At 44.5% G+C, this 144,179-nt stretch overlaps 1 long non-coding RNA gene across 1 annotated transcript; it reads right to left on the bottom strand.

The window, feature by feature from the left end:
• Positions 1-31,271: 31,271 nt before the first annotated feature.
• Positions 31,272-140,208, bottom strand: LOC138295377 (uncharacterized). The gene is made up of 3 exons (XR_011203585.1): positions 139,882-140,208; positions 40,810-40,919; positions 31,272-31,505 (listed from the first exon to the last, which is right to left on the bottom strand). It is a non-coding gene; the product is annotated as an uncharacterized lncRNA (long non-coding RNA).
• Positions 140,209-144,179: the final 3,971 nt, after the last annotated feature.

The following is a 144,179-nucleotide window of genomic DNA, read 5'->3' as shown; positions in this document are numbered from 1 at the left end:
CGTGAGCCTGGCCCCATCCCCCAGGGCGGGGATGGAAGGGAAATCACTTCCCCTTCCACTCCCGACTCCCCCTCATCTAATGACATCATCAGAGGGTGTCGGTCGCGCTGGAAGGAATTTGCTTCCAGCACGTCTTGGAGAAACAGGTGAGTTTCTCCTTCGGCCAGGAGAGGATTCCTAAAAGAGAGGCATCGGGGGACAGGAAAGGGTTTTCCTTTGCCTCGATGTCTCTTTTAGCATTCCTGCTGCCCGATCACACCGCGATCAGGCAGCATAAATGCCCACTAAACACAAGGGATTTTCTTTTTTTGTTCATTTTAGTACGCGGAAGTGGCCCCTCAGGCAAGAGTCACTCCCTTTAGGGAGGCATATTATTTATGGCCATTTCTGCCCATCTTTGGGGCAGATAGGCCTATTATTTGTAGGCCAATCTGCCCCCAAGGGAGGCAGAAGACACTGGAATACCAGGGATTTTTTACTTTGTTTTTTTTCTGTGGGAGGTCGGCCCCTTGGGCAAGAGTCGGCCCCCAAAGGGGGCACAGAACTGTTGGCCATTTCTGCCCCCTTGGAGGCAGATCGGCCTATTTTCTTTAGGCCGTCTTCCTCCAAGGGGGGCAGAAGCCACTTAGGCACCAGGGATTGCATGTGTCTGTGTATTTTTTGTTAGGGGGGCGGCCCCTTGGGCAAGGGTCGCTCCCCATGGGGGCACATGACTAATGGCCATTTCTGACCCCCCCCTCCCCCCCTTGGGGGCAGATCAGCCTATTTTTTTAGGCCCATCTGACCCCAAGGGGGGCAGAAGACACAAAGACACCAGGGATTTTTTTAGTATTGTTTTTTTGTATGGGGGAGCACCCCTTGGGCAAGGGTTGCTTCCCAAAGGGGACACTTGACTGTTGGCCATTTGGGAAGATCGGCCTAGATTTTTAGAGGTCTATGTTCCAGGCAATGAAATAGCTGTGGAAGAGTCATTTGGTTTCAAGGCAGTACATTCCTAGCAAGAGGGCACATTATGGAATTAAAATGTATATGCTGTCTGAAAGTAGTACAGGATGTGTTTATAATTTTCGGGTCTACACTGGTAGTGTTTCCAGTAATGACACCCCTGGTTGTCCGCCCACTTTTGAAGTTAGTGAGAAAATTGTGTGGGAACTTGGTAGACAACTGTTTAACGAAGGTCACCATTTGTACGTAGATAACTTCTACACTGGAGTGCAGTTCGCTCAAGGAATTGTTCAGAGTGGACACTGTTGCTTGTGGCACAATCCGTTCTAACCGGAAAGGTTATCCCAGGGAGCTTGTCTGTAAAACACTTGAGAGGGGACAGTGCAGTGCTTTGCAGAATGATGAGCTGCTAGCTCTGAAATTTACAGACAGGAGGGATGTCCATATGCTAACTACCATCCATGATGAGAGTACTTCCCCTGTGACTGTTTGGGGTCAGGTTGCCGAAGTGTGCAAACCTGTGTGCATTTTAGATTATAATGAGCACATGGGAGGTGTAGCTAGAGTTGATCAGAGGTTGGAACCTTATACTGCTGTTTGTAAGTCTTACATTCGGTATAAGAAGTTAGCGATTCACCTTTTCCATTTGCCAATTTTTAACTTTTGTTGTGTTCATGAATAGTTCTCCAGAGTCAAGGATGACATTTGTGAAATTTCAGGAGTCTGTCATAGCGAGCCTTGTTGTGGTGGAACAGGCAAGAGTTCCTAGAGAAGTCAGTGCTCGAAGAGGTATTTGAAGGGAGACTTGTATGTACTGCCCCGATTGTCCCTCAAAGCCTGGGCTGTGTGTGGGTGGCTGTTTCAGGAGTTACCACACCCCAAAGAATTATTGGGAACTACAGTGAGCGTAAACTGCCTGTTTTATATTTTTATTTGTTCAGCTTTACGGTTAGAATTACCTTCATGTATTTAGTTAGAGCTTTTGTCTTTGTAATTTTGTACTTATTTATAATTAGTTAGTGGTTTCTTAGTTGCTTAAAAACACACAAAAATAAATGGCAGTGTGCATGGAGAGGTGCTTGGCTGGTGGTGTGCGTGGAGTATCGCTTGGCTAGCGGTGTGCATGGAGTATCGCTTGGCTAGCGGTGTGCATGGAGTGGCGCTTGGCTGGCGGTGTAAATGGTGACTTGCTGTTGGCCAGTGCAACAAGCTGCTAGCCAAACGCCAGTCCACACACTCCCGTCAGCTGGTGTGATTGTTGTGTCAGGCATGTGGGCGTATGAAAGTGATGGGCCCTTGAAGGGCGCTGTTTGTTGATGTGAGTGTTGTAATGTGCTGGGCCTGCGGCTGGGGCATGAATGGTCTTGTGCATGTCATGTATAAAAGGTTTGTGAATGGACTGTAAAGCAGTTAGTACCTTTTCGCGGCTTTACAGCTCACAAGCTATGTTTTATTGGTTCCGTTTTTTGGCCTTTCAGTTATTAACAGTGCATCTCATTTTTGTGAAATCTCTTGTTAATAAAATTTGAACCATTACTCACCCTCATGCCAAATCCAACCAGTATGTGTGGTAAAAATGAAAAAACCTGCTCCGCTGTAATCAGGCGTCGAAGCACACCTTTGACATTCTAGGTGTCTCGGGTGGGACCCCGATGATGAAGCATGCGACCAACTTGGTTGGTGGGTGAGGGGTCTTTTAACATAACCTAAGTGTGTTTCTTTTCACAGTTTTAGTGTTTGGAACATTACAGAAGGACGTGGACACATCAAAATGATCTGTGACTAAACTACCTGTTTTTCTGGGGAGGGCACCTGAGCTTTTGGTCCCGGGTGCGGTGGTCATCTGGGGAAATCTACCAAACCCAGACATTCTTGAAAACAAGACACCTAGAGGAATCCAGTGAGGTGTGGCTAGCATGGATCCCTCAAAATGTTCTTACCCATGCTCCCTGCAAACCTCAAAAATTGCTTAAAAAAACATATTTTCCTTACTTTTCTTTGTAGGATCACCGCGCCGGCACAAATTTCCTACCACCCAGCGTTCCCCTCAGTCTCCCAAGTAAAATGATACCTCACTTGTGTGGGTCCCCAAAGCAGAGTCAGACTCAAAATGTATTAAAAAATTGTGCTTATCAACTCGCTGTGCTATCCCCTCAATCTCTACATGTTTTTGGCCTTTTCCTATTGTAGGCATCTGGGCCACCCAAACAAGTGAGGTATCATTTTTATCGCCAGACCGAGGGGAACATTGGGTGGTAAGAAATTTTTACAGACACAGTGATCCAAAAAAAAGTGTGGAAAATGTGTTTTTTTTTTAGCTATATTTGAGGTTTACAAAGGAGCTTGGGGAAGAAGATGTTGAGTGATCCACGCAAGCCACACCTCCCTGGACTCCTCCGAGTGTCTAGTTTTAAAAAATGTCTGGGTTTGGTAGGTTTCCATAGATGACCACCGCAACTGGGACCAAAAACGCAGGTTCCACCCCCCCTGCAAAAACAGGTCGTTTTGTAATAGATTATTTCGATGTGTCCACATTGTGTTTTGGGGCATTTCCTAACACGGGCACTGGGGCTACCCTCACAAGTGAGGTACCATTTTTATCAGGATACCTAGGGGAAAGCTGGGTAGAAGGAGGTTTGTGGCTCCCCTCAAATTCCAGAACTTTCCATCACTGAAATGTGAGGAAAAAGTGTTTTTTTGCCAAATTTGGAGGTTTGCAAAGGATTCTGGGTAATAGAACCTGGTGGAGCCCCGCAACTCACCCCATCCTGGATTCCCCTAGGTGTCTAGTTTTTAAAACTGCACAGGTTTGGTAGGTTTCCCTAGGTGTCAGCTGAGCTAAAGTCCAAAATCCACAGCTAGGCACTTTGCAAAAAACAGGTCAGTTTTCCTCGGGAAAATATGATGTGTCGATGTTGTGTTTTGGGACATTTCCCGTTGGGGGCACTAGGCATACTCACACAAGTGAGGTACCACTTTTATTGGGAGACTTGGGGAAATGCTTAGTGGAAGGAAATTTGTGGCTTCTCTCAGATTCCGGAACTTTCCATCACCGAAATGTGAGGAAAAAGTGTTTTGTTTGCCAAATGTTGAGGTTTGCAAAGGATTCTGGGTAATAGAACCTGATGAGAGCCCCACACGTCACCCCATCCTAGATTCCCCTAGGTGTCTAGTTTTGAAAAATGCACAAGTTTGGTAGGTTTCCCTAGGTGCTGATTGAGCCAGAGGCCAAAATTCACAGGTAGGCACTTTCCAAAAAACACATCAGATTTCAATGTAAAAATGTGATGTGTCCATGTTGCATTTCCTGTCACGTGCATTAGGCCTACCCACGGAAGTGAGGTACTATTTTTATCGGGTGACTTGGGGGAACACAGACTAGAAGAACAAGTGTTATTGCCCCTTGTCTTTCTCTACATTTCGTCCTTCCAAATGTAAGACAGTGTGTAAAACTGACAACTATGTGAGAAATGCCCTGTAATTCACATGCTAGTATAGGGACCCCAGAATTCAGAGATATGCAAATAACCACTGCTTCTCAACACCTTATCTTGTGCCCATTTTTGGAAATACAAAGGTTTCCTTGATACCTATTTTTCAGTCTTTATATTTCATCAAATTAATTGCTGTATACCTGGTATACAATGAAAACCCATTGCAAGGTGCAGCTTCTTTATTGGCTCTGAGTACCTAGGGTTCTTGATGAACTTACACAACATATATATCCCCGCAACCAGAAGAGTCCAGCAGACGTAACGGTATATTGCTTTTGAAAATCTGACATTGCAGGAAAAAGTTACAGAGTAAAACGTGGAGAGAAATGGCTGTTTTTTTCACCTCAATTTCAATATTCAAGTCTGCCTGTTATGAGGGCCTAAGCGCGAACTGCCCCAAATAGCCAAAACAGGCTCGGCACAGGAGGAGAAAACGCTGGCAACGAGGAGGTTAAAGCAATGAAAACGAGTAGTTGCTGTTGTTTCTTCTACTCTACTTTAACAATGGTAAGCAGAGAGAATATGTTTATTTTTTGCACTGCTTATACAGAGAAAAGCTAGAATCTTTCTGCATCTTACTACACCTTACAAGCGACTACAGCTTTTTTAGTTAAAATACTGACTTATATTGAACTGCTTCTAATATCTGTTTGGAACAAATATCTAACAGATTTTTGATCGTTTTTGCACTAGAGGTTTTATTTTTATCCGTCATGAGTGCAAACATGCACGCTCTAACATATTAAAGAGCTACGCACCAAGATTTTGAGTAGTTTGTGTGAAAGGTGATAGTGTGACCATGTACTATATGGCATAAAGTCCACCCTGACATACATGATAAGGATATTGCAAGCCACCTCGAAATTCTATAACCTAATAACGAAACTCAGCCTTTGGCCTTGTTCATCTAAATGTTTATGGAACTCCTGGGTGGCTTGCAATATGCTCATAATGTATGGTGGGGGTACTTTATCCCTTATACAATTTTGCATGAAAAGTTTGCTCAAGTTGTATGGTTTGCTGTGGGACTGAGTGAGTAAAGTATGTTATTTAATATTAATTGTTTTATGATAATATATTTATTGCTAATTAACGATATACATATTTAAATATTGTTCAATTATTCTGTAATTGCCTTTTACTTTTTTGGAGTTCTGGTGTTTTAGAGGGAAGTAGGTGGCTAATGTTAATTGAAACACTATTGTAATTAATTTTATTAGATGATTTCATCACTTATGATTATTTAATGTTGATATAAATATAAGTTGGGTGGGGATTATATGTCATATTGGAAATATCTTACGTGGTTTAGCAAGTTTTTTTTTTTTAAATGTAATCATTAAATTCAGCTAGAGATTTGCCAAGGTTTGCTATGGACCATTACTACTTAACATACTCCAAAATGGCTTTTATTAATATAACATATTGAGGACTATTCACAACAGCATACTGTAATAATACTTAACGTATTTAAAAATGCATTTCATATATCTCTGATCAGAGATCTTTGCCTTTCCCAACTTCTCTGTTTGGGGATCTCGGTTTATTGGTGGAGATCACCCACTTAAGTACAGTTTTTAGTAGTAAATATGGAAGAGACAGGCAGGGGTGTGGAATTTAACAAAATATCTACATGTCTATGGGACAGGTTGCAGCTTAAATCTACGTGTCCTGTAAGAAAATGTACTAGTCCCTTGGGTGCTATGTAGTGTGGGGACAAATTATAGCAGCAAGCGAATTATGTAAGAGCTCTGATAACAGCCTCGCTGATTATGCAAAGCATAATACTATAGAATACCAGAAATGTAAAGCCCTACTGTGGCAATTTCCTTATTTTGCTACCTTTCTGTAAAACTACATACTGGGGCTGGAGGAAGCCATGAGCAATAGTTCCAGGGCTGTAACGCCTTTGAATCTTTGCAAACCTACTAACTTGCATGTTTTTAAGGATTTTCACAAGCGTTTCCCTAACCTTTTCCCATACTGGGAAAGGTTGATAATTCACTCCTGGCAAGGGCAGAAGCAGAAGTTCTTCCAGGGCTGGGAACAAAGTGGTTGGAGGGAAAGTGAACTTGTAAACACGCTATAGATTTTCGCATGAGCAAATCTATACATGCATATTTGCTCATGCTAAAATATAGTCCACAAATAATTTCTAGAAGTATGATTTCCTGGTCTACTTCTGTAAATTCTTGTGAATTCATGAAAGCCACTAATGCAAAGACATATACCATGGGTGAACTTTTGTGACTTTCTTTTGTAGTGTAGCCATTTTTAATGTAGCTTTATGCACGTTTGCTTAACGTGTTAGGCCTCTGTGCACTTTGCCCTAGATGCATTTTATTTAGCCTCGCACTGTTATTCTACTATAACCAGTTTCACGGTCCTGTTTTATTTCGTTCTATCACACTGTTTAGCTTACTTCAGCACTGAGTTCGCAAACAATACATTCTTGCTCACTCTGTGTTTCAGTCAAGGATACAGTCTGGTACATTGCCGATAGACGTGGTAGAAGTTTAGTCTTTGTGGTTCATAGACGGTACACATTCTTACGCAGGAACATCGGGGTGTTAGTTCACATCAATAGTATAAAAACACTTTCTAGTCCCAGTACACGTGAGAGGGAGATTCCGACCAGGAACCCACAACTAGACGCTGACTGCCCTGTTGCAGATGCTGATCCCGATCACAGGCCTTTGCTCGGGTATGAGGGTCGATGTCCTCCCGGGGGAACCTGAAAGGCAGGCTTAGAGCTTAACATGCTGTGCTCAAAATAGAACTTAGAAGAGAGAACGTAAATATAGTTGCACTATGATGGCGTTATTCTTATGTTTTACTCTCCTCATTACTATTTCAATCCTACTGTGTTGTATGGTTCTGGTTATTGCGGCTCACGCCTTGTTATCTAAAATGCAGTCGTTTTATTAAACCAATCTTTAAAACTCAAACTGCCTTTGTCATTTATATATGAGACCACACTGTGTATGAGAGAACTGGTTGGGATCTGAGTGACAACGACTTCCCTGGGATGTACTTAAATGTCATGCGCTCAGCTGCTCAATTGTCTCTTCCCTTTGGGAGAGATGAGGCACTGCTAGTTAGCCGGAGCTCAACCCGGATTTGGGGTGACAAGGGTCCTTCGCCGTGGGTTAGACTTAGTCCCCCACACTGTGAACAATCTTGCCACCCAAAAATCCAGTAGTCTCATTAGGATAATGAGAGCCTATGTGACACTTTAAGAACTGGGCCCCCACTTAGGTCTGGTGTTAACCAAGGAACTGTGGGGCATAGTGAAGAGCTCCTAGCACCACCTGAGTGTCACTTTTAGTGACACTCAGGTGACGCTATGCTCTGCACGGTATTTACAATGTGGTATTCAGCCACTTTATGTGGCTTAACACCACCTTGTAAATACGGTCCCTTCACATGCAGCACTTTGCGTGCAATGGGTGTTGCTGTGAGCATGCAACAGCAATACCCATTGCATTCTGACGCTCCCCCGAGAATGACGAGTTTTCGTAAACCTGAGGCCGCCCCAAAATCTAATGCCACCCCAGGGGAGGCATTAGCATGGCACAACAAGGGGAAATGCTTGTTTTCTCCTAATTTTTTGCTCTTTCTATGTGTGCTGCCTGCACAAAACCAATCTCCCCTCCACATAGTCATGGTTGCTGCACTGGGTCACGGAAGCATATTTAGCACTGGCGCAGGGGAAAACATAGGGATGCATCGTATTCTAGTAAATACGTTGCATCTCTGCATTCTGAAAATGAGGGTGTGTGACGCTCCCAAATTTGGGGCGGCGATGCGCACCATAATTTTCTCTTAAATCTGGCCCTTTGTTTTTATTAAAATTCTATTTCTCTCTCTATCCATCTATCAGCTGGCTTTACTGTGAGTGACAACATTCTGCTCTTTTACAAGGAGCATATTGGCACACAAAGTAGTTTTGTTCAGTGCCAGGAACTACTGTGACAATGTATGCTTTTTGAGACCAAAAAAACGTAATTTGCTTGTTGCCAATGTTTGTTACAATGGGGAGGGCTTGGCAGCTCCTGGAACAATAAAGTGTGTTGGATCAGTTGGCTTTGCCAGTGCTTGTTTATTTTCACGTTTCCTATAATCTTACTGAAAATTATTACACTGATTTTCCATTATGAATATTTTTTGGAAATACTAGAATGCTTCAGTACATTTTACTAAATGATGCTTCAAAGCAATAGCATCTAAAATTTCACAGTAATTTAGCAAAACACGTTTTCCTAACTGCATTGATTTTCTGAACATTTTATTTTGAAAGCAAAGAATTGTCAATCTCGTCACAAGCTTCTGAAAACATTTGCATCTAATCAGAGAGTATTCTGGGAGCATTATATGTAGCCTCATATTGTTAAACTTTTCAAAGGTGTGTACACTTTTCACTGTCATTAGTGCAAGTGTGACCTTACAACATATATGCTCACCCTAATAAAAAAGGCTTTGCATTAATGAACCATAAATACAAGTTCGAACAGTATTACCATATAAATACAAATGTTACCTCAACTGCAAACGGTTCCCTTCCCAATAAATTGGCAGCCAGGGGGTTTGTTCTGCATGGGGTTGGTCCTTCTTGTCCCAAGGACAATAAGCCTGTGTTGTTCTTGTCTCCAAGCAATATGTCTTGGGCATCAGGTTATAGGAATTCCACACTCCTGGACAGGGGAAGGCGGTGGGAAAATAGTACAGCATTACTCCTAAATGTGTGGAGTTCAATGAAACTGAAAGTATGGGTTTGGGCATAAAATACACAGCAACATAAGAGTAAGTAAATTACTTATATAAATCTATTACAGTTGCACTACTTTCAAATAGACCTAAATGTACTTCAGCTTAGCTTTTAAGTAAGTCAAGTACCTCACATGAGCAGTCACTGGTAGTGCCAAACCCTTCAATAGAAAAAAATGGAGGTTGAAAAATCACTTACACAGAGGGAAAGATATGAAATAATAAATAACATTATAATTTAAACTCCCTGTACATTATTTTACCTTTATTATTAAATATCTTTAAACACAAATGTTAATTTTCAAAATCCATAATGCCAGTGTAATAAAATAGTCTTAGAAAAATTGGGCAATCCAGTACCCTAGGACCGGGATAAGTAAATAATAAAACAAAAAGATCATGGTCCCTCCGAGGGAAGTATATGAATTAACTTCCACAACAGTACTTGTACCATAAAGAAAGTTGAAAAATTCCAGTAGGCTCATAATACCTATGTTAGAGTTATTTATCAGAGCCCTTAGGCTTTTAACCACAGTTTGGTTTTATCTTGTATGTAAATAGCTCTGTAGTACTTTTACTAACACATAATTGGCTTGCACTGCGCCATTATACAGGCTCAAATGTTACTGTAAAAAGTTGGGAAGGTAAAATTAACAGATAATTTAATAAAGAAAAACGTAAGTATGAATAAAAACTGTTATTTAGACTGTAATAATGTGGCTTTTTTTGTGATGAACTGTTGTTCCTTGTTACTGTTGTAGTCCGACACGGACAGGAGTAGGGAAACATTGCCTAATATTTTTAATCAAATATATGTATATATATATATATATATATATATTCATTTAAAATTAATTTTCTTAAAATTATTTATTCCTTTATATAGGTAGATCTTCACCCGGTGTCACAGACCTCCAACAACAGGCAGAAAGTTAATGTTTCAGTAGTCATAAAGGCCATTGTAGGAGTCTCCATCAACACATCAGAGGGGGTGGAGACTCATGCCTCTGCATGTAGGAAGAGATCTCAGATGGCAAAGGTGACTTCCTTTAATGGAAATATACACCTATGTGTAGATATCAATCTACAAGTGGGGAGATCCACATGTACAAACCTGCTACTGTGAGTAGGCCCCGATATTTATGAATCTACAGTGCAAGCCTTTGATCAATTTAGTCTTGCTCACATAATGAACTCAGCTGATGAAACTGGCATTTACTGTGTTATTTAATTAATTATTGTGTTTTTTTTTATTGAATGTTAAAGTGATTAGTAATTCATTTTGTATTTTTATATGGTTTAAACAAAAAATAAACAATAAAAAAGAAAACAAAAATAAGAACTTTCAAGCATATGCCCAGTTGCTTAATGTCCTTAATTAATAACATCAAAATATTGTCTTAAGACAATTTAAAGCCTACTTTTTGTAATGGATGTTCTATATATTTACTCCCTTCTAATTTTCACATGGGGTTTTAAACACAGACAGTGCTGACAGGGTGGTATGCTGTGAAGTAATCTACAAGGAGCAATTGTGATGTTGTCATTTTCTTACAGTAGTAAAGTCAACATTTTACCATGTTATGCTCCCTGTCTTAAGCAATTTTGCCTTTCAACACACTGTCAGGCCCTTTGGTAATCAGCATTAGAGAGACTTAAAATAATAATTAATGTAAAGCTATCTGCATTCAAGTCTATAAACCTACCCCACTCACTTGGAGTAAAGACTTTCATTTTTGACCTTACTAATCTGCAAAATTTAAAGACTTAAAAGGGGGCACTTTGCTTTGGTAACCTTACCATAATACCTGGTTTTAAGAGCTCTGTGGACAGGAGACATACCTTTACCTTTTGGCTTTTATATAAGATAGCATTTTGGGTAATCAGGTGCAGCTAGGCTATAGGGGAAATTGGAGCCCAATCTGTTTTTTGTTGAGAACAGATGAGATGAATTGCTCTACTTCCACATGAGACAGCAATTTCTTTTAATCTGATACTGGGTGCCCGTTTCTTTTGGTGCGCTCTTGAAATATATGGTATAGAGACAGTGCCTATTCTTGAGTGGCCTAGTGGTTACGGGTGACTTTTACCTGCGATAGAACACTGTGTAATCTGATGCTGGGAGCCTGTTTCTTTTCGTGCACTCTTGGAACATATGGCGTCTGGGCGATGCCCATACTTGAGTGCCCCACTGTTCATGAGTGATCGTAGCATTATGGAGCAAGTTGGTGCGTATCATGGGGTCTTGGTGGTCCTGACTTTGTGTTAAATATAAGGATTATGGCAACGTACACAAGCACATGAGCTGTGCGAGTGAAATTACACAGAAGTTTCATCATGGGGCTACTATATAATTGGCATAATCGCTGAGAGTCCTACATTAGGCTGTAGAAGTTACAATAAGTGGGTCTAAGCCTAATTACATGTATCATTTTCTTAATAGCTGGGGAGAATGTGATCTACTAGCAATTACCACCCCTCCATATGCGTGATGTATACTGCGGAGAGGTAGGTTGTGGTGTTTTCATTCATTGGCTTATCAGTAAAGATATGCTTGATACACATGTTAAACAGCCTCTCTCCACATTCATTCTATCCAACAGGTATTTTACCAGACTGCATACTTATGTCCTGAAGAGACCCTGGTAAACATCAAATAGGGCTAAAATATCAATATTTTTGACAGGGATTGTCTGATACCCTAAAGAGATAGGAGGCAGTAATTAAGGAGCACATTCCTGATTACTGTTGTATAGAAAAATATATATGACATCCCTAATTTATATATGCATCATTGTTAAATTTTGCGCACCACCGCACATTTTGAACGCTGCTCAATCCCAACAATTTGAATTGGGTATAATGGACTACATGTATGTTGAGAATAAAAATCGAGTTTTGGTTGAAATGTGGTAGGAAAGTGCTTTATAATTAGAGACAAAGTGGTCCCACAGAACCATTTGTTATGTTTCCTGTTTATTACCCAGTCTTGGGCATATGGGTTTCGTCCTGTATACTACACTCTATGCACTGAGCACATGTTTTCTTCTCATATATATTTTTGATAGTAATTTGTCAGAGAGGTGCACACCTAACCAGGAAACTCCCTGATACTTCCCTGTGCATGTGAACAGTAATCCTGAATAAATTAATGCAGAGCACACCACTCACTTAATCACACAGACCAAACCCTTGCCTAGACCTTAGTTGTAGCAAACTGGGCTTCTTTGCAAATGTGCCCACTTTTTGCCCCCATTTGAGCTGTCACATGCTGTTGTATTTGACCTATCAGCATACTGAGGCCTGCTAACCAGGCCCCAGTACCAATGATCTTTCCCTTAAATTGTATGTCGAATTGCATAGGCCAGTTGGCAAGCACCTTACCACCCCTATAAGTCTCCAGTAAATGGTGCCAAGGGCACATAGAGGAAGGGTGGTAAAAGGGGTACCAGGGCTGCAGCACTGATTGTGCTCCCCTGAATACCCCGAGTAAAAGAGAGACTGTAAAGCTGCCATGTCAGCCTGCACGAGCAGCCTGTTGCTCAAGAGAGACTCAGCCCACACCACGTGCCGGCAGAGTCCCTGTTACTGCCCATGGACAGGTCAGTCACCCCTAAGACAGGCCCCCTCTAGTCCAAAGAGCAGGGTGAACTGTTCCATGAGTGAGGGCATATGGGCAGGAGCACATATGCCCCTGTGATGTCATCTAAACCGCAATGCCGGCGCTAGTAACTGGCAGTCCATAGGGTAACATGTGCTGGCAACTGATCACTGCTTGAATGTCTAGCTCCGCAATGGTCCAGCTGAAGCCTGTTGTGCTTGGAATCAAACACTGTGCTGTCGTAGTAGGACTCTTGCTCCAGGCAAGACTGCTGGTTTAAGAATGACAGCATTTTGTTTGTAGCCGACAAGGCCAATCCTACAACAAGTTGCAACTGTCGGACCAACCTTCTCGGCTCACAAGCAGTACCTAATCCAGAAACCCAAATAGTAAAAGGTGATTTGTGGCCACCTATATGCATGGACACAAGAGTGTGACATCTCAGGGGAGTTGGGGTTAAGTGGAGATTACCCTTTAATCTCATGAGCATCAAGTCTCAGTTACACACATGCAATGAAGGTGCTGCAGTCAAGTTTTCAATAGGTTTTATTAACAAGACTGCAATCTCAATCTAATGAAGAACGCACGTGCTGCAATGGTTATGATAAGGAACAATGCAAGAAACAGAATTTTTAAAACGAGTTGTGAATATAAAGACCCCCACCATCTTGCAATAACATGAGATGTGAAATAGGTCCTAATACCCTAGCATGTTGAACATAATCTCTAACCTAAAGAGAGCTAGGTATGTTAAACCTAAACTGCCAGTATCATGTCCATGAGAAGAGCCCCCAACCCTTGATACCTTGAAATGAGGTCTCTAGATCATACTCTGTGGGGTCACAAAAGCAGGGTCTGCATCAAGGTGATGTGTAGCATAGATAGCATTAATGGCATCTGGTAGGAATCCCTGTGATAACCTTGTCTGCGTGCAATGTATTTATACAGATCTTGCAGGACCCCTGACACAGGTATGTTCCCAAACAATAGATAAGAAGGCATGTTTGAAGCAGCAATTATATAAACAATTCTTTCCAAAGTACATTATGTTCCTGTCGCTCGTAAGTGGGAAAGGGACATGATGTGAATATCTACGTATATCACTTGTCTTTGATGCTGATAGTGACGCCCTCACAGAGTGGCACTGATAACGTGAAATCAAAACATCTTCCTAACTATAAACATAGCAGCCATTTTGGAAGAAATAATTAAATAAATGAGCTAAAGCAGAGCAGGCTAAGTAGGTTACAAGTCACTAGGGGGTACAGGTCTGCAAGCCACAGGCTAAGCCATCTTCTGATTCCCAATAAAACTAAATTGTATCCACTACAGTATTTTTCGATGTCCATGTTTAGGATTAAAAAGCAGATGCCCAGGTTATCAAGTCCTGTACTGTTTTCGTGGGCTCTCCTGAGCCTCTGCCACCACAGACAAGAGTCTGACCTCACGCTGGTGGTGTTAGCACCTTGATAGGAAGAAGGACAAAGGGCCTGGGCAGGAAGGAGGTCACACCTCCTCCCTCCCAGGCTGGCTAGTGAGATTAGCATCAGGGCAGTGAGCCTTAAAGGCTTCCCCTGCCTTTGATGTGCCGAATGCTATCTCCAAACTGAGGACAAAGACCTTCCCGCCTTGCCCAGCTGGGCAGGTGGGAAATTAGTTCTGCACGAGGTGTGCACCTCCCTCAAATTAGCCACAGTTTTGAGGTGGGCTAGGAGGTCTGCACAAGCATGGAAGTGTTCTGCTATTTGGCAGACCCTAAGAATAGTGGGTTCTGGGTAGAAAGTGGCATACTCCTGCAAGAAGTCGTCACTGCAGTGACAGACTAGTTGCAGGGACAGTAGCCCATTGGCCACAGTACCTCACATCCTTAAACGCTCCCTAAACCAGGATTTAAGGGGCTCTCCTGGCACCAGAACATAGCTCTTATCTAGAAAAGAAAAAAGAAGCACAAAGAGATAACTGCACCAACAACAGGACCTGGACCCCAGCGCAAAGAAGACGCAGAGGGACCCAAGGGTACCAGTACTGGAACTGGGTTCCTGACGTGTGCTGGAGGTGAATACTCGTTGGTGTCGACCAGAGGTACACCTGTGGACACCAAAAATCCAAGGAAGACTCGCCTGACTGGTGGCACCAGTCCCCTCTAAATTGCAGGAGTAAAGAAGGGCTGAGATTGAATAACTGCAACCCATCGGGTTCTGAGTACCTGAGCCCAAAGAAACTCAGTGTCCAGCATCTAAAGAGTTGGAGTGAGACCAATGCCAAGTTTTACGCCTCTACTCCCCACCAAATGACCCCCAGCTTCCAGAATGCCTGTGGACCACCCTTGCAGCTACCAAGGCTTGTCTGTCGCCTGCCCAGAAAACGAAGGCCACATGATGTTCACCGACTCCAGAGCATACCCCCAGCATAGGGACCAACATCGCCCATGATGCCCCTCCTGTGGGTTTGCAGCCTGAAGGAAGTGACTTCGACTGGAGCTGCAAAGCATCTTTGGCACGACCAGCCCAGTGATTGACAGCTAGCAGCTACCTCTGCACCTGGAGCCACCAGACGAGGTAGTGAAGATCCAAGAATCCTGGTCTTGGCCCCCCAAAGACCTCTGCATCCGAAGGGCACAGTGTGAGTCCACCCCCAAGTCCAGTATTGCAGTGGAGTACAAAACGCACCAGCCACTGCGGACCGTTCAGCACCAAGGACAGCCAAGTCACTTCTGCAATCGGACTCCCTGGGCAAAGTAACAAAAGTCTGACTGTTGAATCTTGGTCTAGGTCCCTGCAGAACCTTAGGTTCCCGTGGGTTCGCTGGAACTCACCCTACAAGTGCCCGAGTGCACACTGCTATTTTCCCCATTGACTTCAATGGAATCCCTTCAAAGCTACATAGTCCTTATTTTCTAAAGACTGATAAATATACAACTTTAGTTGTACAAAAGCTACAAAGTTTGTTTTATTGTTTAAGATTAAAATCTAATCTATTTTTCAAAATTGTCAAAACTGGTGTCGGATTTCTGTTGAGTTGTGTAATTTACTGATCGTCCATCTTAGTAATGTGAAATGCTTCACACGTGTCCCTTTTAGTAGCTTGACAGCTCTTCACCACACTGCTTGGACTGAGCTAGTGGTGTGCTGAGAGTGAATCCGAGGTACAGTACTGGGTATTTTGTTGGTATTCCACAGTAAGACTACCTAGTCATACCATATAAGACATTCTCCTTGCTATTGTAATTTTTACATGTGTGCATATTCAGTTGTTCCTTGCACCTCTAGTGCAACTAATTCACTCTATATAGAAGGCTGCCCCTATTCCCTGTTGATAGTACCTAGGTAGAAAAATAACCCTCTGTAAGGCCATGCAGATTCTACAATGGTGAAGTAAATAACAGTCTTACATAATCAAACTGTAAACTGGATGTTCTGTTTCTTGTGCACCAATCATGTGTTTGCTTATTTGAGTTTCTGGTGCTACACTACTCTTCTAGAGCAAGGATTGCCTATTTGACCTTTCTACTCCCTGAAAGTCAAAGTCTAGCAAGGAAGTGCTTGACTCCACTGAGCTTGCAGCAGTATCCGGATCCAGAGGTTTCAGTGATAATACAGAATACTGTTAGAAGGATCGTACAGATGCCATGAGTTCCCTAAACTCTAGATAAATGGCGAGGAGGCGAGTATTTATTTGGGATATAATGAATCAGATGAATGAGAACTTCTTAATGTACACTGTTGTGACTCTTCGTGCCAACTCTTTATATGATTGCAGGTAAACATTGTGAGTTGAAGTTGGTCCATGAGTGCTGTTGGCTGCTATCAGATGGTGGGGTTATGTGACAAAGGTTTTTTTTTTTACTTTCAGATAAGTGGAAACAAATACTGGAATCAATCTTCCCTTTTGGGGGTCTGTTTCTCAATAGTGTGAGCTGCAGTAAGTGGCTAAAGTAACCAGAATCATGGACTTCTGCATGATTGCTGGTCTGCAAGGCAGAAAAGGGGAATGTGTGCCATGGCTATTTATATTACCTGCTAGAATGGCAAGAAGGATGGTCCTAACACAATTGTCTATTCTAATTCATTGAGTGGTAGGCAGGAGAGAACTGCTGAAACAAATTCTATTTCAACAGTTATGACTGGCCATAATAACACTAGGTGAATGTGTTAGAATAATTCAGATGCTGCTGCCGTAGAAAGGCCTTCCTTCCGTGGCTGGGAGCCGGCAGCATAAACACAAGGAGGCTGATTTAAGAGCCCCCAGTGTCATCCTAACGACACATTAGAGTCATTTTTATTACGCAAATGTTGCACTAGATGGCCAAAAACACTACACCGTATTTACAGAGTGGCACAATACATGAATTGTGCAACTTTATAAAAATTTGCGCTACATTATGCTTGCGCCAGGCATAATGTATGCAAAGGGGGCAATCCCCCGTTTGGGGGGGGGGGGGGGAATGGTGCAAGGAAATCTAATAGAGTTCCTTGCACCATTTTTTTCGGCACTGTTAACACCTACTCAGAGCAGGCGTTAAAAGGGGGCATGCCATTGAATACAATGGGTCCCCATGTACTCTGCAGGAGTAGCGCCAAAATGTTGGCACTACTCCTGCAGAGTACATCAATAGCGTCAGGAATTCTAACACTATTGGCCCCTGGCGGTAGGGGGGGCGCTAAGGAGCACAAGAAAAGTTTTTTAAATCAGCCCCAAGTTGTCTTCTGTGTTAGCATTCTACCCCTCCTTCGTATCTGCCCACAAACCAGATTTTGCCAGTTTTTCAAATAAATCTTTGCCCCCTCGGTGTAATGCCACACGTTAGCATTCCAGAGAGCAATTTGTCTGTCACTTTTGGTTTGGTTATTTACAAAACAAACTATGTCCATGGTCTAGCTCTTCGCCTTCGGATAACCATTTCAACTAGGATACTCAACAGTCTCATAAAAGAGCACCCAGTGTGAATTCAAAGAACCGATTGCCGAATAATCTTAGACAATATGAACAGGTCGCTCAAAACATAGTAAATATTTTACTTAGTTGTTCAGTGTATTTGCGTAGCGTAAAGCGGCGAATCTAAAGGGGTATGTTATTATTACCCACAGTTTCTCAAGATTTTCTGCTAGCCAAACGCTTTAAAAAACGTACGTCCCTGTTTCTATAATTGGTTTTTCTCTTATTACATTCCAAATCTGCCACAGATGTAGAACCCCATGCCTACCATTCTTTGTTTGCCAGCTTTGATCATTCGCTTCTTTTCTTGTTGACTTTTTCTGTTTAATTGTGTTTCTAAAGCGAGGATCGTCGAACCCAAATCCTGTTCGTCGTGCTCACATATGTTTTAACAAGTTCATGGTATACACGTCGGAAACGTTTAATCTGCAAGAAATTACTGCCATTGTGTATAACCACCACTGGGGTGAATGTCTTGTATTTATATTTTTTTAATGGAGGAATGAATCAGCTGGTGCCGCACAACTCAGCGGGTGTAAATATTTTCCTATTTAGAAAAACTGAAGTGTTTTTATCCTCAAAATTATTTTGTATCTCCCAGCAGATTGGCAGTAGAGATGTTTATAGGATTATCGGATACGTGTCTGGAATTCTTCAGAAAGACATCATGTGGCATAGAGCGCTATCCTTAGAAGCCTTGTCTGCAATGAGACAGTTCTGTCGTACAACTAATTGGGCTGGACTGGCCTTTAGGGCAGTTTGGCAGTGTATGAAGGACTGATCTGACAGGTCAGTGTGTGAGAGGTATTAGGCGCGGTTTGTGGGCCTGCTTTATGGCTTGGTGGGCCGCATTGTACTTATTTACCTGATATTATCACAAACATTGCCTGCAGCAAGCAAAAATGCATGCATCCACAATCATTTATAAGAACACTTTGGCAGCGTGTATACGTTTGTACTGCCCTGATTTTCAAATGTGTTCCACTTTTTTAGCTATCTGATTTGCTAATTGGGGCCACTTTTATTTTGGTGCTATCTAGCCATGCAAGTGTTTGCCCTCCTTCACCTTGAATTTATACGGGTAATAATGCATGGTGATGTTCATTTTACAATGAAACGGTACCTGTTTATTTCTGCTCGATTTGCACAACGTAAAAGAAAACAGGGACAAATCAACAAGGAATATTAACATAGAAGCATGATAAAGTAAGGACTATACGAGTTGTTGAGTGGGCTAGTGGTTATTGAGCCAGTTACTTATCAGCAATCTTCATTACTCCGACTCCAGGCCTTCCTCCTCACAGCCATTACAGACTAGTTCTCTTCCAATTTGATGAAGGCTATCAGGCTAAACTACAAAAATACCCACCATTAATTCCTGTCAACATAAGTAATAGTAGGTTGGGCCTAAGCTGCTTCTTGTGATAACCAAGCATAGAAACCAAAATAGTTGCAATTTGATTCCCTAGACCTCTGGAAGGGAGGGATGTAACCTAGGACTGTGACGAGGAATGAAGATTACTGTTAAGTAACCAGGTAATGTCGTAGATTGGACTCTTGCCCTGGGCAAGACTGCTGGTTTGGGGATGACAGTACTTATGTTTGTAGGTGACTATGCCTGTCCTACAACAAGTCGCCACTGTAGCCCAACCCTTACAGCTCACTAGCAGTACCTCACCAACAACCAGAACAGTCAAAGGTGATTTGTGGCAGCCTTTACGCATGGACTGAGAAGTATGACATCTCAGGGAATGTCGTGCTTAAACAGAGATTACCCCTTTCTCACAGATATATTATATCGCAACCAAACACAGGCAATAACAAAGATGCAGTAATGTTTCAATAGTTTTTATTCAACAAAACACTGTAAATCATATTGGCTGCAATGATCAGGATAATGAACAGTACAAGGGATAAAATTGTGAAGACGAGGGTCATGATTGTAAAGACTCCTACCATTTTGTAATAGCATAGGAAGACATGAAGCATGTCATATGTCCGTGTACCCTATCATAATAGGCCTAACCTTCTACCTAGAGGAGAGCTGGGCATGTTAAACCTTATCTGCCAATGCCATTTCCATGGAAGGAGCCCCCAACCCTGGTTACCTTGAATGAGGTCTCGAACTCAGACTTCAGCAGAACACGAAGTCCGGGTCAGCGTCAAGGCGATGTACAGCATCGATAGCGGCAATGGTATCTGGTTGGAATCCCTCAGATTATCTGTCTAAAGTGTGATGCATTTATACAGATCTACTTGGACCCCTGACGTAGGTTGTTCCAAAACAATAGATAACGCCTCATGCTTGGGACAGTAATTTCTAATGTGAGCCCATACAGTTTGTTTGTCTTTGTTGTATGAGTTAACGCCTTAGCGAGGTGACACTGATAACATAACTCTAAACAAAAGAGGCCAACTATAAACACAGCAGCTATTTTAAAGGATTTAATTAAGTAAATGGTCTAAGAGAGAGCAAGCTAAGTAGGTTAAAAGTCACTACGTGACGAGGGCACAAGCCTGCAAGCGAAAGCTAAGCTAACTCCCGTTATCCCATTAAAACAAACTAGGATTCACTACACCCTCCCCATTGCCGTAACAAGTATGCCTCCAGTACTGGCCACCACTGAAGGTGCGGTAATCCAAAGAGTTAAAAAAGCTGCTCTAAACTAAAAGCAAAGCATAAAACCCAATGCTAAAAACATAGTTAAAATTGAACGTTTAAAACATACTATAGAGACTTAAAGTCAACCATGACAAGCACAGCAGGCCAAAGTAGATCATTATGGCGTGGAACTATAATCATGATCTTGAAGACCAGCTCCGAAGTCATCTTGCAAAAAGTCATCAAAAAATGAAGCCAAATCGTCTGATGTGAGATCGATCACTTGGGCGGATGTATTCACGGAGCAAAAGTGCGCAATAGTCTCAAGCGCGGGTCCACCTGCGTCAGCGCTATTATCCATAGATGGTAGAACCAACTCTGAATGATCATAAGTGGCCTCGCGGATCAGCCTCGTTCTCATGGGGAATGACTGTGTATGAACCCTCATCGGGGACATCAGCAGTTCTGGGTCCACAGGAGACCCTGGCAAGATGGCAAGACACACTGTTGGTAAATGTTCGAAGAAGCACCAAACGCAGCGAAAGACCGGCTGCACGCACCAGAGAAGTGGTCGAAATGACAATGACCAATTCCACTCTCGTTCCTCCAGTAAGGGAACATCGAAGATCTGAATCACGCGTTCATGGCACAGTTGCGCTGGTGGCAGTTGCTCCATTGGTCTGTGTAGCTGTAAAGAGATAACCATTGCGAATCAGAAAAAATAGTAGCAGTATTCCGCCAAATAATGCCAAAATTATAGGAAAGCCACCAAACACACTCGAAAAGAGGGAATGGATGGCCAATGGGATGACTCCGAAGATAGCCTGGAAGATGGATACAATAAATATACTGGATACCAGCTCATCAAAGTGCTTGGGGAAGTTGGTATTTAATAGGGATTGTATTTCGGCTAATGATCTCGCAATCTGGAACACATACGTCTCTCTAGCAGATGTCAACGCGACCTGTTTCTGAAACAGTAGCGCCTTTAGCCTACTCAGTTTGTCATAATTTACATTAATGGTATCTATGTGAGGCCTCATTTCTGATACTTTTATCTCTTGTGTGGAGGGAAATAAAACATGTCCACAACACGTAACGACCTTCGAGACCGAAATTGTGTAGGCAATGCCCAGTCGCATGCCGCAACAGCTTTGATCACTCAGCACCACGTAACTACCATTGGTAAGTACATGAAATGCTGGTCAAATCAAAGAGACGGGAGTACCCTTAAGAAAACAGGCTAAGTTTGCGACCGCCGCATTGCAGTGGCCGTGAAGAGACACCTGCTTGCAGATCATAGAATGACTAACAGTAGTTTCACAGTCGCTTCCACTAAGAAAGACTTCGGTTTTGTCATTCAGACATTTGTAATCAAAAGGCAACTCCCACTCTTCCCTAATATAGCTATCACCCAAACGCTCATATCTGCCCACGGCAAGATGTTTCAAGCACTGCGTAAAATGAAAGGTGGATATGGGCAGATTAATAATGCCATGTGTAAGCCAGACAGTCGAAGGACTCTCTGCTATCGTGAAAGGCAATTTTTCCAACTTTTCTATATGAAGCATGGTGAAACTCGCTTATCTTTTAGCCATTGTCTGTTGTTTCTCAGAGAAATTAAAAGCAGCAAACAGTTCACTACTGTTAATGTACCGCCATGGAACATGGCCGCTTTTCAATGTTTGTAACGTCCAACCAAGCTGCATGATCGAAGGCAGCTGAGTTTGTCCATGGTATAAACGGGACATGTCTGACTGAACAATATCGATCGTAGATGACACTGTATTCGTTAGCGAATAAATTCAGTTGGACAGGGTGTTCATGCCATTATCAACAACTGCCAAAGTTCTTTCTAAATTTTCCTTATCTATCTGCCTTAGGCGAGCAGTGGCTTCTATCGGAGAAAGTTTACATATCTCATTATACATTGCATATACAAATCTTTCCAAGCGCTCTTTCCTAGGACCTAACAGGAAGTCCTGCCAGTCTATATTCTCAGAAAGTGTGTTCAAGTGTTCTTTCACTGCAGCTAAAGTGTTAGACTGTACCCATTGTTGACGCAGTTTACCCACACTGTACGTAGTCTCTATCCCCGTGTGTTGACCCGAGATAAAGGGAGGATCCGGCTGGCTAATCTTAAAACCCCCTGAGGAATTTAAAAAACAAGTCTGACATCCATTGGTGTCTATTGGCCAAACCAACCACCTTCCGGGATGAGAAAGTGAAGAATTATAGGTAACAGCCTGAACCTTTGCATCTAGCTCTTCTTCGGTGTTATTAAAAAAGAATTGCCAACCATTTGATTTAGCCGGTGTGGGGATACTGGGTGTGTTTATTTCTTTTATTTTTGCTAACCCAAGGCAGGACGTCTGTTGTACAGTGTAATTTGAAAAAATCATTTGTTCAGGAATCAGGCATGCCCTAAATAAGGCCTCCCTACTCTGTATTTGCCAATCCTGTGTCCCCCATACACTCTTTAACTCAATATTGTCCTTCCAGTGATCGTAACCTTCAATGGTGAGAAGGGAAACAAATGCATCTGAATATATCAGCTTTGTATTAATTAGCAAATGTTTCCTGATTTTTGAACGAGGCAGTTTAAAAAAAATATGACTCAGAATTTCTGGTATTATGCCCAGTAAAGTAAGTGAATTTGTCCAAATAACTTTTAGGACTCCCCACCAGTGGTGTTGAACAATGTTCCCATTGTGTGTAATTAAGAACAGGTCTAGTTGCGCGGTGCAGGTAGTAATGTCCCCAATTGTTGTAGCAGAACATTTCCCCATAATTCATTGTATTTACATGTACATCATCACTTTCAAATATCGAGTAGTCCTTCATTTCAGTTAACATATTATCAACTGTCTGGACATCCCAATCATCAGAAACAACACTGGGTGTAATTACATCTGTCATTGTAATTTTGAATACATATGGAATTTGAATGACCTCAGTACGCCCGTATATCTCAAATGGAACTTTGTCCCATACAATCCCATCAGTAATGGGTACCGCTGAAATGTTCACCGGGGATAAGTCTCTGCGGACCTTGTGTGAGGAATGGTGTGGAGTCAAAACTTCATCAATTGGTGTTATAGTCACGCGTTCAGGGATGTTTTGACCATTTATAAACAAGAAAAATACAGTCACAAATCCAATCCCAAAAAATAAAGAAATGATTGTCAAACAGAATCAAACATAGTTCTATGGATATTTCAAGTAGTTCTTTTTAAACCATTGATAGAGCTTGCGCATCCTTGAATCTTTATCAATCGTAGGAGTCGATGAGTCCGAAGAAAAGTCATCAATGTCGACAAAGTAGCCAGAGCCAGTCTCTACAAAATCAGGAGAAAGTTCAGTACTTGTAAATGTGTTGACTTCCCGTGGGGGCTCGTGGTAAATTGTGCCATCAGTCTGAATTGTATTGGTGTATAATATGGCCAACTCTTGGCTAGAAGTTTTTGCGGAGTTGTTGACTGGAACCAGTAGTAGTTTATTTTACGCCCTCCCCATGGTCGAGGAGGGACTTATAGCATTATAGGCCATCAGAACATAGTCCAGAGTATCATTTGTTACTCTATTCTGTAGAAGAATGTCCTGTTGGGTAGTGAGAGGGTATCGGGAACCACCCAAAGGACCTCTGGGTCTACTGTGCAGGATCTGCCACATGGTGTAATTTGACATTGTCAATCAAAACAAATCTGTTTCCTCGGGAACCTGGCAATGGTGGTAACATTACTGTTCTTGTTCCGTGTATTCCCAAGACTGAGACTGGTGCTCTGTAGGATGGACCGAATTCTTTCTTCACAGCAATCTTTTCATGAACCAGATCCCCTATTTTAGGGATTCAGCCAGTGGAAGTTGTTGGAATATCCCTTATTCCTAAGGTGGCAGCACTGGTAGATGATTTTTCATGTCGAAATTGTTGAGCTCCTGCAAGACAGTGAGACGTTCATTTATGTCAAAAGGTGTTTCTGCTGCCACCATACCAGAACCATCAAGATCTGGGACATACTCAGATATCCCAAAGAGAACCTCATAGGGTGTTCGTCCCCCCAAGAACCGTCTTGGCAGATTATTCAGTGCTCTCTGGACCCCATATAGGTGATGTAGCCAGCTGTGGCCAGAACCTAATACTCTAGGTGTTAAGGACTGCTTTAGATCACGATTCCGCCTCTCCACGACCGATGGTATGGTGAGGAGTAATGGAGTTCAACACCCATCGTCCCCATGGTGTCCCTGAAGGCCTTAGAGGCAAATGCAGGGCCCTGGGCCGAATGGAATGCTGCAACTGCATATGTACAGATAAAGATCAGCAAGTCTTTTATAACTGTCCGAGCGTCAGCCGACCGCTGCGGCCATACCCACAGGAATCTAGAACAAGAATCTACAGCGACCAAGATATATTTGTATGCACCATCAGGTTGAAGTGGACCGAATGGTCCAGGTACACACATTGTAGTGGCCTGTTGGACACTAAGAGGGATGTCTGTGGTGGGCGTTTGATGTTAGAGCCCTTAATTTGCTGGCAGATGTCACAACCAAGAACGTATTGTTTTGTCCGTCTGCATAGACCAGGCCACCAGAAGCATTTCTGTAAGAGCGTTATCGTGGCCGAAACACTAGCATGAGCAGAGGCAACACCCTCATGCACTGCTTTCACTAGATCTAACCTCTGGTCTTCGTTGGGGATCACCCGATCTCCAACCCCAGGGATTGTTGCGTAGGCAACATTCTGTGCACTGATATGGTAACAATAGTTTGTAGGGTACCCTTTTGGGAGAGACTTGCCCTCAGCCAAAGCTTTTACGGCAGTCAGAATTTCATTATCCAATCTCGTATGGGAACGAGTTACTGAAGCCACAGAAGCCGTAGCCACTGCCGATTTGGCTGCTTCATCAGCCAAAGTATTATCGATAACGTGTACTCCTACACGTTGGTGGCCCAATGTATGTACTACATGGACACACAGTAGCTTCTCCTTAAGATCAGCCACCCTCCCCCACCGTATTCTGTGTTTTATGGTGTTCCCTTTGGAATCTCTGAACCCGTTCAGTTTCCAATGAGTAAGATAATCATTGTAGGACTGAACGCAATAATATGAATCACAGACTATCAAAGTCAGTCTTCCTGTCTCAGTCTTTTCTAGCGCTAAAATCAAGGCTTTAAGTTCAGCCAACTGAGCTGTGCAATCTCCTAGGGTCTGCGTATAGGTATTGTGAGAGTGGAAAATTCCATCCTTCATCACTCCACTCACGGCTGCGCAAGTGGCTGAGTATTGATGACTGGTACCTACAGCCGGTTGGGCGGAACTATCAGTATAAATGATAGTATCATAGTTGTTTAAAGGCAAAAGATGTAAAGGAGCGGGGCACTCTTGTTCGTATTGGAGAAATTCTTGTGTCTGAAGTTTTGGATCAAAAACATAATCCACATCAGTAGCTGTCAGAGAAGTCGCCCACTGAATCCAGCGTGGATGTAATGCTTTGGCGTTAGGAACGCTCGCTTTGGTGATGGCCTGCAGTGCCGGCACCGGGGTAACGACAATGATGCGTTTCCCCTGTGCAACAGCTATCTGAACTGCAGTTAGAATTTTCTCTATGGGCACAAAGAGTTGCTCTGCTTTCAAGTATAGATGAGATTTATATGCTATGGGCACCGTGTCATCCTCATTGAAGGTGACATATGTGAACCCAAGTGCACCAGCAATTATTCTGATGACCACATTTTTCTTGTTGTTGCGAGTGTGTAAGTGTTAAGCTTCTAGCACATCCTGTTGCAAATCCCTAAGGATGGGTGTATGTTTAATTGTCCAGTGTCTGCTATAGAAATCTGGGCGTATTAAGTCATATAGCGGCTTAATGCCTTGTGCATAGTCAGGAATGTACGTTCTGCCAAAATTAAAGAAACCAAGCAGTGACTGTAGTTTCCTTAACGTATTCGGTGGGTGCAATTGTGCACATTTTTCCAGGAAGTGTGGGGCCAAGCTCTTTCCCTCATTTGATAGTTCATATCCCAGAAACAGTACACTGAGAAACGCGATCTTACTTTTCTTTAAATTGAATTTATTACTGACTTTTGCGTACCCCATGATTATGCGATCGATCCTTACAATGTGAATGTTCAGATCGTCGTCTGTGAGGTAAATATCATCCACATAGGATAACGCCTCAGGATCAACATTATGTAATATCGACGTTACTCGGACTGAGAACATTCCTGGGCTGTTCTTATAGCCCTGGAGTAATCTGCAAAAGCGCTTTTGGGAGCCAAATGAGAATGCACTCAGGTCCCTACTTTCTTCCGCTAAATTCTGACAGAAAAACCCGTTGGATATATCCAACGTCGTTTTATATTTTTTCAACACTATGGGCCATATGTACGAACACTTTTTCCCATAGACACAGAATGGGTAAAAACCTTTGCTACATCTGGCCCTATGTTATTTATTAGTGCTGTGCTATGTTAGTTTTGTATAGCACATGTGTGAGTGTGGCTGTTTAAATGTCTGTAATCTAATACTATTTTATAGGAATGATCTGGCTTCGCAACTGGGAATAATGAGTTATTCATTGCAGAGGCACTGGGCTCAATTACCCACTGATATTCCAGCTGAGTGAGGATTTCTCTCACTGGACCTTTCGCCTCGCATCTAACTGGATATTGTGGCTGAGGCTGGGATATGGACCTAATAGGTATTACATGGCATGGGGAATCGCTGCCCCAACCTACATGATTGCGGTATAATGCAAGTGCCTGTGCTAGAGCCCAACTGACAGCGTATGCTTCCTTTTTAGCCGCTGGAACAAGATTGGCGAAAGAAGGCAAAATGACATTTTCCCCATGTGGGAGTTTACGGACGTGTTCAGGCGGCCAGTCTCTTTCAGCTAATAGGATGTCACAAATTAAGTTCGTCCCAAAAGATCACACCAATGGTGCGTTCTACATCTCCCTCAATCTGGATCTTTAGGTAGGTCATAAAGTCTATCTGGTGGGAGTACACGCACGTCCACCATTTCAACTGCAACAAACTCGCTAGTTGTTGTTGCATCCAGATGTTCTTTCAGACTTTGGCGACATATTGTGACCTCTGCCACGCTGTCTAGCAGTGCACTGCCCACGTCTTGTTCTTTAGCAAAGTTGGCAAGTGTATTGGCATTTTTAAGCGATATGCTGCTACCTTTTTCTTTTTAAACTGTCACTTTTGTTGCGAAGTCTGTTCTTTTTTTACTGTGGACTGTGGTGAGTCTTTCTTTTGTCTCAAGTAGTCCGGACGTCGGTCAGGACGGCCCCCTCTCTCGCTACGCCTATCTGGAGCGTCCTGAAAGGAACGAGAGGGACGTGAATCAGTATATTTATCAGGTGTTCTAATATTCTCCCTATTTCTGAGAGTATATCTCCTTTCGGAGTTCTCTGGATGTGGAGAATCTGCTCTATTATTCTGTCTTTCTTTAAATTGTTTAGGCTTCTCCCAGCTCTTTTTCGAACCTTCTTGCATCTGTTTAGTACCTTCCTTAGGGGTGGTACTGTGTACTTCCAATTTCTTCAGCTTGGCTCCCAAACCATCCCGTCCTATACCAGTATAGGTATCGGAAATACATTTTGGTAGCTGTCAGAATGAGGCGCTACAATGGCGCTACAATGTTGCTGGTAGTCGTCTTGCTACTTTGTTGCGGTTTTGCAAGCATCCTGGAGCAGTCAGCACTCGATTCTTGGTAGAAGGCGAAGACGAGATGCAGAGGAACTCTGGTGAGCTCTTGCATTCGTTATCTGAAGAATTCCCCAAAGCAGAGACCCTAAATAGCCAGAAAAGGAGGTTTGGCTACCAAGGAAGGAAGATTGGCTACCAAGAGAGGTAAGAACCTATCAGAGGGAATCTCTGACATCACCTGCTGGCACTGGCCAATCAGAGCAGTCCAGTGTGCCCCCAACACCTCTGTTTCCAAGATGGCAGAGGTCTGGGACACACTGGAGGAGCACTGGGCACCTCCCCTGGGAGGTACTGCTCAGGGGAGTGGTCACTCCCCTTTGCTTTGTCCAGTTTCGCGCCAGAGCAGGGCTGGGGGATCCCTGAGCCGGTGTAGACTGGCTTACGCAGAGATGGGCACCATCTGTGCCCATCAAAGCATTTTCAGAGGCTGGGGGAGGCTACTCCTCCCCAGCCCTTCACACCTATTTCCAAAGGGAGAGGGTGTAACACCCTCTCTCAGAGGAAATCCTTTGTTCTGCCTTCCTGGGCCAGGGCTGCCTGGACCCCAGGGGGGGCAGAAACCTGTCTGAGGGGTTGGCAGTAGCAGCAGCTGCTGCAGTGAAAACCCCGGAAAGGCAGTTTGGCAGTACCCGGGTTCTGTGCTAGAGACCCGGGGGATCATGGAATTGTCCCCCCAATACCAGAATGGTATTGGGGTGACAATTCCATGATCTTAGACATGTTACATGGCCATGTTCGGAGTTACCATTGTGACGCTATACATAGGTGGCTGGACTATAGCAACACACTCCAAGTAAGACTCTCCATGCACCTCCTGAAGAGGCTGCAGACCATACAGAACTCAGCGGCCAGAGTCATTTTTTGACCTCCCCAAATTGGACCCATATCACGCCCCACCTCAAGAAGCTCCTCTGGCTTCCCATTTAGAAGAGATATCAATTCAAGATGCTGAGCCACATCTACAAAGCCCTTTACAATCAAGGACCTACATTAACCACCGCCTGAACTTCCACCAACCCTCCAGACTCCTGCGGTCTGCCTTCTTCTCCCTCGCGCGCACTCCCCGTAATCCAATGTAGCAGCAGTGGAGGATGCTCCTTCACCTCCCTCGTGGCGATATACTGGAACACCCCCCCTTCACTTATGTAACTCATTCTCTCTTCTGGAACACAGGAAAGGACTCAAGACCTGTCTGTTTGACTGAATCCCTTAACAACTATGCTTTCTGCGCCTGGATACCCAGGCAGGTGATTAGCCACTTTCTATAAATCCATACTGATTAATTTATTGATTGTCCCTTTTGTGCCATAAACTGCAATGGTTGCTTTTAAATATCTAGTCAACATAGAGCAGAGGTCTTCAAACTGTGGGGCGCATCCCCCTGGGGGGCTGTGGACGTGTACCCAGAGGGGCACAAATGGCTCTGCAATTACATGTAAATGAATATAGCCTTGAAGCATGAAAGGCGCGTTTCTATCCTGTCTTTATTTAAATGCAGCACTTAAAGTCCATAAAAAACTGTGTGGATGCTACTACTGCGGTGCACGGGATAGGGCCAGTGAGAGTAAAGACATGGCTAAAAAAAAACGAAAGAATTTAACATTTTATTATTTTTTCCACACTCACATGCAAGGTAAACTAATCAAGGGGCAATATACTATTGTACTTTATGACACTTCAGTTGGATAATGTGATAATTGCTGATCTCTTCGTGTGTGAGCAGAGAGCCACAGAATTAAATGCTGATTGGTGCAGTAAGGATTAGTGATTTGTTTATACTGCTACAAGGTCCCAGAGTGTGTCAGGAATCACTGTCAATGTCATTATTTTAATATTGTATCAAGCTGTATAACACAGGCTGCTGGAAAATACTGTTTAAGATAAAACAACTGATTTAAAAATAAACATTTTAGTGATAAGCATTTAGACTATTTTAGTGTAAATATGTTTATATGTGTCCATTAAAAGGGTGCACTCCTTTTAATAGACATATATTACCTCTTAAAAAGAATGAATATTTGTTACCATGAAGTTGAGTGACTATTAATTAACACTTTCACTGGCTACAAAGCAGCCTTTATGTTTGTTGATTAACCATTGCACACATTTACATTTCTTTCAGGCAGCTGGCACTTTGGCAAGAAGGAATGTTTTTGCTTTAGTTCTCTACTACCTGCATCACAGCACAGGACACAGGAGCCCCCGCCTCCCATTTTATTTGCTTGTGTTAGGGCCCAGGTCACCACTATTGCCATTGGAACAGGGCCCAAGCAACAGAGCGGAGGGTTGTTATTTACGCAAAGTGGTAGAAAGCCTGCTTTGGGTACCTGGTCTAGACATAATGGCCCTGGTGAGTCAGCAGATTAGGCAGTCTGCTTTGCAGAGCTGTGGGTATTATTGATGCCGTAGCTGCATTAGAGAGATGAGAGGGAGAGGGATGGGATAAGATAGAAGCCAATGTTGTTAACAAAGGTCCGAGGCAACATCAAGGCAGTAGCTATCATGAGTAGCTATCATTAGTGAAACAGGCACAGTGAGACTTTTGCCAATGGGCCCTCTTCATCACGATTATGAATGTTTTACAATTAAAAGTGGGCCTGGTGTGACTTTTTCTTGCTGGGATTAGGGCAGATGGTGCACTTGGTGCAAAAAAAGAGGGCAGCATACAGTAATTCATTTTTTTCAGAAAGAGACTGGCTCAAACTCTTTTATGTGGATCTCCTCTCCCTCTGAAGGCTAAACGTACCAGTTGCAACAAATCCTCCAGTTGTGGACCAAGCAGCCTTGCTCCAATGAGAGAAGGTGCATGAGTAATACTGAGTGTCCTCTGGTGTCTGGAGGCCTCCGCAGCTTCTAAAGACAATGCAGCTGCTCCCAACAGGTCACAGGAAACATTGGAAAGAAAACACATTTGTCACATGACAATAAGGGCCGATGCTAAATCTACGCCATTGTTAATGTGATCTAATGCTTGGAAATTTTTCAGCAGTGATTAAATGGACTAAAGTTGTGTACCTTCCATCACGGAGTCCACTCTCACCGTAGGCGGAAACTTTTCCACTAGGTTTCTGTAAATTATACCTTCAAACCGGGAACCAGGGGAAAGCCTGATTGTCCACATCTTTCCACTCCGATGTCAGCTGCAAAGATCTGGAGTAATTGAGGTCCTTTATGTGGATAATGACTAAAAATGCCTTCATCACTGGAGATATCTGGGGCTTTTGGTAAGGCAAGGTTGTCCCTTCAGTGGGGTAATAAATATTACAATCCCTGACCCTTACAAACCAAACTTTAATATCCTCATCATCAAGGTAATCCTGAGTACTGTTACCATTGCCAGTAAATGTCCACATGTTTTGACACATGAGCCCCTTCTCTTGCCAAAAATGCAGCTTCAAATGCACTTTCAATCAGCCTGTTCTGACACCTCCTTCTGAGTAGCAGGCTCTGTGTGTGAGAGAGAGAGAGAGAGAGAGAGAGAGCTAGATACCATAGATAGATAGATAGATAAATGTATATATAATTCAAAATCTTTATTTAGCCATATCAAGCTATAAAAAACACTATTCAATAAAATACAGCCATGTACTAGGAATATGAAATAACACAGATTTAAAAACAGCCATGTTCAACTACGACATAAGTACTTCAATAACGGAAATATAGAATGACAATTAATAAAATACAAAAACACATCATGAGCAAGGAGGCACATTGAATCAATATTACGTAACTGTACCAAGATGATTATCCTCCATGCTTTTCCTGGCTTGAACTGCTGCGTTGAGAAATAAGCACACCCTAAAACAAATATCTGAAGTACTGAAGATAAAACAGGGCCTCTCTACATCTACAGAGACCCAGTGATCTTAAAAGAGGGTTGAGAAATCCTGTTGTGTGAGTTCTAAGGAGAGTTAAAGAGCAAGTTCCTCAGTGGAGAAATACCTAAAATAAACCAGCACAGTGCTTTTCACCAACTCAATTTGCATCCTTCTTTTATCACAAACTTTCCAGAAAAGGTTCCTTACCCTCAGTTTGTCTTCTTTCTTTATACTCAAAGAGGACGTATACATAGAAGACAGCCCTAACACCTTGAACGTTTTCAAGATGTTACTCAGCAAAGGAGTGGCATGCCCTCTGCCCAGACTAAGACAGTCCGATATAATATCTCTACAGAGTTGTGCTCTCTGATTAACCCACACGCTAATCCACAACAATAATGGGTCCAGTTGGACTCTATCCTCAACATAGCATGGATTTAACTCAGCATGTGTGATGTAAGGCTGTCAGTGGTAGCTGCAAAAGCCTCCGACATATGAGGTTTTCTTCAAGCTGGAAAGAGGAGCTGTTATAACCCTAGATCCCTGACCGATACCTGGCAGCAGGCACACATTGTGCATTATACACTTTTACCAGGGGGTTCAATTGTCAGTGGCGCTGTTTATATTAACATGTGTAGGAAGTTGGCTCTGTATGTGCTATTTCAAAGTAAGGAATAGCATGCACAGAGTCCAAGGGTTCCCCTTAGAGGTAAAATAGTGGTAAAAATAGATAATACTAATGCTCTATTTTGTGGTAGTGTAGTCGAGCAGTAGGCTTATCCAAGGAGTAGTGTTAAGCATTTGTTGTACATACACATAGACAATAAATGAGGTACACACACTCAGAGACAAATCCAGCCAATAGGTTTTTGTATAGAAAAATATATTTTCTTAGTTTATTTTAAGAACCACAGGTTCGAATTCTACATGTAATATCTCATTCGAAAGGTATTGCAGGTAAGTACTTTAGGAACTTTAAATCATAAAAATTGCATGTATACTTTTCAAGTTATTGACAAATAGCTGTTTTAAAAGTGGACACAGTGCAATTTTCACAGTTCCTAGGGGAGGTAAGTTTTTGTTAGTTTTACCAGGTAAGTAAGACACTTACAGGGTTCAGTTCTTGGTCCAAGGTAGCCCACCGTTGGGGGTTCAGAGCAACCCCAAAGTCACCACACCAGCAGCTCAGGGCCGGTCAGGTGCAGAGTTCAAAGTGGTGCCCAAAACACATAGGCTAGAATGGAGAGAAGGGGGTGCCCCGGTTCCGGTCTGCTTGTAGGTAAGTACCCACGTCTTCGGAGGGCAGACCAGGGGGGTTTTGTAGGGCACCGGGGGGGACACAAGCCCACACAGAAATTTCACCCTCAGCAGCGCGGGGGCGACCGGGTGCAGTGTAGAAACAGGCGTCGGGTTCGCAATGTTAGTCTATGAGAGATCTCGGGATCTCTTCAGCGCTGCAGGCAGGCAAGGGGGGGATTCCTCGGGGAAACCTCCACTTGGGCAAGGGAGAGGGACTCCTGGGGGTCACTTCTCCAGTGAAAGTCCGGTCCTTCAGGTCCTGGGGGCTGCGGGTGCAGGGTCTCTCCCAGGTGTCGGGACTTTAGGATTCAAAGAGTCGCGGTCAGGGGAAGCCTCGGGATTCCCTCTGCAGGCGGCGCTGTGGGGGCTCAGGGGGGACAGGTTTTTGTACTCACAGTCTTAGAGTAGTCCTGGGGTCCCTCCTGAGGTGTTGGATCGCCACCAGCCGAGTCGGGGTCGCCGGGTGCAGTGTTGCAAGTCTCACGCTTCTTGCGGGGAGCTTGCAGGGTTCTTTAAAGCTGCTGGAAACAAAGTTGCAGCTTTTCTTGGAGCAGGTCCGCTGTCCTCGGGAGTTTCTTGTCTTTTCGAAGCAGGGGCAGTCCTCAGAGGATGTCGAGGTCGCTGGTCCCTTTGGAAGGCGTCGCTGGGGCAGGATCTTTGGAAGGCAGGAGACAGGCCGGTGAGTTTCTGGAGCCAAGGCAGTTGTCGTCTTCTGGTCTTCCTCTGCAGGGGTTTTTCAGCTAGGCAGTCCTTCTTCTTGTAGTTGCAGGAATCTAATTTTCTAGGGTTCAGGGTAGCCCTTAAATACTAAATTTAAGGGCGTGTTTAGGTCTGGGGGGTTAGTAGCCAATGGCTACTAGCCCTGAGGGTGGGTACACCCTCTTTGTGCCTCCTCCCAAGGGGAGGGGGTCACAATCCTAACCCTATTGGGGGAATCCTCCATCTGCAAGATGGAGGATTTCTAAAAGTTAGAGTCACCTCAGCTCAGGACACCTTAGGGGCTGTCCTGACTGGCCAGTGACTCCTCCTTGTTATTCTCATTATTTTCTCCGGCCTTGCCGCCAAAAGTGGGGGCCGGGCCGGAGGGGGCGGGCAACTCCACTAGCTGGAGTGTCCTGCGGTGCTGTGACAAAGGGGTGAGCCTTTGAGGCTCACCGCCAGGTGTTACAGCTCCTGCCTGGGGGAGGTGTTAGCATCTCCACCCAGTGCAGGCTTTGTTACTGGCCTCAGAGTGACAAAGGCACTCTCCCCATGGGGCCAGCAACATGTCTCTAGTGTGGCAGGCTGCTGGAACTAGTCAGCCTACACAGACAGTCGGTTAAGTTTCAGGGGGCACCTCTAAGGTGCCCTCTGTGGTGTATTTTACAATAAAATGTACACTGGCATCAGTGTGCATTTATTGTGCTGAGAAGTTTGATACCAAACTTCCCAGTTTTCAGTGAAGCCGTTATGGTGCTGTGGAGTTCGTGTTTGACAAACTCCCAGACCATATACTCTTATGGCTACCCTGCACTTACAATGTCTAAGGTTTTGTTTAGACACTGTAGGGGTACCATGCTCATGCACTGGTACCCTCACCTATGGTATAGTGCACCCTGCCTTAGGGCTGTAAGGCCTGCTAGAGGGGTGACTGACCTATACTTGCATAAGCAGTGAGAGGCTGGCATGGCACCCTGAGGGGAGTGCCATGTCGACTTACTCGTTTTGTTCTCACTAGCATACACAAGCTGGCAAGCAGTGTGTTTGTGCTGAGTGAGAGGTCTCCAGGGTGGCATAAGACATGCTGCAGCCCTTAGAGACCTTCCTTGGCATCAGGGCCCTTGGTACTAGAAGTACCAGTTACAAGGGACTTATCTGGATGCCAGGGTCTGCCAATTGTGGATACAAAAGTACAGGTTAGGGAAAGAACACTGGTGCTGGGGCCTGGTTAGCAGGCCTCAGCACACTTTCAATTGTAAACATAGCATCAGCAAAGGCAAAAAGTCAGGGGGCAACCATGCCAAGGAGGCATTTCCTTACAACATGTCTGTTAAAAAAATTAGTAATTCACTGAAACAACCAAAGGTCATAGGGATGTTATAGTTAAGTTGACGCTTTACCCATAACAAAACATAGAAATTCAGCAGTTAAAGTTGTACTTAACGTTATACTTATCTGAAGAAACTAAAACTCATGCTGGAAAGTAAATTTTGGCAACAAGTGATAGTTTCTCAACATAAGTATAGATATAACTATAACTGCTGAATTTCTATGGCTTTGTATGGGTGAAACATCAACTTAACTATAATGTCCCTCTAACCTTTGTTCTTCTTCAGTAATTTATCACCAGTTGGAAGTCATAGTTAGGATCATGTTTCTATAGAAAAAGTGTTTTTGACTTGCCTAAGTCTTTGGTACCGTCTGACAACTCTTCATGAAATGTTCCAAGACAAGTGTGCTGGTTATTCTTGTTGCACATTTGAAGTTTCAGGGTGAACAGTCAGGCAGGGGCTGAGAAAAAGGAGGGTTCAAAAAACATGGGTTTCACATGTTAATTTCCATAGGAGTTTTGAACATGACAACAGACCGAACCACTGGATGGAATTATACCAAATTTGGTAGAAAGGTAGCTTTCGATATGCAGGTTATGCTTTTGTTATTTAGTGTAAATTCGTTCAGAAGTTTAAGAGCTTTGACAGCTCCTGCCAAGTCACAGTAAACACTCTGGTTCCAGCAATAGAGAGCTGTCAAACAGACATGTACGCAAAGAAACAGAGGAAACCATTGCTCTCACAGACAGAGAACTGCATGTTTAGCAGCTCCCGGTCTGTGACAGCAATGCCGGCTCTCACAGGAGGCAGGGAGCCGGCTGGGTCCGTGGGGGCCCTTAGGCTCTCATTGTGTCCCCCAACAATGGTAACTGAGGGGCACCAAGGTGACATGGCCAGGCCCCAAGAGTGGGTCCCCAGGGCTGACATCGGGCCAGGTAGGGGGGCCGTGTGGCCCCTATCCCCCCCAAAAAAAGATATACTATCGGACTGGGCCCCAAGGGATGGGGTCCCTGGGTCCAAAATTGGCTGGGGGGGGCGGGACGACATGCCCCCTCATTGAATTGCAGTGGGCCCTGGGTAATGGGGTCCCCGGGACTAAAATCGGCTGAGGGAGGGGGGCTGTGCGACCCCCCTCCCCACACTGGACATTCAACAAACGAGGTAGCACTTACTAAATGACCAGTAGAAAGTGTTACAGTTGGATAGACTTTGTGCAAAACTGTGGACTCTTGCTGGCTTAACAAGCAGTTGAGCTTCTGTTCTGGCCATGATTCTCATTTCACAGAAATTAAACCTCAACAGGAAGCACCAACAAATATAAATGTAACAGCTGTCCCAGTTGAAGCTCCACTCCTGGGAAGGACAAATGATCCCACCTCCTGTGCATGGCAAAGGCAAAGCAAGTGAGTTTACTCCGTAATTCCATATTGAAAAATTATCTGAAATACTTTGTGAAGGTGAATGCATTTTTCATCTAATGGAACACAATCACACGCTCAATCACCCACATGTACCCTCTCATACCCATTCTCATACCCAGAAAGACACATGCATAGCCACCCTCACATGCAGAGACACCCTCTCACACCCAGAGAGACAATCCCTCTGGCCAACTCCCACTGCCCACGGCCAAAGGTTGTGAGCGGCGTGGGGTTGGGTGGTTATAGGGGCACGGCGAGCACTATAACTAATGCCTGCGCCCTGCACTGCTATATACCCAACATATTACAGCACTCATGACAACGTTCATAGTATGAATAAAAATATCAATGAAACATTAGAAGACAAATTATTGAAGAAAAAACTGTGCATGGTGGTGGCACGAGTTATAGTTACCTTAGGTTGAGAGTTATAGTTACTAGAAATAACGCAAACTATAACTGCTGAATTTCTCTGGTTTTGTGCGGGTAAATACAGAACTTAACTAAAACTCCCTGTAACCTTTGCTTTTTAAAGGGAATTTCTAAGGTTTTTTCAATTCTATTTCCTAACTATAACATATTTTGAACCTTTATTTCAATACAAAAAAAGAAACTAAAAAAAATAAATATATATATATATATATATACTGTATATATATATATATATATCTCAAACCAAAACCCTTTCAGGGATAGAGCGACACATAAATTATGCAAAAAACAAAGGAGAGCTCTGGGAAGTTCCCAATTTTAGGTGGAGAGCTGCTCTAGTAAGGAGCACCCTGCAACACCAGCGACACTCTAGATTTGCTCACCTCAAATGTCTGCTTATCTAGCAAAGTCTTTAAGCATAGGATTAGCACAGTGCTATCCTCGCCGAGCTAGATAGTGACAAAGTCTTTTGCCATTTGTACAGCAAAATCTTTAAGCATAGGATTGACATAGTGTCATCCTTGCCGAGCTGTAAAATGACAAAAGCCATTTACTACTCCAGGCACAGTATTACAGCTTTGGACTGGTCAAATACCATCCAAGCCAACCTGGAATGAGTAAAGCAACCCCTGACACGTGTTTCGCTCTTATTAGAGCTCTTCAGAGGGGTATAGCTTTGTCCAGACACAAGGGAGCACCCAGTATAAGTCAAACCAAAACCCTTTCAGGGATAGAGCGACACATAAATTATGCAAAAAACAAAGGAGAACTCTGGGAAGTTCCCAATTTTAGGTGGAGAGCTGCTCTAGTAAGGAGCACCCTGCAACACCAGCGACACTCTAGATTTGCTCACCTCAAATGTCTGCTTATCTAGCAAAGTCTTTAAGCATAGGATTAGCACAGTGCTATCCTCGCCGAGCTAGATAGTGACTTGTATCTTTGGCTTTTTAAGTGGATTTCTATGTTTAAAAAAAAAAATCTATTTCCTAACTATAACTCCCTGTAACCTTTGGTTTGCTCTCTGTTTATACACACACACACACACACAAAGTACTGAATCAATTTAATAGACACATGTAATTTGCATTTTTTTAAAATAAATGAGCATATTCATATTATATAAATGCACACTATCATTACCGGTGTCAAATATATTTATTTTTATTAATGCAAAAAATGATATATACATAAAGTATTCAATGTAGTTACAATTAGGTCTGCTTTTCCAAAGACAGAGCGTTTTTTGGTTTGCTAATAACTTCAGCCCATTTGATAAATCTTCATGAAACTTTCCAAAAAGAACATTAATTCATCTCAGCTCCTTCCCAGAAAGGTTAGGGGTTATTTGTCAGGCAGGGGTGAGAAAGAAGGGGGGTCCCAAAATGTAAAATCTCCATGCATTTTCCATGAACTTCTTTAGGACAGGTTTTAGCAAAAACTGCTGAATGGAATTACACCAAATTCGACAGGAAGCTAGTTTTTGGTTAGTCTTGAAGGACAGTGTTTTTTGGGTGGAAGGATGTGGCAGTGACTAAACAGCTGCGTAGTTCAGAAGCACGAGCTAACTCTTCATGAGCTAGGCTTTGTGAACTGTAATTTATGGATATGGTGCTTTACTGAAACTTTCTTTCCATCTAGCTGCTAATATATACCTGAAATCAAACACTCTCTATCAGGCTAAGGTTGCTAAAAGACTGAAAAAAATAAGTTATAATGAATAAAAAACTGGTAGGCAAATAAGGGGGGAAGACATTGGAGCCTGCTCATAAGTGTAAAAAATGTTGGGAGATGTCTGAAATAGAGGTGAGTATGCCCTTACAATCAAGTATGGACACCAGTTGTGTAAGACACATTTTTCAACAGAGAGGATATTCCAGTTTCAACTCTCCTATGGACATTCATCACTATGAAGAAAGGTATGCACCAAGAGAACAGTTTCTACCCAGAGTCTACTTTGCATATATATTACTCTGAGGAGATGTCTTAGTTGACAGGGCAGTGTGTTTCGATACCAAAGCCTGTGTAGTTGTTATTCAAGAAAGACTTCTCAGCACAGAGGTAATTTAATCTCTACACCTTACTTGTACATCTGTCGTCATGGGGAGAGCAATGATTAGAGAGGTAAGTCCCTTTTACAGTCTAATTTGCACACCCATCCAACAGACAGGCCAAATGAGCGGGCCCAGTCTCTTCCCACACTGTAGTACGCATATTTATCATGCAAGACAGATGTATCAGCAAACAGGGCAGTTCCTCTCCACAGCTTTTTATGTATACCTTACACAAAAAATGTATCCCTTGGGGAGGTAAACAGTTTTCAGTTCCTAGGCAGTAATAATGATGTGCACTCAAGTTTTCAGACTTCAGCTGTTTAGTAGGTATCCATTTATTTTGGATGCAAAAGCCTGTGCAAGATTCATATAGATATATATATAGATATAGATATATACAATAACAATATTTTACAAATAAGTTTTTACAACATAACAGTAGGTGCTACATGTGAACGACGCAGTGTTTAGTGAATGGTGTAAGACAGTGAGCAATTGCGTGCAGTGTTTAAGAAACCAACATAAAATTGACTTAAATGTTTACATTTTCATAACAAGGGAGCCCAGGTCTCAAATGACCCAGCAAGTTCTGCTTGTAGCAAAAAGTACATTTAATTCAACACATATTTCGATGTTCAACCCATGAGCATCAAATTGGAATGGAGACTTCATAAGGTCCAAAAAGGTAGGCATCTACAGGGTTCAAAAGTAAATAATTATACTGGTAGGGACTAGGACACCATGTAGCCTATTAAAAGTTGTTACCAACTGACTATACCAATAGTAATCTTAATGTCAGGATGGGTACCTCATGGGTAATGTAATTAATAATAACAGAATCAATCAGGGATAAAACTTCGCAGCTCTGAAAGAACAGAAATAAGGACACAAAACTTAACCCTTGGGACATATTGGTATAATTCTAAATGAAATAACAGAACATGTGTATTTGTGAAGCTCATGTTCACCCAGAAGGTCATCTTGGCGTTGAATGACAGATGCTTATTGTTACCCAACTCAATAAACACATAACATGGTGTCATGTTGCAAGCCCCCACTAAGTGTGGGTGCAATAACTAGCGATCCAGAGTGATGGAAAAGAGCTTCAAAGTCAAGGCACTATGCCTCATGCCAAAACTACCCCAAGCGTTTTAGGTACTGAGTAGAGAAGAGGGTCTTCACCAATAGGAAGAACCAAAAATATCTTAGGTACAAGATTAATTTAAGGGTCTAATCGCAGAGTATTCAAAATAATATATTTAAAAATATTATAATAAATTCCATTAAAATCTATACTATGTATTATCAAATGTGGCATTTCTATAAAATATTATTGTAATACAATATATTTTTAAATTCCAAAAGTCGCAAATCTTTAAAATAATTAAATTAAAATTTAAAATTTGGATACTCATTTTGTTAAAAACTCATCATTGTTATTGCCTAATAACCCAACATCCATCTACTAAAAATATTTAAATAATTATTCAAAAACATTAATACATTAAAAAAATATTTGTTTCCTTTTAAAAATGTAAATGCTCTACTACAATCAAAGCAAATAAAAAAACAGACAGATATAATAAATACAACACATTAAATACTAATTAACACCACAAAAACAATATTGCATATAACAATGTTGCGTACATAAATATTTTTCATGATACTAAAATCACTTATAACAAAATTTTTACCTTTGATCTTCCTGTTCATGATATATTTGATGTCCCAATATTCTTAAAACAATATTTCTGTATCTTGTTGTTTTTCATCTGATATTCAGTCCAAACATCACATGCGGCTCCTGCAAGCGAGCCGCGAGAGCCATCACTTTAAAAAATATATCCAGTCATCTTTTCTTTACTACTGTATACTTTTAAATTGTAACAGAAAAAATTGACAAAGTACCATATACAATAAATTACAATAAAATGTAGAAGTTTACGATCTCACAAGTGTCCTATGAGCATCTTATGATCCGCTCACAAGAGTAATGATACATCAAAAAACATTGCTGGAGACATGTCTTGATATCAGAGTTCAAATAACTGAGCAAATAAACAATTTCTATTGATGTATTTATCTGTTTAATTCTCAAACACCTTTTCCAGAGATTTTGCAAACTGGGAACCATATCCTGTTTTGTTACAATTAAAAATATATATTTTACTAAAATAATGTCTGAACACAGCTTATATGATGCAGTCATTCTATCATATAGACACATAAAACCAAAAGTTAAAGTAACGTTATAGTTAGGTGAATTTCTCAGTGTCAACATTAATGTTTTGAACCAAAAAAAAACAGAAATTCAGCAGTTATAGTTAGTAGCACTAACTATAGCTTGTGCACCTGCCATGCACTGTTTATAACCTCACATGACATCACCCATGACATGTTCTATGACATAATTTATGACATCACTCATTATACCTGAAAAGACATTGTTGATGACATCACATATAACATAATCCAAGCTTTGTTTTCCCACATGTTGCTGTATAAATTGTTGTACCTTTACACGTAGCATAGTTCACATTAACAATTGACCACAGATATATCAGGAACCATCATTGAGTACAGTGTAAAATCTATATACAACTGTTCCAAGAAAGTCAAAATATTGAATGTCAATTCCAAAACAAACACCCTACTATAGACAGCTTTTATCTGTGTCAAACATCTGACACACACCAAACTTACATTAGGAAATGAAGCACATATCAGTATAGAACTGAGTACTGTAAACGTTTACCTATGCAGAGAGTTCATTCTATACTACACTGTTTGTAAACAGGGAAACTCTCATGAGAAGAATCTACTAAAAACATTGTACATTCTACCCCATAGTTGTCAAAAAAAAAAACACCATTTGCTAAAAATAACCAAGATGTGGAGGTGCTAAAGATCATTCTACCTGCACCTGTCATACTGTGGTGAAATGTTACGGATAGAACCTCTTCTCAAGTAAAACAAGCACACATACAGGTTAATACCTGATGCACACACTCTTCCATGTTAAGTATAAATTATCATGCTGACGCAATTCTCTCTAATAAGTCAATGCTGCTTACAAAAGATAGTATCCATTACGTAGAATCTTTCTCCTGTTGGAAACGTCTTATGCAGAACCAAAAAGTTGTATGGAGCATAATGAATGCAAGTCAACTGTTGCTTGCACACAGAGCTACTCTTGAATGTGAACATTTACACTGCGTTCAATACCTCTACACATCTATAGCTGGACACAGGCTGTACAAAATTAGGTTGAGAAGTTATATAGTAGTTATCCTCCACTACGTAAACTATAAAACAAACTAGCACACTCATTGGATGATGTTATCAGTGAAATCATGAATTATGTTATTTGAGATGTCATCAGTGATGTGATAAATGATCATAATGATGTCATAAGCAGTGCATGGGAGGGCTTAAGTTTTAATAGCGCTACTAGCTATATCTGCTAAATTTCTGTTTTTTTTAAAGTTACGTTTATATATATATAAAACTGCGTTTATTTTATATATATAACTTCGGAATTACCCAGAGTCCTACGTTTCTTGCATACTTTATGCAGCTATCTAAACCTGAAGGAGAATTGCTTTTATATGCTTTGACCTATACTGCTCCCTTGTGTCTAGATAAGGCTAAAGCTATATGAAGAGCTATGATGATAGTGAAACACGTGTCAGAGGTTGCTTTAATTCATTCCAGGTTGACCTGGGTGGTAGTTGCTATAAAGTAACTATAACATGCACCTTTGCCATGTACTGCTAATTTCTCCAGATACTACATAATTCATGGCATCTTCTATGACATCATTGATAATACCACTGTACCATTTGCAGTAAAATTATTGATGAGAAAACTGTGCATGGCATGGGCACAAGTTATAGTTACCTTAGGGTATGAGTTATATTTACTTGAAATAACCAATTGTAACAGCTAAAATTCTATGTTTTTTTTGCGTGTAAATTTGGAACCTAACTATAACTTCCCTGTGACTTTTTTCAGCAAATATATACATATACACACACATATATATATATATATATATATATATATACACACACACACATTTGCCCAGGCCAAAGCTCTAATACTGTGCCTGGAGTGGTAAATGGCTTTTGTAATTTTACAGCTCAGCAAGGATGACACTGTGTCAGTCCTATGCTTAAAGATTTTGCTGTACAAATGGCAAAATACTTTGTCCCTATCTAGCTCAACGTGGATAGCACTGTGTTGATCCTATGCTTAAAAACTTTGCTAGATAAGCAGACATTTGAGGTGAGTAAGTCTAGAGTGTTGCCTGTGTTGCAAGGTGCCCCTTACTGGAGCTACTCTCCACCTAAATTTGGGAACTACACAGAATTCTTTCGCGTTTTTTGTGTGTGTATATATATATATATATATATATATATATATATATATATATAAAAAAATTAATATATAGTTTTTAAGCATTGGATTAGCACAGTGCCATCCACACTGAGCTAGAAAGGGTCAAAGGGCCTGTTTTAGATCTTGGCAGCACTATGGCCGTCCCACCCCTGCAGCAGTCCCAAACACTGCATCAAACTGACGGAGATCTATGGACATTCAACTTCTGTTTGCGCCGATGAAGTCTACTCTGTCGCGCAAACGATACCCAACAGATGACACGGCAAGTTCCAATGCTGGCAAGTACTTCTGTCACAGTTGGGACAGTGGGATTGTAATGACCATATTTAGATATTAAAGTCATGCTGGTGGTGAACCAGCAGTGGTCTCCCCACGGCGGAAGCCGGACCCGTTCAACTTTGTACTATGGCTATTGGATAAATGGCTATGACTATTGGATATATGCTAGCAACACAAACCTGATGTATATTGGCCAATTGTGAACACCTGCAAACCACACTATAAAACACACTTCATTTCAGATCATGATCCTTTGCCATTCCACTGCAGCAGAGCATTTTTATGCCGAATTTGCCACATAGAAGTCAGGTTTTGTTCATTTATTTTTCTCCCTCTCTTTTTTACTTTTCCTACATTTGTGTTATTTTTCATCAACTTTTGAGGCACTAGTTAATTTTTTTAGACATTCACTTTGGCAAGGAGGAGGAATCCACGTTTTACAGATGAGAATTGTCAGTCATGGTGGATGAAAAATACAACCATATCTCAGAAAATAATGTTGCTCAACCTCTCTTTTCTTCAAGATATGCACAAATGTCTAAGTGGCATGAATTTTACAATCACCATTTTATGCCATGTATGAAAATGTCAGCTGTTGATCTGCTGTGTTGATCCCGTATGTCGTCACCTTTTTTTACTCCATTGAATTGATGTAATTGCTATCATAGTATGTTGACTTGAAGCTTGCTGGTCATGTTCTGTGGCATGCTGAATACAGTATAAGTAGTTTTGATACACAATTTACTTTGCAGTGTACATATGATGACCAATGCCATTAGTTCCAATAATTTGTACTTTAGTCCGTTTTTAGCTTGCTAGTCCTTGTATTGGTTTAGTTCACAATTTTCCTCTCTATTGTGCTGGGTTGAATGTCTGGTACTTGTAATGTGCACTTTCAAAATAACTGTTTTCTCTTCAGGACATCTATTCAACCCTTTATCTGTGTATATTAAATTGTATGTGTGATATAATAAAATCACACAAAGGCCTAATTATGACATTAATGAAATGTTTACTTTTAGGTTGCTTCATTTGTGGCTGAATACACATGAGGTATAATCCAGACTTTTAATTTTCTCAGCCTCAGGATACCTCCATTTCCTGTGTCCAGAAGAATACAACATCCATCTTGTGCCCCACAGTCCTGGCTGCTGTAGGCGGAACACCACCACTTCCAGTTCTGCCAGGACAAAGTGTGATGGGGCACACTGCCTCAAGGGCACAGGGCAGTGGGAATAACGGTCCTGGGAGGGAATCTGTGGGTCAGCAAAGTGAGGCCACTGGGTACACTGTCACCCAGACTATCAAAGACCAAGTCTTAGGAGCACTACAATAGTCCCGAGACGTGATGGGCCAGGTCGTAATGGAGCTCAGGGACATCGAGTAGGTGCAGAGAGAGCACAAGGTAGAGATCTAGAATCTCAACTCAAATTTGTGCTCCCAGACTGGGGTGATGTTTGACATTTATCATCACATGTGCAGGACTTTTACGTACCATCTACCCCTGTCTGTGGTCCTTCAACATCTGACCAAAATATACCTGCCTCAGCCACAGACAGGGAGGCCCTGCCACAACAGGAAACTGATCCACCCACACCAGTACCTGCAACTGTAGACACCCCCGCCAGGAGGGGACCTTATCTGGGCCACCGGGGGGGATGGCAAGACCTCCACCACCACCTCCAAGAGACGCTGAATCTAATTTCCTCCAGTGTGTGTCTACCATTCACTATATGGACTATTTCATGGGCACATTTACCTTTTTTGAGGACAGTTGTACTTGTACATTGGACTTGAACCCATTTTGCTTCTACAGTAGTAGTTTCATCCATCAGGATTGACTTTTTTTTTCATTTTCCTTGTTTTTTTCTTGAAAACATTTTATTTTTATTTTGTGTTTCCAAATAAATGCACATAACACAAAATCAAAAACTCTTGTTATTATGGTATTACCTTTTTATGCCTTCTTTCCAACTTCATCATAATAAAAACATGTTAATCAATAAGATTCTATCAAAAGTAAGATATAACACACAGGTCAGGTGTTTCTCATTTAAAAAAATGGTTTAAAAAAAACATTCTCAATGTATTGGTGTCATACATGTGTGAGTAACGAATCTTTGTCAATTTTTAATTGTTATTCATATATATAATAATTTACAAATACAGAATTACATCAACGGGTTCAAACATAGAAGAACATACCTCACATGATTTGTGCTTAGAACCTAAGATATTTCATAAACAATACGGATCATAGAGAAAATAAGTTCATGTTGCAGAGACAAATCTAATACTATTAAAGTGCTATTAAGTCAATAGAGTGATGGTTGCCATTGAAAGGAAGCTAAGTAGATAGAAAAAAAGACATATGTGAAAATGGATTCAACGTAGTAACCACCATAATCCCTGAAGTGTTAATGTAATGCTCCCCTCAACCATTCAGTAATCGGGCCCATAGCTTATGCCCCCGGTGCCTTTTCTGGACCCCCTTACACTCATATAGTGAGATCTCCATATGGTAGATTACGAGCAATCTACCCTCCAACCTGTAAATGTGGGGGGGGGGGGGGTCACGGCTGAGCCATAAAGAGATGATGCATAGTCGAGCCCCTGACATAGCCACAAATAACAGCCCTGATTTGCACTTAAGATCCTCAGAGGCATCCCAATCATCACTGTACATTTGAATGATTCTCTAACTACACCAGTGTCTACTTGGCTGCTTCACTGCATGCACCAGATTGTGCCTGGATCTCTTGGTAGATGCGTATTTGCATCCCTGGATGTATCAGCATATGTAAGAGAGTGTGTCTGGATGTATCACTGTATGCATCAGTGTGTCTGGCTCTCTCAGTCGATAGATAAGAGTGTATCTCTGTGTCCCACTACCTGCATTACTGCATACATAAGTGTCTAAGTGTATATGGATGTGTCAGTGTATGCATCACTGTCACCTTGGTATTATAGTGTATGCATTACAGGGCACCTGAGTGTCTCAGTCAGTGCATCAGTGTCCACCTGGTTGTGTGCATTGTGTGGTTGAGTGCATGCTGGGGTGTGTCATACCACTCATTAGTACTCGCCTGGGGATGTTAGTCTATACATCACAGTGTGCACAGGTGTGTTGGTGTATAGATCAGTGTGTGCCTAGGTATGTCAGTATATGAATCAGTGTGGTGTCCCCTAATGTGTTATTGAATCTATCAGTGTGACCCCTGATGTATGGCTTGGTACATTATCATCTGCATTGGTGAATACACAAGTGACTTTATGACTATTTCACTAGATATAAGACTGACTGTATTTTTCCTTATTATTAGCTATATAAATACCATATGTTCTAGTAAAGTGCATATATACCTCACCATAGGCCCCCCCAACCTTTCATCTCAGACAGAAAAATTCAGAACAACGTAATCTTTTAATAAAAATACACTCTCTGCTATAGTCTTCGTGTATTTCACTTAAAGGGTGATTTTTCTCACAACACATAGTATAAACCTACTTAAACACATTTTCTAATGCCAAGTGTACTTAAAAATAAAACTGTGTAACTATGCTCACATTTAGTACCCTAAACCATATTTAAATAAGAATCTATATTATCAATATACAAAACTACATATTGCATTCAGTATATTACATCCTAAATACATCTCTTACCGTAGCCTATATACTTAAAGTATCTATGTCTTCATCACTTTGCAAGTGGTTGCTAATGTCTCTAAGTAATTATGTCTCCCTATATATTTGTATTATTTTCTATTTCCTTAACAGGATACATTAGACAGTATACATATGCGTTAACATAGCAAGTGCAGTTTTAACACAATAAAAGTTAACACCATTGTTTTCTCTTCTAGACACAGCAACCTCCTCTTCAGCCTACATACAGTATATCTGACCCCTTCACCTTCCACAGCAAAAAACAGTTCAAGCTCCTCTCACCCACTCTTTTTTCTTAACTTTTGTAGTAATATACTTCACTCCTATCAATGTCTATCTCATAGTGAAATAACCTCTATCATCTCTCAATACGTGTGAATCTGCATGAATTCAACATTGCTTTTATACATATCCATTTCTGTATAGACAAACACATTACATTTTTAGAGGTCAATGTAACATATTTAAACATTAAATCACTCATTAGTGCATTTTCCATTCTAGCTTCAGCATACATGAGGACTCACTATAATATACTGATAGATACTGGAAACATCCTAATCCAAGTTCAGCTGAATACCTTTCTTATATAATGAATAACTTGTATACTTCTTTTACATAAATCTCAAACCTTGTATTTATAACTTTTACAGCATGCATGTTGTGAACACACCACTCACTTTCTTCAACCTAATATTAATTTATTCTTATACTAACACTTTGTAAAATAAAGTATATTTCACTATACATACCTGATTATTTCCATTCTTATACTCAATGGGGCATGTTTATAAGCACCTAGCGCCACCTCGCACCACATTAGTGTCATTTTGTTTTACGCTAATGTGGCCCGACAAGGCCAAAATCCTAGTGCCATATTTAAAAGGTGGCGCAATGCATGCATTCCCCCATTATGGGGCCGAAAAAACAGCGCAATGAAATCCAAGAGATTTGCTTGCATCATTTTGTACAGCACTTTTAATGCCAGCTCAGTGCAGACGTTAAAAGGGGGCTTCCATTATTTATAAGGGGCCCCTATGTACTCTGCAGGAGTAGCGCCAATATTTTGGCACTACTTCTGCAGAGTACATCAATAGCGTCATATAAAATGACACTATTGCTTGCTACTCTGCACCATGGTGCGCCGTATTTTAAATACGCCGCACACAAGTTGGCGGTAGGGGGGTGCTAATGGGAGCAGGGAAAGTGGTGCCATAAATCTCCCCCTATGTTTCTCTTTCAGTATCAGAATTTTTTTCTCACTGAACAAACCTCATTAAACCAACCACAAGAATGGAAGCCCACTCTCATAGCAGGCAACAAGTAATGGTAACCTCTTCAACTCTCCTTTCAAGGTTACTGAGTCAGTAAACCAATCACAATCTCTCTCTCATGTTAATACAATGTTCTACAACTTCTCACCAGTTTGTATAGTTAATCCCTTGCAGTGCTCCTAAAAAGTTAGCCAATAAAATGTGAGTTTCGCCGGATCCGCGAATCCACCATGGCGCTCAGCGTGGTCCCCCCTGTGTAAATTCGGAGGTGGATCTGCAGATCCAAGGGGAAGTTCCGAAATTATTTTTTGAGTTTATTAAAAAAAACACATCCATATAAATACTTTTTTTTTTTTTTTTTTTAGAACACAAGACCAAATCATAACATTAAAAAAATCATTGTGAATCATTACTGCCTCTATATATATGGTAAAACAAAGTCACATTCTAGTCTTTTTTTTTCTATTCCCTTCCCCATCATGTTCCTCTAGCTCGGTTACCATGGTTGCACAGTCTGCAACATTCTACTGCACCATGTCACAAGTTCATAACAATTTCTGACTAGAGCATGCTAAGTTTCAAGCCACACTTAGCAGGTGTGGTTGAATCTTTCAGAGTAAACATATCACTGCTATTTTTACTGTTTTCCAATTTTTCTAAACACAATGCAAAATACAATTGTGAAGGTATACAATTCACATAACCTCACTGCCTACCTTCACCAAAAATATCTACAACAGCCAATGGACTCACTTCTTCTGGACTGCACCTACTACCCTCCATTTCAACTGATTTTCATTTCATAACACCCTCATTCCGCTGCAGCCATCTCCTGTGTGCTTGTTCAGATTACCTTTAGGATGCTCAGAGTGTGGATTGTGGGTGACAGCTTTGTGTTCTGGGCAGGAGAGACTGCAAAAAGAAGTAGTATTGACAGGGACCTAGGTTTGTCTAATGTGGATATTACTTGGCTTGGCAAGAGAGGGTTAAAGTGGGATCAATTACTTCCTTAGGTTGAAACTATTAAGGATTGCCAACATCCAGACATTATGATTGTACACTGTGGTGGCAATGACCTAGATGTAGTCACAGCAGTTGGTTTTGAAATCCTAATGAAAGAAACATTTTAAAAATTAATGACACTCTTCCCACACACTGCCTTGGGTTTTTCAAACATTTGCCAAAGGCGGAAGTGGAACTGGTCAACTGAGTTCTGTCCACTAATGGAGAAATCCAGGAGACATGTCAATAAAACTGTTTCTGCATTCCTCAGGGACAATAACATTGTCTCTACCACAACAACTTAAGATTTGATATGGAGGTTATATACAGAAATGACAGTTTACCTAACAGAGAAAGGCAACAACATTTTCCTGCATAACTTTAGAGACTATGGGCCATATGTACGAACACATTTTCCCATAGACACAGAATGGATAAAAACCTTTGCTACATCTGGCCCTATATCCTCTATCATATCTATCATGTGTAGTATTCACCTACACATCGTAAACACAAAGGCTCTTTTTAGAGAAAATCTATTACCCATATACATATATAATTCTATTTATGTCCTGTTTTTTCAAATCTTCTTTGGGTTCGCGAATGGGTCCGTGGATCTCGTAAAAGGAAACTTTTTGGGATGCAAGGGTGGATGTGAGAGTGTCTCTCTGAGTGTGAGAGTGAGTGAGAGACTGTCTGTGCAGATGTAAGAGTTCTTGTAACAGTGTCTGCCTGGATGTCAAACTGAGGTGGTCATTCCGACTTTTGCGGTCTTTTCCTTAGACCGCTGAAGTCGCGGCCACCAGACTTTCGACGGCCATATTACCAGTACAGAACGACTTCCCCCATAATTTGGGTGGAAATCCTCCAGTAGTAGTACTCGCAGTTGAAGGCACAGAGGCAGTTTCCCCCACTGGCCAGCCCCGCCAGTAGGACACCGCCCACCGTATTACAACCTGCAATATGGCCTGGCGATATCCTGATGGTGGGGCGCTGCCGGGGATGGGAGTGCCGGGTCCCATCCCCTGAGGGAGGAGCACCTCGTCGGATGAGGTAAGTCTCCTCCGCAACGGGAGGGGGGTGGGTTGTGTGAATGGATGTGTGTGAGTGTGTTTATGCGTGTAATGAATGAGGGGGTGGGATGGGAGTGTTTGTGTGTGTGTGTGTTTATCTGTGTGGAAATGTGGTGATGGTGATGCGTGTGTGGGTGAATGTGAATGCTTGGTCGGGGTGTGTGTGTGGGCATGCATGTAGACGGGGTAGAGATTGTGTGTGTATGTATGTTGAGACAAGAGGGGATGGAGTGTGTATGTGAGTCAATGGGGTGAATGTACTGAGGGCGTATGTGAGTGGGGGTGTTGTGCGTGTGAGCATCTATGTGTGTATGGATTTGGGGGTGTTGCATATGTGTGTGGCCGCATGAGCGTAAGGGTTTTGTGAGTGACTTAGTGCAGGGTGTGTGGTTCTGTGCGTGCGTGTTGGTGCGTGTGTATGCAGGGGTTGGAGTTAAGTACAGGAATCGGGGTGGGGGTAAATACGGTGTTCAGGGATGGGAGTTCACTACTGGGAGTGGGGGGTGGAGGTTCCAGGGGGGTTTGGGGAGGGTGGGGTTGGGAATGTTGTAAGGGGAGGTGGGGGGGCTCTTAGGTAGACGGTGGGGGAGTCGTCTACCGGCTACAGGAATGCAAATTCCTGTTGCCTGTAGCCTTTCCACCAGGGATTACGTGGTGGTGCTACTGCCACAAAATCCCTGGCGGTAAGGGGACTCATGATACCCCCAGCAGTATTGGGTGGACTGCTGGGTCAGAGATGCTCATCTCTGGCCCAGCGGATCCAACCGCCCTGGCGGTAGGAATGGGTAAGTGGCTGTTTGGCACAGGCCAAACCGCCACACTTGTAATCTGGCGGTCTTCACAGCCAGCCCGTTGGTGGTGAAGGCTGCCACTGTGGCTCTGGCAGTCAAAGACCGCCAAGGTCGGAATGACCACATGAGTGTGAAAGTAGCTGTCTGGTGTGAGGGTGAATGTCAGAGTACGTCTCTGAGTTTGACATTACATGTGAGAGTCTCTTTGTTAGTGTGAGACTGAGCGAACCAGTTTCTGTCTGAGTGTGAGAGGGAGTGTGACAGTGTCTGCCTGGATGTGAGGGTGGGTGTGAGAGTGTCTCTCTTAGTATGAGAGTCAGCATGAGAGTGTCTGTGTACATGTGACAGTGGATGCAACAGCATCTCTGTAGGTGTCAGAGTGGCTGTCACAGTGTCTGCCTAGTTGTAGTACTGGCTGTGAGAGTACCTGTATGGGTGTGAGGATGAGTGTAAGAGTGCGTCTCTGGGTTTGACATTACATGTGAGAGTCTCTATGTTAGTGTAACACTGAGCATGAGAGCCTGTGTCTGAGTGTGAAAGGGAGTGTGACAGTGTCTGTCTGGATGCAAGAGTGGGTGTGAGAGTGTCTCTCTGAGTGTGAGAGCCAGTGTGACAATGTCTGTGTACATGTCACAGTGGATGCAACAACATCTCTGTAGGTGTTAGAGTGGCTGTCACAGTGTCTGCCTGGATGTCAGACTGGGTGTTCTGATGCGTGGCTCACATTTTCAACCACTCAGACCCACTTATGTTTTCGTGGTGATGCTGTCGCAAAAACTTTGTTCCCAAAATGATGACGCACTCCTTGTTCAGATGACTTTACAATACTGTGTAAATTTGGAGGAATTTATGACCTTTAATGCCTGACGGGTTTTGGACTTTCTTCCTTGCTCACAGGTGGTCTCTCAGCAAACACCAAAGACTGTTGCAGATAACAAACCCCCATATTTATTTATAAACTCCACCCTTTAGTGAGTCTCTCCAGTGAGTGTCTTTTTCATGTGCATTATGGGATTCATAGTCTTGCACAGTTACATTATTGCCCTCCAGTGGGTTGGTTTTGCAAAACTATCCAAAGCTCACTAATGTTCATTTTCTCCACTTGTCGGAATGTTCTGATGCATGGCTCACATTTTCAACCATTCAGACCTTCAAGCTGGTGCTCTCATCACAGCTGGACCCACCGTTATGTGTAGCAAAAACTTCGTCCTCAAAACGATGACTCATTCCTTGGTCAGAAGAGATGGTAATACTGTGGTGAGTTTGGAGGAATTAATGACCTTTAATGCCTGATGCATTTCGGACTTCCCACCATAGTGCAAGGGTGCCTGCATTGCAGTGAATGGTTTTCGTAGGTGCAGGAAGGTGTCCCTTCGTGCAGATGAACAATCACTAATGGAGATTTGCTAGTCGTATGTGTGCTGCACAATGCAGCACAGATATGAAAAGCAGAAACAAAGAGAAATAAAAGTATTTCTCCTCATTGCGCCATGCTAACGCCACCCCTGGGGTGGCATTAGTTTTTGGCGCTGCCTCAGGTTTACGAATCCTCATAAATCTGGGGCAGCGTCAAAATGCAATGGGTGTTGCAAAGGAACACCCACAGCAACACCCATTGCATGCCCCTTTCACACAAAGTGATGAGTGTAATGGGGATCTATTTACAAAATGGCATTAAGCCACAAAAAGTGGTTTAACATTGCTTTGTAAATATGAGGCAGGGCATTGCACCACGAGAACGGCGGTAAAAGTTACCTGCCAGTGGCACAATGCCCTTGTAAATGAGGGCCCTAGTTTCCATAGGAAAATATATTTTTGTTGTGCTAATAACTTTAGTGACATTTGACGAACCTTCACAAATTTTTCAAAAGTAGTTTGACACGCATTTCAGCTGCTGTCTGAAATGATTCAGGGTGGTTCATCAAGCAGAGGATATAGAAAAAAGGAGGGCACTCAAAATTATATTTTCCCATGCAATTTACCATAGGGATTTTGGACACGGCTACAGCCTGAATCCTAGATGAAATGACATCAGATTTGACAGAAAGCTAGATCTGGTCCAGACAGAGTGCTTTTTGTAATTTGGTGTAAATCTGTTTAAAGGTTTTGGAGTTATTCGAGAAAAAAGGATTTATGTATATCTAGAAACGTGTATCCACCGTGGAGCTACAGCTGTGGATCCGTAGATCCACACCCTACCAGCAATGCTGTGATCGGCTGACCACAGTGCAAGGGGGGGAATAAAAATAAAATAAGATGTAGCGATTCAGGATAGAGATATCCTGACCCCATAGGACTGAATGAGAGGTCTGTGTAGGACTCCTCATTGGCAAGATATTGCCCCAAAATATTGGTTTTTGGGCACACGAGGATCTGCGGATTTAAAAAAAAAAAATGACACCCACTCACAGACCCTCACACCCACACATACACTCATCACACTCATACAGCCACTCACACACCAAGTCAGAGACCCACAAAACCACTTGCACACCCACTCACAGACCTACACATCCACCTATACATGCACTCACACACCCACACACAAACTAACAAAACCACTACTACACCCAGTCACCGACCCACACAGCCACTCATACACCCATTCCTACATCTACAAAAGCACTCACATACTCTCTCACAAAGCCACACAGCCACTCTCACACCCACCTAGACACCCACACAACCAGTCATACACCCAAGTAGCCAATGACACACCCACCCACAGCATGGGGTTGACTGCATGCCGGGATTTGGTCAAAGGCCATGCACAGCAAGGGGTTTGCTGCATTGTGACCAGGCCTTGTGGGTAGTCCCTCCAGGCACACAGCCAAAGGATGTGTGCAGTGTGGGGTTAAAACAGTCAAATTTCACTGAAAAAAACTAAGGTTACAAGGATGTTATAGTTAGAAAATGGAATTTAAAAAATCTTAGAAATTCACTAAAATACCAAATATTACAGGGACATTGTAGTTAGGTTTAGATTTTACACTGAAAAAAACATAGAAACTGAGCAGTTATACTTACAGTTATCTCAAGTAACCATAACTCGTGCCCTAAGGTAACTATAACTTGAGCCCCTCCATGCACTGCTAATTACCCCACCTATTACATCAGTCCTGACATCTTTTATGACGTCATTGATAATATCACTGCAACATTTGCAATAAAGTTATTGATGAGAAAACTGTGCACAGCGGGGCCCAAGTTATAGTTACCTTACACTGAGGCGTGGCCAAGATGGAGCTGTGTTCTGACACCTTGCGCTGAGACTCTGTCAGTATATGGGCCCTGCCACATTTATCCTCAGTTTTTCGGAGCCCAAAGCTACTCTCTTGTTTCTGCTTGCACCCCTAGACATGCTAGGGGCTTGAGGTGAGCAATATTGGAGACAGCCCTCTAGCTCTGCTGCAGAGTGGCCTGGGCACGACGGCAGCCTGCATGCATCAGCTGCAGCTGGTGTGTTCGCAGCCCACAGTGAGCTCTGCAACCCAGGAGAGAAATGCCAGCCAGAGGCTCACACAGCCTGAAGTGGGGGTTGGTGGGCAGGGCAGGGTCTGTGCATTGCACACTCATAATCCTGGTGATATCTGTGGCATAGACACGACCTATGACACACATTTCCCTAGGGTTCAGAGAAGCACAACACAGACCTCTACAAGAATGGCCTCTCAGGAGGCCTCCAACTGCTCCAGGGCTTGGCTCTTGGGCAGAGAATAACTGGTTCCCTCCAAATTAAGATACCACCTTCACTACACTGTGCTGCAGGGATAACTTGCCTGCATCTTCAATGAGGCCTGCTGTGTTTTTTTTCAGGGAAAGCCCTGAACATATTCATAGTTACAAGCTGCCATTTTAGACCCTGCATTATCTCTGGACACAGGAGCCTGCGTGGACCAAATTCGCAGTCTGCACTGGTGGGGGGCTGAGAATATGAGGCTGGCTGCCTCCAAGCTGGGTGCCGCATTGGGGACACCCTGAGCTGCACTGGAGCTATTCTGCTCAGCAACTCTGCATTGTGATGTTTTTTTGCTTTTCTGGAGTGCATATATCAGAATGTGGCCGTCCACCTGCCGCTGTGACATTTTGAACCTCACGATCACCAGGTGCATCCTGGATTTTTGGAACCACTTCAGCACACCAACACATCCTCCACGACTCCCCAGAATTTGACTTGACATTGAATCATAGGCCCCAGCAAAGTTGACACTTACACTGAGTGGTGATATGAGCAGATCTCTCACCCCCATCCTCTGTGACCTACACTAGCTCTGCAACCCTGACGGTGTATGTCACGGTAGCACCTGTGGCATTGTAGCAGTGCAGGCTTTCGGGGGTTGCTGGAATCTCGCCACCCACCTGACACTTTGAGACTGCCACATGAGGGTTGTGTTTGTGGTGCATGTATCTCCATAACTGCTGAACGTGCCCCCGCTCTTGAAGACTGCCCCTTGGACAGTGGCGCTGGAGTCACCAAGTGGCATGGTGTGCCCTAAAGTCTCTAAACCCTTGCCTCAGAAAGCAATTATGGCTATGCTGTTGGCCAACCTGACTTCGAGGAACCTGATCCACCAACTGGAGCGCACAGTGCAGAAGCACACAAGCATATTCGACAAAGTCTTACAGGCCATACAAGTCTCCAAAACTGCAATGGAAACTCAACTGGGGGGTGATACAAATCAAAACCAGACTTACATGAGCGGACCATGCCAAGCTTGCTAAGCTATTTGATGAGACAGAACCAAAGCTCTCATTCATTGGGCCCTCAGTGGCGACTCTACAGGACCAGGTGAAAACACTGCAGAAAGAGGTGAAAGACCCTGCAGTAAGGGTGGATGACACAAAGGGTTGCTTCAGGCCTAACAATATTCACTTCTTGGTGTTCCTGGAGGCTCCGAGAACCCGAACACAGAGCGGTCTCTCGAGCAATGGCCAACAAAGACAGTGCTGACAGCCAGAGTACAGAAATTATTTTCCATCGAGAGGGCGCACAGGGTCCTGGGTCACCCCCGTCCCCTGGGGTCAGCTCCACCCCCCATCATAGCGCATCTTCTCAATTATTGAGACGGGATCTCCTGCTGAAGCTTCTTAGGGCAAAGGGCCCCTGGACCTACAATGGTGCCATGATCACAGCTGACCTGGACTACACTGTGGAAGTCCAGAGGAAGCGCAATACCTTTGCAGCGGTTATATTGCAGCTCTGTTTCTTGGGACTCTCTTATGCTCTATTTTTCCCCACCTGTCTGTAAGAGATGGACTATGATTCTACCCATTTCTCTTCCTCGCTGGAGGAGGCCAGGGGATGGTTGCATTTGAAAGGCATAAGTGAACAGCCTAAGGACTCCAGGGATGGCCTACAGGGTTGGTCTGATGGGAGACCAAAGCATTGCAGCTGCCCACACAAGACTCGATCCCGCCCCAAGGATGAACATGCAGCTCAGGAAATGGCAAGAGCAGTCACTGAAGTGTCCACCAGCAACACCGACAGGTACCAAGCTTTGGCCACAGGCACTGATCTGGACTAGGAGCTGGAGATTCCTGGCTCTACTGCCTCGGAGGAACGTTCTCTGATTACCCCGCAGGGCTCTCTCCGCATCAAGATTCCAAACCTTTGAGGACCGCAGCTATATGGCTACTCATGATCACTGCACGGACTGCTTCAACGGGCAATATATGTTGAAAGGTTTGATGATTTTGTTTTCTGTATTTAGGAATTGGGGCTCATTACTTAGATTATCCCCACTGGGCCCAGATGATCTCCCTCATGACATAGTAATCTTATTGTTTCCTGGGTTTGGCCCGCTCTCTCTAGACACTTCCGCAAGGACTTTCAATTGTCAATGGTACATATCACATCTCCCTTCCTTGTGTGGGACATAATGTTAAAACAAGCTAACAAGTGTTCACACTTTTTTTCCTCAGTTTAATATGGGGTGATTTGCAACAACTGGTCTCCATAACCGGGGGATTTTGGTGCAGAGCATGAATTTATTGCAGTTGTAATTTCCTTTATATGTAATAAGGTTCTTTTGTTTGATGACATTTTGGCCCTGAGGAAGTCATTTGGGTTATTCCCCAAGACGAAACACGTGCTGGCTATGGTACAATTGGAATTCATCATCTGCATATACAGAAGATATGGAACTATGTTTGCATTGGATTAAACTTCAAAATTGACTGAACCATACAGAAGTACTGATCAGCTATTTTTATTTGTGAACAGATGCTCATTAAGATATTGCGATTTGGACTTTGGAGTGTTTTCTTCTATGATTAGGATATTTTCTATGTACTATAAACCTACAATGGGAAATATGATTTCAAAACTCTTTACTTGAGCATGTGCCCCTTATGTTGTTTTTGTATTTCTGATAATCATTTGATTTTCAGGTTTAGGGAAGAGGGTGTTTCCCTGAGGAGAGCACCGCCTAGTCGACATTTGTTTAAATGTATGTATGACTATTAAGTCTTTGAGCACCGGTTTCTCCATTGTCAAACACCCTCTTTTTTGAATGCATAATGGCATATTGCCCGTTGACGTCCAAGCCTGGGGCAGGGGTGCTTTGCTGTGATACAGTTCTGTGTGTTTATACTTTGCTGGCAGGATAGGAGGGCTTGAAGCAGCAGGGGGAGTTGTATACAGAGAGGGAGGAACACTCTGGTACACTTTTGCCTCAGGGTACACACCAGCCACTGTGACCACTTCCTCTAATGTGTAATATTAGGGGCACTGTGACACCCATGAGACAACACAGGACTTATGCATACCTCAGACACTAAACTATTCACATTGCATGTCTCCAAGAAACACTCCTTACCAATGGGGAGCTCAAGAAGGTTAGCAGATGCAGGTGTGGGCAGGTCTCTGGCAGTGGTTATTGGGCATATTCCCTGTGGGATCCTGGTCTGGGTAGCTCCTGGGATGCCATTTGTGAAACAAAGGTTGCTGATTGACCCAAACGGTAGATATGTCCTGTTGGAAGACTCCTTAGATGGGTGTCCCCTCTAACTAATCTCCATATATTAGCATGTTAGAAAAGTACACTTATTAATTAACTTTCACTATTACAAATCTTGAAAGTCTGTGTTTGTACAATACTACTTTTCTTCTCATATTATACTCATTATTATATTCACTGAACATATATTCCATTACTATGTATTTACATTTGTATTTATTACTCTAGTCCTACTGTACTAGAGAAAAATTAAATAAAAATAAAATACATTTCTATAAATAAAAATCAAATTATAAATAAGTAAATTTTATTTTTAATATTAAGAATAATAAATACATTTAATAAAAATAATGATAAAAAAATGTATATATATATATATAAAAAACATTCTAAATAAAAAATATTATATTTTTACTCTCTTGTAAGCTTTTCGTCGTCTACCCATCACCATATGTCATGTCTCTATCAATCTATCCTCCATCCCCACTCTGACTCATCCCAAACCCATTCTACTACTTTCATCTACTAAATAACCCTGCTTAAGCTCTTGCCTCCTCTTCCACATGTAACTTACCCAAACCTGAGTTTACTACCATGATCTCCCAAACACCCCTACTAAATTTTCCCTCATTTATCTCAGCTTTGACTCATCCAAAACCACTCCTGCTACTATGATCTCCCTAACCCTTTCCACAGACTCTTCCCTCCTCCATCCCCCCTTTACTCATCCCAAACCTCATCCTATTAATATAAACTCCCAATTAACACTTCTGGATTCTTCCCTCCTCTACCCCTTCATTACTCCAGTCAATCCAACTAACAAACTCACATATCCGTGGCTCAAATTAACTCATAATAACACTAAAACTGTTCTCATATTTCCCTATACTAATCCACCAGTAATTCCTTTTAGCGTGCTACTCGCCGAAAAGCGATTCAACGCCTTGTCAGGGGTAGTAAGTGCTATATAAATACTATTACAATTACAATATATGCACCTAACACACACCAGGGCAAATTCCTTCACACGCTATTTCCATCTTTGCTTCAGTACCTTCAGGCCCCTTAGACGGGTCAGCACTCCCACTTCCACGTACACAGGGAGTACAGTTGACAAAAAACTTCCAACATTGGGCTGAGATGCTGTACCTGCATGATATCTGGTGACTAGGTCACCCCAGTGACAATGAATACTCCTATTATGCCCTTGGACATCAGACTTGACTATGGGCCTGATTTAGATTTCAGCGGATAGATTACTCCATCACAACGGTGATGGATATCCCAGTCGCTGAAATATAAATCCCGTAGGAGATAATGAGTTTTATATTTCAGCGGACAGGATACTTGTCACCTTTGTGACAGAGTAACCCATCCACCAAATTCTAAATCAGGCCCTATAGCTTTTGCACTATGGACATCTGGCCACTGGTGCAGACCTCTGAATACTTCCGCAGGACAATTTCTGATCATAACCCACTCGAGGTTATTTTTCATTGGGGGTTGAACAGGTCTGCCATTCCAACAGGGAGATTACGGACGGTGACAAGCCCTACAGAGAAGCCGTAGATAACCATCTCATGCAATACTTTGCTGGAAATTATGGTACAGTTGAGCCCAGGAGGCTGGAATGGGATGCCATAAAGGTGATTATGAGAGAGTACTGTATTAACACATCCTGTGGTGCGAAGGCTATGCTTCTTCACTCTGTCGTGACCTTGAGGTGCAGATATGAACCACAGAAGTTGAAGCAGTGATGTGGCGGAAGCTCCGCTGTCGGTACCACAAAGAGGCCCAGCATTTGAGCATGTTTGACTAAAAGACTGCCCCAGCATACAAGCACGTGGAGTGTGATAAACCAGGACATATGCTGGCCTGATTGCTGCATTTGGAGATCCCCAGGACAGTTATGGGGACTATCCATGATGCTGCGGGTCACATAGTAAATACTCAGGCAGACATTAATAAGGTGTTTGTCCAGTACTATGAGAAATTATACTTCCCTCCAAACTAATCTTCCCTGCTAGCGATCAGAGCTTTCCTGCAGGGTGTTGCTCTCCCTCAACTGTCTCACTTACATATGCTGGAGTTGGAACACCCCGTATAATTGGAGGAGCTCCAATTGGCTATTCGCCAGATGTCACAGGGCAAGACTCCTGGCATGTACGGCTTTCCTGTGGAGTATTATGCGGCTTTCCATGCCACCCTGAATCCTAAACTGTTAGCAGTATCTCATAAAGCTCATAGCAAGGCATCTTTATCCTGACTTTTTCCGTGAAGCTCTCATAGTAGCACTGCCAAAACAGGACAGGGGCCCACTATTTTTGAGCTCCTACCACACCCATCTCCATGCGTAATATTGGTTACAGGATTCCGAGCAAAGTCCTAGCCAACCAATTTCTCCCAATTGTTGACTCTCTTGTTCATCCTGACCATTGTGGGTTTATCTTGTGCCGGGCAACCGCTTACAACATGCAACATCTGTGCCATATCCTGGGAGCCATGGAGGGTGCACCTGAACTCCGGATGCCAGTTTCTCTTGATTTTGAAAAAGCCTTCAATACTTTGGCCTGGATTTACTTGACTTAAGATGGATCAGGCTACTGTACACTGAACAGCAGGCTAGAGTGTGCAATCTGAGGTCACATATCATTCTCCTTTCCTTTAAAAAAGAGAAAGGAGACAGGGCTGCTCCCTGTCACCCATAATCTTTGCATTGGCTATGGAGCCACTGGAACTGCACTGCGCACCAGGGGTCCCACCTGGGGCATATGGGTTGCTGTGAACTGGGTCGTCATCTCTCTTTATGCTGATGTCATGCTCATATATTTATGTTACCATGCCTGCACCCTTCCTGCATTTTATGACTTCCTAAATTCCTTTGGCAATTTAGCAGGCCTTTGGGTGAACTGGGAAAATCTTGAATTTGTCCATTGAGCCAGGTGGATCAGGGGGACTAAGATGCGTTACGGCTTGACTGCCTTCTCTGGAGTTGTGAGACCTTCTGCTACCAGGGGGTCAATGAGTATCATAGTGAAAAAACCTCTTGGAGGGCAATCATGGAAGAGCTCTTACCTCTATATCCCTGTGGGCTGAGTAACTATTGCCAAAATGCTTGCCCTCCCATGTCTGTTGTATTTTCTGGGGCCCTTCCGGAAGAGCCCACTAGAGCCCTTTTTAAGGAACTGAGAGGGCTGCAATCTGACCTGATCCAGAGACCCTCCCAAAAGCGGGACTCAATAATGACGTTGCAATGACCTATGTTGGAGGGTGGCCTGGGGGTGCCGGATTTAGAGTTCTATTTTGCTGCAGAGCAGTTGCAGTGGCAGTGGCCAATGAGATGGCTGGGGAGAGATACAATGGGAGAGTATAGGTTTGTGCTCAATAAGCTCTGCAATAGGAGCCTCTTGCAATGGTTATTGTCACCTGGAGGCTCGGCAAAGGAGTTAAGTAAACAGCCACGCATAGCCAAAGATTTGTGGAATAGGTACATCTAACCCAAACAAACTCTACTCTAATATGCACCACAGCTTCCTCTCTGGGACGTGCCTGCCACAAGGGTGCTATTAGATGTACACGACCCAATGCCATGGCAGGTGGTAGGGGTACTCCAGATTGGCGACTTGTGTCAGATCTCCAGGACTCCTATGGACTTGGAGCAGGCTCCTTCCTCACTTACCATGCCCTGGTGCTGGCTATCAGAAACACTTGTTCACCCGTTGGTAGTAAGCCTACACTCCATTAGGGTTACATTGCTTCCTTGCAGATGGGGCGGGAAGCACAGTGATATCCTTCCACTACACAGCATTCCTAGCAGCAGACGCTAATCGCACACTAAAGGGTAAACCCCAATGGGCGGCAAATCAGGGTACCAAACTTACTGTTAAACAATGGAACTGGAACACACAAACCGTGTTTTCTTGAAACTCTTGCCTTAAATTCACACAATTATAATTTTCTCCATCAAATGTACCTTACCGCCACTGACTTTACACAATGTTTCCAGGGATACCTTCCACTTGTCCTAGATCCGGTCATGACGATGCTATATTTTTACATGGGAATGCCCACCACTAGCATGGTGCTAGATTAATGTGATGGAACATATTTTTGCTGTCGTTGACATACAGCTGACTCCCAACCCGTTGCTTTGCTAATTGAGGATCACCAAGAGCTCCAAGTGCACCAAATACCACTTGAGACTGGTAGAACTCGCTCTGGTCTTGTTCAAAAGGAAGATAGCTATGTAATGGAAGGATGCCCAGCCGCATCCGGTTCTTACTTGGTTTTAGGTGACACACAAAGGGGCAGTGGTGAAAGTGGACACCTTAATGTCCGATCAGCTTTGTCGAGGTGGTGAGGGTGTGGCCACGTTCTGGGATACATACCTCCTCAAGATGTTTGATAAATTACATCTATCCCCTCCCCTTAATCCAATTCATTAAAATTGCTAGTATGGTCAATGGCGTCACCCGACCTGGCCTTGGTGGAGTTACTCTCAAACTAAGGGATCACTAATTTTGAACATCCCCCACAAAGTCCATATTAGACCTGGCATCATTAGGGTGGTCTTACCCCAGACATTTTGCCTTTTACCTCCTGTTTTCTTTCTGTATCTCTTGGTTAGCCTTAGGAATCTGAGCACGTTACCACTGCTAACCAGCTCTGACATGCATGTGGTGCTCCCCTAAACATGGTAACATTGGTATATCCACAAATGGCATATTTAATTTACTTGTAAGCGCTTTGTAAGGTGGTGTACCATATTCCCAGGGCCTGTAAATTTAATGCTACTAGTGGGCCTACAGCAGTGATTGTGCCACGTAACTAAATAGCCCTGTAAACATGTCAAAGGCCTGCCACTGCAGAGCCTATGTGTGTAGTTCACTGCCACTTTGACTTGGCATTTAAAACCTCTTACCAAGACTTAAACACCCCTTTTCTTACCTATACGTCATCCCTAAGATAGGCCTGTGGGAACCCATTGGGCAGGGTGCCTTGTAAGTAAAAGGCAGGACTTGTACTTTTATGTTTACATGTCTTGATAATAAAAACTCCAAGAGTCATTTTTCATTACTGTGAAGCCTGCTCCTTTCATAGGCCAGCAATGGGAAATTCTTAAAATACTTTCAAGCTGTAAGTTCCGATCAGATAGTATTAGTTGCATGTTTGATATCATTGGAAGGGTGATGATAAATGCTCTTTACTGGTACAATCGGATATATTTTTACTATTTTAGAAATGCCACTTTTAGATGTGGGCATTTCTCTGCCCTCACTGTCCTGTGTGCCTGACAGCCTATCTCCAGTACACATCTTGCCTGGGCTGAGTGAAGGCTACATACGTGTATTCCCTTCAGACACCACCAACACAGGATATTCAACTGCATTCATCTGAATACTGATGGGTCTTCCTGGGTAGGAGGGCAGGAAGGGCTCATACTTATACTTCAAAGTATAGTGGCCTGAGTCTACACAAAAGGGCTGATTACCCCCACTGATAGTCTGGATCCAGGGCTGGGCTTTAAGGGGAGACCTATGCACTTCAAAATGATGCTTTAAAATCATTCCCCACATCAAAGGCACTTTTGGGTATAAGTGCTGGGCACCTGACCCTCTGAAATCAGATCACTATTGGACTTGGTAATAACTCTGCTGGTGTAAAGACTGCTGTGTTGTAAGGATTGCCACTATGCATGGACTGACTGTTCCAAGGAACTGCTTCTCTGCATTGCTGAGCTGCCATGCTGAGAACAAGGACTGGACTGATCTTGTTGACCAGAGGATCTCCAAGGGCTTGCTGGCTTGCCCCCTGTTCTTCCCAGTCTCAGGGACATCAAAGATTGCTTGCAACTCGCCTGGGGCTGCTGGACTCTTCCATCTGTGAGTCCTGCCCTTGCCTGAGGTGACCCCTCCAGTCTTGGGCCTGAGAACTGGCTTTTGCAGTGGCAAATTCCCAAAAAGAAATGCATCACCCGAGGGCAGCAGAAAAATCAATGCGCTGCCCTCAAGAAAATGACACATTGCATTTACATCTACAATCCTCAAAAAGTGATGTATCACCCTGAGCGTGGCAGAAAAATCGACGCTTCACATCCCCGTCGACAACGCACCAGCTACCTGATGACGGCGGCTTCACTGCTGCGTGACCTTACAACGATGCTCTGCGTGGCCTGCCAAAGACACATCTCATTTTCTTCTACAGAGCCTGATGTTGACGCATTGCCATGCGTATGGAATAAATATTGATGCATTGTGTCCCTGCCGACAACGTATTGCTCCTCCGAAGGTACTATTTCAGAGGTCTCTGTGAAGTCCTGTAGCCAGCCTACACTCCACTGCACTTGGCCTGGATTTTGGTTTGCACCAGTCCTGCGCAACCACCAGTAACATGGCATGTGCAGTGCAGGGCCCTCACGGCCCAACACTGTCAGAATGTGAACTGTCTGCTTTGCAAACAGTGCGCATTCCAAGGGTGCTGTGTGTTACAGTATTGGCCTTAGCTCCTTTAAGGGAGCCGAGATCAATATCACAGCACTGTTGTGTAGGAGGCTGGCCTGGCTTTTAGTGGATACCTTGTGGTACTTACACCTTGTGCCAGGTGCAGTTATCCCTTATTAGTAGAATAGAGGTGTTCTAGCAGCTTAGGCTGTTAGAGGTAGCTATAGCAGAGCAGCTTAGGCTGAACTAGGAGACATGCAAAGTTCCTACTATACCACTTACATCATATAGCACTATATCACAAGAAAACACAATACTCAGAGTTACTAAAAATAAAGGTACTTTATTTTAGTGACAATATGCCAAATGTATCTCAGAGGATACCCTCCCTTAGGAGGTAAATAATATACACAAATTATATGTACACAAACCAAAATCAGATAAGTAACAGTAAGAAAAGTAGTGCAAACAATGTAGAATCACAATAGGATGCAATAGGTAGAAATAGGCCTAGGGGCAACACAAACCATATACTCCAAAATTGGAATACGAATCACAAATGGACCCCAGGCCTATGGTAGGTTGTAGAAGGTCGCTGGGGCTGTTAGAAAACACTAAGGGTGTCCAAGATACCCAACCCCAAGACCCTGAAAAGTAGGAGTAAAGTTACTCTACTACCCTAGAAAGAGTATAGTCGAGATAGGGGATTCTGCAAGAACAACAACTGCCAGCAAAACACTGAAGACGGATTCCTGGACCTGAGGACCTGTAAAGGAAGGAGACCAAGTCCAAGAGTCACGCAAGTGTCCAGGGAGGGCAGGAGCCTACTTAACCCCAGATGAAGGGCAAAAGGGCTGCCTCCGGGTGGAAGAAGCCAAAGATTCTGCAACAACGGAAGGTGCCAGGAACTTCTCCTTTGGTCAGAAGATGTCCCACGGTGTGCTGGAGGATGCAGAAAGACCGCAAACAAGCCTTGCTAGCTACAAGAGAACGCGGTTGAGGATTTTGGGTGCTGCTGGGGACCAGGAAGGACCAGGATGTCACCACTTGGAGGAGGAGACAGCGGGGGCGTCAGCAACTCAGAGAGTCCCAGCAGAAGCAGGCAGCACCCGCAGAAGTACCGGAACAGGCACTTAGAAGATCTGAGGACAGGGGCCGACTCAGAGTCACAAAGGAGGGTCCCATGACATCGGAGTCCAACTCAGCGAGTTGGATAATGGAGGACGGAGTGCTGGGGACCCAGGCTAGGCTGTGCACCAAGGAATCCTTGGAAAAGTGCACAGAAGCCAGAGTAGCTGCAGATCACGCAGTACACAGGATTACTGTCTGGCTTGGAGAGGCAAGGACTTCCCTCCACCAAATTTGGACAGAAGGGCCACTGGACTGTGGGAGACACTTGGACCCTGCTCCTGTGTTCCAGGGACCACGCTCGTCAGGATGAGAGGGGACCCAGAGGACCGGTGATGCATTAGTTTGGTGCCTGCGTTAGCAGGGGGAAGATTCCGTCGACCCACAGGAGATTTCTTCTTGGCTACCAGTGCAGGGTGAAGGCAGACAGCCCTCAGAGCATGCACCACCAGGAAACAGTCGAGAAAGCTGGCAGGATGAGGCACAACAATGTTGCTGGTAGTCGTCTTGCTACTTTGTTGTGGTTTTGCAGGCGTACTGGAGCAGTCAGTGGTCGATCCTTGGCAGAAGTCGAAGAGGGAAGTACAGAGGAACTCTGGTGAGCTGTTGCATTCATTATCTGTGGAATAGCCCAGAGGAGAGACCCCAGATAGCCCAAAAAGGAGGATTGGCTACTGAGAAAGGTAAGCACCTATCAGAGGGGGTTCTCTGACATCACCTGCTGGCACTGGCCACTCAGAGCTGTCCATTGTGCCCCAACACCTCTGTATCAAAGATGGCAGAGGTCTGGGACACACAGGAGGAGCTCTGGGCACCTCCCCTGGGAGGTGCCGGTCAGGGGAGTGGTCACTCCCCTCTCCTTTGGCCAGTTTCGCGCCAGAGCAGGGCTGGGGGATCCCTGAACCGGTGTAGACTGGCTTATGCAGAGAGGGCACCGTCTGTGCCCATCAAAGCATTTCCAGAGGCTGGGGGAGGCTACTCCTCCCCAGCCCTTCACACCTATTTCCAAAGGTAGAGGGTGTAACACCCTCTCTCAGAGGAAATCCTTTGTTCTGCCTTCCTGGGACCAGGCTGCCCAGGCCCCAGGGGGGCAGAAACCTGTCGGTAGCAGCTGCAGTGGAGACCCCGGAAAGGCAGTTTGGCAGTACCTGGGTTCTGTGCTAGAGACCCGGGGATGCATGGAATTGTCACCCCCAATACCAGAATGGTATTGGGGTGACAATTCCATGATCCTAGACATGTTACATGGCCATGTTCAGAGTTACCATTGTGATGCTACATATAGGTAGTGACCTATATGTAGTGCACGCATGTAATGGTGTCCCCGCACTCACAAAGTTCAGGCAATCTGCCCTGAACAATGTGGGGGCACCTTGGCTAGTGCCAGGGTGCCCACAAACTAAGTAACTTGGCACCTAACCTTCATCAAGTGAGGTTTAGACATATAGGTGACTGATAATTACTTATGTGCAGTGAAAATGGCTGTGAAATAACGTGGACGTTATTTCACTCAGGCTGCAGTAGCAGTCCTGTGTAAGAATGGTCTGAGCTCCCTATGGGTGGCAAAAGAAATGCTGCAGCCCATAGGGATCTCCTGGAACCCCCAATACCCTGGGTACCTAGGTGCCCTATAAAAGGGAATTATAAGGGTGTTCCAGTGTACCCATGAGAATTGGTCAAATTAGTCACTAGCCTGCAGTGACAATTTTAAAAGCAGAGAGAGCATAAACATTGAGGCTCTGGTTAGCAGAGCCTCAGTGATACATTTAGACACCACACAGGGAACACATACAGGGCATACATTATGAGCAATGGAGTTCTGCCTAGCAGGATCCCAGTGACACACAGGCAAAAACAAACATGCATACAGTCAAAATGGGGGTAACATGCCAGGCAAGATGGTACTTTCCTACATGGTGCAGCCAGGCAGCCTGGCAGGAACCGGGTACTACAATGTTCCTGCCGTCAGCCTTGTCGGAACATTGTAATATGCTTACGAGGGCGCTAGTGTGAATCCGCCAAACTCATAATAAGGCCCTTAATCTTTCAAAATTCATATCTCGGCTGTCGCTGATTGGAATTTTATCATTTTGGTCTTGTTTCACTGCAGCAATTATTCTCTATTTTTCTAAATTGGTGTGTGGAGGATTTTTGTGGTGGTTTTACTGTATTACTGTATTGTGTTACACAAATACTTTACACAATTCCTCTTAAGTAAAGCCTGACTGCTCTGTGTCAAGCTACCAGAGGGTGAGCACAGGTTAATTTAGGGAGTGTAACTTACTTGCCGTGGCTAGGATTGTGGCCTTTACATGGACAGGGTGCAAACCTCTGTGAACTAGAGACCCAATTTCTAACATCCTCTTGCAGTGTATCCTTCAGAACCCCCTGCTCGAATAAGATCATGGATTTTACACTCTCTGCTCCCCTTCCTCACACCCCGTGTGCTGAAGAGGTGAAGAACCTCCACCTGGAAGTTATTATAGATGTTATCAAGATTACTTTTGGCATTTATGCAGTATTGGTTATTGTTCACTGGACCATGTGTGAAACCCTGTACAATATTGTTATTTAAATGTCTTGCTATGCTATCAGGTCTTATGCACAGAGCCTAGTATTTCGCTTGCACGTATCACATACCAACTACACTCCTACAATCACTATGTCCATCATTATGACTTTGGCGGTCTTTTACAAAGACCGCTGAGGCTGCGTTCGCCAGAAGACCGCCAGTGCTGGCGGTCTTCTGACCGTAATATTACGAGTACTGAAGGATTTCCGCCATAATTTGGGTGGAAATCCTTCAGCAGTCGTGCTGGCGGTCGGTGGCACAGAGGCGCTTCCACCGCCGTCACTGCCACGCTAAAAGGACTCCGGATGGCATATTACTAGCAGTAATACAGCATGGTGGTGTCCTGATGGCAGGGCGCTGCTGGCAGTGGAAGCACTAGGTCCCCTTCCCTGGCAGACAACCTCCATTCCGGACAAAGTAAGTTGATCGTCCGATAGGGGAGGGGGTGGGGATTTTTATGTATGCGTGTGTTAATGTAAGTATGAATGTGTGTGTATGCCTGTGTGTACATCTATGTGAATGTAAGCGTGAATGCGTGTGTGTATGAGTGTGCGAATGTAAGTGTGAATGCATGTGCGATTGTTGAAGTGAGTGCGTGTTGGAATGTTTGTGTGAATGCATGTGTTGGTGCGAGTGAATGAGTGTATGTATGTGTGTTGGTGAATGTGTAAGTTTTGGTGTATGCGTATATGGAAGTTTTAGTGTATGTAAGTGTTGGTGTATGTGTATGCGTGGTGGGTGTGTGGATGTATGGAGGGAGGGGGGTGCTGTCACGGAAGAGGGAGTGGGAGGGTATTGTATTTGCAAGAGGGAGTTGGGGGAGTCAACTGTGGGTGACAGGACAGGAAAGGAATTTCCTGTCACCAGCATCCTTTCCGCCAGGGTTTTCGTGGAGGTGCTACCACCGTGGAAATCTTGGCGGAAAGCTGACTCATTATACTACTGGCAGTCTGCAGTGGACAGCCGGCCTGGAGGTGCTGTCCTCTGGCCTGGCTGTCCTACCGCCCTGGTGGTACCAGCAGGGATGGGGCAGTTTGATAGAGGCCAAACCGCCACACTTGTAATGTGGTGGCCTTCACCGCAGGCCTGTCAGCGGTGAGACCGCCACCGCAGGGACGTAATGAGGGCCTATTTCTCTTATCACTCATAAATCCTGCTCAGGGGTGTATGTTTTACTGTCCAATATTTATTTGTTGTCTTTATCTTGAAAATGCTAACAAAGAGATTTTAAAAATCTTATGTAGCACAATCTTACCAAAAGTAGCAAGGAAGCCCAAAAAATAAGCTAAACTACATATGTAAAGTTTCAGTTTTTTACTTTATGAACAACTGAAACACCCATTTATTGTCATACACTAATGGAAACCTATAAACAAATACATAACAAATAGAACATGTCTTAATCTAAATAAGTTTTCTTTGCATGTTCTCTGGCTCACAACATAAAGGTGGCCCAACAAGCAAAACAAAAACCATCTTTCTTCTGCACCCCTGTGCATCAAAATGAAACATTGTCCTAGCAGTGAGCCACAGAAACTACTATCTGGGGGACATGATAATAGGACACTAGGTAAAAAACATAAGAATCTCCTTTTTTATACCACTAACAATGACTGCCTTTCATTCACTTTGACTTTCATATGTAGCATAATCCTACTAAAAGTAAGAATATCCAAAGAATAAACTAGATTGCATATGTAAAGTTTCAGATTTACTACATGAACAAGTGAAAGACCCATTTATGGGCAGATGCTAATATAAATCTATAAACAAATACATAACAAATTGAATACATGCTCTCTGGCTCACAAAATAAAACTGTGCAAAAAAATGGAAAATGTAGTAAAGAGCTACACAAACTACTATATAGAGGACATGATATTTGGCCATTAGGAAAATAAATAACATTATGTTTTATTACAACAATGATTGGCTTTCTTTCACTTCAGGGTTCATATGTAGCACAATCCTATTAAAGGTAGCAAGGAAGTCCAACAAATGAACTAGAATGCATACGTAAAGTTTCAGAATTACTACATGAACAAGTAAACAACACATTTATGGTCACATTATTATGTAAAGCAATGAACAAATACATAACACATACATTAGATAAGAAATAAATCACATTAAATCTGATTGCCACTCTTTAATTATAGTTAGTATTGCCAAATCCAAGGAATTTCTTGGATATTAGCTCTCCAATAACTTGCTACCTGTTTGACGAATCCCAGTAAAACTTTTCAGACCTATAGCATTTCCTACATTTTGAGATGATGTAATTTTTTGTGGTGAATCCTTAAGGGAGTGCAAAAATAAAAAGAGGTAAAAAAAATTTGTTTTTCCACCAATACCTTTTCCATGGACTATTGTATTAAACATAGCGGGAAAACAGCTGAATGGATTTACATGAAATTTTGCTGGATTATACATTATGGTGCAGAGATGATGCATTTTGGTCACAGCAGCTAAGTAGGGTAAGTATTTTTTTTAAGTTATGAGGCATTTAAACGTAGTGATATCTGTCACTGTGGTACTTTCATGGAATTTCACAATAGTTTCTGAAACTACCATGGTACATGGCGTAAACTATATCTAAAAAATATTCAAATAAACGTCCTTATCTATTACCACTTAGATAAAGTGGTAATAGGCAGGGACCTGCTACTTGCCTATATCTAAGGCCCTAACCCTGAATACACCCAAACTGTAGTAAAACAATATGGTTGCTTTTCATTCTCTAAAAACAGCTGTTACCCAATTATATACCAGCTTGTCATTACCATATACCACGGTACACTGCAAAGTATACAGTACACGTGGCCCAAAATATAACTAAGGCCTAGATATATTCTTGGATTGAGGTACCCTTGAGTTACTTATGGTGTTGCATGGGCAATTCAACATTTAAGTCAAATTTAGGAAGGAACACAAGGCCACCATTTGTGGCTCTGTGTTGATTGGTAAACTTGGAGAAACACAAGTCAGCACAATTCACTGTTTTTCGTTACTCTACATACCATAATCTACATAGCTGCTAAGTTTCACATACATCTGTATGCCATGCTACTGTAGCCAACTCCAGTATAGGCTACTCCACTCTATTCCTCTCCACTGTACAAAACTCCACTCTACACTACTCCACTCTATGCTAGCACACTGTATGCATTGTCACTGTATGCCACTCCAGTCTACATCACTCCATTGTAAACCAATCCACTGGAAGCTACTCCACAATATGCTATTCCACTTTACGCCATTCTACTGTACAACACCTCTCCCTACTCTATGCCATTGTGTGCAACTCCATGAAACAACACCCCACAGTCCACTATCTCAATGTATGTCACGCCACTGTACGCTATTCCACACTATGCCACGCGATTGTATGGCCCTCTACTCTACTTCATTCTATGCTTTTTGATTGCTCCCAGCTCCAATGTATGCCACTCCACTCTATGCTATTGCACTCTACCCTACGCTACTGTATGACACTCCAGTCTACACCACTCCATTATACTTCACTCCATTGTTCGCTACTCAATTATACACTATTACTGTCTACGCCACTCCACTGAGAACATTCTGCTCTATGCCACTTCACACTAAGGGGGTCATTCTGACATTGGCTGGCGGCGGGCGTAGCCAGCCAAACGGGAACCGCCAGAATACCGCTGCGCGGTCAAAAGACTGCCGCGGTTATTCTGAGTTTCCCGCTGGGCGGGCGACCACCAGAAGGCCGCCCGCCCGCCCAGCGGGAAACCCCTTCCCACAAGGAAGCCGGCTCCGAATGGAGCCGGCGGAGTGGGAAGGGTGCGACGGGTGCAGTTGCACCCGTCGCGATTTTCAGTGTCTGCATGGCAGACACTGAAACTCTTGGTGGGGCCCTGTTACGGGGGCCCCTGCAGTGCCCATGCCACTGGCATGGGCACTGCAGGGGCCCCCAGGGGCCCCACGACACCCCTTACCGCCATCCTGTTCCTGGCGGCCAAAACCGCCAGGAACAGGATGGCGGTAAGGGGGTCGGAATCCCCATGGTGGCGCAGCAAGCTGCGCCGCCATGGAGGATTCCCCAGGGCAGCGGGAAACCGGCGGTACACCGCCGGTTTCCCGTTTCTGACCGCGGCTGTACCGCCGCGGTCAGAATGCCCAGGGATGCACCGCCAGCCTGTTGGCGGTGCATCCGCGGTCCCCGGCCCTGGCGGATTTTACCGCCAGGGTCGGAATGACCCCCCAAGTTTTACACTCTACACAACACCACTCTACGCCAGTCCACTCTATGCATTTACCCTGTATGTAACTCCACTCTACGCTCCTTCAGTGTACACCACTCCATTGTATGTTACTCTGCTATGTGCTACTCCAGTATATGCTATTATACTCTATGCTATTCCACTGTCTGCCACTCCACTCTATGCTATTCCACGGCATGCTACTCCAGTGTATGGCACTCCACTCTAAGTGCCAGATGTACAACCTTTTGTTTTGCGACTTGCAATTTGCAATCCATTTATGAATCGCAATACAGAAAATGTACAACAGTGTAAACAACACTGTTTGCGATTACTAAATGGGTCCCAAGTGATGTGCCTCATGAATATTCATGAGACGGGTCGCAATTTGCAACCCATTTGGGAATAAACACACTTAGGGGCAACCCAGTATTCACCTAGGAACTGGTTACAGACAATGTCTCACTTAAAAATGCTCCTAGAGGAATTGCTTAGATATAGTTTGTGTACATATGATCCAGGCTATAATTAATGAATAAGACAACTCCGTACTGTTAAAATCCGCTATATTACTCAATAGGATTCAAGAAGTTCAAAAAATGTACAGCAAACTCAACAAATGTCCATCTCATAAACAACACTGTATATAACCCCCTTAGATCACAAGATTGAATCCCAACAGAACATCCAGGAAGGGGTTATAACCCTCCTCTTGACACAGTCCTGCACAATAATTGCCTGTTTTTCAGTCCTAGTTCAAGCAATATCATGGACTTTCAATTCTGTTTGTCAAATGAGAAGGTAATGTCGACGTTTCGGCCTGTGGTGGCAGTCAGAGGTCCGTCAGACCATCATCAGGACTCATTGTTGTAAAATAGTACCTACACATTAGGAAAATTAATTTTAAACAGTACGTGCAATTTGCCAAATCACACCATGTGTACCACCTGTTAAACCCAAGAAAACACCACAAACACAGGTGTGGATACTAGTATAAGTCCATGATCTAGGGGTGTTATATACAGTGTTGTTGTTTATGAGATGGACAGTTGTTGGATTTGTTTACATTGTTTGAACTTCCTGAATCCTATTGAGTAATAATATGTTTTAACAGTATGGAGTTGTCTTATTTATTAATTGAACACTGGATTAAATGTACACAAACTATATCTAACCAATTCCTCTACGACCATTTGTGAATTGCCAAACTCACAGGGATGGTGGCCTGCTGGGGTCAGCAGACCACCATGTCTGTGACTGTTTATCAATAAAAAAATGTTTTAAATGCAGCCCATTTTCCTTAAAGGCAAACAGAATATATTTAAAATATAAAAATGAAACGTTTTCTTTTCATTGTTTCAGAGTAAATATGTGCAGGATGTGTCCAAAGACCAAACCTTGCACCCTTAACCAAGAAATGTGCACAGTCATTTTGGGGACAGAGAATGGACACAGGTTGTGGCCATCATCTAGGACCTATGTGCACTGGTAAAGGCCCTGCAAAGCAGCTTCTTACTTTAGTTAACCAGGACCAAATCAACTCACTTAGAACTTAATTTAGTAAGGGTTGTTTAGTCAGATCCGAAAATGATGCCTACTGTAAATAACATGGAAATTGGTCTAAGAGAGTTCCAGAACACTGAAATGTGGCACTAGTTAAAACACCTGACAACTTAAAGAATACTTACCCTACTTAACTGTAGTACCGAAAAGATCCTGCCAAATTCCATGCCAATTCTTCCACTTGTTTTCGTGCTACAAGTATAGGAACTGCATTGGTGCCTGTTAGACTAGGCATCCTTGCAGTGGTCTCCCCTAACTTTTTGCCTCTGTTCCCCAAGTTGTTGTTGTGTGCTAGACTCTGTTTTTGCTGTTTCTGATACTCTGGGCACTTTACCACTGTTATCCAGTGCTAAAGTGCAAGTGCTCCTATGTAAAATGTATGTGTAATTGGCTTTCTATGATTGCCATATTTGATTTACTAGTAAGTCCCTAGTACAGTGCACTAGAGGTGCCCAGGGCCTGTAAATCAAATGCTACTAGTGGGCCTGCAGGACTGGTTGTGCGACCATCGTGAGTAGCCCTGTAAACATGGCTCAGACCTGCCACTGCAGTGTCGGTGTGTGCAGTTTTAAACTGCCAATTCGACTTGGCAAGTGTACCAAATTGCTAGGCCTAAACCTTCCCTTTTCATACATGTAAGGCACCCCTTGGTTAAGTCCTAATTAGCCCCATGGGCAGGGTGCAGTGTATGTGTAAGGTAGGACATATACTAATGTGTTTTTTTATGTTCTAATGGTGAAATACTGACAAATTAGGTTTTCATTGTGCAAGGCCTATCTCTCTCATAGGTTAACATGGAGGATGCCTTTAAATATTATTAAAGTGTGGTTTCCCTTTGGGAGCAGATAGAGATGTGTAGTTTAGGGTCTTTGAACTCATAATTTAAAAATATATCTTATGGTAAATGTTGTTTTTAGATTCTGTGTTTGAAAATGCCACTTTTAGAAAGTAGGCATTTTCTTGCATAAACCATTCTGTGGCTTTGCCTGTTTGTGCATTCCCTGTCTGGGTCAGTTTGACAGTTGGTCTGTTTGAAACTCTCATCTAGACAGTGAAACAAAGGGAGCTGGGGTGTAGCCTGCATATCCTGATGAGCCATCTGTGCTGGGAGGGAGGGGAGGAGTGGTCACTTACACCGGAAAGAGTTGTACCTGTGTAGTAAGTACCATCTTTCTTGGCATGTTACCGCCAACTTCCGACGTGTTTGCCAATGTGTTTTTACTGTCTCATAGGGATCCTGCTAGTCAGGACCCCACAGTCTACACTTGTTTAGGGACACCCAGTCCGTGCTCTGGTGCAAAACTGGACAAAGGAAAGGGGATTGACCACTCCCTTGTCCATCAATACCCCAGGGGTGGTGCCCAGATCTCCTCAAGTGTGTCCCTGGCATTAGCCATCTTGGATTCCAAGGTGTGGGGACCCTCTGGGAGCATCTCAGTGGATAGTACCAGGAGGTGACATCAGAGACCCCTCTTGATAGGTTCATACCTGGTTAGGTAGCCAATCCCTCTCTCAGGGCAATTTAGGGTCTCTCCTATGGGTGTTTCCTCAGATTCTGTTTGCAAGACTCCACCTAGACTCCTCTGCATCCTCTGCTTCAGCTTCTGACCGTCAGATCAACCGCAGAACGCTCCAGAACACTGTAACTGCTACGAAGTATCCAAGAAGGCTACTGCAACTCTGTAGTTTCAGCTCCTGCCAGCATCTGTAACAGTTTCCAGATTGTACTCGCTCTGAGGACCTACTTACCTTCATTCTGCACCAGAAGGACCAAAGGAATCTCCCGTGGAGTGACAGAGTCACTTACCTGCTTCAGCAGGCACCCTTCTGCAGTGACGACAGGTACTCTGGGTCCCCTCCCATCTCAACGAGCATAATCCCTGGAACACAGGTGGTGGACCGAAGTGACCCTGACTGTCCAAAGGTCCAGCTGTCCAAATTTGGTGGAGGTAAGAGCTTGCCTCCACATGCCAGACGTACCCCTGTGCACTACATGTTTTGCAGCTCCTTGGGCTTCTGTGCACTTCTTTTAAGAATCCTTAGTGCACAGCGTAGCCCAGGTCCCCAGCACTCTATTCTGTGACGCTCTGCTCCCTGAGTTGTTCTCCGACGGCGTGGGATCCCTTTGTGTAGTGCTGCAACTCCTTTGTCCCCGTGTTGTAGGACTCCTGTGGGTGCTGCCAGGTCTTCTGAGGGCTATCTGAAGTGCTGAGAGCCCCCACTCTATCCTCACCCTGAGTTGAGACCCCAAAGTCCCTCCTGGGCCCAGGCAGCACCTTTTCCCGCCAAACGTGTCTCTTGCGTGAGCCAAGGATTGGTGCTGAATCCAACGACGAAAACCTGCCTGCATTCTTCTACTCGACATGGGACATCTCCTACACCAACCAGGAACCCGCAGCTGTCTTCTTTGGGGGCATTTCTGACTTTTTCTTCCAACCGGAGAATCCACTTTTGCATCTTCATCTGGGTTAACAGGGACTCCTGTTCTTCCTGGACTCTTAATCGACTTCTGGACTTGGTCTCCTCTCTCCACAGGTCTTCAGGTCCGGAATCCATTGTTGGTTTCTTGCAATCTTGCTTGGTTTTTGCATAATCCTTTACCATGACTTCTAGTGTGTTCTGAGGAAACTTTCTGTACTTTTCTCCTGTTTTCCTGGGCACTGGGGTGGGATATTTTACTTACCTTTGGTGTTTTCTTACACTCCCAGAGCCCCTCTACACACTACACTTGCCTAGGGGGGATACCAACATTCGCATTCCACTATTTTAGTGTATTGTTTGTGTTGCCTTTAGGCCCATTGCAATATATTGTGTTTTTCACTGTTTACACTATTTTATGACTGTTTAATTACCTGATTTTGGTTACTAGTAATATTGTGTATAATACTTATCTCCAAAAGGAGTAGCGCCTCTAAGATATTTTTGGCGTTGTGTCATTAAAATAAAGTACCCTTATTTTTGGTAACACGGAGTATTGTCTTTCTTATGTATAAGTACTGTGTGACTATAGTGGTATTGCAAGAGCTTTGCATGTCTCCTAGTTCAGTCTTGGCTGCTCTGCTACAGCTACCTTAAGACAGCCTTAGCTGCTAGACACTGCCTACATTTCACTAAGGTGGACCACTGGACCTGGAAAAAGGTGTAAGTACCTCTGGTACCCACTAAAACCAGGCCAGCTTCTCACAGCCTGCCCTCACACAATGCAGTCTACAAACCTCTGGTATGAGTCTGGGGCCTGGCCTGGGCAAGGCAGGATCTTAGAAACAAGAGAGACTTTCCTTTGAAGTTTGCATACTTCAAAGGCAGAAAGGGGTATAAGTAGTGGACACAATACCCCTGAAAATTAGATCACTTCTGGATTCAATAGAAACCTCAACCAAGGAGAAGAGCTGAAGAGAAGTGCTGTCCCTGCCTGTGACTGTGCTTTGTTGGGCTATCCTACAGTTGCTGCCTCTGCCTCTGAAAGGGGACAAAGATTGGACTTTGTTGTGTATTCCTGCTTCAGAAGAATCTCCAAGGGCTTGAATTGAGCTTGCCTCCTGTTGTCGAAGTCTCAGGGCCATCAAAGACTTCCCCTGCCAGCACCTGGACTAGCTGCTGAGACTCCTGCCCTGCCAAGTGGTGTCCTATCCAGTCCCTGGGCCCTTGAAATGTGAAGTTGGCAGACAAGAACAGAAAATCCATGCACAAAATGAAGTGCAGGGAAATTTGTGACGCACCTTCCGCAGCGCTGCTGATAAATGACGAGGCGCCAGCTTCGTGGCTGAAATTGATGCTCCACCTTCATTGCGGCTGGGAGATCAACGCAAAATGGATGGAGAAACGACATGCAACACCCGCTTACGGAGGCTGATAACATCGCAAACCCCATGCAGCGTGGTTTTCTGATACTGTGCGAATGGATTTTCCACGCATCGTCCCTGTCAACCTAACTCGGCACGGATCCAAGGTGCCTCGTAGGGAAACTGACGCATTGCTCTCTTGCGTGGGAAAAAAACAATGCATCGCTAACCCGACCGGAGAAGGAAATGACGCACAGCCTCACTTGCGAGTAAGGACTTGAGGCATTGCTGACTTTTCCGACGCAAGATCGCCCGTGCGGTTTTATTTTTGATGATAACTAGGTACTTTGCATAACAACATCATTCTCACTGCTTTCTAAGGATTAAGACTTCTATTAGTTTGAAAATTCATATCTTGACTTGTGTATGTTGGATTTTTGTCGTTTGGGTCTTGTTTTTTATATTACCTATTTTCTAAATTGGTGCGGTGTCCTTTTTGTAGTGTTTTCACTGTATTACTGTGTATGTTGGTACAAATACTTTCCACATTGCTTCTGAAGTTAAGCCTGCCTGCTCGTGCCAAGCTACCAAGGGGGTGAGCGGGGGTTAACTGAATGTGAGTCTCCTTTATCCTGACTAGAGTGGGGGTCCTTGCTTGGACAGAGGGTTACCTGACTGCTAACCAAAGACGCCATTTATAACAGTGCCCAAATGTGTTTTATATATGCTCCACTATACTTGCTGCTATTGAAAAACCCAGCCCGAGCAACGCGTTTGGACTAGCCTTGTTCACGCTTGTATTTGGAAAAATAGATAAATATAAGTTTTAATATTTTTTTTAAAAAAATAGGCCCTCATTACAGCATTGGCGGTAAGTGCCGCTTACCGCCATGCTGACTGCCGCCAACATACCACGACCGCGGCGGTATACTGCTACCCGTATTATGACCCACACACAGAAATCTGCCACTATACAGACACACACACACACACAAGTCCGCCAGCCCAAAAGTCAGTGATAAACTGGCAGTACAAAAATCCAAGCTGTTATGCCAACGGAAATACACACACAGCATCATGACCCACGAATCACCGTGGCAGTCATGATCGGTAATCCATTGGCGGTACACACTGCCGCGCTCAAAATACACACACACTAACAAAACACCACCACATTGGACAATTCAAAATACATACACCTAATACACATACATACACCACACCCACACACCCACAACACTATAAAACACCCACCCACAATACCCACAACCCTTTACGACCCAAATATTTTGGCAAGTGAGAGAGAGACAAGCCAGGAGCACCCATTGAATCTGAGCCACAAAACACCATCACCCATACATCATCCACGCACCTCACAGCACACACCCCAATACATTACCCCACACACCCTCACACATACCACTCACATTACACCTATGGCACCACAAAGACACCCCAGGCTCTCAGAGGAGGAGCTAGAGGTCATGGTGGAGGAAGTCATCCAGGTAGAGCCACAGCTACTCGGATCACAGGTGCAGCATACATCCATTGCTAGGAAGATGGAGCTATGGCGGCGAGTCGTGGAAATGGTCAACGCCGTGGGACAGCACCCCAGAACTAGGGATGACATCAGGAAGAGGTGGAAAGACCTACGGGGGAAGGTGCATTCTGTGGTTGGAAGACACCAGATAGCTGTACAGAGGACTGGCGGTGGACCCCCACCTCCTCCCCCACAACTAACAACATGGGAGGACCAAGTCTTGGCGATCATGAGGGCCTGGCAGGAATAGCAGGAGCACTGGACTCTGGTAAGTCAAATCTTTACTACTACATCCTCCTGACCTGCATGCCTCCACACACTCCTACCCCTACCCTCACCCACCTCACTCCACCACCTCACATACACACCCACCATCACAACCCACCCATCCCAATACCAAGCCCTGCATGCTACACCAATGCATGGACCCCCAGCAGAGACCTGCATGGACACCCATCATTCCCGCATGCACACTAGTGACAATCACTTAGCCAAACCAATCACAACTCACATAAGCCAAAGCTGCCTTGCTAATAACAACCATAGAGGGAAACATATCCATGCACAAGATGGCACATGCAGATACAATAACACTGCATTTACATCCCCACAGGACCCCCACTCAACGTTACCGAAGAGGAGGTGCCAGCCACATCCAGTCCCCCACCAGAAGAGGCCCACAGTGATGACAGCAGCTCTGCACATATGGATCACGACGACCAACCTGGCCCATCAGGGACCTCTAGACAGTCGGAGACCCAGGCACAGTCCCAACCCACCACAGAACCTCCCTCCTCAGGGAACATCACCACAGCACCCACCCAGCGGGCCATCCCTCTGTCCCCAGGACACGTCAATCAGCAGTGTGTCCACCACTACAGGGACCCCAGGCCACCCCACAAACACAGGATGATCAGGGACCTGGGGTAAGTGGCAGTGGGCACACGGTTCAGGGGACAGAGGCACAGGACAACAGGGAAGCTGGGAGGACTGCTGTGCGACAGGGGGAGGACAGGCCCAGGGAACCGACTCTGCATGAGGCACTCAACACCATCCTGGGAGCATATTACCATTACCAGGAGAACATGGGCCAGATACTGGCCAAGTTGCAGGAGACCCAGCGGCTGCAGGAGGGACAGTACCTGGGGATCAGGAAGGTCCTCAGGGACATCCACACCACCCTGGTCACCACTGCAGGGGTGCTGGCAGACATGGCCAACACCATGAGGGAGGCAGTGGCACACCAACGGGCCCCTGACACTAGCCACACCGAAGAACAGCCCTCCACCTCTGCCGACGCTAGTGGACAGGAGGCCCCGCCACAGGACCAACAGGCCACCGGCACCCCTCCCCCTGCAGAAGGGAACACACCCTGCAAACGGTCCCTGCGATCTAGGTAGAAGCCGGAGAACATTGCCAAGACCCCCGCCAGGAAATGAGACCCTCCTGATTGTCACCCTTCTGTCCCACTCTGTCACCCTGTCCACCTTCAACTGCCATTGCGCCCCTTCCTATGCCCCCTTGGACAATGTACCTGTGATACAAATAGACTGGACTCTACTCTGGACTTTCATCCACCAGAAACCCAGCCCATTGCAATACCCACTCCACTTATTAGCACCAAAATAAACACCCTTGGAACAAAATCAAATATGGAGTCTGTCAAATGTATTAGTTTCACATACTGTAAACATTGCAATTCAAATGCACTGTAATATTTACATAGGTATGACCTGTAGTGGGCAGCAGCGAACACACCAGGAGCCAAAGTGGGGCACAGAGATCTGAAAATAGAGATACCAAAGGGTACAGTAAGTGGCCATAGAAATATGGAATTCAGGCTGCCATGTTCAATGTCAAACACAAAACTGCAATGGAAGGTGAAATTACAGTGTCCTACCCGTGTGTCACTGGAAGTACTTTTGAATTAGTGTATTTATGTTGTCCACATCTTCTTCCTCTGCCTCCGCTTCGTCACTGTCCACAGGCTCCACCGCTGCAACACGACCATCCCCAGGCTCATCCTCCTGCAGAAAAGGCACCCGGCGTCTGAAGGCCAGGTTGTGCAACAGGCAACATGAAACGATGATCTGGCACACATTCTTGGGTGAGTAGTACCTGTCAGATGGAGGCACCGGAATCTGGCCTTCAGGAGGCCAAAGGTTCGCTCAATGATCCTCCTTGTTCGCCCATGTGCCTCATTGTAACGTTCCTCTGCCCTTGTCCCGGCATTCCTCACTGGGGTCATTAGCCATGAGAGGTTGGGGTAACCAGAGTCACCTGCAAATATCGAGGGATACCTGTTAGCCACACACTCACCATTAGGGCCAAACCCACACCCACATACCTACATCAACTGGGTGGGGACCATGGGCTCACCTATTAGCCACACCCGGTGCTTCTGGAATTGAGACATCACATATGGGATGCTGCTATTCCTCAGGATAAATGCATCATGCACAGAGTCAGGATACTTTGCATTGACATGGGAGATGTACTGGTCTGCCAAACATACCACCTGCAGATTCAGAGAGTGAAAGCTTTTTCTATTTCTGAACACTTGTTAATTTCTCCAGGGGCGGGGGGGGACAAAAATGCAATATGTGTACCATCAATGGCACCAATGATGTTGGGGATACGTCCCAGTGCCTGGGGGAATACGATGTTGCTGCACATGTGTTTCAGCAGGGCAGACAACACTCTGTTCAGCACATTTGAGAACATAGGCTGTGACATCCCTGATGCCATGGCCACTGTCACTTGGAAGGAACCACTTGCCAGGAAATGAAGCACTGACAGGACCTGCACTAGAGGGGGGATACCTATGGGGTGCCAGATAGTTGAGATCAGGTCTGGCTCCAATTGGGCACACAGTTCTTGGATTGTGTCCCTATCAAGTCTGTAGGTCAGGATAATGTGCCTGTCCTCCACTGTTGCCAGGTCCACCAGGGGTCTGTAGACGGGGGATGTCTCCGTCTCCTATTCATCCTCAGTGGTTGAACTAAAGGGTGAAAAACTGTGAGCAGAAGGTCATATACACACATATTCCAACATTAATATGCCACTTTTTCTTTACAGAAATAGTAAGTGAAGTTGTAAGTCAGTTGATGTGCCAATGTCTCCATATGTACAAAACAATAAAAAGCCATCCAGGGTGGCTTTAAGTGGCTTTGTAGATATGGCTCTGCAGTAAGCACCCAGGAGCGTCAAAAAAGTGATGCTCCAGTAACACACAGGGGCTCATACATAATCCCAGAAGAACCAACCCATTGATTATTACTGGTGAGTTCAACATCACTCTCAATTCCTTGATTCTCTTTAAGCAATGCATGCCAGCTTCACTTCCTCTTCATTTATTTGTCCACCCAAAGCTTGGCTCAAGTACTGCTTCCTTGTTCAAGTTAGTGTAATTCTACTCCTCTGGCTTTTGGAGGAACTTTTTTTTCTTTTAGTTGCTTGCCCCATATTTGTTGCCCATTGTCATCACTTGCCCTATCATCATTGCTTTCCACCTTCTTGCTTGCCCCACCCTCTACCGAGTTGATTCTTTCACCACCCCACCTCCTTCCCCATCACTGCTTGCCCAGTCCCCATACCCCTGTCTCCCTGTTGTTGCTTGTCCCTTGACTCTCTGCACTCTTCCCTGCTGATATTTTTAGCTGAAGCATATCAAAAAGATGAAATTAACTTCTCACTGGAGCGCCGAGCGCCGTCCAGGTGCATAAGACTGATCCTCTGTGTACAGAGTGGGTGACTCAGCTGGGGCGCAAAGTCACCCAGTGAATTGGAAGGAGCACCTCATGGATGCGTGTCCACCATAACCATCCTGCGTTACATTCTAAGCTCTCCGCCTCGCATGAGCTCTGCAGCTGCAACTGGGTCACTGCACAAACTGCTCCATGGCAGAAAGGAAATTCGGTGGTCTGGCCAGTTGGAGGGTGGGAATCATAAAGTAGTGGTCTCCCACAGTCAAATGGAGACCATCATGGGAAGACTTGCCCCTCAAATACTCACACACCTCTATTCTGTGCCTCTACCTTGGACCTATGAAAAAGATCAACTTGTTAAAGTCCAAAACGAGGTGCATGTCCATGAAGTGGGATGATGTAACACTACAGACAGACTTTTCTGCAATATGAGGGGCAAAGATTAGGGTTTGGGATTAATGAAAGCAGCATTATTTCTGCGGGACACGGCTGGCAACAAAAGGTTGCTGGAGACATCACTGATAGTTCACCAGAATTGTTCAGTACTCCCAGGGCACCTCTTGGTAGTATTGCTACAGACTCATGCAATTACCAGAAATGTTTGTAATGCTCAGAAGCGGCAGAAAGTCCAATAACCTGATTGCATACACTCTACTATCTTTTCAGAATGATGCTGGGAGGCTCTAAATGGCCCTCAAACATGTGTCAAGGTATGTCCCTATACGGAATCCGATCCTCCAGAAACTCTGACCTGCACAAAGACTGAGGCTCATGGTGGTGATGGATCTGAGTGGAAACCAAGTCCTGTCTTTCGTACCAGAGGCTTCATACCAAGTAGCCTTGCAATCCCTTAGGAAGCCAGGACATTCAGGGACTTCTAGTGCCTCCTGGCACCCCTAAGCATGCGCATGTAAATCCCACAACCCATTCCCTTTATTTTTGTTGTTCCTTTACATGTACTCCTCACCCCCTTCCCCTGTCCTTGCTTGCCCTGCGTCCACCAGCTCCCTTCTTCTGTTGTTGCTTTCCCCAATCATCACCTCTTTTTGTTGCTTGCCACATCCTGCCCTATCTCCCGATTGCCACCAGCCAGAAATAAAAAGCGATATGATGCAGCCAGCTCTGACCACATCACAGTACTTTTTTTGTATGAGAAACTTATAGAGCAAGAAAGGCAAAATTGTTATTTACAAGTACCATCCAAACGAGGGGACTAAGTCGGAAAGTACAAAGGAGGAATCCAATATATGGGAAAACTTAAGCGACTAGAAAAGCTGTCCAAAACAGAAATCTCCAAATGTTGGGAGGATACCTCCTTCCAGAACTATTGTGACTGCGATTTTCCAAAGGGGACTACGAACAAAGCAGTCCACTACTATGAATCACCTGACCCAAACACACTTGTAGAATGGGCAGAAAATTCGGCTAAAAGCTCAAGAAACATGATACAGATACTGATCAACTACGTGTGATTAGATAGGGAGCAAGTCTTGAAAGAAATAGAGCTGATCAAAGAAGAGCTCCGAAGGAAATGGAGACAAAGGGCCTCATTGCGAAGTTGGCGGGCTGGCTGTCGGCGCCTTAGCCCTGTGGAGAGCAGAGCACCACGGAGCTTGCAGTCTCTTCCCAGGGCCCATACGAGGTTTCCACTGGGCTGACTGGTGAGAACCTCTGAAATCAGAGGTTTCCACCAGTCAGCCCAGTGGAAACCATGTGGTTGCATTGGCCTCGGCTTCCCATGGAGCTGAGGCCAATGTCGTCGCACATGCCATGGCCAGATGATGCTAATGCACATTAAGACAGGGTTACACAATAAAAAGGGGGGGAAGAGACAAAGGATACACTTAGTCAGTGGCGGCACCAACACCACCGTTGGCGTACACAACACACTCAAACACAGGGAACAGCCTACGCATTAGGCAATGCATTACCAGTAACCATGCTAGTCACCAGCCCATGGATAGGGACACCTAACGCAAACTGCAGCATAGCTGAGGCCCACAGACTACTGCCCAGTAGTAGATGCCTACTAGCTTGGTTGGAGGACTTTCGCATCAGAACTCTGCCCAACAAGGGACCTACTCTGCAATGCCAGGCATGGCATAGAGGCATCCACAGGGCCCTCACCCCTCACCCGGATACCAACCCCCAGGCATAAGTGGTAATGTAGGGCACTGTACTCACCCCCTTGTTGCTGCTGTAATGCCCCCAAGCGCTCATCCAGCTCCAGATAGGCCACTGGCAGTATGCAGGCCATCAAGGGAGTCAGGGATCGACGGGCACCCCTTCCTCGTTGGGAGGCCATCCCCAGCTGGGCCTCTGCCGTCTTCCATGGTCAGCATCTCAGGTCCTCCCATAGTTTCCGAAAGTGGGTGCTCCAGCTACCGTAGACCCCCAGGGTCCGCATGTCCTTGGTGATGGCACACCATATACCCTTCTTTTGATGGGCGCTGACCTGCAGGGAAATAGACACAGGGAAAGGTATTAGTCCGACCGTCCTGGCTGTTACAGTTATGGCCCACCATGCCCCTTCCTATCCCCATTAGCACAGACATGGCCCAGCATACATGCTGCACACTGCCCAGGGCCCATCCACCAACCCCCCCACATGAGGCCTTCACACACAGCACTCCATGGATTTACGCCCCATGCATTGTACTCACGGTGTACTCGCCTGTTGGTCTGGGGGCACATACAGCAGTCGGTACTGGGGTAGGACCCTATCCACCTGTCGCTCCAACTCCGCTGAGGTGAAGGCAGGGGCTCTTCCCCAGTAACATGAGCCATAGTCGGTTCCAGACACCGGTCACAGCAACACATGCAGTGTAGGTCCTCTCCTTTTGAAGGTCAGATAGTAAGTGAGTGAACAGATAGAAAATGGTGGTCACGTCTGCGGTGGTGCGTACCATCACCGCCGGCATACATCCCCATTGGCCACTGTACCCCATAGGGCCCAATGATAGCCAATAAGGAGTTGCACAGCAGTTCCTGACCGCCTCCTGCAACTGTGCAGAACGTCTGCGAAATTACCTCACTTCCACCCGTCCCTCCATACAGGACAGGCGGACGGCATTTCAGGGGGGTTTGCAGGCCATGGATCCTAACTGCATTATAGTACACAATTTTACATTTTGGACATATCCCACCAAAATAATGTTACAGTCACAACATGCATTGAACTGTAGTGGTTAGAATGTACAGATAATGACCAGCTGCTCACTCATTTGCCCCATAGATTGCAACCACTGTGGGTGGATAGGAAATGGAGACATCCCCGTGTACAAACCCCTGGTAGACTTGGCAACAATGGAGGACAGGCACATTTTCCTCAACTATAGACTTGACAGGGCCACAATCACTGAGCTGTGTGCCCAAATGGAGCCTGACCTAATATCTGTTATCCGTCACCCCACTAGGATCCCCCCTCTTGTGCAAATCCTATCAGTGCTCCATTTCCTGGCAACTGGTTCTTTCCAAGTGACAGTGGGCTTGGCAGCAGGAATGTCACAGACAATGTTCTCAATAGTGCTGACCAGAGTGTTGGCTGCCCTGATTAAACACATGTGCAGCTATATCGTTTTCCACCAGTTGGAGGATTTGGCCACAGTGAAAACTGACTTCTATGCAAGGGGGTATATCCCCAATATCATTGGGGAAATAGATGGAACACATATTGCATTTGTTCCTCCCCATCGAAATGAACAGGTATTCAGAAATCGAAAGAGTTTTCACACCATGAATGTCCAGATGGTGTGCCTGGCGGACCAGTACATCTCTCACGTTAATGTTAAGTATCCTGGCTCTGTGCATAATGCCTTTATCCTGAGGAATAGCAGCATCCCTAATGGGTTGGCCCAGCTCCAGAGGCACAGGGTGTGGCTAATAGGTGAGCCCTTGCTGGCACCCAGTAGATGTTGGTGTATGGGTATGTTGTGGAACCGAAGGGTGAGTGTGTGGTTAACAGTTGTCCCTCGATATTTGCAGGTGACTTTGGTTACCCCAACCTCTCATGGCTACTGACCCCTGTGAGGGATGCCAGGACAAGGGCAGAGGAACGTTACAATGAGTCACATGGGCGAACAAGACGGATTATAGAGAGGGCATTTGGCCTCCTGAAGGCCAGGTTTCGGTGCCGCCATCTAACAGGTGGATCCCTGTGCTACTCACCCAAGAAGATGTGCCAGATCGTCGTGGCATGCTGTATGTTGCACAACCTGCCGTGCGCCGCCATGTGCCTGTTCTGCAGGAGAAGGCGGCTGGGGATGGCCGGTGGCAGCAGAGGACCCTGCGGACAGTGAAGATGAGGAGGCAGAGGATGAGGACAACAGAACTGCAGTTATTTGTCAGTACTTCCAATGAGACACAGGTAAGACAGTGTAATTTTACATACAATTGACAGTTTGATGTGTGACATTGTCACTGGCAGGCTGTGAATTCCTACTTATATGCCCACTCACTGTACCCATAGGCATCTCTTTTTTGCAGATGTTGGTGCCCCACTATTGCTCCTGGTGTGCTCAGTGCAGCCAACTACAGGTCTTTCCTATGTAAACATTACTGTACAGTTGAATTGCAATATTTGGACCTGGTTAAACGAATACATTTTGAAAACATTTGACATACAAAATACTTGTATTTTATCAAAGTGTGTTTATTGCAGTGCTCTGAAGAAGAGGGGGTAGTGCGATGGGCTGGGGTGATGATGGAGGAAAGTCCAGGTTAGAGTCCAGTCTATTTATATCATAGGTGCAGTGTCCATGGGGGCATAAGAAGGGGAGCAATGGCAGTTCAAGGTGGACAGGGTGACAGAGTGTGACACAAGGGTGACAATCAGGAGAGTCTTATTTCCTGGCAGGGGTCTTGGCAATAGTCTCTGGCTTCTGCCTGGATTGCAGGGAACGTTTGTGGGGTCGTTCTCCTTCTACAGGGTGAGGGGTGCTGGTCGCCTATTGGTCCTGTGGCAGGGCCTCCTGTCCACTAGCGGCAGCAGAGGTGGAGGGCTGTTCAGTAGTCTGGCTAGAGTCAGGGGCCCGCTGGTGTGCCACTGCCTCCCTCATACTATTGGCCATGTCTGCCAGCACCCCTGCAATGGAGATCAGTTTGGTGTTAACGGCCTTCAAGTCCTCCCAGATCCCCAGGCACTGTCCCTCCTGCAGCCTCATGTTCTCCTGTATCTTGTCCAAGATCTAGCCCAGCACATCATGGGAATGTTTGTATGCTCCCAGGATCGCAGTGAGTGCTTTATGGAGGGTCGGTTCCATGGGCCTGTCCTCCCCCTGTCACACAGCAGTCCTCCCAGCTTCCCTGTTGTCCTGTGCCTCTGTCCCATGAACCGTGTGCCCACTGCCACTGACCCCAGGTCCTTGATTGCCCTGTGTTTGTGGGGTGGCCTGGGATCCCTGTAGTGGTGGACCCACTGCTGACTGACGTGTCCTGAGGACAGAGGTATGGGCCCGCTGGGTGGGTGCTGTGTTGGTGTTTCCCGATGGGGGAGGCTCTGTGGTGGTGTGAGACTGTGGCTGGGTAACCGACTGTCCAGAGGTCCCTGATGGGCCAGGTTGGTCATCCAGATCCAGGCGAGCAGAGCTGCTGTCATCACTGTGGGCCTCTTCTGTGGGGGGGACTGGATGTTGCTGGCACCTCTTCTCCGGTGATATTGGCTGGGTTACCTGTGAGGATGTAAATGCAGTGTTATTGTTTCTGCGTATGACATATTGTGCATGGGTGTGTTGCCCTCTATGGTTGTTATTGCCCTGGCAGCTTTGCCTTGTGTGAGTTATTATTTTGTGGGCTGGGTGATTCTCTCTAGTGTGCATGCTGTGGTGATAGGTGTCCATGCATGTCTGTGAGTGGTGTCCATGCATTGGTAGAACATGCAGGGCTTGGCATTGGAATGAGTGGGTTGTGAAGGTGGGGTGTGTGGGAGGTGGAGGAGTGATGGGAGTGAGGGTGAGGGTATGTGATGGCATGCAGGTAGGGGGGGTGATAGTAATAGAGAAGTGACTTACCAGAGTCCAGTCCTCCTGGTACTCCTGCCAGGCCCTCAGGATGCATGATTGCCCAGACTTGCTACTCCTATGTTGTTAGCTATGGGACAGGGAGTTGGTGTCCTGCTATAATGGAACGTACCTTCCCCCGTAGGTGGTTCCACCTCTTCCTGATGTCATCCATTGTGCTGTCCCACGGCGTTGACCCTGACCACGATCCTACGCCATAAGTCCATCTTCCTAGCAATGGATATCTGCTGCACTGTGATTCAAATAGCTGTGGCTCTACCCGGATGATTTCCTCCACCATGACCCTTAGCTCCTCCTCAGAGAACCTGGGGTGTTGTTATGGTGCTATAAGTGTAGTGTGAGTGGTGTGGGTGAGGGTGTGGAGGGTGATGAGTTGGGGTGTGTGATGTAGGGTGCGTGGGTGGTGTATAGAAGTAGGTGGTGTGTGTCTTTGGTCTTGTCTGTGGTTGTGGTGTCTGTCTTGTGCCAATGGTTTGTATTCATAAAGGGTTGTGGTGTGTGTATGTGTGTCAGGTGTGTGTAGTTTGAATTGTCCAATGTGATGTTGTTTTGTTAGTGCGTGCGTATTTTGAGTGCGGCGGTATGTACTACCAATGGTTTACCGCCATTGAATGTCCGCCGTTGTGATTCGTGTGTCATAATGTTGTGGGCGTAATTCTGTTGGCGTAATGGTGTGGGTTTTGATACCACCATTTTAATACTGACCTTTGGGCTTGCAGACTTGTGTGTGTGGCTGTATAGTGACTGATTGATATGTGTGTGTCTTAATATGGTTAGTGGATATCTGCCGCAACAGCAGTATCTTGGCAGCAGTCAGCATGGCGATAAGTGGGATTTACCGCCAATGTCATGAGAGCCATATTGATTTCCTCCTCAGGGACTTCATCTTAGCCCTCTCTTTTAATACCAAAGACACTGAGGACATTCAAGGAATGTTTGAAGGAGTGGAATGGCCACACAATTATTCATTAACAATATTAGTTTTGTGTTCATTGTATACATACATTTAACATTATCATGGCACAGAGGTGTGCAAACACTTTTTAATTAAAAATACATCTACTATCACCCACTGAGATGCTCTTGGAAACTCTGGATTTCTGTTTAAAGAATAATATACTTTTGATTAATGGACAGCTCTGCAGACAACTTGAGTGTGCTGCAAACGGTACTTGCTTTGCTCCCAGCTTTGCCAAGCAATTTATGATTTGGTGGGAGGAGCAAGTGCACCAGATGCAGAGAACGATATGGAACCCGCTATATTATGTCTCTGCTATATTGATTATTTATTCATCATATGGCAGGGCACAGAGGAGTAAGCCCTTGAATTTGTCTAAAAGATCAGGAATAACTTAGTCAATCTAGATTTTACGTGTACCATTAGTAAGAACCACCTTGAATTTTTAGATGTGTTGGTGAAAGTTGAAGATAGTAGCTTTGCCCTAGTGTTTACAGAAGTACTTGACAGGAAACCGGCTGCTCCATGTTCTCAGCATCCACCCAGAATTTTTGAAATGCTGTATTTCATATGGGTAATTGTTGACCATGAGGAGGAACTGCAGTCATGAAGAAGGATTTCTTAATGAGCTAGAGGATTTGAACAAATGATTTTCAGAGAAAATATATCCTATATGGGCCCTAGAGAGAGCAAAGGAAAATGTGAGGTCCAAGAGCAGAGATAGTACGCTTTCACAGCATGTGAATATAGAAGATGTGGCTGGTCAATAAATGGGCACCATGTTTACCACATATAACACAGAATCGAGGAAAGTTAGTAATGTCACGCGCAGACACTGGAATATTGTTAGCAGTGTCCTGCCTTCGGGGCAATACTAGAAGACAGACCCAGCATCATATTTAGGAGAGGTGTCTCCCTAGGAACAAACTGGTACATTGTGATATAACTGTTAAGGGAAAAGGTTAGGTAATTTATAAGGTTTCTAGCCTTGTAGCCACTGCAAAGCCTGCAAGAACAGTACGAATATGAGGAATTACTTGGTTTCTTTCATCAGGGGCACTAAAATGATGAATCAGTTTCTAACATGTAGTACTAACCACATGATCCATGTTCTTGAGTTCACTTGCAGCAAACTGTATGTGGATAGTACCATCCACCAAGCTACGAAAAAAATATTAGAAAATATGAGAGCGAGTGATAATGCTGATGCACATACCCGTAGCAAGGAATTTCCAAATGGATTATTAGAATGACAGGAATCTGCTCTCATATTATTTGGTGGAAGATATACCTAGATGAACCAGGGATGACAATAGGACCCTGACCCCATGAAAAAAAGGACTTAAGATATATTATTGACCTGGAGACCAAAACTCCTGTTGGCCTTAATACAGAAGATGACCATAAAGTACTTCTTGAAGAGGGCTGACTCCAATAATTATATGTGAATTAGTTACTTCTCTGTTTCACCAGGAAGTTTCTTGTTTTAATAAATATCTGTGTGAAAACATTTGTCAAGTATTGGGGGTGTAGAGAGAGTGACCTGACTGCAACTCACAGCAGGCCCTGTTTCTGGAACTCCAAACACCAGCACAGTGTTCAGTTGTCCAAAACCCCTGTTTGTCAACTCTCAATTGGAGTGTACTCACCTGGGGGTGATCAAGCAAAGATCATGCTCAAATCAGAGATGTGTCTGTCTACCTAGCTCCATCTTGACTTGCTATGCCAAGATGAAACTATTGAAGACAAGAATGAAACCTTACCCAGTGTCTACAACAAGTATTCCTAAGGCCTCAAGATGCATCACCAGATTGGCAGCAGCAGACACATTGACACAGCACTGTGCACATGATGACTCCAGTCACATATACCACAAAGTACTGGGTCTGCCTGCATCCCACTCAACTAGGCCTCCAAATGGTCAAAGCCATATCTTGACTCTCCACTGTGTTGGCTTCATTGGTGGTAAGATGTCATTTTCAGGCAATCTGCCAAAGTGCAACTGATCTGCCATCTCAGCATCTGCTTGAGTCAAATTGTCACACACCATGTCAAATCAACCAATACCCTGGTAACCTGGGACACCTGAATCAAGTACAACTTAAGTTTGTACAAGGTCTGTGCTTACTGTAACACAAAACCGTTAGAGGTAGACGTCCCAGTATACCCAATAATATTGTAAGTTCTACATCAGCAGGTGGATCTGTCGCTGGGCACATAGAAGCCACAAAATAGACTGCCACTACCCCCCTGGATGAAGCCCTCAGTAGCAACAACACTCCTGGACATCTGGACGTGGAGGACGGTTCTGGCTCATCGTGTAACATGGATTATTTTTATCTTTATTTACCGTAGGAAAGAAGGGGATCATTGTTACACCATGTGGGGCTATATGGTGCCCCTGGTTCTTTCTTCCGACTCAAGCACTTGGGTGATGGAACATCGATACACGTAAGATTTCTTTACATTTTTTTAAAACATTTTTGTCTTTTCTTGGTTTTGTGTTCGGTATTTTTGCAGTTTTTGACAAAGAATAAAAAGACACTGGTTAGGCTGATTATTCCAAAGAACATGTGGAGCTTATATGAAAGACACCAGTTGTGGGCCTGTTTATGGCATCTACTTAGTATGAGGAATTATTGTAAGCACCCACTGGGGCTTTATTCTTTTTGTGTTTTGATTTTGCTGTTCTGAATTCTGACCTTTAATCTTTTTTGCACATTTTCACAACTGGGAGACATAAGCTCACTTGGGCATGATTGTGAAGCACAATGCAGATAACATAAATATGACAATGTGGTCATTTTTTTTTTATGTATTCATTTATGATGGTTTGCACAGTCACAGATCTGAGATTGATTGTCTAATTTACCATTCCAGTGTGGTGCTCTAGTTGAGCGTGATCATGTGACTTGGAAGCTAGACTTCTCATAGTGAAGAGGTTTATGATTTTGCAAATGGGATATGCTGTATTGATATTGTGTTGATTATTTGAATGACGTGAATACAGAATTCCATTATAGGGATCACATGATTATAATAATTCCTTGTTGATGGTTTTACAATGTATGTTATATTAAAGTTGTGCACTTAGATATATTCCAACATGGCACCCAAAGAACTGTTCATGTGAGGTTTGTTTTTTATTTTTATTGTCTTCTCAGTATATATGGGAATGGGAAAATATACAAGTCAAGAGACCAAGGCCAGTTGACTGGAACTGCTTCATGGTTGTGCCGAAGATACATGTTGATTGATGCCCTTTGTGGATTTACCTGGGAAGATCATTATCTATCTATCTATCTATCTATCTATCTATCTAGCCATCCATCTATCTATACACACACCCACATATATATGCACACAAACACACACATATAGCTACACTCACACATACATATTTATATATAAATATTATTTTATGATAAAAACATTGCTAAGGTTATGTTATTTAGAAATAAATGTAACTTTTTTTCAATAATTAGATAGATTTAAATTAATGCTATACACAACGTTTTGCAGTTATTGAACACATGATCTGTAACTATATACATATTTTACTTTAGGTGGCATTTGTTTTTAAAAATCGTTGTTTTAAGATTTTGTTTTGCTGATCTTCATACTGAAAGGAGACAAAATGAAAGGAATGCCAAGGATGCAGCATTCTTAGTCCTAGTAATGAATTTATTGAGGCACTTCTCAAAGTTTCTAAAGGGAAAGCATAATGTGAGTGTTTAGGTCAAATGCAGCAACACAAGTGCACTTCTAGAAATAATCACAGCAGTGGAATAATAATGATCAAAGAAACAAACAAATAAAATACACTGTTTCAACCACGGATAATATATCTATATATAGTGATTACATATTCATGCACAACGCAAAACTAAAAATAAGAATTAAAAATGCATCACCATGGGGCTTGACATAGACATCATCTCTTTGCCAGCTTCAAGTCCTGAACCCAAATGACTGCGAAAAGAGAGAACTACCCACAATGGGATGTGAGCAAGGCGTCCCCCTCCCAGAAATGAGTTCTGTCTCTCCCCCCCGGTCATCAAGCTTCCCTCTTATATACTTTAAACAAGCTAGAGAGGATAATTCTAGAAACTCCTCCTCCCATACAGTAAGTTGTTGTTCAAATGCTGTCTGTACCAGGTCAGTGTTGAAAGAGCACGTTTAGAGATTGGCCACATCCCAAGGTGCGATCCCAAGAACTAACTGTCCCTGCCATACCATAAACATTCTTAGGTACATCCTTATCTCTCCCTCACTCCCCCATTTTATGTCCCTGCTTTGGTGAGAAAGAGAGCGAGAGGAACGAAAAACATGTTGCATAAGTTGTGTGCGGAAAAATACCTGCACCACCAATATGACGGTGTTTGAAGCTAAACTAAGCACAAAACGGAGTCTGTGGTCAAGATGGAGCAGTAGTTAAATACAGATAGCAATAGAGATAGCTCTAGAAAATAATTCTATTTACTGTATTATATGTAAATTAATGAAACATGTAATTCAAAATTAAGTTAATGGTGCTGTAACGTGTTTTGTTCTCCATTTAAAATGAATATATAAAATTAATTTATATTAATATTTAACATAAAATATATTTAGAATTTGTTCACATTTTTTTTTACATTTTAAATCAATTCCCTAAACTTTATCATAGTGATTCCTCTCCCCCATTAGCGGAGAGATCCACCGACATGTGAAAAGTTAGAAGTAATAAATGCACACTTTTCACTTAATTTTGTATAACATTTTTTATTAATTTAAGTATATTAAAGTACAATTAATGTAGGTGTGTAACCACAACTCCCCGAAGTTTAGTGGTGCTCCAGTACCTGCATTACTTTTTGCAGATGATACCATCTTGCTGTCCAATATGTTGAAGGTCCTGGAAGCTTTAACAATTATTGTATTGCAAAGAGTCTTGAAATCGGTTTGAGCAAAACAAAATACATGTTGATTAGACCACACAAGATCTTTAAATGGAACATTGTTATTCTATACGGCAGCAGCAACTGGAGCACGTAACTAATGTTAGTTATCTGGGCATAACGTTGGAATCCAAGCTATCATGGTCCTATCACATAAATAAATCTAATACCAATCTCTCCAGCTCATGAGTTTTACAATCCAAGACTCAGGCAGCAGCACTTTATGAGCAGAATTGTGGGGAGTAAACATTCTAGACAAGCTCACCCTCGGCAAGAATGAATTAGTAATAATGTTATTGTGTCTTCCTAGATGTTCCCCATTTAGTACTTAATTTGTAAATAAAAATGTGAGGTTGCCCAAAGCACTCCTCTGAAACAAGCGGCTGCTGCAATTAAATGTGCGAGTGGGGAATACTAAGGCAACTTAATCCTAAAGCCATCTTGGGCCTCATTAATCAATTTACAGCCACTCCCTGCCACTTCAGCTCACTCTTGCAGCTTTCTGCTTTCTCCCTTTGTGTCACTTTTTCGTTTTTCTCTTCCTTCGTCTTTTCCCTACGTGTCTTTTGCTCTCAGTAAATGCTTGAGGTAGAAAAATAAGTGCTGCCCCTCAAAAGTAAGTGCCGGTGCCTCACACCGGAAACCACAGGCTCAAATTAAGCGCTGATCCAACTGATTCCAGTGTACCATGCTATAGACATTAAAAGAACAGAGCATTTACCTACACTGATACCCTTGCTCTTTAGGATATGGCTATGGGTCACTCAGGAGCTTGTTCATTATAGAGAGACGAAGGGAACTGCTGGGTTTTGATAATCTCTCCACTTTCCCTTGTTCATTGGCATGTGGTGGAACCAAGCCAACATGTATGCCATCAATAACCCTCACCACATGTGGGATGCTTGAAAAAGCATAAAAGTCAGCTTTCACATGGGCTAAATCCCCATGTTGGGGAAACTGGATGTAGCTGTCCAGGTGTTTCACCATTACTAAGAGGACATCTTTCTACACCAGACAGAACATAGTTCGGGACATACCACACGTTTTGGCCACTGAATGTTGGAAGAATCCTGTGGCTATGAAGTGCAACACTGATATGACATACAATGGGTGGTATTCTGTTTGGGTTACTAATAGCTGGCATCACATCTTGCTCCAACTGAAAACATAGATCCACTATTGTTTGTGGATTCATATGATACAGGAGGATGATGTGTCTTTCTTTCATGACCTGAAGGTCTGGCAGCAGATGTTAGACCGCTGGTTCACACATCCTCTCTCTCCCTTTGTATCTATATATGACAGGGAATGAGTTCTGTCAATAGTCATTGTGTCCACAGCAACATACATGATGCATGTCAAGGTTAACATGTGACAAGTCAATTTAGAAGGGATGGACATGGCAAGCAGTACACATCAAAGCTACTAATGCCACAAGGATCACATGTTACTCCCCTTGGTTTGCCACACGTGTACTCATCATATATCGGGAACTAAATCCAAAATGTGCATCACAAACGTCACTCGGAATGTGACTGGATGTCCCAAGCACAAAAATGACCTTTGAAAGGAGTACACTGTGCCCTACTGTAACTTGCCATCTGTACCCTGCAACATTCAACAATGGTGTTTGATTAGCAGGACCTACATGACAAGGCAAGATTAGCAGGTTTTTGTGCAAAAAACATTTTCTGAGGTGTCACGCAGTGTTGATAACCCAGTCATGCCACTAAAATGGCAGCTACCTGACCTACTTGACTGGACATTCGGAACCAACCGCAACTGCCAGCGGAAGTCATCATGGCAGTATGAAGTTGCAACTGTGGCGGACACAGCCATAGGTTAATGCTGTTGCCAATGCTGGCCGCAGGCCAATGGCTGTGTTCGTCGGTGGTGACGAGTGCGTACGTGGTGGATGTGACCACCATGTTCTGCAAAATCCCTCACTTGACTCCTGACACTGCTGCCAGCAACACCTCCACTACCGTGCTGCTGCGTACTGCCTCAGGGAGCAATCATGCCACATCCAGTAGGCGATAGAACCCCTGCCTTCTCACCAGAGGAGTTGGAGAGGCTGGTGACTGAGGTCCTACCCCTGTATGAACTGCTCTATGGTGCCCCAGAGGGGCATTCCTGAGTACCTATACCCCCATCCCAAGACACCCAAATGTCCACACTCACCCACCCAACAGACATCCACCACACACAAGCCTACCTCCCATAAGCACGCACCCACGACATCCCCACCTACACAGCATAAAACCACTCCCTCAACCTTCAAATTCCAATCCCCTCCTGATGTTCTGATGTCTCTAAGACTTTTTTTGTTGGACTTTAACCTTACCCCCTGTTCACCTTACCCCTGGTCCCAAACCCAAGAGGCACCCACACAGCTCCCACCCGTCCCTTCCACCTCCAAGGCCTCCACTGCCCCACCTGCAACCACCAATATCTCTCCCCCCCACATGCCCACCCCTCCTGAGAAGAAGGTCACCACTTCCAAGGCCAAACCCGCCTCCTAAATCCAACCCCCTCCAGATAATTCCTTAGGTATCTGCCTGCCCCCTTGATGCCCCTTCCTGTGGAGTTTCAATGGAAGTTGGGATTCAAGTTTGGCACAACACTGTGCTTCTTTGGGTCAAATCTGTATGGACTGGCCAATGATCTTTGGACTTTCATACTTCATAATTAATAAACCCAAACAGTTAGTTATTTTGCATATACATTCGTCCTGCAATTGCTTTTCTACCTTAATGTTGTTCCTGATTAACTTGTGTTTTGTGCCTACAGTTGCCTGTTTTTCAGCCTGCTTGCTTCTCCATTTGCTGTTATTTGCAGAATGCGACTTTGTGGGCAGTGCTGATGTACCCCAAGAGGAGAGTATATGTTGAGTGTATGTATGTGTGTGCTAATGCAATGGTGGTGTCACTGCATTGTGTAACGTTTATTATGGTGAGTATTTCATCTTGTCTTGTCCAGTGTGAGCATGGATGGTGTTAGACTTGTCCCCTGATATGGCTTACGTATTAATCTGATGTGTGTCAGCTTGAGTTTTGTTAGTGCAGACATGAAGTGAGTCCAGTTGTGCTAGCTTTGTTTGCATTTGACCGTAGATGTGTCCGTTCAGGTGTGTGCCCCTTGCAGCTAGTTCCTGTAGACGTATATCCCATGCAGTTGGAGTAGTATGTGCTTTGTTGACTTGCACTTCCACATTGTGCAGATGGGCATGACATTTGGTCTAGTACCGTTGGTCCCTGAAATAGATGTAGGGATATTTCCTGTGCAAATGTTTTATGGGCAGTTGCAAGGTGATTTGTCCCATGCAGCCTCCTTCCCTGAGTGTTCCTGGTGCCCCTTCCCAATTGGGCAAGAATTGTGTGCATAGTGGCCTTTGTCTATTTTGTCTCTTTACTCTGCATCAACCTTTTTCAACATGTTGTACATTAACAGAAAGAAAGAAGTGTATGGACCTTCAATTCGAAAAGTAGTGTACAAATACATTCAGAAGCTGTTTGGCATTATCAACATGAATAAAGGCCAAATGGTTTAGAGTTAATATATTGCTTAAGAAATACAATGCACTTTCATTGTCTACAAAATACTTGATACTATGTTTACAAGGTTGCAGCAAGATCTCAGTCATCTTCCTCAACTGTGTTGACCACTCTGCCTGAGGAAACAAGCCTTCGGTGAGGGCAGCACTCCTGCCAATAATGATTTTGAAGACATGCCTTGTGTGGTCAGTACCCTCTGCCTCTTCCTCAGGACACAAGATCTAATACTTTAAGCAGAGTTTTGTCCCATTTCTAACATCATAAGCCCCACAGTTTCACTGTTGCTCTACACCAACAATAACTGAGGCCACCCCCGTTCTGGCTCCTGTGACAACCACAGTGATAACATCTGCTGTGCAGCCAGGAAACACTACACCTGTGACCACCCAGTGAAGGTCACAGGGCAGTTTTGAAAGGGCATGGGCAAGACCTGATGCAGGGAGGGGGCTCAGTACATGGTCACAAATGTCAATACCAGAAGTATAAGTCTGATGGGTGCAACTATGCAACAGGAGGAACAGTTGAGCCATATTATTGAACTTCTAGTGGCCTAAAGTTATCTGTTGGATTGTCACCTGAGTGTCCACTCTTTACATTCTGAGATAGTGCTAGATGGCTTCAGTGCATTTTCTACAGCAGTGTTTCATTTAGCTGCCGCTTTCTGTGGTCAAGCACCATCTACTTGAGGCAATAGTAATTGGCTTTAAGGGAACAGAGAGTGCACTTAGTATTGCACATAATAACAAAACCAATCATCCTAAACCATGGATTAAAGGGTTTGCACTGACAGAACTCCTCCTTCTGTTTAATAAATGTTCTCTGTTTACAGGTTTGATGCTCCCACTTGAATTTGTCTTTAGAAGAAATAACACATCTCACTCAAAACAGGGCCACAATATCGGCTTACACACAAGAAAAAGCTCTAGAGGTGTATCCTTTAATCAGAGAAACTAAGCTACAAACAAGTTGTACTGAAACCTCACAACAGAAGTTGTGTCACTGGAATACTTAATGTGCGGCTACATCAACCAAAAATTACATATGACAATCTTAATTCAATATCACACGACAAAAAGGATACCGAAGCGTTTAAGAGTATCTCTAAAAACTATATTATGTAAAACTATTTAAAAATGTGTAGAGCGGTCCTATTCCATATCTGGATTTACTTTTATTAATAATAATAATGAGGGAATTAGCTAGAGTGATACATTAACTGGAGGAAGAGATTGCACACATTAAAACTACATTTTCAAAAATAATTGATATGCCAGAATGATGAAAAATCTTGGAAAAGTTGATCCCAAACACAGTTTACACCAAAGAAAAAAATAAAATAAACTCAATACAATCAATTATCATTTGGATGGGCATAGACATAAACAAGAAGAAAGTTAAACAATAATAGTACTGAGGTGACATCAGAAGACAGCACAGTTTCGTAAGAAAATAGTCTGTCAACTTCGAAAACTGTGACCACAACAGGTGAAGGCAAAACTGCATCACCCAAAATAGCACAAAACAAACTCACAAATCCAACAAGAAACCATAAAAATTGTTATCCCAGAGCCCGGCGGCAAACAAGAGAACAGATACAAAGCCAGGAGGGGAAAAGGAAAAATAAAGGAGAAGTCCGAGGAGCAATCAGAAGAGTTGATTACCAATATATTAGGCATCACTTTGACCAAACACCAAAAGCAAGTATTAGCTAAAGAAACATCTTTTTTGCCCAACTACAATACCAATAGCTTCAAAGCAAATGTTGTCATATATTTATTCATAGGAAATGTTCGGTTAAAATAGTTTTTTCCTAGATACAGAATTAATTAAATGACACAGAAGACAATAAATGCAAGGAATTATAACCACCCAGTACATTTGTGTCTCCTATCATGCACAAAACCCTGAATGCATTTGAGATTGGTGAACAAAGACCTAGACCAGTGGTTCCCAACCTGTGGTCCAGGGACCCCTTGGGGTCTGCCAAACCTCCTCAGGAGGTCAAACGACTGCTTCGAAAATTAAATAATATTAATAGATTAAGGGCCAGATGTATCAAGAAGGCCTTTTGCGAGTTGGAAATAGCGATTTTTAAGAAATCGCTATTTCTGATTCGCAAAATGCAATATATCACATTTGCGATTCGGTAATAGCAATTTCCTAAAAATCGAAAAGGCTATTACCAAATCGCAAATTGCGATACCGGCCCCATTCACACCTATGGGCCTGTAGGCCCATATTTGCAAATTTTTTGAATTTCCAAAATTGCGATTTCTTAACTGGAAATCGCAATTTTAGAAAAGCAAAACCCCAGGGTGCTGGGGGCATAAGGCCCCCTCTGCTGCACTCCAAAAAGTTTTTTAGGACATGTAAGGTGCACACATGCCAAAAGGGCATGTGTGATTTACATGTACATTTTAAAAATGCATTTTAAATGCATTTTTAAAATTTGCACATGGTTACCACCAAGTTCAACTTGGTGGTAAATAGCGATTCCTTAATGCCCAATTTGCATTAAGGAATTGCTTCTTACATGTGCTTAGAATTTGCAAATAAGGAATCCTTATTTGCGATTTCTTATTTAGAGAGTCGCAATTTGCGACTCTCTAAACAGGGTTGCAATTTTAAGGAATCGCTATTTTAGCGATTCCTTAAAATTGCTTTCAGAATGCCTTTAATACATTCTGAAATGGCTTTTGGCATTCACAAATGGGCATTTGCACCATTTGTGAATGCAAAAAGCTTTCATACATCTGGCCCTAGGTCCCCAACTTTCAGTAATGACTGAGTGAGAGGTCCCTGGATTCCAATTATGATTTTATGATTCAGTGAGAGTCCCCGGGTTCTAATAACGGTAATGTGGGGTTCCACAGAAGTCAAAAGGTTGGGAACCACTGAAACAAAATCATGTGGGATAAACCTCCTTCAAAAAGATCGATTTCACTAAGCAAGACAGAAACGCACTTTATTCTTTGGCTAACAATAGTGACATTACAGTGCAGAGGGCAGACAAAGGAGAGTTACTCCTGGTGATTGATACAGAACACTACAGACCCATTCATAGACACAAGGCCTAATATCCTGCTCTGCAATTCCCCAAAGTCATCATGCACTATCTCAGAATGTAAAGTGTGGACACTCAAGTGACACTCCAAGAGACCTCAGCCCTCTGTATCTCATTTTGGGCCCTCACAAGATCATTTTCGTCAAGTAAATTCTTTATATTTTATTATATGGCAAGAGCCTACAATGAATTACAAAATACCATCTTGGAAATGTTTCTTAAAAATGATCATTTTAAAGTTACATTACCTTGACGTTTTGGTAATGCTATAAGAAAACCAGATAATCACAGAGGTTTACCATAGACCAACCGACAAAAACAACACATTACACTATTTTAGTTTCTATCCAGAAACTCTTAAGAATTTTTTTTACCTTTTCCTCAATTGATTTGGTTGAAACGTATTACATCAGAATTATGCAGTTATACGACTATCTCCACAGAATATGAAGAGAGAATTCGATGCAAAGGATACCAACAGAAAATATACACCAAGAAAGAGGGGTCCTGACACAAATGAAGGGAGCTGAACAAGGAAAAGAAAACAAACTAAAAGGCAACCTTCCTCTCCTTGAAATGCATTAGAACTTACAATATAGTCGCATAAAACTAAAATGTATTTATTACCTTAGGCTTATTTCATTTGGAGAGAACTGATATTATCAAAACATGTTTATTAAGGTAAAATACCATATTTTCATACCAAACATATTCCTTTTAAGCATTAATCATAACATATATCTCCAATAACACGAATGATCAACTTCTCCCACATCACATACAATGACCACCTCATACAAATCATAACAACATGCCCTCTGCACACACACACTTCATACATACTACAACCGAGACAACTTTTCATATACAGACTACTAGCACTTGACAACTGTCATCTTTTTGTTCAGATTTGCAAATTAACTTCACCGCACCACGTCCAGGCCATTTCATGTTGATCTACACGTATAAATATAATTTCCATTTCCTTCTCTTATTTATTTTTTGACCACGCAGTGCTGGGCCTGTTAAATCAGATACTGAATACTAATGTATTTCTAGATGTTGTTCCAATCATGTGCCAATGTGTGTTTCAGTGAAATCTGGCAGCCACTGTACACCTTCTTCAGAGCACCAACAACCACCTACCTAAAATTAAGCAGGGGATGACGAGAGGTGACACAATTTCCTACAATGATAATACATTAATATAAACAAAAACAAAATACTCGAAAGTCCTTCACAAAAATAAACAATAACAAAATTACTTACACCACTTGCGTATTTATTCCAATCACCAAATCACCTTAACCATGATTGTACACACATGCAAAGTGTACACCATTCCGTGATCTGTTACCAGTGTATATACACAGCTATGAATAAAACACCCCTCACACCAAACACCAAAAGTGCACCATACCTCACCTAATCAAGACCATGCTGCACCTCTCACTACTTCTGTAAACCTTCAGGACTAATAAGTATATTCCCCACTTCCTTATTCGGATGACCAAGGTAAAGGGAAATAAAATCCAATTTAACTTATATCTATCTACTCGTATGCCATGAGAATAAAGGCAGACCATTTAGTATGAATCAATTACCTCCAGGATGTATTCCTCTCGTTTTGGACGTATAGCACAAATAATATTCAAACAGAATTCCTAAATATTGGCCTGGTTGCTCTCAGTATAATACCCAGCTGACAGTCCATTTATTACTAACTAGCATATAATTCAACATGGAGTCTTCTATCGGGGATATTCATAAATGGGAAACAAAGAAATTAACTTTTCCTCACGATTGGCGTTAAATAATATCTGCTGCGGCTCTTATGACACTTAGTAACGGCCCTAAGGCCATTACTGTTTCTAATTTTGCTCATATGCTAGTTGTATTAAATGTAAAAGGATGGAGATTTCTTTCTGCTTCCAATGTAAATGCAACCTATAGTACAACAACATGTGCTATCCAGTCCTGATCTTGGTCGAAAATCTATATACATCAATTATAAATGTAAAAATAAACCCAGGCAAAGAATACCCCCTATGTCAGACAAACAGTCAGAGTATAATGTATGTCACAGCCCTTCCGTCTCTAAACATGGACTCAAGGCCCTCCGTACTGATGACGCTAACCACAGTGGCGATCTTCAAATAAATATGCTAAATCAGGATGAACAGAAATATTGTTCTCTCTCATTACAGGTACAGCTAATACGTACTAAGGGCCTCATTAAGAGGCTGGCGGTATTGAGACTCCTGGTGGTCCGACCACCACATTACAACCCTGGCAGTTGGACCACCATGGGACCGGCATCCCCGCCAGGAACACAGTTCCCGACGGGCTGACGGTGGTCAGAGACATGATTATCCACTGCTGACAACAAGTCAAGTTTCTGCCAGCCTTTTCATGGCAGGGACCCCGCCATGAAAAGGCCGGTGAAAAGCTAATTCTAGGGGCCATAAGGGAGCCCCTCACTGACCCTGCCCAGCACCCTCAGAATATGTACTGTCTGCTCCGGCAGACAGTGCACATTCCGAGGGTGCTGGGGGCACCCTCTGTGCGACAACATTGGCATCACCTCCCTGAGGAGCTGAGTCAATGTCGCTGCACGATTTCCACTAGGCTGACCGGCAGAAGCTTCTGGTTTCAGAGGTTTCAGATCGGTCAGCCCAGTGGAAACCTTGTAATAGGGCTGGTGAAGACTGGCAGCTCTGCGGCAGTCTCCTCTCCACGGGTCCAGGTTTCGGAACACCAGACTGTTAATGAGGCTCTAAGACTCTGCAACTTGCATTCCATCATTTATCACCTATTCATGGCCAGGAATAATATACATCAAACCATAAATGCAGAAATCAATCAACGAAAACCTACCCTCTATGCCAGGCATTATTCTAGTATCCATTATAGGCTGAACAAAGAGCTACTATATATCAATGAACCTTTACAAATATGAAAAACGATAATGTCAAAACATATAGCATACTTACTGCTACTGATTACATCACAGGAATCTCTAGCAAACTAAGGGGCTCATTTACAACCCCCACAGGAGCGACACTTTTTACTATGCTCCAATGGCGCTGTGCTCTGCAGCGTTAAGCCACTTTTCGCAGCTTAACGTGGCCTTGTAAATTGAGCTGCCCAATACAATTGTTTCACAAAGGGGCATGCAATGGGTGTTGCTGTGGGCATACCCGTGCAACACCCATTGTTTGTTGACACTGCCCAGATTTCCAAGGAAACATAAACCTGAGGCTGAGACAAAAACTAACGCCTCCCAAGGGTGGCATTAGAGTGGCGCAATCAGGAGAAATACTTTTATTTCTCCACATTTTTTGCTCTTTCTATGTGTTCTGCATTCTGCAGCACACATAGAAGGAGAACATTGCCATTAATGATTGTTTTTTAACAGGAAGGTGTCCCTTCCTGCACATAAACAATCACCCCCACAGTGGAGGCAGCCTTGCACCATGGTGCAATGGTGGCTGCAGTAGCACTAGACAGCTGAATGAGCACCTGCTCAGGGGAAAACACTGGATTGTGTCATATTCTGTTGCATACAGTGCATCCCTGTGTTTTTGAAATTGCGCAGCTCGGCGCAGCAAAATTGCTAACGGCACCACACTGCCCCATTTCCTCATAAATGAGGCCATAGGGGCCTGATTACGAGGTTGGCTGTGCCCGACCGTCTTATTATGAGTATGACCACGAAGCAAAATAGGCAGACCGCCAGCAGTGTGGAAGCCTGGATTCAGGTGGTCTGACCTCCAACGCAGTCAGCGCCATGGACAACCCCTGAGCGTATTACAATCACATCGTTGCCATGGGAGTCCCCTCATGGCGGTCAGCAAATGGCAGTCGACCACTGCGGTTCGCGTTCAACAAAGTAACAGACAACTCACATTAGATGAATTCAAAAACAACACAGCTGACACGCATTGGCCAATTGGACACACCTGCAAAGTACACTATAAGACATACCCCTTCATATAACACAATCTTTTGCATTTCCTCTGGAAGACAACGACGCCCAAGCATCTTTTTTGTAAAGTACATAGATTAGGCACCCCTTTTTTCACCATCCCTTTGAACACCCTGCACACACTGTCCATTCATACCCTATTAAACTTCCCCTGTTAAGTAAATCCCTGTCATCCATTCTTTTTTCAACCATGTCAGGTGTAAGAAATCCCCATTTTTCTGAAGATGAGTAAGAGTCATGGTGGAGGAAATCATAAGAGTAGAGCCACAACTGTTTGGAGCACAAGTCCATCATACTCCTCTCAGCAGGAAAATTGAAATGTGGGACAAGATCGTCAACAGAGTGACTGCTGTAGGCACCACCCTTCGCACAAAAGAGGACATTAGGAAGAGGTGGAATGACCTCAGGGGCAAGGTCTGTTCCTTGGTCTCCAGGCACCAGCTGTAGGCTAAGATGACTGGTGTTGGCCATCCCAGTGCCCCATTAATGTTCGTTTCCTGGGCTAGGAAGGTCTTGGTCATCCTGAGAGCTTGGCAGGAATACGTGGCGAAGTTGACTTTGGTAAGTTACAACAAAATAGAAGTCACAAAAATGCAATGTCATGCACGCTCACTGCTCACCTTTTGCCACTGTCTTGTTCGTACCCCACAAACATTCAATATCCAGAGTATCTGAGTTAAAACACTGTCAGTGTGTATCATTAGGCCCAACATCACAGTTACCAAGGCCCATCATTTGCCATACATCCAAATGGGGCGTGAAAATCTTAGAATAACAAAAACACATTCCATGATCTTTGCTTGATTTCATTCACCTTGACTGACCCTTTCATACTTGAATTTTTGTTGAGTCATGTCATTTATATTTTCTGATAGTCAAGGCTGCACAATAAAATCACCCTTTATGTCAGACCATGTGAACCATACAATGATGATCCAAGGTACTTGTTCTAGATGGGATATGTTGCATGTACGCAGTGTCCACCTCAGGATTACAATCCTCCCACACAAACACATAAATATGAGGGTCTGCTCAAACAAAAGTTTTTATTAAAATGTTCAGCACATAGGCTATCAACACGTCTGAACAATTAGAAATCATGAATGATTGACTCGTACTGAGTAAATGAACATATTGGCAGGTACAGAGCTCCAGACCACGGAAGAAAGGGATTTGTCAGACATTGTCCTGTAGAATAGGCATATATTGATGTGGTTGATGACATCCGCTTGAACCTTATTTTATACAAGACCAAAGTAATTCAATATCACAGAATCCAAGATACAGATAGATGGCAGTACAACAGTCCCTGATCACAGGGCCATCATAATCTAATGCCTATGCCTCTGGTGGTCTGACACAAATATATGTCAGTGTTGTGGCACATGCACTGTGGCCTACAATGATGAAACACATCTACAGCTACATACAGGTCATACAAAAAGAGTGTTTAGCCACTGTGAAGGAAAAATAACTTGGTCATAAGCTAGGACTATGGTGGTCATTATGACATTGGCGGTGAGTGATAAAATGGTGGTAATACTGACAACAGGCTGGTGGTAAATACCGCCAAATTATGACCATGGGGGTGATACCTCCCATAGACAGCCAATGTACCACACCAACCGCCAGGGCATTAACACCACTGACCACGGCGGTAGCCATCAACAGCCAGGCAGAAGCCAAGGAAAAGCCCACCATATTATGACATAGCAAACCGCCACGATTTCCGGGACGGTACCAGTGCCATCAAAAGCCTGGCGGAAACAGAACACAGAAAATGAAAGACTCACCAACAGGTACACAGAGGACTCCGCCGCCGCCATGGAACCGGAACTTCAAGTCTTCCTGATGCTATTCTTTGCCATGGACCGCATGGAACACCAATGCCGATGATGACAATGAGTACAGCCACCTAGCACCCAAGGGAGGGAGGGAGGAAAAGGAGAGTGACACACACAAGCACAACACACACCATTCACACATACACCATACACAGAACCAGCTGTAGAGTTAAACTAATGTCACAGGACACACATTAAAATAAAACAAGGACAACTATGAGAATCAGCAAACACTATAATTTTATGCCAACAGCCACGTTATTGTCCATTTGATTCCAAATACAGGCGACAATGTTCAAAATGGGCCAATGGCCAGTCCAAAGCACAAAAGGGCCACATGGCCACAGGGCACTGTCCAAGGCCCAACTTGACAACTTCCGGAATCCACTGTTCAGGGGCATCATGTTGGAAATGGGCAGGCAGCTCAGCGGGCTGGGGGGGAGGGGTGGGGAGGTGTAGGAAAGTACCATCTTGCCTGGCATGTTACCCCCATTTTTCACTGTATATATGTTGTTTTAGTCGGATGTGTCACTGGGACCCTGTTCTCCAGGGCCCCAGTGCTCATAAGTGTGCCTGAATGTGTTACCTGTGTAGTGACTAACTGTCTCACTGAGGCTCTGCTAATCAGAACCTCAGTGGTTATGCTCTCTCATTTCTTTCAAATTGTCACTAACAGGCTAGTGACCAATTTTACCAATTTACATTGGCTTACTGGAACACCCTTATAATTCCCTAGTATATGGTACTGAGGTATCCAGGGTATTGGGGTTCCAGGAGATCCCTATGGGCTGCAGCATTTCTTTTGCCACCCATAGGGAGCTCTGACAATTCTTACACAGGCCTGCCACTGCAGCCTGAGTGAAATAACGTCCACGTTATTTCACAGCCATTTTACACTGCACTTATGTAACTTATAAGTCACCTATATGTCTAACCTTTACCTGGTAAAGGTTAGGTGCAAAGTTACTTAGTGTGAGGGCACCCTGGCACTAGCCAAGGTGCCCCCACATTGTTCAGGGCCAATTCCCCGGACTTTGTGAGTGCGGGGACACATTACACGCGTGCACTACATATAGGTCACTACCTATATGTAGCTTCACAATGGTAACTCCGAATATGGCCATGTAACATGTCTATGATCATGGAATTGCCCCCTCTATGCCATCCTGGCATAGTTGGCACAATCCCATGATCCCAGTGGTCTGTAGCACAGACCCTGGTACTGCCAAACTGCCTTTCCTCGGGTTTCACTGCAGCTGCTGCCAACCCCTCAGACAGGTTTCTGCCCTCCTGGGGTCAAGCCAGGCTTGTCCCAGGATGGCAGAACAAAGGACTTCCTCTGAGAGAGGGTGTTACACCCTCTCCCTTAGGAAAATGGTGTGAAGGCAGGGGAGGAGTAGCCTCCCCCAGCCTCTGGAAATGCTTTCTTGGGCACAGATGTGCCCAATTCTGCATAAGCCAGTCTACACCGGTTCAGGGGACCCCTTAGCCCTGCTCTGGCGCGAAACTGGACAAAGGAAAGGGGAGTGACCACTCCCCTGACCTGCACCTCCCCTGGGAGGTGTCCAGAGCTCCTCCAGTGTGCTCCAGACCTCTGCCATCTTGGAAACAGAGGTGCTGCTGGCACACTGGACTGCTCTGAGTGGCCAGTGCCACCAGGTGACGTCAGAGACTCCTTCTGATAGGCTCCTTCAGGTGTTGCTAGCCTATCCTCTCTCCTAGGTAGCCAAACCCTCTTTTCTAGCTATTTAGGGTCTCTGTCTCTGGGGAAACTTTAGATAACGAATGCAAGAGCTCATCCGAGTTCCTCTGCATCTCTCTCTTCACCTTCTGCCAAGGAATCGACTGCTGACCGCGCTGGAAACCTGCAATACTGCAACATAGTAGCTAAGACGACTACTGCAACTCTGTAACGCTGATCCTGCCGCCTTCTCAACTGTTTTCCTGGTGGTGCATGCTGTGGGGGTAGTCTGCCTCCTCTCTGAACTAGAAGCTCCGAAGAAATCTCCCGTGGGTCGACGGAATCTTCCCCCTGCAACCGCAGGCACCAAAAAGCTGCATTACCGGTCCCTTGGGTCTCCTCTCAGCATGACGAGAGAGGTCCCTCGAATCCAGCAACTGTGTCCAAGTGACCCCCACAGTCCAGTGACTCTTCAGTCCAAGTTTGGTGGAGGTAAGTCCTTGCCTCCCCACGCCAGACTGCATTGCTGGGAACCGCGACTTTTGCAGCTACTCCGGCCTCTGTGCACTTCGGCGGAAATCCTTTGTGCACAGCCAAGCCTGGGTCCACGGCACTCTAACCTGCATTGCACGACTTTCTAAGTTGGTCTCCGGCAACGTGGGACTCCTTTGTGTAACTTCGGGTGAGCACCGTTTCACGCATCCTCGTAGTGCCTGTTTCTGGCACTTCTCCGGGTGCTACCTGCTGCTGAGAGGGCTCCTTGTCTTGCTCGACGTCCCCTCTCTCTCCTGATGCAATTTGCGACATCCTGGTCCCTCCTGGGCCACAGCAGCATCCAAAAACGCTTACCGCACGATTTGCAGCTAGCAAGGCTTGTTGGCAGTCTTTCAGCGGGAAAACACTTCTGCACGACTCTCCACGGCGTGAGGGATACTCCAAAGGGGAAGTCTCTAGCCCTTGTCGTTCCTGCAGAAACCTCAGCTTCTTCTGTCCAATAGAAGCTTCTTTGCACCCACAGCTGGCATTTCCTGGGCATCTGCCCATCTCCGACTTGTTTGTGACTTTTGGACTTGGTCCCCTTGTTCCACAGGTACCCTCGACTGGAAATCCATCGTTGTTGCATTGCTGGTTTGTGTCTTTCCTGCAGTATTCCCCTATCACGACTTCTTTGTCCTTTGGGGAACTTTAGTGCACTTTGCACTCACTTTTCAGGGTCTTGGGGTGGGCTATTTTTCTAACCCTCACTATTTTCTAATAGTTCCAGCGACCCTCTACAACAGAGGTCTCCAAACTTTTTAATGCCGCGCCCCCCCAGTTGAAAAATAAAAATCATTGGGCCCCCCTCAGAATTTTTCACAATTATTTTATAAACATGGCAATGTTTAAATATGTCTAAACCTATTTAAACATTGCAGTTAAGTACTGTTACCTTTTTAAAACTGCAATAACATGCTTCTGCTTAAAACAAAGGTGTGTTATCTGTATAATATTTATTTTGGCCAGAGTCTGGGGCCCCCCCTGGGATCACTTAAGGCCCCCCTAGGGGGGCCCGCCCCCCCGTTTGAAGACCTCTGCTCTACAAGGTCACATAGCTTTGGGGTCCATTTGTGGTTCGCATTCCACTTTTGGAGTATATGGTTTGTGTTGCCCCTATCCCTATGTGTCCCCATTGCATCCTATTGTAACTATACATTGTTTGCACTGTTTTCTAAGACAATACTGCATATTTTTGGTATTGTGTACATATATCTTGTGTATATTTCCTATCCTCTCACTGAGGGTACACTCTGAGATACTTTGGCATATTGTCATAAAAATAAAGTACCTTTATTTTTAGTATAACTGTGTATTGTGTTTTCTTATGATATTGTGCAAGTGACACTTGTGGTACTGTAGGAGCTTCACTCGTCTCCTAGTTCAGCCTAAGCTGCTCTGCTAAGCTACCATTATCTATCAGCCTATGCTGCTAGACACCCTATACACTAATAAGGGATAACTGGGCCTGGTGCAAGGTGCAAGTACCCCTTGGTACTCACTACAAGCCAGTCCAGCCTCCTACAGGAGGCACCTCAGCTAAAGTGGGGAACTTGCCCACTGGTTCCTGAGGGGGACCCATGCCCATTTGTCTTTGCTGGGGAGTGCAAGGCCACAGTCGCTGAAGTGGGGAACCTGCCCACTGGTTCTGGAGGGGGCTCTATGCCCATCTGTCTTTGCTGGTGAGTGCAAGGCCGCAGTCTCTAAAGTGGGGAACTTGCTGACTGGTGCTGGAGGGAGCTCCTTGTACAAAAATCCCTGGAGGGTGGCCTACATGCCCTCTGCTGGAGTTGAGGGCTGCTGTGTCTCTGCTGGAGGTGAGGGTTGTTGTACCTGTGGTAGGGTTGTAGGCTCCTTGCCCTTTGCTGAGTTGGGGGCTCCCTGCCCTCTGCTGGAGGTGAGGGCTGCTGTGTCTCTGCTGGAGGTGGAGACTCCTTCCCCTCTGCTGGTGGAGTGGGCCTCTTGCCTTTCATTAGTGGTTGAGTGGGAACCTTCACTTTCATTAGTGGTTGAGTGGGAAACTTTACTTTCATTGGAGGTGGAGTGGGAACCTTCACTTTCATTGGTGGTGGAGTGGGAACCTTCACTTTCATTGGTGGTGGAGTGGGAACCTTCAATAGCTTTGCTGGTGGAGGAGGATGGTTCGTAATCTATGCTGGTGGAGGGGGATCCATGTATCCCCTCTTGTGGCAGGTCCCCTTGGCCTTAGACATGTCACTTGTGTCCTTGCGTCCAGGACTAGGAGGTGCCTCCACTGTCCCCATCTCATGTCCCTTGTTTTTCACCACCCTAGTCCTCCCTTTCTGAGCCAGAGGTGTGCTCTCAGTAGGAGTGGCAGCCGTCACACTCTGGGGACCCTTTGTGCCAGCAGCTGACAATTTGATGGGAGCAGTGGCAGACTGTTTGGCTGAGGTGCTGGGCTGAGTCATTGGGACCCTGCTCTTACAGGCAGGACGGGGGTGGAAGGGGAGGGAAGAGTTCAAGACATGCAGGGAAAAGCTTGTTAGGGGCATTGGGGTGGGGTGTGGGAGGAGGGATGGGAGTGGAGGTTGAGGGAGTGGTTGTCGGTGGTGTACGTCTCCTGGACTTGGGTGCAGGTGCATGGACAGTGTGCATGTGTGAGGTGGATGACAGTTGGGTGTCTGTGTGAGTGCGTTTGTGTCTCTTAGGAGGGGGCAGGCAGGGTGGGGGAGGACAAAAGGGACGCGTGGATGGATGTTGTGGAGGTGTCAGCAAGTGAGGTGTGTGTGCTGCATGATGTGGTGATGGTGGCTGTTGATGCAGTGCATGCAGGTGTGAGTGAGGGTGTAACTGTGGAGGAGGAGGAGGGTGAAACAGTGGAGGCAGTGGATATGGTTTTGCGTGCAAATGTCTGTTTGTGTGAAAGCATGAGGCCTGAAATGTGCTGCCTGTGTTTGACTGTGCTACTCTTGTGTGCATACTTGTCTGCATCTGTGCCTTGGATGGGTTGGGATTGAGGAGACTGGGAAGTGGTAGTTGAAGGGGGGGGGAGGGGGAACGGTAGGAACAGGGACACTGGCTGCCATCAGAGAGGAGGCCAGAGTCTGAAATGATCTCTGTAGGGCTCTCCAGGTATGCATTGCATTGCTGCATCTGGGACGCCAGGCCCTGGATGACATTCACAATGGCTGACTGCCCTAAAGAGATGGATCTCAGGAGGTCAATATTCTCAACAATGAGGGCAGCAGGGCTCACTGGGGCAGGGCCTGAGGTGCCTGGGGCGAAGGAGATGCCCACCCTCCTGGGTGAGTGGGCATAGGCAACCCGGTGTGGGGCTATTGGGAGGACAGTGCTGGTACAGGGGGGTGGCGGCTGTACCTGTATCTGGGGTGGTTCCAGAGGTGTCCGTCATCACCAGGAAGCTTCCATCGGAGGTGGAATCAGAGTCAGTGTTGTCACCTCCTGTCTCCGCTGTGGTGCTCCCCTCGCACTCCGTCCCACATCGGTGTCGGTGAACTCTGCCTCCTGGGTCCTGTGGGATGCAGCTCCCTTAGTAGTCTTTGCCCTCCGCCAGATGATGCTAATGCACACATAGAGAGGATGACAAAAGATAATGGGCGGGAGAGAGAAAGGGAGGAATGGGTCAATTACAGCAAAAACACCACAGTTGGCATACACATTACCATCACACACAGAGATCAGGACTGAGCACTATACATTCCACTGGCATTACATTGGCTAAGTGCCACAGCAAGATGAGAGCCAACCACCGCCAACTACACCCCTCCTGGGACCGACTAAGCCCAGTCTTACATGGAATGCTACCGATCTAGGTTACCAAATTGTGCTATACACCCATTTACCTTGAGCTGGATTATGCAGCAATAGCTGAGCTGGCATTAAGGGGCACCCACTAACTGAAACCCACCACCAGGATCCCATGCTACCCAAAAATAATTGCTGTTACGCTCACTGTACTCACCCCCTTGTGGCTTCTGTGCTGCCCTCAAGTGCCCGTCCAGCTCTGGGTAGGCCACCACCAGTATGCGGGCCATCAGGTGGCTCAGGTTCCGACAGCCACCCGCCCTCTTTGGGAGGCCATCCCCAGTTGGGCCTCCGTGGTCTTCCGAGCCCAGTGTCTCAGGTCCTCCCACCTTTTTCTACATTGGATGCTCTGCCTGCTATAGAACCCCAGGGTCTGCACGTCCTTGGAGATGCACGCCACAATCCCTTCTTCTGATGGGCGCTGACCTACAGACAGGAGGACACCATTAACCATACAATTCAGCCTTTCACACATATGGCCCACAAATACCATTTCCATCTCCAGTGGCACACACATCACCCGGAGCACTCCATGTACACTACCACCAGACATATCCCCCACCCAAATTACACACTGCTAGCACACACATCTCCATGCAACCTTGTCACATGCATCATGCCAATGGTGTACTCTCTTGTTGGTATGGAGGCCCATACAGCTGTGAATACAGGGGTAGGACCCCGTCCACCAGGTGCTCTAACTCATCCAAAGTGAAAGCAGGGGCCCTTTCTCCTGTCACACCGGCATGGCAGGATCCAAACACAGGTCACAGCAGCACAAGCAGTGGAGGTGCTGTCCTGTGGAAAGTCAGGAATCAAGTGAGGTTTTGAACAGAAAATAGTGGTCACGTCTGCGGCGGTGTAAATCCGCACCCCCGCTGGTGACCCCCATTGGACACTGTACTCCATAGACCCCCGTTTTAGACACTGAGGAATAGCACAGCGGTGAATGACCGCCTTCCACCATGATGCCCAACGCCGGCGGAGTAACATTACTTCCACCTGTCCATACTTACAGGAGACGTGGTTGCCATTTTTTGGTGGTGGACAACATTCAGAAATAGGAAACTGCATCATTGCTATAAATGGCACATACATTTCCATTCAGATTGTCCGATTACATACATGCTCTATGTACACTGAGGTGGTAGTTCCATTGTTCAGATTGTGACAACCTACTCACTCTTGTGTCCCTTAGATACCTACCACTGCGGAGGAAAAGGAGGAGGAGACAAGACCCGGTTACAGACCCCTTCTGGACTTGGCTACAGTGGAGGACAGGCACATAATACTGACCTATAGACTGGACAGCTGTAGCATGCTGCATGCTGCACAACCTGGCCCTCAGACGACATGTGCCTTATCTGCAGGAGGAGGAGATTGGAAATGGCCCTGTGGCAGCAATGAACCCTGGAGACAGTGAGGATGAGAAGGCAGAGGATTCATATGTGGACAACAGAACATCAGATATACGGCAGTACTTCCAGTGACACACAGGTAAGACAGTGGAAATGACCATTCGTCTAATTATTTATCCTTTCAGTGTGGCTGTAGCACGATGGAAGTCAATTCCTTTGCATCTCAACTGACTGTCACCTATGCCTTCTCATTTTGCAGATGTTGGTGTTATAACTACTGTGTACTGATGTGATGACTGCAAACAGCTAAAGGTCATTATTTTTGTGCTATCTCAGAGTTCAGGTCATTTGCACAAGATGTAACTGTTACCATAATTGCACATTTTCTTCACATAAAGCACTATAAGTCAAGAAGTGTTTAAGGGCGTTTTTTGTAGTGAAATTTATAGATGGAATAGTGCAATGGAATGGGGTGATGGTAGAGGTAAGTAAAGTCTGTTTGTAGTACAGGCTCAGTGTCCAAGGGGCCATAGGAAGGGAAGCAATGGCAGTTCAAAGTGGACAAGGTGACAGAGTGGAACACAAGGGGGACATTCATGAGGGTTGCGTTTCCTGGAGGTGCTCTTGGTCTTGGCAAGAGTCTCCGGCATCTGTCAGAGTCACAGGGACTGTTTGCGGGGTGGTTCACCTTCTGCAGGGGGAGTGTTGCTGGTGGCCTGTGGGTCCTGTGGCAGGGCCTCTTGTCCACTAGCTGAAGTAGATGTGGTGGGCTATTCAGTTGACTGGAAGGGGCCCGCTGGTTTGCTGTATATTCCCTCATTATGTTGGCCATGTCAGCCAGCACCCCTGCTATGGAGACCATGGTGGTGTTGATGGCCTGCAAATCTTTCCTGATCTCCTGATGGTGTACCTCCTGCAGCCGCTGGTTCTCCTGCATGATGTCAAGAATCTGGCCCATCTTGTCCTGGGATTGTTGGTAAGCCCCCAGGAAATTAGTGAGTGCCTCCAGGACAGTTGTTTCCCTGAGCCTGTCCTCCCCCTGTCACCCTGTGCCTGTGTCCCCTGAATGGTGTGCCCAGTGACCCCTGGGACAGAGTTGTGGGGACGTTGGGTGGGTGCTGTGGTGTTGGATACTGAGGGAGGAGGCTCTGTGGTGGACTGGGAGTGGGCTGGGGTGGCTGATTGACCAGTGGTCCCTGATGGGCCAAGAAGTTCATCCAGATCCAGATGCCCAGAGTTACTGTCATCATTGGGGGCATCTTCTGTTGGGGGACTGGATAGCGTAGCACCTCCTCGCAACTGGGATTGGCTGGGTCACCTGCAGGGATGTAAGTGTTGTATTATGCTTCATGTCTGTGACATATTCTACATCACTAGCTTCCCCTATATCATTGCTGTTGCCCTGCCACCTTTGTTTGTGTATGGTGATATATTGAGGGGAATGTTAGTTCTCCTTGCAGTGCATGTATAGGTGGTGGGTGTACATGCAGGGCTGGAAGGTCTGTACATGTAGTGGGTATGGCATGCAGGGCTTGGCATTGGGGGTTAGTCATATGTGTTGGTACACTGTGGGATGGAGTGGAGTGATGAGAGTCAGGGTGAAGGGGTGAGATGGCATGCAGGTATGGTGGGGTGATAGGTCGTAAATTTTGACTCACCAGTGCCCAGTCCTCCGGCTACTCCAGCGAGTCCCTTGGGATGCAGTATTGCCAGTACTTGCTCCTCCCATGCTATGAGCTGAGGGGGAGGAGGTGGGGGTCCACCGCCAGTCCTCTGTATGGCGAGCTGGTGCCTTGCTGCCATGGAATGTATGTTCCCCGTACGTCGTTCCACCTCTTCCTGATGTCGTCCCTTGTTCTTGGATGTTGTCCCACAGCGTTCACCCGGTCCACAATTCTCCGCCATAGCGCCATCTTCCTTGCAATGGATATTTGCTGTACCTGAGCTCCAAACAGTTGTGGCTCTACCCTGACTATTTCCTCCACCATGATGTGCAACTCCTCATCTGTGAAACGGGGTGCCTTTGTGGGGACATGTGTGTTGTGCAGTGTGTGTAGAATAATGTGGTGGGGTGTGGGGTGCGTGATGGATGGCTGGTTGTTAGTGGTGTGTGTAGTTTTGTCTGTGATTTGTGTGTCTGTCTTGTGGCTATTTTTTATGTTCGTAAAAGGTTGTGGGTAATGTGGGTGTGTGTTTTATAGTGCTGTTGGTGGGTGGGTGTGGTGTTTGTAGTAATGTCAGTTGTGTGTTTTTGGTATTGGCCAATGTTGTGGTTTTTTATATTTAGGTTGCTTTGTTAGCATGACGGTGTGGGTGTTCGTGCCAACAGTTTAACACTTATCTTTGATCCGGCGGATTTGTGTTTGTGGCAGTATTCTGTCGGTTTAGTGTGTGTGATAATATGGCGAACAGTTGTTCTCTTCCGCGACGGTATGTTGGCGGCCGTCACTGCGACAGTGAGCGGGATCTATCGCCAGTGTCATAATGACCACCTATTTAATGACCACATGATGACACACATGATGCATCAGGCCTACTACAGCACACAAAACAAGTCCAATGGGCACTTCTGCCCTTCAACCCAAACACTGTGCAAGCTGTCTTGGCATAGGGCTCAAATACCCAAACTCTGTGACATACATTGCCTGGAACAATCCATGTCCACTTCGTATGTCAGAACAGCATCATATACCTGCCAATTTCACAACTCTGAAATGCCTACATGAAGATGTCATGCTAAAGGTACCTGTACAAAGAACAAATCAAGAAGTATAGGCTTGAAACCATACATATGACACAAGTCTCTCAGCAAGCTATCTTATCAAGCAGTTCTGGCTGATTATTGCAGAGTATCAGCTCCCGAGCTGTATCCACTCACATACACACATTTCCACAACTACAGTTCATTGTACAGTCACAGTCAAGGCATCACATGACACACTCAGACTCATGAGAAGGAGGTGTGGATGAAATCTTCTTGCAAGTCATCTCCTTCCTCTTCACCGCTGTCATCCTCAGTTGGCAGGGCAGGATTCTCTCCATGTGGCACTGCTGGCTCCCCCTCCACTGGGATGTGCCGGATATTCCTGCACAGGTCAATGTTGTGGAGCATGCCACAGTAATCTGACACACTTTCCCGGGTGAGTAGAGGAGGGCTCCACCAGTCCTGTCCAGACACCGAAATGTGGCCTTCAAGAGCCCAAAACCCCACTCCACTGCCTGCTGTGTTCTTCCATGGGCCTCATTGAAGCAGACTTCCCCTAGTGTAGTTGGATTCCTCAGCGGCATCAACAACCAAGGACACTTTGGATATGCTGAGTCTCCTGTTAATGAATAGGACATAAGTGCAACAATGAGTCACTCACTTCATTATTGTAGCACATGACATTGCTCACACACAATCAAGACAGAGGTGAGTCACCAACCTGCCAGGACCTCTCTCATCGCAGTTGTGACATCAGCTGGGGTATGGTGCTCTTCCGCATTATGAAGAAATCATGGGCTGATCCAGGATAATAGGAAAATACATTTGAGATGTAGAGATAAGCCAAACAGACAACTTTCACGCTGATGGAATGGAAGTCCTTTCTGTTGTGATGGACTTGTTCAGTGGCCTATGGTGGCACCAAGCCAACATGTGTGCCATTAATGGCTCCCACTACAAGCGGGAGGCGGGCAAAACCATAAAAGCCAGCCTTCACATTGGCTAAATCCTGATGTCCGGGGAACCTGATATAGCTGTTGTGTTTCAACATTGCTGAGAGGAAATCCTTTAACACCAGACTGAACATAGATTGAGACATACCAGCAGATAGGGCCACTGTATGTTGGGTGAACAGTGTGGCCAGGAAGTGCAGTACTGGCATGATTTGTACAATGGGCAGAATGCAGGCTGGATTCCTGTTAGCTGATATCAGATCTAGCTCCAACTGAAGGCAAAAGTCATTGTTTTTTGCCTATTCAGACAGTATAACTGGATGACGTGTTTTTCCTCCATGGTCTGGCAGTGGATGGTAGATAGGAGGTTGTCGCATCCTCCCTCTCTCAGGGTACCTGTGTGTGTCAAGACATTATTTGTAACATTGGTCAGTGTATCCACAGCAACATACATGATTCATGGCAACAATATCATGTGACAAAGCATTTCTGACTGGGCAGACAACACATGGTACACATTCCAGCTGGCAAGTACACAAGAGTCACATGTGACCGCTGTGGTTCTCAACACATGTCCACAACATGTATTTGGGCGAAACCCAACTATCTGCTAGACGATTGCCCCTCGAAAGGTGACTGTATTTTCTGACTGCCAAAAATACCATTGGCGGTGGTGGCCTGTGCCCCGCCACAATATGCCATCTGTGCCCTGCAACACCGTATACTGGTGGTTGTGTAGTCGGACCTACATGACAAGGCAGATCTAGGATATTTTGGATGATACGACACTCGTTGTTGTGACGAATTTTACAGGGCCATATACAGCATTTCAAGCTTCCAAATTGCAGTAGCCTTACCTACTCCACTGGACATCAAAAAATGCCTGGGTCTGCCAGTTGAAGTCTTCCACACGGTTAGCGGTTCCAACTGCGGCGGACACAGCCATAGGCTAACTTTTGTTGCCTGTGGCGGTTGCGGCCCAATAGCTGTGTCCATCGGCAGTGATGACCACGCACGTGGCAGACGTGTACACTGCGTTGTGCAAATTCATGACAAAAATACCTCCACCACTTCAGCTGCTGTGTGCCACCTCTGGGAGCAATCATGCCACGTCCAGCAGGTGAAGCGCCCCTGCCTTGTCTCCTGAGGAGCTGAAGAGGCTTGTGAGTGAGGTTCTTCCCTTGTATAGACAGCTCTATGGCTCACCAGAGGAGCAGGTAAGTAGCTCTTTGACACAATGGACTCTGTTCAACACTATCTTTTCCCCCTCACAGGCTACAATGTGCCCCTATGTGCCATGGCGACTGATTGTGTGCCAGTTGTAGCAGTCTGTGTGGCATCAATGTGATGTACATGGTGCAGGTCTTAGTGACCAGTACTACATGTTGTGTCCATTCACATTGTGTTGTATGATGTGTTCCATTGGGTGCTAGATCCTCTTTGTGTTGGATGCACATAACTAGGCAAGGAAACTTTACCGCCATCCAATGGCATTTCTTTTTTTATGATAGTTGTACATGTTAGACAACATGTATGTGCATGACAGCATGAGCTGTGTATGTATCTTGTCTGTTTAAATAGAGGATTTTGTAAGCGATATGTAGCGTGAGAAAACGGGGCTGATTGCAGAGGCTCCCTAATTTTTTTCCCCCATTTTTAATTTTTTACTGGTGTTTTCCTGACTCTGATGGTGTTGTGGGTACTGCTAACCAGTCCCAGGGCCTATGCTCTGTATAAAATGAGTATGCAAATTAGGCTAATTATCATTGGCTATGTCAGCCTACCTATTAGTCCCTAGTATATGGTAGGACATGTAGGTTTAGGGACCCCCAGCATAGGTAGCACCCCATAGGTGCGCTGCTGAGGTGCCCAGTGTTATTTTAAAGGCAGACCTGTCTTGCTGGCTGCTTTTAAACTAAAGTTATATGCAAATTCAACTTTGTAGTTAAAAGTACTTACAAAGTCTTAACTACCCTATTTTTACATATAAGTCACCTCTAAGGTGTGCCCTATCCTAGGGTTGGGTGCCATGTAACTATAAGCAGGGACCTTATAAAAATTGTTTTAAAAGCCATGGTGAGGTAAAATAGCCAAATTAGTTTTCCCTCACTGTGGTGAATGGCCTCCATAGGCTACAATGGGGAGATTTTATTTTAATTAACAAAGTCCCCCCAAGTGACAGATACCGTAAGTTTGGTATCAAATTAATTGTTATAATAAATTCCACAACTTGCCATTGTTGGATTTAATATAACTAGTTTAATTAAAGAGTTTTAAAACTCTACCTGAAAGTTGCCAACTTCAGCTCTGTAGTGCCCTTCACTGATTGGCCAGGCCGCCTGGATGAGGTGTGAAGTGTCCTGGGCTGAACACAAAGGATGTGCCTGGGGGAGGAGATCTGCCTCAGCAGATGGTGAAACAGGATGGGGAGAGAGCAGTCAAACTGGTCTTCAAAGACATGGAAGGACATTTGGAGCAGCTCAGGACCTCTCTCATTTCCTGCAATCCCAGACAATTAGGTGCCCTCTTGATTAGGTTAGGAGAGGAGTGTGTTTAGGATTTTTAGCCACACCAGTGGGTGGGCTTAGCCAGGTATAACCTCCAAAAATCACTTTCAGCCATGATGGATTTTTGAAGAATGTTGCTCTCTGGGATTGATTTTTGCCACACTTGCCAGGAAGCAGACATCAAAGGGGGAAGGAGCCTGCTTATGATTGGACAACCAGGACCTCCTTGCTTTCCACCCCAGGAGCAACAATAAATATGGCAGAGATGCACCCACACCTCAGATCCATACAAGGAACAAGACAAAAAAAGAAAAAGGACTGCCCTGCTGGACCCCTGACCTGCACCTGGACATTGCACTCTGAAGGACTGCACCAGCTGCACACTTGGGCTTCACCACTAAAAGGACTTTGCCTGTCCTCTACTGCTTCAATAAGCGACTCCCTGTTTGCTACAGGTACAAAGGAGCTGCCCAGAGTCCAATGCATCAAGTCCGGCAAGAAGAGCCCAGCTAACCAGAGTTCTGTGGCCATTTGAGGATTCTGACCAGACGCATTCTGGAAATTGTAGTCCCAACTCCCAAGGAGCAACTCAGAGCTTCTGGAACCTTGCATTAAGTTGTGGACACTTCAAGGACCCAAAAAGGACTTCAAGGACCCAAAAAGGACCTCTGGAAGAAAATCCAGAAGTTTGGAGATGTTCGGAGCAACTCCATAAAATGAAGAGGTGCATTGTGGCAGTTGTAGTCGCAGACCCCAAGAGGCAAACCAGAGCCTCTGAACCCCTGGCTGGTGCTGTGGACCACTTTCCTGAATCAAGAAACAATTCTGAAAGTAAGTGCAACAGTGTACCTTGTGGGTGGCCTGAACTCTGGATTTGGTCCCTTTCCAGTGTGACCTTTTTGAACCCTTTGAGCACTAGTTGCTTTTATGCACTAGAAAACATTAATTCTTTACAAATTCATGTAACCAGTTGCCCTTATCTGATTTTAATCATTTTGGTGTAATTTTAAAGATAAAAATATAATCTATTTTAATAAATTGGTGTTGGATTTTTATTGGGTTTTGTGTTTTACTTATGTACTGTTTGTGATTTTTAAATGCTTTGCACACTTGTCTCCTAAGTTAAGCATTGTTGCTCATTGCCAAGCTACCAAGGCTTGAGCTGGGTTTCATTTTTTGAGACGTAACTGGACCTAAGTGGAGGTCAGTGGCCTATTGCTAAGTGTAGGTACTTACCTGCCCTTACCAATAATCTACTTTCCAACAGTGCCACAGATCTTTCACCCCACATCTGGCCTTACCAAACTGTTGTCTAGAAGGCATGTCCTGACTCACTGTGCCCTTCAGGTTGCCACACAAGTCTCAAGACACATTGCTGATGGCCACATGATGTTCTGTCATACATTGAAGTGATGGAACTGTGAGCGTCATGCAAGTTCCGTATGCACAGCCTGCAGAGACTTGGGCCTGTCAAATGTCTCTCCCACTATGTGACCTATTCCAGGCTGTAGGAAAGACACTAGCAGACATTGTGCAATGCATAACTTTATATGTTGGATGCCATCTCTGTAGTTTAGAACTATATATGTAAAAAAGAGTGTTCCGTGGTACAGATACATACCACGGAACCCCACCCCTAAGTGGCATGATTCTGCATTTGGTAGGCCTCATGTCCACACATGCACAGGGAAGACACTTTCGATACCCACCATGCGATCCATTTCATTGTCACTCAAGTGTAATGGTGAAGTCTGAACTATGGTAGCTGCCTGTACGGACTGTATGAAATGAGTCAATCTTCCAGAGTGTAAATGTGTTGGTCCAGTCAGTCCCAAGGAGTTTACCCTCCTGAAGCCACATAGGTGTGTAGTGTTTTATTGTGGTTCACATCACAATACATGTTGCTGGAGCATGGGGTACCTGATGTCAATAGGCTTGCTCAGTCATTGTAGGCCATGAGCAGGATAGTGGGTTGCTCTGCAGATGGATACAAAAGTCTGTAGTCATTTCCCTGTACTTATTGGCATGTGTGCTTTACACTTGTGGTGTATTGTCAAAATGACAATTTTTTGCTTGTTGTCTTGACGTGTATGACACAACCATGTGTGCAAAAACTTGTGATTGTAATCGCTTGATTTGTCTTTTGCATCTATACAGGTAAACACCCATCGATATATGGAGAGCCATTGCCTGGAAGGTGCGGCGCCTGGGGATCTATTGCCAGTTGAGGGCTCACTGTCGCAAGAGGTGGGAGGACCTGAGACCCTAGGCTCGGAAGATCACAGAGGCCCAGCTTGGGCTGTCCTCCCTGGGTTGGGTGCATGTCGGAGCATGACCACCCCAATGGCCCGCATTCTGGCAGTGGCGTACCTGGACTTGATGGGCGTTTTACAGGAACAAAACAGCCACAAGGTGCTGAGTATAGGGCATATTCCTGCCTGTCACATAGCAAAGTTAATGTGTCAGGCTCTGGCACTATAGATCACAACCACTCAGTGTTATAGGCCAAAGAAACAGAAGTGATGGACCACTGTCCTCAGCCATATGTCTGATCAAATTAGTAAATTGGCATCTGACCCCCAGAGGCCACTTGTCTTCGGTGTGTGATGAGTGCTGGTGCCTCACTACTGTCTTTAATGTGAAGATGGCCATCATACATGTGACAGAGTATACATTGTTCTTTGGGTAAGCGGGAAAAGTCTATCAACATGATTTATGTGCCATCACTGTGGCCAACATTCCTTGTGCCAACATGTTAGCATGTGTCCCTTTCTCTTTTGACAAAATGCGTACACTGCTGTTTCATGCATGGTCTACCTGTGTTCATGGGATTATTTCTGTATTCCCTCACACATATGTGCATGACAACCTGTGTTTGGGATAGGACATTTCCAATGGGGCTACATTTATTGTAATTGTATTTATATAGCGCTTACTACCCCTGACGAAGCGTTGAAGCGCTTTTTCGCGAGTAGCCAGCTACTCTGGAACCCAAGAGGAATTAGTGGTGGATTAGTATAGGGAAATATAAGCACAGTATTAGTATGAATTCATTTGAGCAGAGGACATGTGACATTGTTTGTTGGATTGAACAGAGTAATGAAAGGAAAGAAGAGGGAAGAATCCAGAAGTGTTAATTGGGAGTTTATAGTAATAGGATGAGGCTTGGGATGAATAAAGAAGAGGTGGAGGAGGGAAGAGTCTCTGGAAAGGGGTTAGGGAAATCACAGTGGCAGAAGGGGTTTTGGATGAGTCAAAGGTGAGATAAAGTATAGTAGGACTAGATTAATAAATAAATAGATATGCAAATGCAAATGCATAGCAAGGGAATAAATGTGCAGGGAATATAATAATGGGTACAATAATATGAGAGGTAAAGTAGTTTTGTAGAAACACAGACTTTCAAGATTTGTAATCTTTGATGTTAACTAATAAGTGTCCTTTTCTAACATTAATTTATCTTTCCTCAATTTTTCAATAGCAAAATGCTTGCTGTTAAAAGGTTAGGATAATATTTGCTCTTTATGATATAAAAAAGAATGCAGGGATTCACAAGTATCTAATATAACAACGTATCTAGTAGTTATGCAATGGCATATGAACATGTTAAATATAGAATAATATACACATATATGTATATACACACACACAAATATATATACACATACATGCACACCCACATACACACACACACATACACACATGCATATATATATTTAACCGTGAGTAAATATACATTTGTTAAACTGGCTTAAAGAGTATGTGTATAATTTATTATTATGAAATAGTAACTATGCATATTTCTTGAAGAACTATACATATCTAGAATAGAATATACACATAATCAGATTATAAATATTTATCAACACAGGCATATGCAGTCCATTGCTGTTTGAATATGGTGGTTATGAAGGAAAGAGCCAACTCTTGAGTAGACTTCTGAAGACAAGATCGTTATCTGTGGATCTTATATTTGGAGGTAATGAATTCCGTAATTTGGCTGCTTGAACAGAGAAGAATGTACTAGCTATTGTCTTATTCTTGTATGGTGGTGTTTTAGGGCGGGGTGTCAATCTTGAGTAGAGGTTTCTCTGTTGAATGTATTTGGTTATTTCGCTTCTGATGAAAAGTGGCCCTGTTCCATGTATAGCCTTTTGGGTGATACAAGGCAGCTTGAAGGTGGATCTTCTGGCTACGGGTAACCAGTGTAGTGCTCTCAAGGCAGGGGAGGTGTGGGCTTGTGGCTTCACATGTAATAGTAGCATGGCAGCTGAGTTCTGAATGCATTGTAGTTTTTTCATAATAGATAGAGATGATCATGGTAGAGGCCATTGGCATAATCCAGTTTGGATAGTACAAGAGAGATAGTAGTCTGCCCCTTGTGTGGAAATCCGAGGTGAGGGAAGATGCGTCACAGAGTTTTTATGTCACTTGAGGAACGCCTGCGTGCTAAATTTTGTGATTATTACTATTTCTCACATGATGTTGTGTTTCCCCACCATTGGCACAATATTATCCATTGGGAAATTCAACATATAATCCAGTGTGTCTCTATGGTGCATTAAAACGAAGAATTCTCCACTTGAGGGACCTGTGTTTCTTTTAGAAATTCAAAATAAAACGTTCACAAAAAATACAACTAGGAAAAAAACATTTTGCTAAACCACTGTGAAATGCATGCTAGTATTTCCAGAAAATATTCACAATAGAACATCATTGTAACCAGTTTCGACAAGATAATGGGAAACATGAAAATAAACAAGCATTGGCAAAGACAATGGGTCGGATATTGGTGGGCAGCCTTTGGGTTTGTCAATGCGCATATTGTTTGTGCATGGTTTTTTATAAAATGTTATTCTTGTGAGAGTTGTCAGGACCTCACCACTATAGCAAACATTGGCAAAAAACATAATATTTCAAGTCTCAAAAAGCACAATTGCCACAGTAGCCCCTGGCTCTGAGCACAAATCCCTAAGACAAGCAAGTTGGTAGATCTGCACAGGCTCAAAAGGGCATTCCAACACTGGAACTATTGCTTAGCGCCACTTCCAGCCCCAGTATGTAGATCTGTGAAAAGGTGGCAAAATAAGGAAATTGCTAGAATTTCTACTACAGTATGAGCCTTGGCATAATCGGAGGCTAGCATCAGAGCTTTTATATAATGAGATTGCTGACATAATTTGTCGCTGCACTTGAATTTATTGTGTGTTAATGACATTGTGTTAATACAGTTGGTATAGGGGTTTTGAAGGAAACACATAATTGTATTAAGACGGTGTGATTAATACAATTAATTTGGACCACGCTGTGATTATCATTGGAACTTAACCTTGATTTAACAACATTTGTACTAACTATAAGATGTTAAAGGAGCAGCGGGTATGGGAACTACATTATATGAAATTATTGGATAGTGCAGACAAATGTGATTTTAAACTATATAGCTTTTTAACCAGGTTGGATAGGATTTCTAGGGCGTTGCACATTCACACCAAATTTATGAATCTTATTTATTCCACCTTATAAAAGTAACCCCACCCAAAGTGTTTCGGGCTCACTCTCTGCTGATCTTTAGAAGGGGGCAATACATTGATCTGACCTCTGATTTATAAATCAGATTAATTTCTTTAGAGCTAAATTACACTGGGTTCTATTTATTTATTCCTAGTTTCCCTCTATTTTACTGAATTCAATGACTAACTGATTGACATTAACAGATGATTTTTGCCCTACGGAAGGATTTAAACCTTTAATTAACTTTTATGGCTTTGATTTTAATACTTGTCCATTTTTAAGGTGAAGTCTAATGTGCTCTATATTTGAATCTGAAATGTTATTTGATATTCAATCTACATGTTAACCAAGACCAGTGGTGGAGCAACAAATTACTTAGAGGAAAACCACCCCTCCAGGTTCATCAATAGCACTTTAGGTTGAACATAGGTAAAAAAAACACTATATCACAATTAAACATTGTATATAAAAAAAACTGCAATGGGGATGGGATGGTGTGGTTTTTCTGACTGTGGATGTTCAGATTAGCACCTTTCATTCGTGCTTATGTGAGTGTCATAATATACAAAAAAAAGTGATGGATGTAATGCACAAACTAATCTCACCCACCGGCAATTATTCTGACCCGTTGTTATTTCGCACACCATACCACCTCAGCCTGGACCCAGCCACATGCAATCAGTCTTCACCTTGTTCTCAATAGTCCAGCCCAAACCGGCAGGCCAAGTCCTCCATGAACTGGAACACAAGCAACCGAAGGCAGTTATCACCCTTAAAGGGGCTCATCAGTTGGGTATAGCTTAGTTCCAATGGCACAGTGTGCATGGGACCTACACCTGTGCATACCTATCTCTTTTAAGATAGTGTACAAACAGGTGATGGACGGAATGCTTGAATTAATCTCAGCCATGGGCAATTACTCAGTCTGAATCTCATTCCATTGTTACTTTCCACATTATACCACCTCAGTGGGGACCCTGCAATATGCATATTAGTCTTGGCCCTGTTCCAAAGGGAAGCCCTGCCTGAGCTGCCAGACCAGGTCCTCCTGAGCCAAAACACAAGCACCCTAAGACCAGTTTCGCCATTTTTAAGCCTCTTCGTCAGGCTTAGCTTTGTTCCAGCAGCACAGTGTGCATGTGACCCATGCTTGGCATATCCACCTAACTTAGGAAAGTATACAAATCAATGATTAATGGAATGCTTGATTTAATCTCAGGCACTGCTAATTACTCAGGAATAATCCCAGTCTATTGTTCTTTTGCATACCATGTCACCTCAAATTGGAGCCAGCCACATGCAAATCAGCTGACCTTTGGGACAACCTGGTTCCTGGCACCAGGGCAGTCAGGGGTTACTAGACTACAGTTGCATCAACTGGAGTGGTTCACTGCTGCTGTCCTGGGGCCACAGTACAACTGCACTCCAAACTGGATAACCAGGAACTTCTCTACAGCACTTGACTCTCAGGATAGCGAGACAGAGCAGTCCAAGGCTTATTCAAGGAAGTGGGAATGTTTAAACATTAACACTACAGTTTACACCGCAATACCAGCTAATAAGATCAATGTCCAGTTAGTGCTTTACTTTATAAAACGTGCTTTAATATACACACACAAAAAAATATACTACAAATAAAACTAAGATATACAGTGACAACCAGACGTTACTACCACCCTCTGGGCCAAAGTTCTGACCCCTAAGAGTAATATAGGTCCTAGGCACTATAAAAAGACAGTTAACATTGCCTTGAACAGATCACATTGCACAGGGTTACTCTTCAAAGCTGGAGCAATGGTACCAATGGTTGTATTAGAGTTTTAGCAGTTGATATGAAGTCAAATGTTCCACATCTACCCACTGCTTCATCTCCCAAAGCATCAGAAGTGCCCATCCTTTTTTGAGGTTAGAAGGGGTCTGGATAGGCGTGCCTAGTGGCACGGTTAATGGGGTCACGCTCGTTTAATAGCCACGCGGCTGGTTGTAGGTGGGTAGCAGCTTGCCAAGGTACTAATCCACCCTGATACCTTCAGGTAACACAAAAGAAGTGGGATCCTGAACCACAGAGCCCACTGATCTCAGTCTAGATTTTCTAATAGCTGGGAACCCACAGGGGCTGTGTTACTTGCTACTAGTGTAGGACAAAGAAGGACAAAGTTAGACACTATACAAGTCCTAGGACAGGGGCCAATGGTTCAAATGGATTGTTTTTCAACATGGCACTCTACCCCCAGATACAGGTGGTACCTAGAAGCACCCACAGACTCCCACAACACAGGGGAGGGGTCGGGCAAATTAGTCTCAACTTCAATGACAACATGGAGCCCACCCCATCTCCCTCAATGTTGATATGCAGCAAGTTTCCTTATCTTGAGCAGCTGTCTGACGGCTCCTTGTGTTCCATCGATAGATTCTTCCACAAGCCTCCTACAGGCCTGTCTCTGCTCCGGTGCCCAGCAATAAGAAACCGCAGAAACAGCTACTTCTGTCAGACTGGTAAATTTCTTTTACTGGTAATCCATAAAAGAGATACCTGTTCAAGTTCAAACCCTATCTCTGGGTCTGAAAGAATTCCAATCTAACCCTGACTCCACTCTTGGTTCTCTGCTTTCTCGGAACCTCCAACAAAAACAACTGGCCCATGATGCCAGACTTTTATCATTCCCTGAGTGTCAGGCTAATCCAATCAGAGAGTCTGCTACTTTTGCATCCCGATGGCCCCGCCGATCCTGGGGCATATTTCCTATATGTTCACTGTGTCAGCAGTTTCTGATGAGTTAACTTGAGGAGGGCTCTTCCTGTCTCTTGGTACCATTCTACCCTACCCTTCAGAAAGGAATTTTAATGAATTCTAGACAAGGAGTCCCTGACCATAGCCGAGCAGAAAGAAAGGGTGTCAGCCCAGCAGATGGAGACTTAGCTAAATACAGATAAGAGATATAAGAGATAAGAAAAGCCCCTTCTAAGAATAGAGAGGGAGTTGGAATGTCCAGCAGAACAGAAACTAGCTTGGCTAATCGTCCTCACCCAGTGAACCCACTGGCTCTCAATACACACATCTCACAGGCAAGAAATCAAATAAGACTGCACAGACAATTTACAAGGAAGGAGCTGCTACGTAGGCCCTTCCAAAGACAGGGGTATAGGTACCACTGAGTATAAATTAATGCTGCCACCACTGTCAGCCTACCACAACCTAAGTAAAGTGCAGTAGCCACTCTCTCTAAAAGTGGGTTGTACTATACAAGCCTCTTGAACTCAAAGCCAAGCTCTAGAGTTTCAATCCATGTAAACAAGCTCTAGGGTCTCAAACCATGTAAAGAAGAAGACCCTCAGGGAACGTGCAGAACTGTCATGTTCCTTGGGGTATCTATCAAGAAAACCTACAGTTCTTTCATTTGACTTGGCAGGAGATCAACACTAGCCAGGGAAGCACACTCTTCAAAGACATGCAGAAGACTTTCTGTCACAACAACCCTGCTCCAATAGAAATAGTCCAGCTCAAACTGCCAAGCCAGGTCCTCCCTGAAATAGAACACAAGCAACCAAGACCGGTTTTGGCCTTATTAGGGCTCATCAGTCTGGCATAACTTGGTTACAGTGGCAGTGTGCACTGGCCCCACATTTGTGCATAACCGCCACAATTATGAAAGTATACAAAAAAATATATACCTCACTGATGAGGTCCAAGTAGGTTGATACCGGTCTGTGGTTGCACATTGTCCTTTCTGGAAGGGGCCCTGTGTCGCAGTTTGAGACGGGCTGTTCCCATAAGGAGCTGGACTGGTACTGATTTACATAAGCCAGGTCCATATCTAGAGTGGCATGGTGGGCAAAACATGATGGACTGGAATGCGGCCCGACCTATTGCCAGTGGCTGAGACCAATTCAAGCAGTCCACCCATCACCTTGTTGTTGTTGCATTTTACACCTGTAATGTGAATGGTATGCCCAGATGTCTGTCCCCTGTTCACTATGACATAAGACTCAAGCTACACCCGAGACCTAAAGAGGTCTTAACAGGTCCACGATTCCCTTTGATCTATTCAGGGACGAGCCTAGCTTAGCAGTTCGGAGAGGACTGTTCCCTCGAAGACTGTTGCAAGGCCCGTGCTGATGTGCATAAGGCAGTATTTAGTCTACAGTGGCATGGCAGGCAAAAAAGAGGTGCACTGGAAAGAGGCCCAAACAAACTGGCTGTTGCAAAGAATAATACAAGCATCCCATCCATCACCTTGTTGTTGTTGAGGTGGGAGTATAGTGTCACCCAGGGTGCTCCATAGCTATGTTCTAACTAGCCATGACGGCTGGAGAGCAGGAGATCTGGGCTGAGTAGGGTCGATTTTCCCATCACCTTGGTATTATTTTCTACTTTCCATCTACAAGTGTTATGTCTTTGTCTGATATAAAGGCCTACAGCAAACTTGTGCAGTCTCCAGTGTCCTTTCCAGTATAGTTAACCTGCTTGGCCACATCTTTGCTTGTACTTGGAACATTTCAGACCCATAAGCTTTTAAAATTCTTGTTTTCCATATTGCTGATATCTGGATGAAAGGAAACAAGTCCAGAGAACCCGTCACTTTGTCATATAGAACATTAGGGAGGGTTCTGCGTGGGGTTGCGGGGTCAATTGGATCTGGCTGGTTTGGAAACACCATCCTGACCGACTTATCTTTGACTAAAACCAGCCCCTGGCTTGTAAAAGCCAAAAAAACTCCACCTTGTGCACTGAAAACTTGGCAACAACGAATAAAATAAATTAAAAAAACACAATGAACTTGAGTTTTGGTGTGGACGGCAGCCCAGACTCACATCCGGCCAGAAACACCATCCTGACAGACTTATCTTTGACTAAAACCAGCCCTGGCTTGAAAAAGCCAAAAAAACTCCACCTTGTGCACTGAAAACTTGGCAACAACGAATAAAATAAATTAAAAAAACACAATGAACTTGAGTTTTGGTGTGGACGGCAGCCCAGACTCACATCCGTCCAGAAACATACCAAATACATTCATTCACGTCTATTGGAAAAACATATCACCACCTCAGGACAACAAACATACAACACGAAACTACGGCAACATAAGAAAAATTTAAATGCAAGCCAAACTAAAATTTGCAGTTGAAACCGTCTTTCCCCTCTACTTAACCAATCATGAAAAACAGTGGTTCCCAACCCGTGGTCCGGGGACCCCTGGGGGTCCGCAAAGCCTTCTCAGGGGGTCCGCGAGAGGATAGAAAATTTAAAAATATTAACAAATATTGACAAATTAGGTCCCCAGCTTCCAGTAATGCCTCAGGCGGGGGTCCCCGGATCCCATGATGATTCAGTGGGGGTCCCTGGGTTCCATTAATGTTAAAGTGGGGGTCCACAGAAATCAAAAGGCTGGGAAGCACTGATGAAAAACATTCCAAACAAGGCACCACCCAATCATAAACATGTCGCTTGTTGGGGGTCAACCAATTAAAAGAGAAAAAAACAGCATTCTTCAAGTGCTGGAAGAGCGCGTGTAGTAGAACAAATTGCGAGTTGGGGGAGGGGCAGGTACGCACCTTATTTACAAAACCTAAGCTCCCTGGTAACCTGAAATAAGACGAGCTAACATCAGGCCGGAGTTGTCTTTATGTCACTCTGTAACGCAATCTCATTAGCATCGGTGCGTTTGCCATTTTGTAAATTTCTGAACAAAACAGTAACTACAATTTACAAAATAAGATAAGCTTTCTTTACAGGAATTACAATATGGTAAACTACTATGTTTTTAATGTAATTTTAATTCCAGTTGCGTGACAAATAATGGAAGATAGGTCTGTCTACTTCAAAACTGCAAAAGTGTTATGCCCTACAAATAGAAAATATACTATGCCCTTAGCTCCGTTGTCTACACGTCCTAAATGCACGTAAACAATGATAATGTAAACCACCGCCTTCATTCAAGATGGTCACTGAACTACCTTCTTTGGCGCCAAAACGGCTACTCCCTCTCCCATTTTATTGTTAAAAGTTTGGCGACTGCATGCAAGCTGTTCTCCTCAGTCAGGCACGGGCTGAGTCAGGAAGCGGGAGGGCGGGCGCACAGGGTTATCTGTGTATTTCATGTTGTGCCACAGAGAGGAGTGTCACCATTGATTGTTGGTTCACGCATACCCTCACCTGTCATAGCATGTCATTTGGCAAGTACAACTGCAGTAGCAAGAAGGGACATGGCGGGTAGGACTAGAGGTTTTACACACAGCGTGCATTTCTATGCCATTGATGTGGCATCATGTGGAGAAGTGTACTGCAAATGTGTAATGGGAAAGGTTTGTTGCCTGACTTTTGGCATGCATCATGGACGGACCTGCAGTTATGTTGGAATCATATGTGGTTGGGTACAACCATTCATCCACAGACATCTGGGTTTGCAGGACCAAAACAGAGACAGTAATGTAGTTTTCCATTGGGCAAAATGTTGGGGGCCATCTACAAGTACTTGCAAATCTCTGTGTCTCTCCAATATACAAAGGACTAATGGCATCTCCTGATGCAATCAGAGTATATCATTGTAAGATGTGCCAGACATTAGTAGTGATTTCCCTGGGACTTTCTGATTCATTGTGTTGTGGAACTTAGGGACATATCTCCGTGACAGTTTGCACATTGTGTCTACAGTATACATTTGTATGCCAAATATTTAGCATGTCGAGCAACTTTAGTACTACTGACATGACTCCATTAGGACAAATTACACATGGTGAAGTGTGCATTGTTACTATGTTTACAGTATGACATGAGTATTTTCATGTCAACTTCTCAAGGCTACTGTACTGCTTTCAGCAATATGGCAGGTTTTAGGTGCATCATTTCTTATTGTTGTGTTATTGTGTATGTGACAAATAGATGTCTGTATGACCTTGTGTGGGATATGTGGGAATGAAGTTAGTATTGGCCTACTATTGTATGACAAGAGGCAACTGAGGTATGCTCAATGAGGCCAAGCATTGAAGGTGATGTGGTCTCCTTCTTGTTCAATGGTTACTATGATTGCACAATTTCAGCTATGCAACTGTAGTTCTCTGAGATCCTGATTTTCCTTGAGGCAAATGTTGACAGTTGAGATGGCATGCATGCATATGGTATCGTACATGTAGGAGGCACTTTGATGTTGTTAGTTGCAGGGAACGGCTTGACGTCATGGTAATGTTTGCTACTCACAGCTGTTGTTCAAGTGTAATCAGGAACATGTGGTGACCTTTCCTCTTTGTATTTCCAGCATCAGCCCAGGCAAGCAAGGGAGACAGGGCACAACCAAGTGCGGAAGCATATGTCCATGTTACCTCCAGTCATGACACCGCCGACACAGAGGGACCCGCTGGCCCGGAGGGTGAGGGGAGTGCCACAGAGGATAAAGGATCAACATCGTCATAATCAGATTCTTCCTACATTGGCCACTCCCTAGTGGTGGTGGACCCATCAGGACCTGCTCCTGTACCTCCTTTGTTTGCCACCCCCAGTTGTATCGCCACCTTCTGTGTTTCTCCCCACCCAGTTGACTGTGCCCACTCACCCAAGAGGGTGGGCGTCTATTTTGCAGCAGGCATCTCACCCCAGCCCGTTGCCCCTGCTGCAGTGAGTGAGGAGGATACTGACCTCCTGAGGAGTATCTCTTTGGGACAGACTGCAATTGTGAATGCCATCCAGGAGTGGCCAGCAAATTTCAGTAGACCAATGCTTTCCTGGAAGGCATTCACAGTGGCACGTCTGGCTTACAGAGATCTTAACAGGCTCTGGCCTCCTCACTGAGGTCAGCTAGCCACCCTCCACATTCCTCTCCCCTCCTCCTCCCTCTTCTCAATCCAAATCCCCTATTCCCTTATCTGCCCCAAGCATAACAACATATCTGCACACACCCATCTCAACACACATGAGCAGCGCACATCGACACAAACACCACAAAACACACCGGCACCCAGGCACTCAACAGACACCCACGAACATATCAGCCATCACTTCACCAGATACCCCACCATCCCCAATGACCCACACACCACATCCAGCATACTCACAGACACCACCACAAGAGCCAGTGACACATCCACCATACACCAGCACAACACACACAGGTACATCCGCCACATCCACCATACTCACAGACACCACAACACCGCAGACACATCCACCATAGCCAGCATACCCACAGACACCACCCCAACAGATAAACATCCACCACATCCAACATACCCACAGACACCACCCCAAAAAACACACACACATCCACCACTCCCATATCGGCCAGCACCTCCACCTCCCAGCCCCCAATACATACAAACACCCACTCACACATGCAACAGACACCACCCAAACAGAAGCATACCTCACACATGCACTCACCCAATGCATCTACACCCATAGACAAGACAACTACTCCCTCAGCCTCCAAATCCCTAAACACTTCTGCAGACCCTCCCTGTTTTCCCAAGGAGAGTTTCCTTTTGAGCTTGCCCTTTCCTCTGTTCCCTCCACCCCCTTCCAAACCCCAAAAGCCCCCACCCACATTCCATTCTATCTCTTCTACGTTGAAGTCCTCCCGTGTCATACCTGCCCCCTTCAAGCACCCATATCCATACCCCTCCCCCCAAGAAGCCCACCCCACCCCTCCCAAACCCACCCCAAATCTGACCCCACCCAAGGATGATCCCTGAGATGCCTGTCTGCCCACTTCATGCCCCTTCCTGTGGAAGTTCCCTGGCAGTGATTGGAGACCAAGTGTTAGCACAGTGACATGCATGGACATCTAAATGGACTGGCCAATAGCCTTTGTTCAGAAAAATTATGAGTTAATAAACCCAATTTTTTTTGGGGGGGTACACATTTGTCCTGCAATTCCTTTTCTACCTTCATGCAGTTCCTGAGTAACTTGTGTTATACGACTACAATTGTGTGTGTTTCAGACTGATTGGTGATCCATTTGCTGGTGTTTACAATATCTGACTTTGTAAGCAGTGCTGATGTCACCCAAGATAAAGGTAGATGTTGACTGTTTGGATAAGTGGGTGTTAATCTAAACGGGTGTCATTGCACTGTGTTATGTTTGGTTTGGTAAGTATTTAATCTTGTGTTGTCCATACAAGGTGTTAGACTTGTCCCCCCTGATATGGATTGTACATTTGTCTCATGTGTGGATGCTGGTGTTTTTTTTGTTCACACATGAAGGGTGTTAAATTGTGCTAGCTTCCTTTGCATTTGACTGTTCATGGTTCCATTTTGATGTGTGTACCGTGCAGCTACTTCATCTAGATGTATGGCACATGCTGTTGCTGTTGTATTTGCTTTCTTGACTTGCACTTCCACATTATGCAGATAGGCATGTCACTTGGCTCTACTATAGTTTGTCCCTGAGATACATGAAAGGCCAGTTCCTGTGCAAATGCTGTTTTAGGGGCATGTACAAAATGTGTCCTGTGACCCAGGGCAGCATCTTTCAGTGACTGCTCCTGATGCCCCCATCCCTATGTGCAGGTATTGGTTGCACAGTGAGCTTTGAATATGTGTCTCTCCCAAACTATTGAACATCCCATTGTCCTTTCACTGCATTGCAATCCGGGTGATGTGTGGGTCCATTGCAGGGCTGTTTCATGGGAGGGATGTTAGTGTACTATCACACATCCGTACATATGTGTGTTCAATCTGACAACAGTCCATGGCATGTGTGCAATGTGAGGGTGTCAGCTGAATTGGTAGATGTGATGTTGATGTGTTGCTGTTGTGTGACACAATGTTGTGTACACTCCACTGTCCCTTTGCCTGAGATGGTCAGACGTGTGTTTTTGTGGACTATTGTGGTGCAGTGTCAGTGACCTGCCCAAAGGGGGCATTTTGTGGCTGTTAATGTGTCATTCTTTGTGAATGACTCCGACGGTGGACACAATGACACATATACTCGGTGCCTGTAGCATAAGCCCCATATCATGTGGATGACGGTGAGATGATCTGTTGTTGAGATTAATGACACGGGTTGCGTCCATTGCGGTGTGGATTTTGGGCAACTTTGATGAGCAGCAGCAGTGGCAGGGCGAGTGTGATGGGCTCCTTGGCGGCACAAGAGGTTTAACACTGCCTGCAGGTGAGTTGCTTCCTTTATGCTCTCCGTTTCCACCAGCTTAGAGGTGGTTGTTAGACTGCCAGAGTCACATTGGCAGTGTGCAACATCATAATGAGTCCAGTTAAAACACTGGCTCCGCCAGCATTTTTGTCCTGCCTCATCACCGCAGCTGTCTGCACTGCCTGAAGGTGCCGGTGAGACCGATGCGGTCTGCACTGCCTGAAGGTGCCAGTGGGACCGCTGCGGTCTTTGCTCTAAGGGACCGCCAACTTCATAATACAGTGGTTCAATCACCGAGCTGATGGCGGTTGGAACACCACCGCTGCCACAATGCCAGTGCACGGACCGCCAAACTCATAATCAGGCCCTAAGTAACATAGAGATGAAAAAAGAAACAACAGGGTCACTGAAAGGAGCAGTCAACAGTCAATATACTATATGCTATTTTCCCATGGTATTTTTTTCATTAAGACCCTGTTTATGTGTGCCCAAAGTGAAAATTAATTATACAGACAATAATCACTAATGCCAAAATGAGAGCAGATAAATCACAGAGACAAAAATTGCTAAATTAAACTGACAAGCCCAACATAACAAGGTTCAATTTATTTCCTAAATTCTCAACCCAATGTGCCAAGATCGGACAAAATATCAATGAAAGATGGGAAATTCTATAAGTAGAACAAGACTTTGGTCCACTGTACAGTGAAAAACCTATATTTGCCTATGAGAGACCTACTAATATCAAACACTTTGTATCTAAGAAACTCATACAAAGAACGAAACCTCAAGTGATCGGCATCACACCTTGCGATCAAAGAGTGCACTGCAACAATGTAATTAAGAGGGTACTTGTCAATCACCCACACAAAGGGAACCAAATTAAATTCAAAATCAGAGGCAACTGCAATACCGCCAAGTGTATATATGTACTGAAATTGCCCTTGCAGCCTTTTGTATATAGGGAAAAAGGAGAGAAAACTCAAAATCCTAATTTCTCAACAAAACAGCAATATACGCAAAAATAATTTGAAATCTACAGTGGCAACTCACTTTTCTGATCGCCAGCACAATGTATCGGAAATACGGTTTCAAGTACTGGAAGGTCATAGCTTCCAAGGTTTCAGATTGCTATGTGTGACACTTTCATGATTTCAGTGTAATTATGAATGACATTTCGATGACTATGCGTGACAGTCTTGCAAGCAAAATCAAGCAATGAAGAAGAAGAAACCCTGTAAATATTGTAACGTATTGGGAATCCTATACCTCCCGTTGTACACCAGAGCCAACTTGTGGCCTTTGATAAACACTACTCTGAGTTTACCTAGCAAAGTAAGAAACTGTAACAAGAAGGTTTTACCACACTTCAGGACTAGTGTGAAAATCTCAGGTAGTGCGGCAATGCGGGGAAAATGAACGGAAATGCGTTATTCTAACGAAAGATGCGGGACACTTAGCAGGGCTGGAAGTTCTTGAGAATATACTAGGTGGCAATATGAGTAAAAGACTTCTGTAGAGTGACATCTATAGGATTAGAACGTAGGACACTGTACAACCATGTGGTCTTATGACCAAATGGTACAGGTATACTTCTTATAGCTCTAATTATAGGTTCAGATTTCTTGCACATTGTGTTCTTTGTCAATCAGTTCCAATCAGCTTATCATGCATTATTTCCTCTCGTTGCCATGATAATTCTGTATTTGCAACAGTGTAAGCACGTATTCATATAAGCCTTCTCACCAGGTTTCTCTAACTTAATTTTTCAATTATATATCTGGATACAAAGAAATCAACATTTGGCTACATACATACACATCTACATGACAATTCACCTGGACAACGCAGTACTTAATGTTTGGTTTCTTCACTATCCCACGTCAGCCGGCACACACAGGGCCCTCAGTATGTAATATTTACTCTCTTTTATACTGTCAATATGACGGCCATATTTATTACTTTATCGGTCAGCCGATACACAGAGCGTTTAAGATGCATGTTTTGAAATGTTGACATAGTGACTAGCCTTTGTCATATTTTTTAAGTTAGCACTATAAAACAGTATTGATTTGCAGGTAAATGCCGTTCGTATTTCCACCTTTCAATGAAGCCAGCATATGTACTTGTAATCACTTGACTTTAGGGTACGTTCTTCGTCTATGCACCTCTTTCAACACAGCTGCACCTATCAGGTAAAATATGATCACACTATACAAACGCTTACCTGGCACGATCATACATTTATTCGACTTTCCTCCTGGCGTTGCGAGTCGAATTAGCCCCACCCCACCTGCTTAATTGTTTTATAACTATGCTTCCTTACAAGGGAAAGATTCACAAACCTAGCCACGAAGAGCACCTGCTGTTTACGGTTTATGTCAACATTTTACCAGCGGTCGATTAGGCTTTACAGCGATTTATGGTTTTTGTTTATGTTTTACTAGTAGTCAACTGGCGACCAGTTAATGGCCTACATGGATTTGACTTTACTTGCATTAATAACTCAATGGGGTCTTGTGGAAGTAGAAGACCCCGGGACATCCCCCTCAACACCCCAACCCCCGGGATTGTTGGGGAAATGGAACAGTCTTAGACTGCTTGGGGTGCATGTGGGCTACTTTGGGCTTCTGACCACTCTCCGATTATATACCCGGCCATTTCGTGTCGCTCCTCGCTATTTTGACGAGGAGACACGGTAGCTAGGGGCAGTCTAGATCTGAGGTTAATAGTTCTTGGTTTGTTGGGCGCTACAGTGTAAAACACGAAATATCTGTTTATAGATTCATGTTTTTGTCTTACTGGCATGCATGACGAAAAAGTTAAGCAGGCATTGAGGCTCCTCCAGGAGGCCAGAAGGCTCGACTTACTGGAGAAAAGCATGTGCGCTGAGACACAGCACATGAGACGAGCAGCAGCGGGGGTAGCGGTGGCGGTAATCGACTGTCCGCTGCTGGGTCCCAGAGCGAAAACAGCTCACAGGTGAGCAAGAGAGGCCGCTCCGGGTATCGGAGCGCAGCCTCAGGGGGGCGGGCCGTGTGGTGCACGTTCAGTAGCAGGTGCCAGAGGCGAGGCCACATTGAAGGTGGGGTATTGTGGAGAAGGCGGTGAGAGCAGCGCTGAGACGTTTAGAGCGCTGCTTTCCCCAGGACATGGTCGATTGGGTGGGAGGAGGGAAGTGGGTGGTACTTTGGAGAACTCCCAGGGTGCAGCGGTGAAAGGCAGAGGTAGAGTGGGGGGAGGGGTTAAAGAGGGATGGCAAAAAACATGCATCCAGAGGTAAAAAAAGAGAAAAATAGATAAGGTGGTTGATTTTGAAAAAGGAACGTGTTTTGCTCAATTTGATCCCACACTATATGAACACGTGGGGCAGAGGCTACAACAAAGGATAAAGGGAAGATGGGTGGATGAAGGGGAGAAATTGTTACAGGATGAGGAGGGCTGGGAGGTTGAAATTAGATTTACTAAACCAGCTAAGAAAGCTGGTAAAGGAGCCCAAGACAGAGCAGGCAGGGGCTAGGGGCTCTAGCGAAGGTAGTGGAACGGGGATCTGCATAAGCATTGGTGGCAGTGCTCCTGAAATGGAGCGATGATGAAGGAGAGGAAGGGAATTGGGAGGAAGAAGTGTCTTTTGCTGGGGAAGAGTCAGTGATACAGGATGTTTCTATGCTGGAGAAGTAGAGACCCAAGAGGAGTGGCGGTGCAAGCCCCCAAGTAAAGTGTACAGCCGATTTAGGTGGTCTACTCTGGGTGGTGAGTCGTCGCTTGGGGGGCGTCGTGGTAATGAGAGTAGCTGGGGAGAAGAGGGATGGGAAGAGCAGTATGTGAAAGGAAAGGTGACCAGTAGGAACAACCAGGTTGAGAGAGGTGTGGCGTCGAATCGTGGTTGGGTTAGTAAGGGAGGGGCAGGTAGGGAGATGACCAGCTCTCCGGGCCGAGCAGATATATGGCAGATGTGGGAGTGGGAACAGATGAAGGAAGTCAGGTATGGAAGGACAGATCGACTGGAGCAGGGGTCAAAGACCAGAAGGTGGACACAAAGAGGGTGACGGGGTCAGTGCAAGAAGGGGTACAGGCATTCAACAGTAGGTCAGATAAGCAGGCAGGTTTAGAGAGTAAGAAAATAAAGGTTAAGAAATTGCCTTATAGGGAGATGTCTAAGCCATTGGGGGCACACCTCATACTAGCAACAAAGGAAAACATTTGGAAAGGGGAGTATGTTGAAATGTTGAAACTCTTACATAGGGGGCTTCGGTCAAAGGAGGAATCTAAAGAGGAGGAATTTGAGCTGGCAAAACACCCTAAGGTGTCGGTCACAACTGAGAACTGAACAGTGGCATTAATGATCTTTGCTAGTGTGTACTGGGAGAGATCAATAGCCCTCCTTAAGTATTTAGGCGTGATCAGAAAGGCTCAGTTGAACTACAGGGGGTACGCATGTGTACAGTGTGACAAGGAGTTTCGGGCCCGCATGGCGGTTGACCCGGAAGTGCAATGGGCGGGAGATCGATGTTGATTTATGGCAACATATTGTGGGACCAGCAAAATTTGGAAATACTGTATTTACAGCGAGCAGTCTCCCAGTTCTCTACCTCCCCTTCTGAGAACGTCCCACCCAGGGAGGGGTGGCAGGGGCAGCCAAGGGCAAAATAGTGGACAGAGCACAGGACAGGTCAGGGCATGCTGGGACTTCAACAAAGGCTTGTGCACCCATGAATATTGCCGCTTTCAGCACAAGGTGTTTAAAGTGTGCAGGTAGACATGCCCTCGTTAATTGCTACGGGGACGGGCTGCAGGTGTTTCAGGGAGCTGGTGGACAACACAGCAGAGCATTGGGGAGTCTCAACAGTTCTCCACAGAACTGGTGGTAAGCGCTTCTTCTCGAGTTCAAATAGATAGGCTACTTGTTTGGTTGAATCAGTACAACAGACCTCAAGATGCAGCTCTGCTACATGAGGGTTTTTGACTAGGATACAATGGTCCTAGACAGTGTAGCTGGGTGGAAAATCGGAGATCGGTGGAGATTCACAAGCAAGTGGTCAGGGACAATCTAAGGAAGGAAATTAAAGGTCCAATGGCAAGCTCATTTTTGGATTGGCCGATGCAGAACCTCATAATATCGTCAATTGGTGTGGTACCAAAAAAGTAACCTGGGCAGTTCAGATAGAGCCAGCATCTTTCCTGGCCAGAAGGGTCATCTGTAAATGATTTTATTCCAGAGGAGCAGGTATCAGTATCATACGCCTCAGTAGATGCAGCATTTGTTTTACTGGAACGGGTCGGACAAGGGGCCCTCATGGCAAAGAGTGACATAAAGTTGGATTTCCATTTGTTGCCGATACAACCTGATGAATTTGAACTCCTTGGTATTCAGTTTGAGGGCTGCTGGTATGTGGACAAGGCGCTACTGATGGGTTGTTCCATCTCATGATCATTGTTTGAGTGCTGTTTGCCGTGGGTTTCCTTAGCAAGGACAGGACATAGTAGGATTACACACTACCTAGATGACTTTTTTCACAGTAGGTGACCCCGATTCAGAGCAATGCATGGAGATGCTATGGGATTTTCAGGACACGATGGAGGAGCTAGAGGTTATCTTGGCTCTGGAGACAACAGTGACCCCCCCCCACACCTCTCTCATTTTTGGGCATTAAAATTGATTCAGTGGTAATGGAGGCGCGCTTGCCCTTAGACAAGAAGGTGACGATGGCTAAGTTGTTAGAGAGTATGCTGAGGAAACAGAAGGTGGCAGTGAGGAAGATCCAAGTCCATTTAGGTCACCTAAATTTTGCTTGCAGGGTAGTCAGAGCAGGGAGGACTTTCTGTAGGAGGCTGGATCTCTCTTTGGCAGGAAGACAGTTGCTTCATCACCATGTGCTTTTGACGGGGGTCAAGGAGGAGTTGAGGATGTGGCAGTTCTTTTTGGAGGCTTTCAATTAGGTCCCGTTGCGACAATGGAGGGAACTGGAGTGGGTCGCTCAAATTTTTTTAGATGCCGCGGAAGGAGCCAGATTTGGCTTATACTGGCAGGGCAGGTGGTATGCAGAAGAATTGCCACTGTAGTGCAAATGTGGAGGGAGCAGCGTTGCTTTTCTTGAGTTCTTCCCTCTGGTGGTAGCAGTGACACTTTGGTGTGAGGAATTAGCCCACAAGAAAGTCCTTTTCAGAATCGACAATTTGACAGTAGTGCAAGTGGTCAACCGGCAATACACAAGGGACGTGCATATGGCAAAATTGTTGTGTGCTTTTGTTCTGCTTTATCTCAGGCTTGATATCTCGTTCAAGGCAAAACATGTTCTTGGTGTGGAAATGACATTGCAGATGCTTTGTCTTGTTCATAGTGGGAGAGGTTCTTTGGGCTGACCATGGACACGGAACTCACAAGAGGACAGATGCTCCCATAGTTGTGGTCATTAGGAGACAGAGGCTTCTTCAGTTGGTTCTGAACTTGCTAGCGGTAACCACGCGACAGACTTATGCTTAAGCCTGGCAGGAAATCTTGCAAGATGGGGCACCTAGATGGCAGGGCCAGTGTGTGGAGGATGTAGTACAGGATATAATTATTTTGATACAGGAGGGACAATCCATGGTGACTATAGCAGGGAAACTGGCTAGAATAGCATTCTTGAGGAACTGCACTGGGGGCACACTCCTTCGGCAGGAGAACTGGGAAAACGCTTGCTGGCGGGTGGGGCATGGGAGGCCAGTAACAGGGGCCCAGCCAGGAGGTGTAGGAGGCTGGCCTGGCTTATAGTGGGTACCTTGTGGTACTTACACCCTGTGCCAGGTCCAGTTATCCCTTATTAGTAGAATAGAGGTGTTTCTAGCAGCTTAGGCTGATAGAGGTAGATATGGCAAAGCAGCTTAGGCTGAACTAGGAGACATGCAAAGCTCCTACTATACAACTTATATCATACACCACAATATCATAAGAAAACACAAACCTCAGAGTTACTAAAAATAAAGGTACTTTATTTTTATGACAATATGCTACAAGTATCTCAGTGAGTACCCTCAGTTAGAAGGTAAGTAATACACACAAGTTATATGTACACAAACCCAAAACAGGTAAATAAGAGTAAGAAAAGTAATGCAAACAGTGTAGAATTACAATAGGATGCAATAGGCAAACATAGGTCTAGGGGCAACACAAACCATACAGTATACT

This window comes from Pleurodeles waltl, chromosome 1_2 (genome assembly GCF_031143425.1).
Source record: "Pleurodeles waltl isolate 20211129_DDA chromosome 1_2, aPleWal1.hap1.20221129, whole genome shotgun sequence".
NCBI lineage: Eukaryota > Metazoa > Chordata > Amphibia > Caudata > Salamandridae > Pleurodeles > Pleurodeles waltl.
The sequence above is the reverse complement of the archived record's forward strand: the minus strand, read 5'-3'. Positions and strand labels throughout refer to the sequence as shown.